The 144,179-nt window shown below is 38.5% G+C and overlaps 1 protein-coding gene and 1 pseudogene across 6 annotated transcripts; one reads left to right on the top strand and one right to left on the bottom strand.

Annotated features, from left to right (window-relative positions):
• Nucleotides 1–6,028: 6,028 nt before the first annotated feature.
• FAR1 (fatty acyl-CoA reductase 1) lies at nt 6,029–71,612 on the bottom strand. Of its 6 annotated transcripts, none has more exons than XM_020286558.2 (13): nt 71,190–71,291; nt 69,339–69,427; nt 46,388–46,583; nt 41,050–41,225; nt 32,984–33,163; nt 29,620–29,797; nt 28,644–28,688; nt 28,392–28,519; nt 26,575–26,642; nt 24,930–25,101; nt 17,649–17,778; nt 11,208–11,335; nt 6,029–9,756 (listed from the first exon to the last, which is right to left on the bottom strand). In XM_020286558.2, the coding sequence occupies exons 3-13, from the start codon at nt 46,574–46,576 to the stop codon at nt 9,594–9,596; spliced, it is 1,557 nt and encodes a 518-aa protein (XP_020142147.1). In that variant the 5' UTR covers nt 46,577–46,583; nt 69,339–69,427; nt 71,190–71,291; the 3' UTR covers nt 6,029–9,593. The 6 variants fall into 6 exon arrangements, with proteins under 6 accessions (XP_020142147.1, XP_020142149.1, XP_012636180.1 ...); XM_020286560.2 differs by lacking the exon at nt 71,190–71,291 and adding an exon at nt 70,849–70,922; XM_012780726.2 differs by lacking the exons at nt 24,930–25,101; nt 69,339–69,427 and adding an exon at nt 24,453–24,624 and having other exon boundaries at nt 71,190–71,612.
• An 11,549-nt stretch (nt 71,613–83,161) lies between these two features.
• Nucleotides 83,162–83,714, top strand: LOC105880005 (peptidyl-prolyl cis-trans isomerase NIMA-interacting 4 pseudogene; annotated as a pseudogene).
• Nucleotides 83,715–144,179: the final 60,465 nt, after the last annotated feature.

Here is a 144,179-nt window from a genome sequence, read left to right on the forward strand (position 1 = left end):
ATTAGCACTACAAGAACAAAACAGAACTAATTTTTTATACTTTCACTCAACATATTGGTAATTTGCATTTCTTAAAGAAAATGTGATAGAAATTAAGTATCAGGGCTGGGCGCAGTGGCTCACGCCTGTAATCCTAGCACTCTCGGAGGCCGAGACGGGTGGATCGCTTGAGGTCAGGAGCTCAAAACCAGCCTGAGCAAGAGCAAAACCCCGTCTCTACTATAAATAGAAAGAAATTAATTGGCCAACTAATATATAGAGAAAAAATTAGCCGGGCATGGTGGCACATGCCTGTAGTCCCAGCTACTTGGGAGGCTGAGGCAGCAGGATTGCTTGAGCCCAGGAGTTTGAGGTTGCTGTGAGCTAGGCTGATGCCACGGCACTCACTCTAGCCTGGGCAACAAAGTGAGACCCTGTCTCAAAAAAAAAAAAAAAGAAATTAAATATCAGAAATGAGAAAATCAAAGTGTAAAAGCACAGAATATAAATTAGGCTGTATTAATATAATTCTAATTCCTTTCATAGTTTGGGATTTTTGGTGATTCCACAAGAGTAGTACTGAACACTTCTACGTACCATCCATTTATATCCATTGTACCATATAATCCTTACAACCACCCTCCCAGCGAGTATTTTACAGATGTGGAAACTGAGGCTGAGAGGTTAATGACATGCTCATGACCACACAGCTGGTAAATGGCAGTGAATTCACACCTAGTCTGAGAAAACTAATGCTCTATTATACAATTCTGCATCTCTGTCCTTAGGGAGAGTTTTATTGTTACATTATTTTTTTAAACTTTAGAAGTGACTAGTACTTGTGCTCTGCAGTTACCATGGAATAATATGTTAGAGATGCACATATGGTGTATGCATTTACAAAAACAGAATGTTTGTACTGAAATGGCAGTGCAATTTGCTGAAAAATGCTAGAACTGCAATTTTGCTGCACACTGCTGTCTTCTGCTTTTGTCTTATTTGGAAAAAATGCTGGAATTTTCCCAAGAGTTGCAAGATACTTCTTCAAAAGGTTTGGGTGGTTCTTGAATGCTCTGAGTACATCAGATCACCCACAAGGATTGTTATAAATTCCTGGTCCCTGTCCCAGTTTTCTGGGATAAAAGGCCCAGACACCTCTATGTCTATGGAGCTGCTCAGACAATCTTCTGTTGCATAACACTGGCTCAGGGCATGGAAAATCAAATCAAACCGGGATCATCATCATCAGAATCACTGAGAGAGAATTTTAAAAATTCAGATCTTGGGCTTCTCTCTAAAACTAATCAGAAACTCTAAGGATCGGTTCAGGGAACGAACCTCTATATTTGAAAAGTTAGCATGGTAATTTTGATCACTGGCCAGGTAGGGGATCCTAGTTTGGGGGTTAGCTGGAATTAACTCCAAGCTTGCGGTGGTTTGTAGGTTGCAAAGTGATCTGCATCATCCAGGAAGAGACAGCATTTGCAGATGGGGCTTCATGAACTTATGACATGATTCTTCAAGAACCCTAGCAATAATGTGGGAAATCCAACTCAAGAATTAAGTAAGCATGATGTTTGACAAATCTTTTCTATTTTTTCAACTGTTATTTACTTGTATTTCAGGATCCCCTGCCCCTAATATTCTGTCTCTGTTAGCAACTTTTATTTGTTGAGTTACTAGGTTAAGAAAAGAACAGGATTATGCACATACAAGGGTCAGTGATAAAACTGGAGAAAGGTTAGTAAGTTAGCAATGGATATTCAATGCTCTTTAAGAATCCCTTTCAACACTAATCTTTAACTGCTTGGTTATTTCCCAAAGCAGCAAATCCTTCTTGTGTGTGGATCTTATAGGATTAGTCTCCTAGGAGAATCAGCCCAATCCCCTGGAAGGCCAGATGATCCTGGAAGGCTCATTGCAGCTGGAAAGGGAGGTTTCAAATGGGAGATAGAGAAGGCAACAGGAGACAGAGGATTAATCAAGAAAACTATGTGACAAAAAGCAGAGTAGCAATGGGACCATGGCAGGCAAAGAAGCAACAAGTGGTGCTCAAAGAGATGAGGCTACGCTTATACAATATACTGAGCTTTGTGAAAAAGTCCCAGAACTGGAGTTTTAGAATACCTCAAAGTCAACATTTTCTCCTTGTATTCATTTTTGTCCACTAAGAGAAAAGATTTCTTCCTTTCTGCTATAAGGGGCTCCTCCATTTTCCTAAGAGATTGTTTTGTGTTTGAGATTATGCTAATGTCTACCTAGTGTCAAGGAAGATCTCTGGATATTCTAGGACCCAAGTACTGGCATTTCTTCAGGAACTGTCCATTGCTTCAGGAACTGTCCATTGTGATGACCTAGAATCTAGTGGCATGTTAAACTAACACAGTATGCATATATACAATGTGCTTGTAGGTAAAGCGTATGACATCATAAGAGAGATAGAGAGTGCTCATAACATGGTATGAGCTAGAACAATACTGTATTATACAATGAAGAAACTGAAGTTTGGTGAATGTCAGAGCAGGGTGGCCAGTTCTTACAGTACACTAAATAAATACTATCTCTTATACCAAAGGAGGAAAAAGATAAATAAATTGGCCCAGGCCTATGAGATGCATTCTGGCACATTGGGAGAGAAGGAAGATGATGTAGGCAGGTCAGTGTTCCATTGCACCATTCTACTGTACTTGGTCAGCTGTCACATGCACAGCCCACCTTCCTGACCACTTTAGCACTACTGAGCTAAGTAGATTCATAAAACTTACCCATACACCAGGAATAAAGTTGCCTTTCAAGCTAAACAACTAGATTGCTTTGGCTTAAAGTCTTCATAAAGAAAAACTGTGGAGGTTTACAGGTATTAGTTAGTACTTTGATTAGGATCTGTTAAGAATTCAGAAAGTAGGATTTAGTATAATTTTACATTAACAGGTAACAAACAGCTAATCAATCCTTACTGCATAAAAAACTTAGTAAAGTTTGTCAATTGTGGAGTTTCTAACTTAGACCATTTGCATATGTGTTTTGTTAACATCTCTACATGAGCAATAACAAAAGGAGGTTAATAGTGTTAACTTTTACACCCCCCTTGGCAAAGTCTTCCTGATTATAAAATCTTATATACAAGCAGGAAGCTTAACAATTCTGTGACTGATAGAAGGAAGGACAAACTTCCTGCTACTAGGTGAAATGTTCATTGAGTAACTGCTATATGCCAGGTACCTTAAAAAAATAGGCCCTGACCTCTAGGAGAGCTCACAAATCAAGAGGAAACAATGAAAATAAGTACTTTCAATCTAATGGGGTAGGTCCTGTTTTCATAGAGGTTAAGACAGAAAAATCCTGATTATTTCAGATTTCCTCCAATAAGACATTTGAAAATCAGCAATACTTTCAACTGCCTGTGCCATGCTCTGGTAGTTAGAGGCTCTCATGCCACGGACTCTAGATCTCAACTTTAAGAACCAGAAATACCTTCTCAGTCTACCATGAGTAGAGCAGTCTCCGTGGGGAGCTGATTTTCTACAAATTCACAATTGAGCTACAAACCAGAATGCCAAGAGCATTATAATGGGAATTACAAAAAAAAACCCACAAAAAACTCACAAAACTATGCTTGCTGAGAGTGATAACTTGGCCACACAGATAGGACATATACTCAAGATTGACAAAGTCATCAGAGAGAAAGATCAGAAACTGGTAAGCAAAGAAATATTTACCAGGTACAACAAAAACTTAATAAAAAAGACCTAGACAATTGCAAGGGCTATGGGCAGCCTAGTAAGTTGTTCCTTACTCACAAGATAAAAATTCTGTCTCAAGCTAAAACTCCAGAATAGATGGACCCTGACATTTTATTGGAGAAAAGACACATTTTTGCACTTCCATTGTTTTTCTAGATTCCAGAACCCTCAACCTTAAGTTACTTTAAAATAAAAACTTAGCTTTAGTTAAAAAAAACTCAGGCTCATTGCAGAAAATGAGAAAATATAAAAGAATATGGGGCATAAAGCTAGATTATCCATTGCTATCTCACAACAACCACCTATACAGACCAATGGTTCTCTAACTTTAGTGTGTATCAGACTCACCTGAAGGACTTGTTAGACTAGATTGCTGAGCCCCACCCCAGAGTTTCTTATTCTGCACATCTGGGTTGGGGTTCAAAATCTGCGTTTCTAATGAGTTCCCATGTGATGCCCATGCTGACGCTGCTGGTCTGGGGACTGCACTTTGAGAATCATAGAAAACTGAAAAACAAAGAGACTGGTTGTTTAAACATTGGTGCAGTTTATATTCTCAAAAAATTCAGTGACATTATACCAGTATTCTTTTCTCTTAAAATTGTCTTCATTTAGAAAAGATAATAGGTCAGTTCATTTAAAGTACAAAATCTATTGATATTTAAGAGGAACTAGATGTGCTTTCGCTAGGGAAACCTTAGTGTGAGTTTCTTTTGAAGCCATTCCACAGCCTACAGCGAATTCTGAGCATACAAAGGCCCTCAGTTGGCCCAACTACCTCCCCAGCTTCATCTTTCCTAGCCATCTTATCCTTTAGCACCAAAATATTTCCTGCTTCCCACGTGTCTCAGCCTTTGTACATGCTCTTCCCAATGCCTGGATGCTCCTCCATACCAGCAATCCGAAAATCAGACTTAAAATCACAACTCCAAAGTCCCATGTTTTGTATGAGTTCTTCCTTGAAACAATAAGCAAATCACTCTTCTGTGCTTTTAGTATTTTGTTCTTATCTGTCATTGTATATTAAAATTATCTGTTTACTTATCTGTATCAAATTATAAAATCCTTAAGGGAAAGCAGTATGTCACATTCAGGTCTGGGTCACTGAGCTTAGTCTGGTGTGTGACACAGATAACTGCAATATAAAACACAGTAATACCTAAACCATATGGGCACTCAAAATTTGTTGCATGGATGAATGCTGGGTTTTTCAAATGAAGAAATCAATGAAGACATTTCAAACATGTCAGAGAACCTCTTTGAATAGTTCAGAAATATTTGTATTCCTATAGTGTGAGACAGTATAGTGTAGTGGACTGAGTGTAGGCTTTGGAGCTAGGCCAAGTTCAAGTGTCAGTTCTGCCACTAGCAGTGTAATGAGGGTAAGTTATTAACATAATATGCCCTAGTTATTACACTTGTACAACATGGGTAATAGAGGTGCCCTCCTCAACAGAGGGCATAAATGGGTTATAACATGTAAAATGCTTACAGTAGTGCCCAGCACCTAGTAAGTACTCAACAAATGTTAGTGTAATTTTTACAATGTAAAAGGTGCAAAGTTGGTTTTGCTATCAAGAAACCAATGACCAACCTAGAAGAAATAACAGGAACCTATGAAAGATGTAACATAAAGGAAAAAATTTAGATATTAAATGTCAAAATATTAAGTACTAATTAAATAAACAATTTCCCTGGATGACTATTTTAATAAAACTATACTCATCTGTATGTTAAGGTTCAGGTGTATTTATTAAAATCCAAACCAAAAAAAAAAAAAAAAGACAGCTAGAATGCTATTAATAGATTGAGTCATATGAAACTATCTTTATATGTCAAAGATGTATTAGCATTTTTATAGGGTTCAACTTAACATTTTCCAGTTCATCTTGCTCAAGACAAGACTCTCCTTATGAGAGAGAGAAAGAGAGTTAGATTTCATGTGCAACAGCAGAAAATAAAGGAATTCTCCAAAGCATCTTTGGAAGACACCTAATTCAACTTCATGGAACTATAAAATAAAATGAAATGTCTAGATAAGAATCTTAAATATCCGAAGAAATAACTAGGAATGTTCATGTATTTTAACAAATTCAGAAAAACCTTGATTGCCTTTCTTCTCCTTGTATAAAATTATAGGTATTATAGGTATTGTCCGTAGCCAAAAAAAAAATCCCAAAAGCCAATGATAGCCTTATTCCTGAGTTTAGGTCAACAGTAAAAGTATTAAACTCTTACTTACCAGATCGTGTTTTTCTAAATAAATGTATTTTAGAGACATCAACTTGCAAAGGAGCACATCAAACTTAATGTTACTCAAATTTTTCTTTAATAAAGAAAAAATCAAAGGAATTATTTAACAATTGTGCACAACTACACTTAACTGACAAAGATGATCTGTTTAGGAATCTTAAGGGTAGCAAAGATGTATGCTAGGAGGGTACCACCATGAGAAAAGACAAACACATTCTGTCACTAGAAAATGCTTCAAGACAAAAATATTAATTCAATAAGAAAATATTTCATATATCTTTTATCACAGCGACTGTTAATTTAATTAACTCATTTCTGTATTAAGTTACGTGGCATACATTCCTTTTTCTGGTTACTCATGCAAAAAGTTAGAAAGTTTTCTCAAAACAGAGCAAATCAGTGCTAACAATTTCAAGTCAGTGCTTGGAGCCAGCCTAGAAGAGCATGCTTAGAAGCCATTTACACTTACCGGCACCCCAGCCTGACGCTCTTCCCCTCCTCCCCAAAAAGATTCAATTAATTTCTTTATTAGCGAATGATCCCTTATACTTATTCAATAGACATATAAATGACTACAAATGTACCTATAAATTAACAATATATCATTCAATGCGGAGGAGAGCAGCTGTAGCCTAATGACACCCTGGTGGTCTCAAACACACCTCATTGCAACTAACACATAAAAATAATACTTTAACAAAAAATGTTCCTCCTCCTGTATGCTTCCTCTAAAATGTTGTGTGAGTGACTCGGAATTAAATAAAATTAAGATAGAAGAATTAATGAGTACATCTTTAAAAAGACAAGAAGTATAAGGGCTGTCTCCTGTAATCCTGACCACATTATCTCATGAATCATTTCCAGAACATAAAAATACAATAAATACTATAATGGAAATATAGGGATTCCTTTATTACTTTTTGGTTTACAAACAAAGGCACCCAATAATGCTTCTATTTACTTTATAAAATATTATCAATTTACATTTAAAAAAAAAAACCTACAAAACAAAAAATCCCAAATCAGCTCCTATAGACAAACATAAAAAAGGGAAAAATGAGATTTTCTTCCTCCCTGCTTTCAAGCTTCACTACACAGATTCAAAGAACATTTAATTTATGCCATCCTGAAGTTAAAGAATGTATTGCCATGTTTCTCTGCATTGAGTTTTAGGACATTAATGTTGCCAAGTCAAATTTAAATATGGTCACAATGATATCACAATTTAAAAATGCATATGCCAGTGAATGGGGGAAAAACTCAAACGTTTTAGAAAACAGCTTTATCAAATAAGTTAAATGAAATATGAAACTTACTTAATTTAGAAGGCTATCCTGTTAAATGAGTTTATGTAGAAAATATAATCAAACAGAACTAAAAATCATGTCTAGTAAGTGACACAAATGATTTCCAAAATCTTTAAATTTCACTTAAGTTCAAAGTCTAGTTGGTGGGGATTAATAATCATATACTCTTTATACTAATTTTAGAACTTTAAATTCCAAAGTAACATACTTGGTTAATTTATACATTGCTTTCTTTTTATAACAGCAGAATTCTAAACAAGCACACAAAATCAACGCAGTGGCCTCAGCACCCTCCCAATTAGCATTTAAGTTAGATTACAGGACAATGAAGCTGTTCAGAAGACAAACACTCCCTATGCACTTCACAAGCCTGCCCAAGTTGTACCCAACTCTTTTGCAAGAAACAAAGACAGTTCATATACGTACATTTGGCAGAAGTATAAAAATCATACAAATGTTAACATGTTTTCAACACATTATGGAAATATATTTGGAGAGATAGAGTACTCAATGTTTATTACGTGGGCCACTTTAAATCAAAGGCATCATTTATTCCATTTTCACACACTGTCATGGTCTCTCACACCTTATATAAGGTATGGTCCTAGACCAGAGACTTTAGTATCATTCTAAAGAATATATAGATATTTATATACATATTTCTTTTAAAATAATGTTTAAAAGTTTTACTAAAGAAAATTTGGCTTCAAAATGGAAGCAATTTTCTTTTTCAAGATTATATACCTGCATGGAAGAAGATGATTTCATTTACATTTACTTTTTTCACAATAGCAAAATAAACTTCTTGTACATTGTATTTAAATTGACAAGAAAATTAAGATGTAAAATTCCATGTAACTTTTTGTATTGTGAACTGTCCTCTTTAAACATATTCCAGATACATTACTGATGATTTAAATATAGTACAACTTGATCAGCTTAATTATAAGTGTTATGCTGAACAATCTGTTAAACCAAATGTATGTTAAAACAGTAAGTAGAGTTAACTACTATTAAGATTTAAAGGGAATTATAATGTATCATTAAAGTATACATCAATTTTCTTGCTATTACTTGTTTCTATAATGAATTTCTTTCTAAAGCTAAAACCACATGCAGAAAAAAATAAATGATATCTTCAAACTCATTCAACAGTTTGCTACTTTATGTGGTATGTAAATAAAGTCCTGTATTTAATTTTATATATATTATCTTATGCATTATTTTATTTTTCTTAAAGGAATTCAGCTTTCAAGGTCAAAATTAGCATGTGTTTACACAGGAGGACATTTTCTTAATGTTACTACTACCTGCAAATACATTCTTCCACAATAATGCACTTTCAGTTTTCAGGAAAGATAGTCCAAACCTTTTAAAAAGTCCTATGAGTAAAATTTATAAAGGGAGGATAACACAAGTAAGGTGAATCACTCCCCACTCCCACTTCCAACAAAGTCTCAAGAGATCCTCCTGATTCAAAACATGAACACAATCTCCCAGGATTGATTTTTATTTGATCATACTGCAGACAAGAAAGATGTATTCCTATTCTTGTTGATACTAACAGTTTTATTAAATTTATTTTCACTTTCCTTCAAAAAGCACACAGCATATGTTGATATGGATTCTCAAACCTATTTAGATCCAGCAGGGTCTTTAGAATAATATATAGCCTTCTGATAATAAAAGCAACTGGTTGCTTATAGAAAAATGATATGCATCAGACATTTAATCAGAAAAAGAAAAATAAGAACATGTCTTTCATGTTTGATACCACTCAATAACTTACAGGATGATGTGAAAATAGTTTGGTTATAATTCTAACAAGATTAAAACCCACTTCAACTAATGAAAAAAAAAATCAAACACTGAAGAATCAAATATTTACCAACTTAGCTAGCATTTCCATCCAAATAAATGCTTTCCATTGCACTGAATATTAGAATTAGAAATTCACTATATGTTAAGGCATATTTTAATTAATATGTTCCAGAATTGCACAGTTATACTGGTCAGTGTTCCTATTTACCCACTCCTGCCCTCACCCCACCCTTTTTGTCCAGGGATCAAAACGTTAAGTCATGGTTTTGGTGGCTATTGTAGATTTGAGCTGGCATACCACAGTGTATTCACTAGGTTTTATGAGCATAAACATTAAAATGTTACACAAAATGTACCATAATTTACTCCACACTCCAATCTAAGATGGTTTAATGTCTTGACAAAAAGGTGAGATGACTTAAGTACATTTTACATTTTGTGCATTTAGACCACCATATGCATAGATGTTCTAATGCTAAATTCTTGGTCTTCAGTATCTCATAGTGCTGGATGCTCGGAAGTATGACAGAAACTTGTAACACAGACTAACCACAAAGTACCAGATGTTTCTTGCCATTTGCGATCTCGCAATAAAAATGCGCCAGATGAGGATCACAAGGATAGTATTAAAACCATAACGTATGTTCCGCAACCTGGAAAGCAAATCAAGAGATGTGTCAGACAGTATTTTCTAGAATAAATTCTTGTTGGATGGCAGCTAATTAATACTTAGCTTTTAATCTAATAAAAGCTTAAATTCATATTAATTTGAAACTTGTTTAAAAACTAAGCCAGAAGTCCTTAAATTAGAAAGTTAGCAAAATCCAAACAAACCTGACTATATATTCTGGGCAGTAGTACATCAAACAATATAGTACCTCTATTAACAATGAATACAGTAATGTCTTTCCTAACAGTATATTTGCTATACAAACTTCCATGAATACTGCTGAGCATCCTCTGTGAGCCCACTACTATGTTAGGCATCAAGTATACTATAGATAAAACAGATATGTCCCTTGAACTTTTGGAGCTTCCTATCCAATCTAAAAAGGGTTATTCATTATATACATCACAGTATAGACAAAATACAATAAACATTTTTTGACATCCTGAGTTGCTTACAAGTTGTCAGACAAGTGAACTTACTCTTCCTTACTCCTGACAGACACATGATCAAAGACCAACTGGACAAGTCCTCATCCAAGAATAAAAACATGGCATTAGCCCTATAGAGGAAGACCTTCTCATTCTCAAAGAGTGACACTCGCATGTTACCCAGCTCATGTTTCAAACATTTTAATGGCTTTTGATAGTGTTTGAAAGGAATACAAACCTTTAAACATATGTCACATAAATTCCATTAAATTCAGATAGGAACGATGATGTAAAGAAAAGAACTTTGAATAGAAGTCAAAAGATCATTATTCCCGTTTGCTTTTCCACTTAATACAATATGGCTTAGGCAAATACAATTTCCCTAAGCCTCAACTTCCTCATCTATAAATCTGCCTGCCCTGCAAAGTCTTATAAAGTTGAGGCATGAGAGGGAAATAATGTGAAAGCCTTAAAAACTGATATATTACGAAACAATACAAATAAAAGAGATCATCATTAAAATTATCTGTATCTCTGAATGATGGATTAAAAAAAATCCAGCATGTATTACTTTTATAAAGAGACTAAGGAAATTATAACACTATTTTACAAAGAAAAACTATGCTGAATGATGTATTGTTGTATTGCTTCTTTCAAAGATTGAGCAGGATAAAAAAGCTTTAAATAAATTACCTACAGCTTAAAATACATATTTATTTTCTCCCAAGACCTTTGCTTTTTTAGTATCAATATAAGAAAAGGTAATAGTAATTTTTAAAACTCAATTCCACTTGAACTTTATACTAAGGAATAGATGAAGACATTAAGTTTCAACAATCTTGTGCTAAATCAATACTACCATAGTTCCAGTCCAAACGTAAGTACTTTTCCCAAATATAAAGATCATTAGCAATATCTTTTATTCAATATACCAGTTTAACCCTCCAAATTACATAATACTTTATACAGAAGATAAGACACAATCAAACCTATGCATCAAACTCACTTGTTCAGATGTTTTCTAGCTGCTGGGAGGCCAGACATTTCTTCATTCAATACATATTTCTTAGTTCCCATACAGTAGTTCTCTATATATTCTGCCCAATGTAACTGTCGAACATCAATATTGAAGGTCTACATTAACAAAAAAATTGCTGGTTACTTTCCTAAGTAGTTTTTTTCACACCCAATAAGAATTCATACTTTTTCTAAAGGCCAATTCCAAATGACATGATTATAAAATATTAAATATAGAATCAACTTTTAAAATCTTACTGCTACTCATAAAAAAGTTCTTATTTCTATTTCATACCTTCCATTAAACACAAAAACATTTGAGAAGATAATCTGGAAACTCATGTCAGCATTTAAAGAGAATTAGGTTGGCCGGGCACTGTGGCTCACACCTGTAATCCTAGCACTCTGGGAGGCTAAGGCAGGTGGATTGCTCAAGGAGTTTGAGACCAGCCTGAGCAAGAGTCAGACCTCATCTCTACTAAAAATAGAAACAAATTAATTGGCCAACTAAAAATATATAGAAAAAATTAGCTGGGCATGGTGGTGCATGCCTGTAGTCCCAGCTACTTGGGAGGCAGAGGCAGGAGGATCGCTTGAGCCCAGAAGTTTGAGGCTGCTGTGAGCTAGGCTGATGCCATGGCACTCTGGCCTGGGCAACAGAGTGAGACTCTATCTCAAAATAAATAAATAAAAATAAAGAGAATTAGGTTAAATGTAATGAGAAAGAAGCCTTTACCATTTAATAAAAAAAGGACAAAATTCTACTGTCCAAATAGATCTACACACTCCTCTCTATACACATATTGATGTTTACTTCCACTTCCCATTTATCTGCAGTCTCTCCTCTCCTCCTATATAACCTGCATACCACACAGAACAAGGGAACGCTTTTGACATCAAGAGAAAATATGTTAATGAAAGCTGGCTTAGGGGTTTAGATAACAGTTACTAGACCATTTGATGAAAAAGGTAGATGAATCCAGTAGACAAAGGCTTCAGAAATGCTACTTTATGGAAAAATAAGAGGACTATGCTCTGTTCAGTGCTACTTAGCACACAGATACTTTTATTTGGAGTAACAAAGAGATTATTCACTATATACTATCACTTACCTAAAAATAGTAAATCCTAGGGTGAAAAAAAGCTATTACAAATAAATCATTAAAATATGAAAATATAATAACCCTGCATTAAAATGGAAATTTGACTGGAGTTAACAAAGGAGATATTATGAGAAGGTATATATGCATATAATTGGGAGTCCCACAGCAAGAGTGAACAAAAAGGGGACAAAAGCAGCATCTGAGAAGACAATGCCTGGAAATTTTTCAAAACTATTGAGACATCAAGCCACAAATTCAAAGCACACAAATATCACACACAAACACATATCTAGGCATATGAGAATAAGTCAGAAAAAGGTCATATGGATTGTCTCCAAAAGAACAACTATTAGACTGTCGGCTTCTCAAAAAAAAAACAAATGGTAGCAAGATAGCAAAAGACTATGAGGTGTTTTACAAGTACTCAATGAAAATAACTGCTAACATAAAATTCTATACCAGTATAAATATCCTTGAAAAATAAAGATGTTTCCAGAAGAATAAAAACTGAGAATATATGACATTAGCAAAAAATCTACTCTAGAGGAAGCAGAAGGAGATTGATACCAGGCTGAAGTCAGGATATAGAGGAAGAAATGACAAGTAATAAAAGGACCATTATGCTGGTAAATCTGTAAAAATTTATTGCAAAAACTGCAATAAAAATAACGGCATGTAAGGTTTAACATATATATAGAATTAAAATGTAACAACAATGATAGGTGTTGGTCCTTCATTATCTGAGAAAAGATGGAAGTATCAATTTATATATTAAACCTTGCTAAATTAAAGAAGGATACTATAATCCCTAGGGTAACCTACTGAAACAATTGAAAAATAATATTTTTCTAGGCACTTAATATAGATGGTAAAACATGACATTATAAAAAAAACAAACTAAAAGAAAGCCAAGCAGAAAGAAAAAGAACTTAAAACAAGTGTGACTAAGAGATTTTAATTAAAAATTATCAGGAATTACATTATGGATTAATTCCATAATTAAGGGTAAAAACTGTCAGACTGGGGGAAAAACTATATGCGACTTATATATCTTATCTCAAGATAAGATACAGAATGGTTGAAAATAAAACGGACAGAGAAACACACCATATCTATCTATCTTTCTTTCTTTCTTTCTTTCTTTCTTTCTTTCTTTCTTTCTTTCTTTCTTTCTTTCTTTCTTTCTTTCTTTCTTTCTTTCTTTCTTTCTTTCTTTCTTTCTTTCTTTCTTTCTTTTTGAGACAAACAGTCTTGCTCTGTTGCTATTGCTAGAGTACAGTGGTGTCGTCATAGCTCACTGCAACCTCAAACTCCTGGGCTCAAGTGATCCTCCTGCCTCAGCCTCCCAAGTAGCTGGGACTATAGACATGTGCCACCACGCCTAGCTAAGCTTTTCAATTTTCTTGTAGAGAAAAGGTCTCACTTGTACTCAGGCTGGTCTCAAACTCCTGACCTCAAGCAATCCTCCTGTCTTGGCCTCCCAAAGTGCTAGGATTATAGGCATTAGCCACCACGCCTGGCACACACCATACATTTCTACCAGCAATGTATGAAGATGCCCATTGCCCAGGGACTCAGCAGAGTATGTTGTCAAAGTTAGCATTTTTGAAATCTGGTACACTGTTAATAAATCTCAGTCTAATTTTATTTTGCATTTCCATCACTATGGGAAAGGCTGAATATCTTTTTGAATTGTTAAGAATCCTTTTCTGTAAACTGTTTATCTCTCTAGTCCATTTTTCAATAGGTTTATTGACTTTTCCCACTATTTTTACATAAGCATTTTATACAGTAGGGAATGCATACTAAAATCATATTGAGATACCATTATATACTACCAAAGTGGCAAATATTAAAAATTAAAATTAAAATGCCAAATGCTATGGAGGATATAGATTAACAGGAACTCTCATACACTTATACTTGGAATATATAAACTGATATAACCACTTTGGAAAACTGTTTGGCATTTTCTACTAAATTGAACATATGAATATCCTATGTTATCCTATTTCTAGGTATATACCCTGCACAAATGTGTGCATATGGGCACAAAAAATATTCAGAGGAGAATTATCTCTAATAGCCAAAAACTGGAAATAACTCAAATATCTATCAACAGAAGAATGAAAAACTACTGTATGATACCATTTGTGTAAAGTTAAGAATGAATAGAACCAATATTTAGTGTCAGAATTCAAGATAGTTACTACCTTTGGGAAGACAGAGGAGGTGGGATTGAGAAAAGCCATAAGGACTTCTGAAGGTAATAATATTCTACTTTTTCACTTTCTATTAATAATAATCCATTTAGCTGTATGTGTTATGTATTGGGGGAAATGGGGAAGGAGAAAATAAGGAATCAGCAGAAGCCACAAATCTTTCACTTGAGAGTATCTGCATGACCTTGGTGGCTTAGTCCTGCTTTGAAGGCTGCAGGCAGAGAGGAAGACTGACTATAAAGCTTGTGGCCCATAAGTTAAGCACTCTTATGGAATACCTCTGCAAAAAGATAAGAACCTAAAAAGCTATTAATACACACTCAGAGTAAGGGTGAAAAAAAGTAAACTCACCACACACAGAAGTGGGCAGAGAAACAGCTCACTTGAGGACTTTTGCCATACAGAATCAGTAGAACAGACTAGATCTACACTGTCCAATATGGTGGCCACAAGTTAAATGTGCCTCTCTGGCACTTAAGATGTGGCTAGTCCAAACTGAGATATGCTGTGGAATGTAAAATGCACGCTGGGTTTTGAAGGCTCAGTATGAAAAACAGAAAGTTAAATATCCTTTAAATAATTTTAGATTTTTGATATGCTCAAATGATATATTTGATATATGGGATTAAAAAACATATTATCAAAATAAAGAGATTAAGTTGGAAGAGAAAGGAATATGGGCATTGAGAGGATAAAAAAAAACTCCTTTGAGAAACTGTAATCATGAACCAGATCTACAGTCTATTTAAGGCATATATTCACCTGAGTTATGCTAAAAACCAAATCAGATATTTTAAATGGGTCCTGGCTTGTTAATGCCACCTGGCTGGTTAACTAGACTACGGGTAGAAAAGAAGGCAAATCTTTATTGAAAAACTACAATTTCAACCTAGTCCTTAAAAAACTTCCCAAAGAAATCCTCAAGGAATATGAATTTACAGTCAAACAAGTAATAATAAAAAACAAAGAAATAAGGTACCATGAGTGAGACCCAGCTCAAACAACAGACAGCAGAAACAGATGCTGCAAATCCTTTAGAAGTTTCAATTATTGGAAACAGAATTTAAGAAAAAAAATTCTAGAGACTACTTAAGAAATATCTATAAGATCTGAAGAATAAACTTTCTAAAAATGAAAATATAATAACTGAAACTCTAAATTCAATTGGATGCTTTAGATACAGCTGATAGATTGTTATAGAATCATAACTCATCTAGATTTTAGCCCAGAAACAGAGAGATACAAAATATGAAATTAAGGTTAAAAATCTGGAGGATATGGCCGGGCGTAGTGGCTCACGCCTGTAATCCTAGCACTTTGGGAGGCCGAGGTGGGCGGATTGCTCAAGGTCAGGAGTTCGAAACCAGCCTGAGCGAGACCCCGTCTCTACCAAAAATAGAAATAAATTAATTGACCAACTAAAAATATATATATACAAAAAAATTAGCCGGGCATGGTGGCGCATGCCTGTAGTCCCAGCTACTCGGGAGGCTGAGGCAGTAGGATCGCTGAGCCCCGGAGATTGAGGTTGCTGTGAGCCAGGCTGACGCCACGGCACTCACTCTAGCCTGGGCAACAAAGTGAGACTCTGTATCAAAAAAAAAAAAAAAAATCTGGAGGATAGAATAATCTAACATCCGCTAGGAATTTGGAAGTAGGTAAGAGAATGACGAAGAGGCAATATTTGAATAAACAATGAGTATTTCTCCTAAATTGCTAAAAGACACCAAACTTCAGATTCAGAAAGCCAAACCCAAACAAGGTAAATTTTTAAAAAATTACACCCAGACACTTACTTTCATGGTAAAACTGCAGAACACTAAACATAAAGAGAAAATTGAAAAGGAGCCAGGAATAACATATCATCTAGACAAGAAGGGCAAATTATTGACTTTTCAACAGCAACAACATAAGACAGAATATATAAAAAGAACACTATTTTTGTTGTTGTTGTTGAGACAGGGTCTCACTCTCTCACCCAGGCTGGAGTACAGTGGCATGACCAGAGCACACGGCAGCCTCAACTCCTGGGTTCAAATGATCCTCCTGCCTCAGCCTCCCAAGTAGCTGGGACTACAGGCACGTACCATTACTCTTGGCTAATTTTTCTTTTTTTGTACAGACAGGGTTTCCCTATGTTGCTCAGACTGGCCTCTAACTCCTGGCTTTAAGCAATCCTTCCACCTCAGCCTCCCAAAGTACTCACAGGTGTGAACCACTGCACCCAGCCTAAAAAGAACACTATTTTTAATGTGCTAAAATCATGTTCCAAAACCAAAGGTGAAATAAAGACATGTCAGACCATTAAAAGCTGAACACTATGAACAGACACCCTGCTAAACCATATTCTGGATATATTTCAGGCAGAAAGAAAATGATCATAAGGAGAAAATATGACAGCAAAGACAATGATACATATATAGTTAAATCTAAATAAAAACGTAGTAAAAAAATAATAATCTCTAATGATAGGGTTTAAATAGAGAACTAAAGTAATGTACAACCAAATAAGTTACTGAGAGTGGTAATCATAGCTAAAATATTTAAAGCTTCTAAATATTACATCACTAAGAAGGAGGCTATAGACATTGTTTAACTTTGTCTGTGTTACGCATACATGTTAAAATATCTAGGTAACTTCAAAAAGAACACTCACAAAGAGTTTAAGTTTCAAACTAGCAAAGGGTGAAACATGAATGACAAAAAAGAATTTATGAAAAACAATTTCTTAGAGGTTTTTCTCAAAACTCAAAGAAAACAAAATGAAGGAAAAACACCTAAACTTAAAGTTTTCTTTGGACCCTACATTGAGGAAAAAAGGAATCAACATTTCGATCACACTTTGAAAATACCTTTGCTACTCTGAAATTTTAAAGTATAGATTGTAAGATAATTTTATATCACCAATTATAATTGAAGCTTTAATGAGAGATTATAAATAGATCATATATATTAATATATAATATAACATAATAAATAATATATAAATAGATCAATGACTTTCTTACTACATAATGGTTGTAGAAAATATCTATTTCTTAGGTTGCTAATGGTTCTCTAATTAGTATGCTACTTATTTCCTAATATAAAACAGAAAATGCTTGCCTTTTTATCTTCAGGGTTTAACTGATTCATTAACATATTGACATTGTCAGTATTCCAAACCCAAGAATTACTTGTGAAATATTCAAGAAACACCATAGCTTTGTGAAGACGAGTTATTGTTTTCATCATCCTGTATTATAAGAAAAATTGACAGATTCATATTTTATATAGATTAGAAAAAATCCCATTACCACCCAGGGTGCCAGTTTCTCCCAATATAGACATCAACATTAAAATTATAATACATAATTCAATAAGTATAACACATCAGCAGGGAATAAGAATATTTCTGCATCTTGGAAGAATGTTTTATAAATCCAAAATTAAAAGCAAATTTTTTGGAAGCAGCAGCAAATGAACTTAATTCTGCCTAAACAGAGTTCCACTGATACATGGAATTAATTCTCAAAGGATATGCAATACTCTCAAAGTCATTTCTATATAAAATACTAAATAATAAATGGATTCAACTAATATTCCCTTGCTGTTTGTTCCTTAAAGTACATTGTAGTTCATAGCTGCATTTACTAAGATTTCCTGAGAATTCATAACATGCTATGTTATAATCCCAACTCTTCAGCATCACTGAAGCAAAGTGCATACAGAAATATTCGTTTGCCATTTAGTCAACTCTAACTTAAAAAACAAAAACTTTCTCTAACGCTGATTGAAACTATACTTGATCATCTGAATGTGCTGTGAAATCAATGACTCATGATGAAAACTTTCCAAAACAGATACTCATATTCCCATACCCCACCAATATCCATCCTTATAGAAATAAGGAAGTGTAGTACATTTTGTTTCTTTTTAAAAGAGTAAAGAGCTTAAATCTTTAAATTTGCCATTTTATATATCATGGCTTGCTGTAAGTCATTGATATCATAACACTAACCCAAGCAGTAACGTCTATAAAATAATAACTACCTAGGATAAGTAGGGAAAGGGAAGAAAGAACTTTTTGAAACAAAACACACACCCCAAACTCTCAACTTCTGAAAACAGAAATTCGTGGAGAAATACTTTAAAGAATTTCATTTATATTCCCACAATAAGGATTAGTATTATATGTAGTTTAGAAGCCCCCAAATTAGGGGCTTTAGAAATGGGGTACATAGAAGAAAATTAGAACATTAGAAATGGGGGAAAAATCAAAACCCTATTATTAGCTAAGCAATTCTGATAAACACATTCAATACATTTAGAAAGAAATTCTGAATCCAGAATATTGGAGAAAATGAAGCAGTACAGACTATGTAAAGAAAAACTATAGTTCATCCAATAAAGTAATTTCAAAATAAAACCTCCATTAAACACAAAAAGAATTATCAAGCATCAAAGGCTATTTCTAGACAGGAATAGTTCATACAGATAAAAAGCACTAGGGGGAAAAAAACATGCTGATTTTAGAAGAGACTAGGCAATTTTCCCCCTAAAAAACAAAAAACAATTTATAACAAAATCAATACACACTATTACAGCCAGTATAGTATACTTGAATCTCTCTAACACAAACACTTAACAAGGTTTTCAAACATATTTCTTATTAAAAAGCTTTTCTTCTTAACTCCTTTTTCACTGACAATTCTCACCTAATCTTATTTTCAGATTCATTCAAATAAGAAAATTATCCTAGAAAAATCCATCACTTGTTCAATCATTCAAAAAATAATTGGGGGGAGGCAGAAATTTGAAAGGCCATATATTTGTATGAAATTTATAGAATATTTAAAAAGCAACAAAAGTATTGGATTGAATACTATGCACGAATAAAAAGAAACACAAAACTTTACACCATTATTCCTTGGACAAACATGCCATAGAGCAGATGCTTGTGCCTACATTGCCACCCATGTTCTGAGTATTTTATTTATTGTTTATTATGGCAACCTTCAAAAACTAATCACTCACAGTCTTTTAGGGTAGGGCAAGATCTTAATGATGATCTAGTCCAGGGTTTCTCAACCTTGGCACTACAGATATTTTGGGTCAGATAATTCTTTGTTGTGGAGGGCTGTCTTGTGCACTCTAAGTTTTTGACAGCATGCTTGGTCTCTACCCACCAGATTCCAGTAGCACCTCCCCACCCAGTGTGGTAACTAAAAATACCTCCAAACATTGTCAGATGCCTCCAGTTGAAAATCACACAGATGAAAAATATCAGGTTCAGAAAAGGTAAGTTAGAGAGAATGCTTTTTTTTTTTTTCTTTTTTTTTAAGTCAACAGAATGTCATAGCATTTTAGATGCTTTTAACAGGGATAAAACGTCTAATATATATTAAGAGCTACAGTGAATAATTCATACTGCTTCTGCATGCAATTACATCATGCATCCTAGATCCCAATAACTATTAATCAACAATCTATATGATGTATATCTATCTGTGTTGTACTTTTTATAATTATGTCAAGATACACAGCAAGTCAGATTTTTATCTGACACTCAGAATAATGTAAATAAGTAAAATGAACACCATAAATGACATTACTGACATCAGTTTAATGTAGAATTAGGGATTGTATTGAGGCCAATATAAAGTGTAAAGCCCAGAACCTTGCTCAGTAAATACTGGAACTAAATAATATAAATTTTAAGACTCTGTAGATAACTTTTATAAAACTGTCTAAATAAAAACCCCTTATGTCCCTTGTTACTTTTAGATTATAAGCTCCTAGATGTCAAGGATTAGTCCTGCTTTGATATTTAGAAAGCCTTACACAGGAAAATCTCAGGTAATGTGCCCTATTTGAAATGGGGAAGATTTTAATTTCCACAGGTGCCTATGATATTATCTCCCATCCTACATACTCACCTATGTTACCCTATCTTCCCAACAATAGATGAAGGTGACTTATAGCCAACAGAATGGGGTGAAAGTGACACAGTGTGACTTCCAAGGCTAGGTCAGAAAAGGTGACAGAGGTTTCTGCCTTGCTCCTGTGCTACTCACACTTGGAGACTCAAGTCACCTTGTACGCTGTTCTGAGGCTGCCAGGAAACTCAAACTAGTCCATGTGGAGAGAACACATGGAGAGACTCTGAGACTATGTGAAGAGAAAAAGATGCCCAGCCACCTCTGCTGCTCTGTCCCCTTCCTCCCCTTGACACTCCCCTCCACAGTGTACCTGCTCTAGTCCCTGTCTGACTGCAGCTACTTGAAAGACCCTGAGCCAGAACCACCCAGCCAAGTCTTTTGAGAATTTCTAACGTACAAAAATAGTGACACACAAATAAAATGACTATTGTTTGAAGACACTAAATTTGAGGTGATCTGTTATGAAGCACAGATAACAGTAACAGATCTCAATAATGGGAGTGAGAAGCTACTGTAATAAAAACCTAAAACATGTGGTGTTGGCTCTAGGATCAGGTAGTAGACAAAATCTGTAAGGCCCTTGAGAGCATCATTAGTGAAACCTGAAAGGACCAGGAAAATAATATTACTGAAAGCCTTAAAATGGCTTTGAGGAAGCTGTTGGTGAGGGCTTGAAGGAAGGAAAATATTTTTGGAAGTGGTAACATGGAAGCTAGAAAGTGTACCTAATAAACTCAATGATCTAGCCACAATTTCCTGAAAGAGGACAAAGATGATCTTATGAAATGAACTATTTGTTTGAGTGGCATTTGGAAGAAATGTAAAATGACAGCCAGAAATTCCTTAAGAAATGGCTTCTGAGCTTAGATCAGATTCAGGTGGGGATGTTGTTAAGACCTTAGAAAGACCTAAAGCAGTGCCTCATAGAATCTTTCAGACAAAAGGCTCTCTCTCTGCAGATCTTAATGACATGTGACACAGAAACTCTTGTTTAAAAGGCAGAATCTAAGAGTTTAAGGATCTAAGACCTAAGGGTGTTGTCCCATAGAAACTTCACAGGGGACCCAAGATAGAGAAGGGCCTGTTTCAAAGATATATATGCATATAGCTTTGGTCTAATGGAGTAAATTCTTTTAAAACAGATACACTAGAAACAATTTCTAAAGAGACCGTGTCAGTTTACATGTAAAGGGACAAAGAGAATACAAAATAAAGAGAGGCTTCTGTATCAAGGGTCAGCAAACCAGGGCCTACACATCAAATCCAGCCCGCCACCTGTTTCTGTAAATAAAATTTCACTGGAACATAGTCATGTTCATTCATTTGCATATTATCTATGTCTGCTTTCATTCTTTTTTTTTTTTTTTTTTTTTTTTTTTTTTTTTGAGACAGAGTCTCGCTTTGTTGCCCAGGCTAGAGTGAGTGCCGTGGCGTCAGCCTAGCTCACAGCAACCTCACACTCCTGGGCTCAAGTGATCCTTCTGCCTCAGCCTCCCGGGTAGCTGGGACTACAGGCATGCACCACCATGCCCGGCCAATTTTTTTTTTTTTTATATATATATCAGTTGGCCAATTAATTTCTTTCTATTTATAGTAGAGACGGGGTCTCGCTCTTGCTCAGGCTGGTTTTGAACTCCTGACCTTGAGCAATCCGCCCGCCTCAGCCTCCCAAGAGCTAGGATTACAGGCGTGAGCCACCGCGCCCGGCTGCTTTCATTCTTTAACAGCAGAGTTGAGTAGCTGCACAAGAAATCATATGGCCTGCAAAGCCTAAAATGTTTACTACATGGCCCTAATTTACAAGATAAGTTTGCCAATCCCTGCCCTGGGCTCCTAACCTTTCATGGGTAGGACAGGATAAGAAGGCTACACAGCTGCACATAGAGTCCACTTTTTATGGAAAAAGCAGGATGACTCAGAGGGCAGAGCCAAGAGCCTCAGGGAACTTCTGGAGCGTAAGACTGAGCCCTAATCAGGAAATTATCAAGGCATACCTGACTGGAATTCAGAAGCAGGTTGGACCAGTGTTTGCTATATATGCCTCCCACTTTCTCTCTTTTTGAACAACATTGTCTAAAGCCATTATTTTATGCTTGTCGCACCATCTTATGATGGGAGTATGGGCAGCCAGTAACTTGTTCCTTTAGTTCACAGGTTTCCAAATTAATACTTGAGAAACTATACTTGAAGACCTATGCCTGCAAAACCATTCCTAAAGAGCCTCATCTACAACAGGACCAGAAATTTACATGACAAAACTCTGGCTTAGAACTGATGCCACAGTGACCTTGGGGGAAAGAAGCAACTGTATTTTCCATGTGAGAGGAATAGGAATTATTTTGGCCAGAAGGTTGACTGTAACAGATTGCACTTTTCAAAAATGGCTACAACAATACCTTTCATCTCACTTGTTCATTTATAACATGATATTGACCATTCTCTAAATCCCCTTTCCTTAAATCTGGGAGGATCTGTGACTCACTTATGACTAGAAAGAGGCGGCAAAAGTGATGCTGCATGACTTTCATATAGATGAACAAAAGGCAATGTAGCTTCCATCTCACTTGGTGATATACTTTTCCCTTGAAGCCTTCAGCTGCTATGTACTAAGCCTAATTCCTCTAAGACTACCAGTAGTCCTAGCAAAGAACCTATATGGAGAGATCTTGACATGATATGAAGAGACAGTGACGCCTGGCCCCTCTCTGCTCCACTGCCCCCCCACCTGTCTCTTTCTGTTCCGTTTGACCACAATCACATGAAAAACCACAAGCCAAAAATCTCCCAGCTGACTCCTTCCCAAATTCCTGATCCAGAGAGAAATAATAAACTGAAATAAGTACCAAAATGACTGTTGCTGTTTTAAGCCACTAAGTTTAAGATGGTTTGTTTTGCAGCAACATCTACTCTGTACCATTTAGTAAACTTGGCTATTTTTTTAAGTTTACTAAGCCCCCTTTCTCTGTATAAAACATTGCGATATATTTAAGCTGTTTTCCTTTTTTGACCCAGTTTTGACTCTTCTACCCTAAATTGTGACAAGTAGTGCATTTTGCAGATCTTGAAAAACCTGAAAATATTTCTTCTCCTGTTCTAGAGTTGTTCAATTCAACACCTCTCACATATTTCAGTCAATTGACTTATAGGGTTAGGAACATCATGGACAAGTGAATCCACAGAAAATCCCTGCAAGTAACTCAGATCCTGATACACTGTAACTGGCAGATACCTCACTTTTATTTTTGAGCAGTTGATGGAAGTTCTGGAATCAGCATCTTCTTTATACATTAATACTCAAATCCTGAACTCTCCAAAGACTCCACTGTAATGCCAATGTAGTTAAAAAGTAAATAAATATTTGTATAGTACATTTTGCTGTAACTGTGTGGTAAAGATAGAAGAACTTTAAGTTTTAGGGGTTTCAATGAAAAAAAAAGAAAGAGGAAAGGCTATGACAACTATAAGAAAATAGAAAGTTTTCCATTTGTTATTAATTTTTCTTAACTATGCCATTCCCAACCTGGAAAATTAGTCAAAAACCATAATAACCATATTATAAGCTGAATGGGCAGCTGAGATATTTCAAGTAGTTTTCTAGAAGCATCCTATATTTTTCATAAAAAAATATAAACTGCACCATCCATTGAAAGTAAAATATTTTACCCTTAATCCCCTATAAAAACTCATCCCTAGGTTTTTAAGAAGAGGAGAAGGGCTCAATTTCAGCTTATAATAACAATGACAACCTTGATGTAGGACATTTCCTATATTATGGGATTTTGGAGGCACAATGACCCAATAAAATGAGATCCAGTTAGTCTCCCCAAATATCTCCAATTACTAAGAAATGCCCTGGCATCCTGATTGTGATTGTGACTAATTAGGTTAGTAATTCTAAAGGTAAAGCTCATGCTAGAGACTTCTCGTCTCTCCAGCAAGCTTCCACCACCTTACCAATACATAGTGTATTTACTGCTATTCTTCTTACCACGGTTTCTGACCTGTCAACCTGAGTGCAAGATCGAGCAATAATGCAGGTACTGTATGTCTGACACCCTTCCAATAATGAAGCAATAGGTTGTTGGAATAAAACTTAATATTGGGGCGCCTGAATACTTGGTTTAAAGGATTCATCTTGAAGGAATGAGTTAGATAATATCCTGTAGGAAAAATAAGCGTCAAAGCATTTTGAATATTATTTGTTATTCAGAAAAATACCTAAAGTTAGACCTAGAATTCAATACATAACAGTAACTTATCATCCAAACGTCAGAACAAATTAGAATGACTTACAACACTACCTTTGCTTTTCTGACAAAGTCTTAAATTCAAGTCTTCTCATTCACAAAAGGCCATTAAGCCTTATCATAAGCATAAACAAATACAGAGTTAATATGCATTTTAGTGTAAGCATGGGTTGTTTAACAGTCAGAGGAACAGATAAGACAGAGCTAGTCACCATTACCTTGGGCTTCTTCCAGTCATCCTGAGGTAGATATCATACAGGAATGCTGGGGCCTTATGGCTTACAGCAATCCAGTAATGATATAAAAGGTGATTGGAGGTTAGATTTACATTGGGCCGTCTGAAGGCCTGTTCGAGAGGATTCCTCTTGAAAGTGGAAATTACATGGTATTCTGAGGAAGAAAAGTTGTGTAACAGCTTTGATAATAACCATGTAATGAAGTTTTGAAAAAAAATCATGTTTTTACAAAGCAAATATTTCACCAAAGATGTCAGAGTTCGTTCATTTAAAAAACAAACTTTTCTACTTTCTATAGTAGCTAAGAGAATATGGGTATTAGACTGCTGAACTCAAGTGGTTTTAAAACTGCCAGTATTTATGAATTTTAATTAGATGAATGAATTTTTGCTAAAATTCACTCTTGAAATCCTTTTAATGTTTTACCTATGTCAGTTTACAATGTCACTTTCTATATTTCACCTCTCACGATAGCTTCTTTCTTTCTGTTCCTCTTTCCAGATTCTTATTACTATACTTATTTTAAAAAGAAAAGGAAAATCATCATCCTTTGCTTAAGCTGCTCAAAGTAATACACATCAACAAGCTTAAAAGAACCCCAAATTAACTTCTGCTGTAATTTCTTTTGGTTATGCATTGTCAACACAATCAAAGCTAATATCATCTCTGTTAATACTTTAATGGAAAAATATATTGAGATATTCACTAAAAATAATGTCCAACCTGAGCTTTCAATAAACTTTACAAAATAATAAAAAGATTACAAAAAAGCTAACTCATTTAAAGTGTTTAAATATCCTTTAAAAATATTACTTAAAATAATTATCATAAAATTAAAATCACCCTAGATTTTATTTTTTTCTTATATATTCTAACGGTCAATCTTTAAATTGATATAAAAATGCCACAGAAAAACTGTAGGACAAATGTCATTAAAAAATACTTTAAAATCAAAATTGTTTTGTGAAAGTAACAAAAATTATTCAATTAGAGGTAAAATAAAGATCTATCACACTAAATCAATACCATAAATATATTTTCTTTAAATTTGAAATCATCAACAATTTAAAAATTATTCAGTTTCAATGGGTTTTAAATTTTATTTCTATTTTAGAACCAAGAACATATACACACTATCTGCTGTGAGTCTGTGAATTTAAATAGATTTATAAAGGTTAACAGAAAATATTCTGGCAAACTGTATTCTATTTCCTAATTCCTTAATTTCTTACTCTGGGGACCACACAGTATACCAACTCTTGTAGCCAGAAACGATATTGCCTATGGACAGGCAACATCAGGGCTGAGGTGCTCTTCAGGGAGGAAAAAAGCACTATTCCTATGTTGCAGGCATCTGAGGGCTGCTGCAGATGGCAGCAGAAAAGTGCAAGGGTCAGAGAAGAATAGGGTGAGTGGGAATATACAGCATATTTTTAAATTTGTGAAACATCACAAAGGACCACAAGGCAGTATTGGTAGATATTACTTCTAAGATGCCAATTAAAATAAGAACAAATTGGTAATTCAGTGATCTTAATGTCTCATGGGTAGTCTAACATTAAAACCTCAGTGAACGTAGGTTCTTTAAGATTTATTCAAACATTCAAAAACACAGGTAAAATCGTACCAACTTCACCCCAGTGGAAAGGATTAGTGCTGCCTGTTGTACAATTATACACCATGATGTTTCTTGGTCTGTAAAGACAAAGATGAAAACAATGAAACATAAAAAGAGACCAAACTTAACCAATCTAAATCTTACATAATATACAAGTAGGAAGACATGAGGATGATGGATATATTTCCTATACTGATTATTTTTTTTAATTATCCTTAAAGGACTACTTTTTATATTAATGACTATTTACAACTACCCTTTCTCCCCCCATACCAAAAAAACATTATTTATAAAAAAATACAGGCTGGGCGTGGTGGCTCACGCCCGTAATCCTAGCACTCTGGGAGGCCGAGGCAGGCGGATAACTCGAGGTCCGGAGTTCGAAACCAGCCTGAGCAAAAGCGAGACTCTGTCTCTACTATAAATAGAAAGAAATTAGCCAACTAATATATAGAGAAAAAATTAGACGGGCATGGTGGCACGTGCCTGTAGTCCCAGCTACTCAGGAGGCTGAGGCAGAAGGATCGCTTGAGCCCAGGAATCTGAGGTTGCTATGAGCTAGGCTGACACCACGGCATTCACTCCAGCCTGGGCAACAAAGCGAGACTATGTCTCAAAAAAAAAAAAAAAAACAACCAGATTTGTTTTTCTATCTTTTTTTTTTTTTTGAGACAGAGTCTCACTCTGTTGCCCAGCCTAGAGTGCCATGGTGTCAGCCTAGCTCATAGCAACCTCAGACTCCTGGGCTCAAGCGATCCTCCTGCCTCAGCCTCCCCAGTACCTGGGACTATAGGCACATGCACCATGTCTGGCTAATTTTTTCTATATATATTTTTAGTTGGCCAATTAATTTCTTTCTATTTTTAGTAGAGACGGGGTCTCGCTCTTGCTCAGGCTGGTTTTGAACTCCTGACCTCGAGCAATCCTCCCGCCTCGGCCTCCCAGAGTACTAGGATTACAGGCGTGAGCCACCGCACCTGGCCGGGGGTATTTTACTAGTTAGAAAAAAAAGTTATTGGGAAGCTTAAAGTTTAAGTGTTAGCTATAAATGCTACTATTACCTTTTAAAATAAGGATGCTTGTGGGTTGATTAAAGCTGCTCTAGTGTGCCACGTTTAATATATGTAAACCATGCTCTGAATTTCAGCTCTTTATATATGCTGAGTTTATACCAAGTTTTACTTTGAATTAAAAATCATCCTTGCGGCCGGGCGCTGTGGCTCACGCCTGTAATCCTAGCTCTTGGGAGGCCGAGGCGGGCGGATTGCTCAAGGTCAGGAGTTCAAAACCAGCCTGAGCAAGAGCGAGACCCCGTCTCTACTATAAATAGAAAGAAATTAATTGGCCAACTGATATATATATAAAAAATTAGCCGGGCATGGTGGCGCATGCCTGTAGTCCCAGCTACCCGGGAGGCTGAGGCAGAAGGATCACTCGAGCCCAGGAGTTTGAGGTTGCTGTGAGCTAGGCTGACGCCATGGCACTCACTCTAGCCTGGACAACAAAGCGAGACTCTGTCTCAAAAAAAAAAAAAAAAAAAAAAAAAATCATCCTTGGAGAGGGCTCCTTAAAAATTTTTTTTCATTTTTAATCCCTACTGAATTTGTCTATCTGTAGGTAGTACATGAGATTTAACATTAATTCTTCCTTACTACTGATGGGACTGCTTGCTATTTATCTATGACATAATAACTCTTGCAGTTCGCAGGGATACTGCCTATGTATTGGTATAGCAATATCAGGACTGAGGGAGTAATTAACAACATTAGTCAGTAGCTCTGTTTTCCCTTCTCAGTTACTATATATTTAACAAGCGACATCGTCACCTCATATACCTATTAACTCCGGAATACCAGGCTGCCGCAAGACTCGTGTTGACAACTACATCTACAGGAACAAGATCTGCAAGGGCATTGTTGGAGGCACGCATTGTTCGAAGAATTCCTTTCCCTGCCTTTGTTGAAATTAAAAACAACACCTTAAGATATATAAGCCATAGTGTATATTTATTTATATATAAAGATATACAGAAAACAGAAAAATGTATATAGATTAAAGAAATCAAAAGGTTTACTTACCGCAATAAAGAGACCACTTGGTCCATTAAAGTTATCAATCCATCCCTAATACAAAAAATTAAAAGGGGGGGAAGCTTAGAAAGATTATGAAACTAGAGATTTATGATTTGAAATCTACAACCCCAAATATATACTTGGTAGCTTTCTCCTAAAAGCTAAAACATAAACTAGATTCAGGCCCGAATATTTCTACCAGTACCAAATAGAAGCAGTCTTCCTCTGGGATCATAAATGATTGAACAAAAACATTTTCAAGGGGTTACCTACTCTTCTATTAATTATCTGCAAAAAAGAGTATTATAAAAAGGAATTTATACTGGCAAATATTTTTGTTAAATTAAGCCCATGTTTAATTTTATGCTATTTACCAATGCAGCACTCGTTATTGGGAAAAACAGTAAATCCTCTTCAAAATTACTGAATAGAGGAAAATAGAATAATTGTCAATGCAATAAAAAAGACACTATCATTTACTAGGTTTTTCCTAAATCATTTTACCCATTGGTTTATATTTCTGCTTTTCTCTCATTCCAGGGAATTCATAAACACCATATAACCCTATTTGTTTGCCTTTTTTTTTTTTTAACAGCAAGTTATTACAGAAATCTCTTATACCTTTCCTAGCTTTGTGATATGTACAGGGAGGGGTCTACCTCTTGGAAGGCCTGCCTCTTTTTGGTACTAAAAAGCACATAAAATCATGGTCTCTTGTGACTCAAGACAATGCCATAGCTTTTGATTTAATTTTCAGTTAGAATTTTTAAAATGCTAACCTGCATTTCTATACACCCAGCATCACATTAGAAATAAAAGTACCAATAAAACTATTTCTTCCTATGAACGGAGAACAGCTATGCCATGGTTAAGCCATGTTCAGCAAATAATACCTGCTATTAAATAACTGCCAACTGTTTTTATACAGTTATGATTTAAGATTCTCAATTTCAACTATTTATAAAGATTTCTAGTAACTTACTGGAAAAGGTTCTTTCCAACTGGCACCAACAATTGATGGCCTTACAATTGCCACATTTAGCTTTGCTCCTTCTTGTTGTACAACGTATTCTGCCAATGCTTTTGTGTATATGTATGTATTAGGTCTGTCTCCTATCAATTTTGGCGTGATATCATTTACTAAGCCATCATCCATCCACCTGATAAATAGAAAAATTGCATATAAAATTATTTCCACTCTGACTCTGGGGGGGAGGGGGGTGGGAGGGGAAGAGGCAATACACGTAACCTAAACATTTATACCCCCATAATATGCTGAAATGAAAAAAAAAAATTCCAAGATTTTTTTTTTTTGAGACAGAGTCTCACTTTGTTGCCTAGGCTAAAGTGAGTGCCATGACATCAGCCTGGCTCACAGCAACCTCAAACTCCTGGCCTCAAACGATCCTTCTGCCTCAGCCTCCTGAGTAGCTAGGACTACAGGCATGCGCCACCATGCCCGGCTAATTTTTTCTACATATATTAGTTGGCCAATTAATTTCTTTCTATTTATAGTAGAGACAGGGTCTCACTCTTGCTCAGGCTGGCTTCGAACTCCTGAGCTCAAATGATCCGCCCACCTCGGCCTCCTAGAAAGCTAGGATTACAGGCGTGAGCCACTGCGCCCAGCCAAAATTCCAGAGTTTTAACGTAAAATGAAAACCACTTAACTTTGCATATTCAAATATATCTGTTGCTCTCAAATGATTTAACAGTTTTTACTAAAATGCAAGTTAGTCTTGTTTTCATTAAACATCAACTATGGGCCACAATCCCTTATCTGCAATTTCTATACCCAAAAAGGTCAGAAAACCGAGAGTTCTTTCATAAATCATCTGGCACATAACAAAACCTAATTTGAAGTAATTTATGGTCTTTTTTTTTAAATACCACTGAAGTTTACATATTCATATACTTCATGTGTTTGTTCAGAGATGCTTACCCCACAATAAGTTGGAGTTTTTTCACACTGCACAGTACATAAATTATTTTTCCATTCTAAAGTCCAAATAAATTTCAAAACATATCTGGCCCCAAAAGTTTCAGATTAGAAACTGTAGATCTGTATATAACCACCTTACATGTTAATTATATACATTTGCAATTGATATAAAAGGTCTAATAACCTAAATATTTAAAGCGAAGCACTGCAAATTGTATGCTCTACTAATGATTAACAAATACTAAGATAAACAATAAAAATAAATTGAGCCATGTTATAAAAATTCAATTAGCAACCTACTATAAAGTTACAAAATTCCTCCAAAACTCTGTTTCTCTAAAGAAATGGTTTAATCTTATCATCTGTAAAAGCAGGATCATATACTAGGTGTTGTCTATGGTCTTTCCTCATCTAAATTTCAGATTCTGATGTTACATACTTGTTTTCAGATACTTTTTCCTTCTTGTCTATAATGCTAGGCATACAAGCAGACTCAGATTCAGTATATTGCCACACTCTAATGATATCCATACTAACTCATACAGAAACATAAAATGGAGATTATCAAGATAAATTTCCATCTGTGTATAGGGAAGTTCTTTTTGTACATGGAAGGACAAGAACATTAATTAAATTGAAGGGAGACTGCTACCAAACTTAGGAAAAATTCCACAGTGCAAATGAGTTTTGAAAGATGGAAGGGATAGCTGATACATGAGGGGCAAAAAACTTGCCTAAACTGAAGACAGACTTTAGCCAATAAGCCTTATCAGTAGAGTGAGTTTACAGAGCAAATCCATGAGTTACCCTAAAGCTATCTACTTGCTAGATTACTCTGTAAGCAAGAAAAGGAGATACAGCAATAGGTTACAAGCTCTTTCTCAGTTCCCTAGATGTTTGTATATACCAATGTTAATGAGAAAAAAAGTACACTACTTCATTAACTTCCACACTCAACTTTTCCCAGAAATACTAAACACTTCTACTGACCTGCAAGAAAATGAAGTAGATTTGTGGATCATACAAGAAACTGAGTCATAACACTGAAATCAGGGAATTACCATCAGGGAATTTCCTGATTAGCAGGAAAGCCTTAAAGAGAGGACTGCAGGCCGGGCACGGTGGCTCACATCTGTAATCCTAGCACTCTGGAAGGCCTAGGCAGGCGATTGCTCGAGGTCAGGAGTTTGAAACCAGCCCGAGCAAGAGCGAGACCCCGTCTCTACTATAAATACAAAGAAATGAATAGGCCAACTAATATATATATAGAAAAAATTAGCCGGGCATGGTGGCACATGCCTGTAGTTCCAGCTGCTCGGGAGGTTGAGGCAGCAGGATTGCTTGAGCCCAGGAGTTTGAGGTTGCTGTGAGCTAGGCTGACGCCAAGGTACTCACTCTAGCGTGGGCAACAAAGCGAGACTGTCTCAAAAAAAAAAAAAAAAAAAAAAAAAAAGAAAGGACTGCATACTCATTTTAAGAGAAACTAAGTAGATGATAACTAAAGAGTCAAAAGTAGACAGAATCTCTGGTAAGAAAGGAGACTTAAGGGAGACAGAGAAGAATAAAGGATAAAGGAGGAAATGGCCCAAAGATATTACATGAGGATTAACAAATATATGAAGATATGGTAGATACTGGAATGTTTCTATAATTATAGTCTATGAAAGAAAAAAGACCCCTCTTTTTCTTTTCTTTTTTCTTTTTGCTATGATTCTTATTTCTTGGATGAGAAAGTAGAGGCTAAAGCAAATGAGAACTGGGCCATGGTATACATACACTTCACTCAATCCCCATCCAATAATACCCATAAATATTTATCATGTAATTATTGCCGACAGGATCCCAGGCCTCAGAAAGATTACAAACAATAACACTGAGAGTATGAATAATACTCTAATGACTACTCTGATTCCCTAATAAGTAAAGGCCCCTATATAGATATACTCTATTGAGCAAGGGGGGAGAGTAATTCTGTAATAAATTAGAACCTTGCTGTTAAACAAGCAGTCATTGTCTCCACAGGTACTGGCTATTAGCATTGATTCTCTGAAAAACAGAGCTCCTAATATGATGGGTAAGTTGTTCTGAGGCCTTCCTCCAACCATCACCATTACACTTGGTCAAAAGTGAAAACCTCCCACTGACTTCACTAATTAGGTAAAAATCAATACAATATAAAAAGAATACAGCAGATATGCAATAATTTGTTAAAGAAAGGAAGAGATAAAGGTATGCATTTGTGGATATATGTGGAGAGAAGAAGACAGGAGAGGGCTGAAGTGAGGAGAGTAGGAGGAGGAGAGAGGAAGAGGGGAGAAAGGGAGGGAGAGAAAGATAAATAGTTAAACTTGGATCCAAAGTTTAGGGATCAAAGCAAATATACATAAATTTCAAACAAACATACTCTAAAGAATCAATCAGCTTCTTGGGATCCACAGGTGGTGGATAGACTACTTCATCAATATGCTTTCGATTGCAGTAGGCATATGCTGTTGATACATGCATGAACACTTCCAGATTCTTCATTTGCTGTGCAAGGAGAATAAGCTGTCGTGTAGCAATCACATTTAACTGAACAGCATCTCTATTAAAAAAGAAAAGTGACAATAAAAAATTTAGAAGCTGTTATTTATTTGACCTGTTTAAAAAAAAATCTTATTTTCATTAGAGAGGTATAGACAGAGACAGAAATTTTTTGTTTCTTTATAACTTATCCTTTAGCTCTAATTTTGTATATTTTATATATCAGCATGAAGTATCTCTATCAGCCATGTTTAAAAAGAAATTTTCTGTTTATAAAATATACTTCATAGCATCTATAAATAAAAGTACAAATTAAAAAATTATAATTACCCAGAAATAAACAGATAACTTCAGTCTTTAGCTTTTATGCAAACATTGTGAACTCATGCTAGATTGCCTTTGCATCTTGGTTTTTCTTTCTTTCTTTCTTCTTTTTATTTTTTTAGAAACAGAGTCTCACTCTATTGCTTAGGCTGGAGTGCATTTGTGGGATCATAGCCCACTGTAGCCTCAAACTCCTGGGCTCAAGAGACCCTCCCACCTCAGCCTCCCTAGTGCCTGGAACTAAAGGCATATGCCACCATACCCAGCTTGCATCTTGAGTTTTATAAATATAATCTTTCATGATATAGAGAGCCCACAAGAAGAAAAAAACAGAATGGTTAAGTAATTTTAAAATGCTATGGTAGAGTCACCAATAAAGGTGATACAGCCAAAGAAACCTCATTGACATTAAACTATATCAACATATAATCAAGTAAGAATATGTTTCCTTCTTTGTAGCAATTAATCCAAACATCCTTTTAAGACTTCCTCACAAAATTCAAAGGGATATTATAATAAAATTTGTACATTTGTTATAAGAGGCACAGGCAAGACCCCAAAATGATCTATATATTCCCTTCTTGGAATTTATTTGAAGAAATTCTACAAAAACAAAACTACATATGCAGAAAAGTATCACTGAAGCATCATCTAATAATATTAATAACAAAGGCCAAGAAAGTTCAAATATTCACTATAGTGGAATAGTTTAATAAAGCAGGTATTTTATCACAATGAAAGAATATGGCCAATAAAATAATCATATGAAAACTATAAAACATGAAAAACTCTGTATGAATACAAAAAAAATGCATACATTATATGATGTGAAGCAAGATTAAAAACAAGGCTCTAGATTCAGACCTAATTCTGGCTTGGCCTATCAGCTAGAATATAAAGTTATTGAAGCACTCAGGCCTGTTTCCTTACCCATAAATGAGAGCAACAAAGGAATCTACTTACTAAAACTTGTATAAAATTAAATGAAATAAATAGCTTGCAAGTATTTAGCATAATTCCTAACACAGTCCCGAAACAGGTCAATAAATATTACTTAAAGTAATGAGATGTGAGTAGTTTTTACTTTCTATTAAACTCGTGTTTATAGCTTGTTTGTTACTTTTTATTTATTTTTCTTGAGACAGAGTCTCACTTTGTTGCCCAGGCTAAAGTGAGTGCCATGATGTCAGCCTAGTTCACAGCAACCTCAAACTCCTGGGCTCAAGCAATCCTACTGCCTCAGCCTCCTGAGTAGCTGGGACTACAGGCATGTGCCACCATGCCCAGCTAATTTTTTTCTATATATATTTTAGTTGGCCACCTTTTTATTTATAGTAGAGACGGGGTCTTGCTCTTGCTCAGGCTGGTCTCGACCTCCTGACTTTGAGCAATCCGCCCGCCTTGGCCTCCCAGAGTGCTAGGATTACAGGTGTGAGCCACTGTGCCTGGCCAGCTTGTTACTTTTTAAAAAAACAGTTGACCAAGAGATCTACTGTACAACACAGCAACTACAATTAATAACAATGTATTACATAGTCGAAAATTGCTAAGAGAGTTCAGGTGTTCTCACTACAAAACATGATATGTATGTGTGGTAATACATATACATATGTTAATTTGCTCAATTTAGCAATTTCATAATGTATACATATTTCAAAACATGTTGTACATGATAAATATAAACAATTATTTGTCAATTAAAAAATAAAAAAGGGAAAAAGGTTGAAATATTCAATACCAGTGACAAAAATAGCAAAGAAATATACTGTTGGTGACACCATAAATTGATACAACTGATCTGAAAGAAACTAGAACAAAGTATCAGAAATTATAGAAATGATACAATTATTAATCTAGTTTACTGAAATTAACTCGGAGGAAAAACTTGTTCTAATCCTAATTTTTCAAACAAAAAGAATTTAAAGTTCCCTAAAGTTTGTTATTCTAAGTTTACATAAATTGTAGCTTATCAATGATGGAATGATGGCATATCATGATGAAATATCATCAAATCCCTAAAATCATAACTGAAAAAAATCTGAAATGTGGAAATTGTTTCTATATTAAATTTTAAACATAAAATTAGAAAGTCTATGTTCACGATTATGTAAAGCAACGCAGACAAAGAAATTTTTTTAAGAAATGAAAGCAGTTTTGAGCACTTTCCAAAATTCTTGTATTTTCAATATTTAAGATAAAAAAAAATCCAACTACTGTTTTAAAAGGTCAGGATGTGTCAAAGATAGAATCCAGTCCACTTGATGGTGAAACAGTGCTTTGATGTCTATCACATTTGCAAAACAATGGGGATATGGAGGGTACTATTTAGACAAGGTATACAAAGAATATTCTGTTACAGGTTCCCGAGGACAGGACAACAAGTTCTGGGTCACCAGAAACAAGGTATAATTCCATGAGAGAAAAAAACTGTGCCTCATTTTTTCTTTTAATTTAATAGTATCTGAAACTATGAAAACATACTAGGGGGAAACTTTTTTTAATGACATAATTGGGTTGGTCTTGGTCTTATAAAAATATAGGTACAATCTTTTTTTTCTTCCTTATCTCAATTGAGGGAGAAAATCTGTTGAAGTGGAAATCCAGCAAGAAAGACATCTCACAGAGAGGACACTGTCCACTAGACTATAAGGGAATGTGCTATTTTCTTTTTCATTTGCAAAACAATAGCGGTAGGGAGAGTAATGTTTTGGGAAAAGTACACAAAGGATATTCTGTTACACATTACTCAGGATGGTGACAGAGTTTCTGGGTCACTGAAAATAGGGAATTACTTGAGAAAAACACTTTTGTGCCCTGCCTCCCCACTCCCCACCCCATCTGTATCTAACAGCCCAAACCTGAAGCCATTTTGTACCCACATAAGTGACTCTTAGTGTCTCTGTCAGGTTTTACTACAATCCAATTTCTATTTGGATTAAACTTTTAGGCTGAGACCCTGACTTGTTAGATCACAAAAGCATTTAGTGCTAAACAAAAATAATGGTCTAATTATGTTTTGGTTAAATGGAGTCATAAATGCATCTTAAATAAGATAGGCTTTTGGGAGAGGAGTGCAAATGAGCAAATCTTTGTAATTGTGGCCCTTCACTAATGTAAACATAGAAACCACTTCCACAGAAGGGAAGGAAGGAAGGGAGAAAGGGAAAGAGGGAGGGAAGGGAAGAAGGAAAGAAGGCAAGCAAGCAACCTCGCTCAACTACTTAAAATGCCAATAAATATTTTGTTCATCTGTCTTCTTACAAACACCTGGGTTCTTCAAAATCTACGTTGATAATACTTCTAAAGATTTTAAATCAGAGCTCTCATACTTGGCATAACATACACCTTGGAGTTTATTAAAAATGTAGGCTCCTGGACCTAATCCTCAGACACTCTTAATGTCTGAATGAGGCCTCGGAAACTACATTTTAAATAAGTTCCACAAGCCATTTTGACACAAGTCTCTTATACACTCTCCTCACCCCTGAGAAAATACTACCTAGATAAGATCTCATCACTATTATGGCCACATTTTTCAACCTCAATGAAAATATAGACAGATATTTGGGAACAAATGAATCAATCTTAGGGTAGGGGACTCAGGCACCTGTAATTTCAAAAATGTCTCCAAAGCTGATTCTGAGCGCACTGGTTCTCAAAGTGCACTACAAGGTTCAACAGTGACTAAATCACACCCAAGGCTCTTGCTAAACAAGAATTCTGGGGTATTATTCCAAAACTAGAGGGTCAGAATTTGGCAAGTATAGTCCAGGAATCTGCATTTTTAACACATATTCCAGTAATTCTTAAGATTCATGATACATTCTTAATGTTTGAGAATCAGTGCCCAAGAAACTCAATAGTGTCTTAATCTTTTCTAATCATTAATCTTTATTTCCATTCCTTTCTTGAAAGACTTTCATTTTCATACCTTATCACCCAGAATTGCCCCACTTCTACATTCTTATACTATGAGTTTTCCCCAAGCTGTATCATCTGTCCATCCATTCTCCCCTTAAGCCTGCTTTCTGTCCTCACTTGGTCTTTAGTTTCTTGGTGGTTCTTTACTCTCAACTCCATTGGCCCTATCCTACATTCATGCCCCTGGCTGACACCTTCCCTTAACACCAAATCCCATGATCAACCATTTGAGTAACTCGCTTCATTACCCTCATTTCTCCCCTCACCTTTTGTCAGTATTTATTTAAAATTCCTAAATTTGATATCCTTTCTTTCCCATCTTGAGATTTAGGAACTACTGTATCTGAAAATAAATGAGATCTACTCCTTCTAAACTCTCAGAACACTTAATGTATGCTTCTTAATAACTCCTTATTTTCTGTCCTACATTATGGTTCTTTACGCATATCCTATCTACTCTATTAGACTATGTGGATTTCGTAAATAGGAGCATCCATTAAAATTGCTTCACAGAAATAATAATTTCAATGCAATGACTAGGGCTAGGTCAGTAAACATACATGGCCTTGACAAAGACAGAGAAGAATATAGTATGTACCCCTTCTGCTATGCTATTGCTAGTACAATAAAGGATAATAAAAAAAAGATGTCCTTTTCATTAATGGTAGACTTGCTTTTCCTAAGGAGAAACAAAGAGAGATACAGTTACTGAAAATAATGTACTTTCATCTTCCTTGTAAAGCTTACTTTGATGAGTTTCACCTTAATTAACATTGCCTGTTCACAAATCAATTTCCCCTTTAAAATTATCTAATTTCCTCCTTTAAGGCAATAAGGATGATAGATACCACAATTAGCCAGTATCTATATCCATTTTCTTCTTGAAAGCACGCTATGCTTCATAAGGCTGTGTGAACCCTATGTTTGGTTATGAGGAAAATAATAAAAGCCAGAACTACAAGGAAAAAATATCTGTTAGACTGACCATTTCATACTAATGAATTTCAGGGAAAATAAAGCCTTAACTAAAAATTGGAGACCACATTCACAATCTTGGAAATATTAGTTAAAAATGAATAGTTAAACCTATATGCAAAAATATATACATGCAAGGAAAATTTTAAATGTAAAAAAAAAAAGAAATTTTGTTAGTTGATGAGGGTTACCAGTTCCTTAGGGATTCATGTGTTGGCTGAGCATGGTGGCTCATGCTTGTAAATCCTAGCACTTTGGGAAACCGAGGCTAGAGGATTGCTTGAGCTCAGGAGTTTGAGACCAGCCTAAACAAGAGTAAGACCCCGTCTCTACTAAAAATATAAAGAAATTAATTGGCCAACTAAAAATATATAGAAAAAATTAGCCAGGCATGGTGGTGTGGTGGTGCACGCCTGTAGTCCCAGCTACTCAGGAGGCTGAGGCAGCAGGATTGCTTGAGCCCAGGAGTCTGAGGTTGCTGTGAGCTAGGCTGACACCACAGCACTCTAGCCCAGGCAACAGAGTGAGACTCTATCTCAAAAAAAAAAAAAAAAGAGAGATTCATGTGTTGCTTTTAAAAATAATTGTTAAGAGTTATTTGTGTACATCTTTATTTGAAGATTAATTTATGTTCATGGTAGAAAAATAATACACAGATAACATTAAAAACCTACCTGTAATTGCACCATCCAAAGATAATTATTGGGAAATATAGAAAGATATACATAAATACACATATATATGTATGCAGGTATTTTATGAAAATAAGATTATATTATAGTTCTAATAACTTTTCCGTCACTCTTGAATCATGAACACATAATAACTGCACAGTATTTCACTTGGCTGCATAGAAAGAACTAAAAGGTAAATAAACAAAGCAATTGCTACAGATTCAGATTTTCTGTGGAGAACAAGTAAACTAAGATATCATTTAAATTTCTTGAAGGAAAAAAATCTTTTGAGAAATGTTATTTCAATTTTATAGATAAGGAAACTGAAGCTCAAATTCACCAGTTAATAAATGATAAACATCAAGATCAGAACTAAGGTATGTAATTCCAAAACTCATGCCCTTTCCATTACAATGTTGCCTCAACTTACTCAAGAATGGATGTGCCTGTAATATCACAGTGGGTAAGGCCAGCATGGAATAAAATAATGAGAAATACCTTGAAAACTATAAAGCAGAAATATAATAGACCACTACAGTGCCCTCACATGGAATACAGACAAAACTACTGTAATACTTTGGCATTGAGCTGTCACATTATATAATGTTGATTAAGATTTATACTTCTATTTATATTATTAAAGACAGTATGAGAGATACTATACCAAAACCTTTTGCAATCAATTTTAAAACATTTATTTTAATTGACATAATAATTGTACATATTTACAATGTACATAGTGATATTTCAATAGGGCACTTAGCATGTCCATCATTCTCAAACTTATCATTCTCAAACATTTACCATTTCTTTGTATTGGGAACATTCAATATTCTCCTTGTAGCTATTTAATTTTAAAACATTTTAAAGAGAAGGCCTTCAGGCAGTTTTGAAACCTAAAAAAGTCTATACCAATTTAACTAGCATATGACCATACAATTAGATTAACATTATAAAAACTATTTTTGGACATACCATCAAAAAGAATACTCTAAATTAAGAATCAACTATTTTAAATGAATATTTATTAGTTCAACAGTGAACATTTTGGATGTTAACTTTTTATTTAAACAAGAATCTTGGCCGGGCGCTGTGGCTCACGCCTGTAATCCTAGCTCTTGGGAGGCCGAGGCGGGCGGATTGCTCAAGGTCAGGAGTTCAAAACCAGCCTGAGCAAGAGCGAGACCCCGTCTCTACTATAATAGAAAGAAATTAATTGGCCAATTGATATATATATAAAAAATTAGCCGGGCATGGTGGCGCATGCCTGTAGTCCCAGCTACCCGGGAGGCTGAGGCAGGAGGATCACTCGAGCCCAGGAGTTTGAGGTTGCTGTGAGCTAGGCTGACGCCATGGCACTCACTCTAGCCTGGACAACAAAGGGAGACTCTGTCTCAAAAAAAAAAAAAAAAAAAAAGAATCTTGAAGGAAGGAGGTTCAAATTATTTTCTAAATTAAACTTATGTCCAATGTACCTTGCCCCAACACTGCCTCAAGTTTTAAGATAAAAAAAAAGTGTATTCAGTCCAATTAGCTGTGTCAAAAAAAAATAAAAAAATAAAAAAAATAAAAAAAAAAGTGTGATTTAAATTTATAAGCAATTTTACCTTATTCTGTAAAACTTGAACCTAATTTTGTTTAATTTTCAAATGGATATAATAGGGAGTAGAAGAATAAAGCTCCTGGGGTAGAGGTTTCTGAAAGAATTATAGGAAGAGAAGATATAATAAACACTATTTATTAGTTGTTAAGACTAATACTCCTAACCCAAGGTAAACTTCTCTTTATTCTACTCCATTTCTTGCCTCTTCTGTGTCACATGTTTAAACACATGGCAACTTCTTCTAATAAACATATACTAGTTATCCAATGTTTTTGAACTGATAATAAGAGGAAGGAAATTCTTTTAACACCCCAGAACACTGAAAGCCACAGTTAACATATGGCAAACAGTTTTGAATCACTTTCAAAACAACTTGACTAAAAAGCAGAATTAAAACAAGATCTTTTAACTAGGCTGAAGTTAAAATATTATATATTACCCTATACTTACCTTAAATTTTCATTAAACCTTACTGTGGCTGCACAGTGGAATATAATATTGGTAGAATCTATGATAACCTCTTTATCTTCTTCACTGAGAGCCAGTTTAGGTTGGGTGAGTTCGCTGTTGATTGCTATAATTTTCTCTCTAAAATCTGGATTTTCATCTCTCAATCTGTCAAAGAGCTATCAAAGGGGAAAAAATATTTATTTTAGAGCAGTATTTTTCCACTTTCTAAAATCCATTATCACCATTTTTCCCCACCAAGGATGATTATTTTAAAAACTTAAAAGATTGCTATTCTTTTTTTTAATTCTAATTCTCATGAGACATTACTAAAATTACTATTCTTAATTGCTATTATTTATATAGAAAACACCCTATGAGGCCCACACTATTATCCTCATTTTATAGATAAGGAATCTGAGACTCAGCTTAAGTAGATTGCCAAGGACACAGAGCTGGCAGTTAACAGAGATGAATTTGAGATGTCCATGTCTTAGCTGATTAGGTTATGTTAGCCCTCACAATAGGCTTAAGCAATACAGACAATGTCTAAAATGATCATTCAGATTTCTAAAATCCAGACAATTTATCACTTCATTTCACTTTTATTTTATTTCTTTTCAGTAGATTTGAGTAAAACACTATGATTCATATTTTATAAAGGGGGGACAAAAAAGGTGGCAACAAATAAGCAGACCAGAAACTAGACAAACTTGGGAAGTATCATAATGGAAACACTCAAATGGAAAACTCAATATTCTTTAAGTAAAACCAAAGAAATAAATTTTGCTAGATAATCAGATCATAAGATGATTATAGTTTAAAGGAAATTCAGTTGTAAGTCAAGTTTAATTTTTTTATACCAGATTATATAAAGGAACACCCCAGGTCACTGCTCTATCACACTTTGACTATTCACTTGATTTAAAGTCCATACTTGCAGTTTGAGCAGGATTCTTAACCTGGGAACAAAGTCTAGGTAGTATATATGATGCTCACTTTTACCTTCCTACATGACTTTAGTATATAACAATCTTCCCCTCTACCACTGCTAGCCTGTGACTTCAATATTAATGTGTCTTATATTAATTTAAAAAAATATTTACTAAGCAACATTTCATATGAGGTACCTTCTAGATACTGAGAAAACAAGGAAATGTCCTTTGCCCTCAAGTATAACAGTAAAAGCTGCACAAGAGACAATTAAAATAGTATTGTAAGTAATAAAATAGGAGTAAAAGTACAGTGTTACAGGACCGCACAGGAGAAACAACGAGCCCAGCTCTGGAAGACCACAGATGGCTTCTCAGAAAAAATGACTTTTAAGCTGAGACCTGACAGATAAACAGAACACGTGTGTGTATGTGTGTGTGTGTGTATGTATGTGTGTGTGTGTTGGAGACAGAAGTGAGGGGGGAAGGTCCTGAGATTACAAAGTAGAAGAATAGTGCACCAGGCAGGGGAAGTTGCATGTATAACCCTCAAGAAGTGAGAGTGAATGAGAAATTAAAAGTAATTCATTAGGAATGTAACATAGAGTATGAAGGAAAAAGTGGTTAGAGCTGTGTGGAGATAAGAAGGGCCAGATACTTGTGTCTTGTAAGCCACATTAAATAGATGGATTTTACTGAGAGCAATGGTGAGCTACTGATAGATATTAAGCAGGAAAGTGATACAAGCATGTTCATAATTATAAAGAACTCTTTGGCTATAATGAGTTTTAGAACCCTCTTGCAGTTTACCCATATCAAGAAATTTCTTAGTCTAAACCAATATAAGGACAATAAGGAAGAAAAAATAAATACATTTTAGATGTAACGTCCAAAGGACATGGCCAGTGACTGAATTTGAGGGATAAGGAATGCAAACTCCATGAGGTCAGGGGCCACATCTATTTTGCTCAACATACAGGCCCTAGATAAGCAGATCCTGCCTATCAAGAAAGATCTCATAAATGTTTATTAAGAATAAATTCACTAGACTGAGAATAATAGAAGAGAAAGAAGTACAATTTTGGAAATACAAGTTCAGTTTTGTGAATGCTGAGTGTAAAGTACCTACATGACACCCCAAAAGAAAAGTCTAGTAGAGGTGATTGGCTTAGTGGGTCTGGAGTTTAGGGGAGAGGGAACATGATTACTGATACAGATTTTATTAACCGCAGACAGGTAGTAACCAAAGCCCTGGGAGTAGAAGAGACTATCCAGGTAGCAGCAATGATGAGCACCTGAGATCCAAACTATTAATATATGAAGCTCATTCCAAATCTAATTTAAAGTACAACCATTCATCTCACATAAAACAAAGGGTAACCACTTCACTGGACCTACTAAGAAGAGATAAGGCAGGCGTCCTCAAACTACAGCCCACAGGCCACATGCGGGTGTTTTTGCCCGTTTGTTTGTTTACTTCAAAATAAGATATGTGCAATGTGCATAGGAATTTGTTCATAGTTTTTTTAAAACTATAGTCCGGCCCTCCAAAGGCCTGAGGGACAGGGAACTGGCCCCCTGTTTAAAAAGTTTGAAGACCCCTGAGATAAGGCCTTTCTAAGACAGAAACTTGAAGCATACCAATATTTAAGGGAAAAACCTAAGCAATAACCAGAAAAGTACTTTTTAACACCCTGAATTCATACTTTTTCATTCTCCTCATTGCTAATGACCTTTAATTCCCCTTAATACTAGCTGTCTACACCACTACCACCAGGACATCATGCTGCTTAGCAAGCTAGCTCTCAAATTTGATACTTTTCTCTAGCCATCATCTGTTTATTCAATATTATCTTTTCCAGTGCTTTCAACCCACCAATACCCAATTAGTTCCTATTTTACTAAGTTTACTAATACCTTTTTAATATTCTTTATTCCCTTTCCAGAATTTACTTCACGTTAAACTATTTTAATTCAATCCTCACCATCCATTAGAGTCTTTTCCCTGAGATATTCCCATAATCAGTGGTGATTGAGGGGTGATTTAGGTCCCCGGAGGGCATTTGGTGACATCTGGAAACATTTTTAGTTGTCACAACAGGGAGAAGAGGGAAGAGTGCTACTAGCACCTAGTGAGTAGAAGCCAGGAAGGCTGCTGATGACCCTAAAATGCACAGGACAGGCACCCACAACAAAGAATTATCCAGCCAAAAATGTCAATAGTGCTAAAGCTGAGAAACCCTACTATAAGTCAATGTCCCGTTATGGTATATGCTTTTTGCCTATGCTCTTTATTCCTGTTTCAAAATTATGGTAGACTTCACCTAAAGTTTCTTATTAACTTCAAGTGTATACTCACTGCTACTTCGCATAAAAAGGACTCATTTTTATTGATTCACCAGCAGTACTACACATAATTGGGAATGAGTGGCCCAGGATTAAGCAGTGGGGTGTGCCACGAGGAAATTGATGGCACAAGATAAAATGACATAATCTCATGGAGTATAATTTTAGTCAAATATTTGGAGAAAAAACACTTAGTTGTAATGAAAATAATGGTCATATATTTAGGTTAAACCATGTTCAATGAAATTTCAGGCTCTATGTAGAAAATATTCCTTTTCTTTACAAATTAGACTTACTGTGGAGGAAATTTTAGAAGCACTGCTCTCAAGACCCCAGAGGAGAAACCCAAGCCTTTTACATTTTGCTCAGACCCTCAATTCCAACCAAAGACATCAACTTCAATAATTGTTCCTATCTAGTCTCCTCTTAACACCTCTAAACTTACTCTCCCTTCCCTCTTCCTGCTTAAAAACTCTCTAGAAGGCAGGAACTCTATATTATTTATCCCTGAATTCAACACTCTATGTTAAGTCAAATGCCTAGGACTAAGTAGGCATACAAAATATTTTCTGAACTAAAAAAATGAATAAGAATAAATAATCCCTCACTGGAGGAAGGGTGATATTGGAAGGGAAATTTAAAATATATAAATTATAAGTGCTCATACTAAAATGCCAATTTGAGTAAACAAATGGCAGAGATGGCAACAAAACATACATGTAGGCATTCTATTTAGAACAAGCCTTGTGGTCTTACAGCCCCATCAATGACTCCTTTCTCAAAGGTTTTAAGGGAAGCAGAGGATTCCAAAAGAGTTTAGCAAAGAATCAAAAAGAGAAAAAATGGTTAAGGGAGACTAATGTATGCTAATTTGAATAATTAAAAAGTATAAGCATGATTTCTAAATTTCTAAGAAAAAATCGTACATCCCAGAGTTAAAAAAAATAAAAGTAACATTAAGGAGGAATATCTGCTGCATGGTGTCAAAGAAAAGCTAATGTGATAGGACAATTTGTTTCAAACCAAAGAATTATCATAAAGGTCTATGAAGTTCATTCAAATTCAAAAGTCTGGATGGCTGCTGTGGAGGGGTTTGCTACAGTTTTGGGTGTTTTAACAGGCCTATAAGAATTTAGATACTCATAAATGAGTGTCGTTCTCATTATAAAATAGACACTATAATTGAAATTCCTTTTTGAGATATGGCTGCAGAGTCAGATTCCTGATGTGTACCAAAGTTGAGCTTATCGCTTTCCAACTCATACTATCAACGGATAGCAGATAAATTCATTCACTTTTTTTCTATATGTTTTTAGATGGGCAATTAATTTCTTTCTATTTTTAGTAGAGACGGGGTCTGGCTCTTGCTCAGGCTGTTTCAAACTCCTGACCTTCAGCGATCCACCCGCCTCAGCCTCCCAAAGTGCCAGGATTACAAGCGTGAGCCACCACACCTGGCCAAATTCATTCATTTTGAGAAAATTCACAAGCTTATGATTATGAAATAATTTTACTTCAGCTCATTTCCATTTTTCTTAGAAGTATTTTTCTAAAGGTTCAAAATTTATGACCTATTCTTATATTCTATATGACCCTTATGTCATCTGTCAAATGGGAATATGTGACTTTTCTATCTCCTAAAACTGCTGTGGGGAGCAATTGGTGCTTATAAATTTTACACTGTTACCAAAGCATAGTGTCTCACAGCATAACAGGTAGTTCAAATATACCTACTAATTATTATTATCTGAAGGCTATTTAAAATATCTAGTAGTTACAAATAACCTACCTCAAATATCTTAAAATCATACTTTAAAAATCTACCATAAAGGTAATTTAAAACTTGTTATACAATTTTGCCCATCAAGGAGGAAAGCTTTGTTGTTCTTCTGATTCACGGATCATATCTAGTTTATTGCCATCCTATAGAAGCGTATTAAATTTATTTTAACAATTTTTTTCAGAATACTAAAGAAATATACTAAGTTACTGATGATTACAATAATTATACACAGAACCACATACCTTTTTTGCCCCTCCAAATGACCATTTTCCACACTTACCTTGCCACTAAGGACTTCTTCCACTCGCTCTTGTGGTGTCTGCCCAGCTTTCTGCCTCACCAAAACATACACTGAATTCACCTTAGGACAAGACCTCAGCAATTTTTCCAAAAGCACTTTCCCTAGGAAACCAGTAGCTCCTGTGAGGAGGACATTCTTGCCTTCATAGTATTCTGGGATTGAAACCATTTTGACCCTAAAAAAAAAAAACATGACAAATAAGCATTAGCTCAAGGATTTATATTCATTTTTACATACTAAAAATTTCTTTATATTCAAATAGGTATTTTAAAAGTCAAGCAAAAGTAAAAATTGAACTAACAAGAGAGGACTCTAACCTCTGGCTCATTGTAGTAAAATGGAAAGAACAACAAACTACAGCTTATTTTAACCCTGTGTTTTCCCCTGGATCACCTTAGATAAGTCACTTACCTCCTGTGGGCCTTAGTTTCTCTAGTACAGTTTCTACTAAACTATCTCTAAAAATTCCTTCCAATAACAAGAACCCAAATCTTCATTCAACCTCAGTTAAACCCTAAATACAAGTGAATGGTGTTTCTGTCTCCAAAGGGATTTATAACACCAAATAGAGGTCAGCAGCAAGACTCAATTACCTAGCTTGTATAACATGGCCAGGTGTCATATTCACCTATCATCACCAGTTGAAACAAGAAGAGGTAACACCAAGTCCTTTCTACTACATGTCTCTTAGTGATAATATATCCAAAAGGTGTTTACATCTCCCTTTTTAAAAAGTCATAGTAAGAAATACATGGGCTGACTTACCTACCCTCCCTACCAGAATTCCACTGAAACAACAGAGAAGATATACTAAGAAAGTGAACAAACAAAAGAACCATAATGAATGAAAAATAAAAACAAGGTGCTTATTCCAGTAATTTAGACCAAGAAAAAAAAAAGATAAAAAAAACACAAGGTGCAGAAGAATTTATGCATTATATCAGTACATAAAGATCAATCACATTCAAAACAATGCTTGTATTGTTTATAAATGCACACACACAGGATAAAATATTAACAGATGTATGAGAAAGAGGGCAATGTAGTCAGAGAAGAAAATAAGGAGCTTCAATTCTGGATTAAAACAGAAGGAAATCAAGGTAATTAAAAGATTGCTCACAGAATATCAGAGCCACTCATGACAGTCTTCCTCCCTATATAGACTTTGGCTTCCAGGCTTATTATCTAGATCTGCTTAAGAAGAGCACCCAGCACAGGTGCTAGGGACAAAAGAGAAGCAAGGCTGACACTGAGGTTGCTCCAAACATCCACAAATGGAGGTGGGGGAGGCAGGGAAATCAAGAGCGAGGAAACAAAAACAACCAAAAGGAAGTCTTTACATCATTCAATCCCTAGAATAAATTTTAGGTCCTCACCCTCTGCTGCTGGCCCTTAAACTCATGCAGAGCTCTCCAATCAGTAATCCCATATGGGGAAAAGCTCTTTTGGGAAAACAGACCTCAACAAACTTAGAGTAAGTCAGTATCAGCTACCAAAACCAACCAACTTCTCAGCCTCCAGGACAGTGAGCAATAAATTTCTGTTCTTTATACATTATCCAGTCTAAGGTATTTTATCACGGCAGCACGACACAGACTAAAACAAATGTTTATTTTATATTATACAAATTTTACCTCAATAAATTATTTTTTTCAATGCCAACAATTAAGAAATTAATATAAAAGATACATAAGACCTGTATTCTTAAAACTATAAAACATTTAGAGAAATTAAACAATATCTAAATAAATGGAGACATATATACTATATTCCTAGATTGGAAGACTCCATATTACAAAGATGACAATTATCATCCTTAGAGTCAATATAATCCCAATCAAAACTAAGCTAGGCCGGGCGCAGTGGCTCACGCCTGTAATCCTAGCACTCTGGGAGGCCCAGGCGGGTGTATTGCTCAAGGTCAGGAGTTCCCCATCTCTATTATAAATAGAGACCCCGTCTCTATTATAAATAGAAAGAAATTAATTGGCCAACTAATATTTATAGAAAAAATGAGCTGGGCATGGTGGCACATGCCTGTAGTCCCAGCTACTCAGGAGGCTGAGGCAGAAGGATCGCTTGAGCCCAGGAGTTTGAGGTTGCTGTGAGCTAGGCTGATGCCACAGCACTCACTCTACCCTGGCCAACAAAGTGAGACTCTGTCTCAAAAAAAAAAAAAAAAAATCTAAGCTGTTTTTGTTTTTGTATACAGAACTGAGATTCTAAAATGTTTATGAAAGTGCAAAGGGCCAAGAATAGCGAAGACAAATACGAAGAATAAAACGCTAGAGAACTTACATTACCATATGCCAAGATGTATTACAAAGCTACAGGAATGTGCCATTGGGACAATGAGAGAATAGTGCAGTCAATTAACTATATAGAAAAAGTTAATTTTGACCTTTACCTCCCACTGTAAACAGAAATGCATTCCAGATAAACTGGAGATCTTAATGTGAAAAATAAAACAATTATGTTTCTGGTAGGCAAACATTTCCTAAATAACAAATTGCTAAACAAAAAGGAAAACATTGGCTGGGCATGGTGGCTCATACCTGTGATCCCAGCACCTTGGGAGATAGAGGTGGGAGGATCCCTTGAGGCCAGGAGTTCAAGACCAGCCTGGGTAACATAGCGAGACCTTGTCTCTACAAAAAATTAAAAAATTAGCCAGGTGTGGTGATGCACACCTGTAGTCCTAGCTACCTGGGAGACTCAGCCAGAAGGAGTTCTTGAGCCCAGGAGTTGGAAGCTACAATGAGCTGTAATCATGCCACTGCACTCTACCCTGCCCTTGGCAACAAAGCAAGACCCTATCTCAAAAAAAATAAAAAAAAAAAAAAAAAGGAGAAAGAAAGGAAAATATTGATAAATTGATACTAAAATTAAGTTCATCCTAATACATTATTAATAAAAAGAAAAGATAAACCAGAGTAAAAAAATTTGTAAAATATATATATAAAATGAAAACATATTAATATACAGAATATGTAAAAAACACCAAATCAATAGAAGAGATAAACCAAAAGAAAAATGGGCAAGGTTTATATATGCTATCCCAGCTTAATTTTGAACAGAGGCCCCTTTCTCAAAAGTATCCCAGTTTACACAATAAACTATATGGTTACCCTAGTATAACCTCATTCAGGTCTGAGACTATTTCAAGACTTCAATGACGAAAAATCTAACTAAATACTATAGAGCACAGCAGTTCAAATGTTAAGCCAGGTACTGTGGTATGTGCCTGCAGTCCCAGAGACTTGTGAGGCTGAGGTAGGAGCACTACTTTAGCCCAGGAATTTGAGACCAGCCTAGACAACACTGTGAGACCCTACCCTGTCTCTTGTAAAAAAAAAAAAAAAGTCCAAATGTTAACTTCATATGGGAGATATGAAGAATAATTCTGCATCAATATACCTAACAAATCCGCTACATGTTAAATAGTGTACTGAGAACATAACCTAGAACCAATTATCTAACTATCTGAGCTTCATCTTCCTCTTATATAAAACTTTATTCAACAAATATTTATTAAGCTACTTACTAGATACAGTACCAGAAAGTTTTCCAGAGGTATACATATACACTTAAGACAGAAGATGTTAAGCAATTTTCCCTCTAATAATTGAAGACTTATAGCCTGAATATGTGATGGTTCAACCCTTAAAAAAAAAAAAAAAAAAAAAATCACAACTCTGTACTTACCTTCCTTCATTTATCAGGACATCTGCCCTACCAAAACTTAACCAGCAAGTCTGTTAATACCAAACAGAAAATTTTTACCAAACTTAATTCTCTCTCCTCAAATATAACAGTATAAAGTTTGCTAGCTAATCTTTATGCTGTTAAATATAACAGTACACACCACAGTGCCTGGCTTAATATCTGAACTTCTATGCTCTATAATTTTAGCTAGACTTTCAGTCCTTGAAATCTTGAAATAGTCTCAGACCTGAATCAGGTTATACTAGTATGGATAACTCATTGTACTGAGACTTGTAGAATAAAACTGCCTCTTACCAGTCTCAGGCAACTAGTTCAAAGCAATTTACATGTGATTTTATACTACTGTAATGACTTACCATAGTTTTCTTCATGGAGGAAAGAACAGAATTCACACAACTTAGCATAATACCACCAAAAATCTTATTGCAATGCCACCAAAAACTTTACAAGCACTAAAGTATTTTTAAACGCTGTCTAGGTACTCATGGCTTCCCCATCCAACCAATGCACTTCACCCTACTAACTTATTGGTAAAGAGTAAAAATGAGAATGCTTTTAAAGGAAGTCCAGACTTGTGCCATCTTCCACATAGTTCTGGCCAGGGTGGCCAGAAACAACTAGAAAAGCAATAGGTAAGAAAGGAATGATGCCAATCCTTCTAGAGTATGCTGTTTTTAAATTCCTACTACACAGCAAGATATCTAAAAGCTCCTATCATCTGTTGAAAAGTAACTGTAGCACTGCACAATATTATTCTGAGAAAAGCAGCAGCATTATCCTTTCTGTGCACTTGGGGAGGGGACAGACAGGACTGTGAAACGTGATTCATATTTCTTTTCACTGTTCTTGAGCTGCCTTAGGAAACATCACCTAGCAGTGGTAGTAGGTATTTTCTTTCAAAAACACCTTACTTTTGATTCAAAAGTTAAAGAGGCAGAAATCTTTCTGAAGATCAGTAAAATGCTGAGTACGAAATAGAACCATTACTTTCAATGTATTCACTTAGGTTTACTTGGCAAAGTCAGTTTTCCGAATAGCTGTAAAGACAATGTTTTCATATATTTGCATTTATAATTACATTAAAATAAATAGCTGCATAAAATATATTTACTTGCTAGGAGTTCAAGCTCAAACTCTGCCACTTAGAAGCCATAAAATCCTAAGACAAAACTACTACTCTGAACCTGTTTGTAAAAGAACATGCAGGTGTCATGGGCAAAAAGAGCTAGAAATGGCCACAAATGGAGACCCACATAGAACTTTTCAGGTAGTACCCCACCCAATATAAACCAGTACTTTTGTAACATAATTGTAGTCTCTTAAATAAATGTCCTAATATTAATGGAAGGCTAATCGTGTCTCATTAGTTTTAGAAATTTAAGTAAGTGATTAAAGACAAGATTCTCTCTCTCATTTTCAACTTTTAAAAGAGTTCTTTAAATAGATAAAGCAATTAAAGTGAGAGATCAGGGTATCCCAATAATCAGAAAAGTACATAGCTGATCCAAAGGTAGTAAGTTCTCTCAATTAATTGTTCACAGTCAGTCAGTTACAGATCAAACTCCTTGTTCTACTCCCCCTTCTCACTACTGCACTCGACTAGTCTTTAAAAGAAAAAACAAAAAAAAGTATAAAAATCAACCTTTTTTTTTAAAAGGCAGCTTTTCAGTGCCCAAAAATGAGAATTCCCTGCCTGTATTAGATCTAAAAACAACCCAAATCAATTATTAATATAACTTCTAATATAATGTCAGCTGGTTGTATCAGATACTTGCTTAGTAAGACAAATGTGAACAAGTATATGGGGAGTAGGATAGGAGGAAAGGAATGAGAGGCAATTTTATGAGCCAGCCAGGTAGAATAAGAACAGTTTTAAAGACTCACTAGTGATGAGAAAAATATATAGTAGAGGGAAGAAAAAAAAATTTATTAAGCATAAACTCTTATCTTTCATGCCTTCAGATACTACTTTCAACAAGTCTCCTTAATATCTTTTCTTGCCTAAGGTCACTTTAGCACACATATATAGAAAGAGCCAAATTTGAACCAGTATCTGTTAAGCAAATCCCATGTTTACAGAAGGCATAAAAAGTTTCTACTTGCTCTTTAGTGAGGGAAAGGCATCAACTCACATGGACTGAGTACACAACACTAGAAGACAAGTTCAGAGAAGGTGAACAGGTTAGAATAAATGATCTCAAAGGTCCTATCCAGTTCTAAGGGTTTATGATTCACTACCAGAGGACAGAACAGCAGTTTTCATTACAAAGCCTTCTCAGCTTTTACTAATTGCATATAATGAACAACAATCTGCTCCACACAAAATTTTAACGTATGAAATAAGGGAATTTCTAGCTGAAGAATCCTTAAAAATTACACATTAAAAGTTCATGGACCGGTCGGGTACGGTGTCTCACGCCTGTAATCCCACCACTCTGGGAGGCGGAGGCAGGAGGATTGCTCAAGGTCAGGAGTTTGAAACCAGCCTGAGCAAGAGCGAGACCCGTCTCTACTATAAATAGAAAGAAATTAATTGGCCAACTAATATATATAGAAAACATTAGCCGGGCATGGTGGCGCATGCCTGTAGTCCCAGCTACTTGGGAGGCTGAGGCAGAAGGATTGCTTGAGCCCAGGAGTTTGAGGTTGCTGTGAGCTAGGCTGACGCCACAGCACTCACTCTAGCCTGGGCAACAAAGTGAAACTCTTGTCTCAAAAAAAAAAAAAAAAAAAAAAGTTCATGGACCAAACTGGTAGGTAACACAATATAGATGTTTAACTGTTAACTAGTTCAGGCAGATGCTTAAACAGATAAAATTCAAAGGCAATTAAACTTTCCCATGATTTCCCTGAGGGCTATTTCCAGAGGCAGACAACAAGAAACAGAAAATACAAGAGGTCTATTGTCAAACTTAGGACAGGACTCAGAAGACCATGAAGGGGCACTTAATTACTGCTGCTATCAATTTGAATAAAAAGGTATCCTCAGGTTAAGAAATAAGTACATATCAAAGATCAGTGGATTTATTTCCAACCCCACCCTACCTGACCCACTGAAAGAGCTTACCTAGACAGAATCACTTATTGGAATATTAGAAACAAAAACTCCAGGGCAGTGGAGGTAATAAGGTAAGGTAGAGAAGATAAGCTCTGGGGGCTTACATGAGACTAGTAACAAATTCAAACATGTTTCTACAAATATCTATATCATGGTAACACTATGGATCACAGAATTTTGAAAATACATATTAGAGTTAACTGCCTTGGAAAAACACAATGAGCTATTAGGAAACGAAATCTTTAATGAAGTCATTTTCAGTACCGAATGAAATCAGGCCCTGCTTATAAATTGCTTCTTGCTAAATTAGGTAGGCCCTTTGTGCAAATAAACCTTTCAGATAACCCAGTGCCAAGATGCAGTGGGAAGCCTGGGGCTCTGAGACTAGCAGGCCTGGAAAGGAATCCAAGCTCACCCATTTACCTTGGGGGTGATGTAACAGGGAATGGCCTGAAAAAAAAAATGGCAAAACATTTTCTGTCTCTCTAACACATCCTGTACTCCTTTTTGATAATTAAAGCCTGCATCCCTGCATCAGTCCAGTGGTTGGGAAGGGCAGAGTCTTTAGTTATTTGTGCAACAGGATACGGCCCAGCTCTGACCTGGTAAAGGGAGGTCCTGGGTGGAGGTCATGAGATTGTCTGCAGTGGAGACAAGGCAATCAGAATCATCAACAACTGTGTTTGAACAGTAATTGCCTGAAGCTGAGAACCCATCCTTTAAAAGCTCTGTATTTCTGTTTATTAGGAGGACCATGGCATTTCAGACAGAAGTCTCCATCCTCCTCCTTTGCTGGCAAAGTATTAAAATGTCTCTTTCCTTCCTCCTCAAAACACTTGTTCTCATTCTTCTGATGCAGCTTTGAGAACAAGTGCAGAGCTTTTGGTAACAGATTTGGCGTCCCTGGGTGGGCTATTGGATTTCCAGTAGAATGGCATCCTGGGACTGCTGAAAGCAGCAGGGAGCAGCTCCGGGACAAGCCTTGGGTAGCAGCATCACCTCTTTGAGTATGAAAGAATAGGATTCCTAAACACATGCCGGAGTGCGATTAGCTCCGAGGAGCCCCATGTCTTTCTGCCCAAATGGACTCATTTCCAACCAACATGAACTGATCTGAGAGGAAGAAAATGGATTTGGTCATGACAGCCACAGTCATTTTTAAGTAAAGCCCCCCCAGAATGCCAAGACCCTGTTCCCACCCATTTGTGGGGGTTTTCACACCTCCCTGTTGGTTTAGAGGCACTATTTGTTGGTAGAAACTTAGTGGTTTATTGGGGCTTTGGGGACCTAGTTTGGATTGAGTTCATTTGCAGTTCCCAGGACAGGTGGTGGGGAGTGTTGGAGATGTTGGTTCTCTTGTTTGAGAGAATTTAGTTCTCATTTATCCCCTCTGGATTAGAAGATGCTGATTCTCAGTTGAGAATTTGGTTCTCATTTGTTGTTCCCATTTGTTCAGCAGTGGCATTTTGTGTTGGGGATTTCCTGTATTGTCTGTTTGTTTGTAAAGTTTTATTGCAACACAGGAAAAGTTCCATCTAAAAGTCCCTTAGGAAAACAATGGTTGGCTGGATGGTTAACTTATAGCTGTGAATCTACATGTAAGGAAAACGGTTTTATCATAATCCAATGTACCCACTGGAGTGTAAGGAAAAGTGGCTATTAAAATGCAACCTTAAATTGTACTGTCTTATAACCAAAATTATTTTGTCAAAAGTCAGGTAAATGGGACAAGGTCCCATATGTGTTGGGTTATTGGGTAGAAAATGTTCGATTCCTTTGATTCAAGGTTGGACATTTCATACTTAATGACCTAGTACAAGGTTAAAGGTCTGGGATAAAGTTAAAGGTTTAAACAGTTGAATTTCCCCTGCAAAAGGAGGAATCAGTGGGCATAGCCCACTGCCATGTGGTGATGGGGCTTGGAGGAGAGAGCCTGTTGCCCCCAACCCCATGTGCAGTACAGACTACATCATACATAGTACTATACCAGATACAGTACTGTAATCAAGTCTATACCGGCTCTATGTGTATGCATCTTTCTGCACCACTATTACATACACCCAATAACTGACAAACGGTATTTGTAAGGACTCTTAGTTCCATGTTTTAGCTGCTATAAATTTATTTAGGGAAACTTAGCAATGAATCTGAAAGTGTCAAAATGAGTCTCTAACCAGTCAATCCAGCTGCTTTTAAATATCCAACACCTACAGCTATTCCTGAAAGTCTGGTCCATTTGGTTTCTATTAAAACTGGCTTCTCTGTGCCTTAGGCAAGTACACAAATTCAAAGTGAAACAAATCTAACAATAGAGGCACTGGTGGAGGAGTGAACGGACAAAGAATAAAATATTTCATCTATCTTTTCATTTTTTATTCCCAATCAGATGCAATCACTGTGTTTACCACAGGCATATCCAATGCTGCTTTGTCATTAATTCTTTAATTCTGCTTATCTCATTCTCCTACACCTCTCAACTGGAGGACCACTTGGCAGGAGTACTGAAAAAAATTAAAGCAGCAGATAGAAAGTTAAATGATCTTTTAATATTCCTTTGATCGTATAGTTTAAACAGCAAAAGAAAAACTAACTTCAAATATACTTTAAAAGGGTAAATTAATTACAAGATATTCTAAACCAGAAGTTGGTAAAGGTTTCTGTAAAGGACCAAGTAGTAAACATTTTCTATTTTGTTGGGCCACACAATCTCAGTAGCAACTTTTCAACTCTGCCATTGTACCACAAAAGCAGTCATGGAAAATAAATAAATGAAAGGGTGTGGCTGTCTTCCAATAAAACTTTAAAAAACAGGAAGCCAGTTTGCAGGCCATAGTTTGCCAACTTCTGTTCTAAACAATTATTCCCAATATTCCACAAACACTCAGAAAAATGAAGCATAAATGAGAAAAGCATCAATGGGAAAGCACTATGGTCTAAAAATTCATGTCTATGATTTCACCACTACTAGATTTACTGTACATAGCACTGTAAAATGGGCAGGAAATGCTTGTTTGATATAACGACATCTTCATAAAGCAACAAAATAATGCCAGTCATCAGAAACAGATATGCCAGAGGCTAAAGGCAAAAAGAAGACATGACCTATATCCTTTTTGAGTCAGATGAGTCGATGCCCCTACCCAATGATTTGGGCCTCGAGAACAGAAAGTGGGGAAATGTCAGGTACATAGTGAGAATTCCCAGTCTCCTGGGAAAGAAAGTGGGTGCTCTGCCTTGGTGCTACCTAGAGCAATTGCCCCACCTGGGAAGAAGGACAAGGGCGGGGCACTAGGCCCCAGACTTGATGCTGCCCCACCTTAATCCTGTCCCAAGCTACTGCTGTAACCTGGGAAAGGAGGGAACACCCTACCAATCTATCAATCAGAACTCAGCATGCCAACTGAAAAAGAATGCAGAGGACTCTAGCCCACAGGCCAAGTGGCATAGGTACAACCAGTCTGGAAGATGACTTAGGACAACCTAAGGCTAATCATTAGCTTAAATATATGTTGTGGTTCACCCCACCAAATGGGCTTTCAGAAAGACTCATGGGAGATACGCATATGCAGTAAGACTCAGGTCATATAATTTAATTCCCAGCTGTCCATCCGATTCCATGATGATGTCTGAACCACAGGGAGGTCCTTATCTGGACACTATAGAAGAAAACCCAGACCATAACCAAGGTCTCTTTTGCTACAAGGGTCTGGCCATCACCTATGATGTATATCTTGCTCTGTAAACCTATATCTTGCTTGTGCTCTATAATCCTGTCTTGCTCCCCCTTAATAAATTTCACCTGGTGCTTGCCTTACTTTGGTGTATCTGGTCATTCTTCAGCCAAGGGGCACACGAAGAACTGAGAACACAGAACAAGACTGCCAAACACGACACTCCCACTTCAGTCTCCCCAATAGCTGGGATTACAGGTACAAGCCACCCCCAGCTCAAAAATCTATATTTCTAAAAGGAAATCTCATTAAGATGTTCAGAGATGAGGCTTGGGCAGAATTATTTTAAAGAAAAGGTTACAAGTGAAGAAAAGCACAGAATACAATCATGTCACAGAAACTTTTGCCCACTACTTTGCTGAAAAACGCCTTGATACAATAATCAAAAAACAACATAGAATTTAAAAGTATAGATGGAAAAGTAGTATTGAATGGGAAAGTAGTACTCTGGTTATCACAATTAACATGAGTTAAGAATTTCAAAAGGGCTCAGCTAAGCAATTCTGGCTGAACAGTTCTAGCTCCTGGACTTAGAGCCTCTTCAATTCTCCCAGTGAGGAAGTCTGGGCTTCCTTATATAGCATGGGAACCTCAGGCTAGTCAAATGCTTATAAAGATGCTAATTAGTTAAGATCCACACAAGCTCACATACATGAGATGGGAAATACTGCTGCAGTCACGTTTAGAAAATACAACCTATCACAAAGAGCATCAAGTGAAGTAACTGCTTGTTACTCTAGTCAACCATTAACCCATGTTGGACCTATTTCATGGGACTGGGGTACAACTAAGAGTTGTTCCTTACTACATACTTTTTTAGCCACCCAAAAGTTTTAAAAATATGGCCCCATGGACCTCATACTTTGAAATATTTTGTCTAACCAACAACCTCATTTACTGAATAATAATTTCATGTTTCCATGTTCAATTAACTGTGAACCAATAGATTACCACTTGGAGTTGACACACTCATAGTCAAAAGCAAGACAACTCATTTCATAGTAATTAGACTAAGAGGAAGCCTTTAGGTAAGTACATCCTTTAAGATTTTTCTGATAGACCCCTTCAGGAGGCATATTGGAAATCTAATGGGTAACTCTGAAATCTTTATTTAGTGTTTTGATTAAGACTCAACATAAAACCTCCCCTGAAAGTAAGCTATAAGCAACAAATAAAGAACCAAAATGCAAACTGAGCACACAAGCTATTTACTGTAGTCAAGCTGGTAAGAATAGTGGGCTCTTTTTTCAAAAATTAAGGCTTACCAAGCATTTTTCCACAAACAAAAGAACAGCTCTAGCATCTTGGTTAACATTTCTTTTTTCAATAAAAGATGCTAGTGTCCAACCCTGTTGTAAGTACCCATTGAAAGCAGATATAATGGCCACTCTGTTTGCCTACACAAGCACTGATTTACCAATATTTAACTCTCTGTATTCTATTTTCCTCAAACTTCCCTGAAGTACTTCTTGGCAGTATGGAATCTCAATAGGTTCATTAGTTCTTAGTTCATGACACAACTGTTTTGTACTGATGTTGCTCCATAAGCAAGGCACTTTGACAATTAAAATGCTTCTAGGATCTTATTATCCTGGAAAATTTTAGATACTGAGAAAAACCACTAAGAATTCCTTTGAGTGATATAAAAATCACACACAAAGAAAGACACCTTTAAAAAGCCAAGTTCTACTCCATCAGAGAGGAAATGTCAATTTTTACAGCACTAAAATCTGCTGACCAGAAAACTTAAATTTTTCAATAATATTCATTTTCCCTTGTTTCTATTTCTGTCCTCAAGGCCTATGCCAGTAGGGTAGCTTCTCTACTGTAAAGCCTACAGAAGGGCTGTGTTCTTGTTACATAGCTTGGTAATACTGAATAAATAGGAAGAGGCATCCAAAATAAGAAAAAAGTAAACAGTTCTAACAATTAGTTAAGTTACTGACATGGGGGGGAGAGGGATTAATCCTCTGCTTGCAAAAATACATGTTTAATTCCACTGTAGGGGAAAATAATTTTTTTAAAAATAGTAATTCCCATAAGGAAAACAGGATTCTTTTCCAGATAAACTATTGTGCTATGATCACCCCTTACCTTAAAAAGTTTTCACATTAAAACATAAAATTTTCATCCTAATATATTCAGACTCACAGAGTGAAATGTGTTCCAATACACAAAGTTACACTATTTTAAATGGACTACCAAAGACAGGGCTTTTCAAACTTTTCTAGCACAACACAGGAAATTGAAATATCCTGTTTCGCTTAAAAATTCATGAAAGTTGTACATTTAACTCCATAATCTACCTAAGAATTTATCCCAAAATATTTCACGTTACAGGTAAATGTACCATGTTTACTGAACATTACATGTAAGCTACATAAGTTTACCCAAAAGTTAACTCAGACAAATTATGTATGCTTTATATGTATGCTGTATTTTCTCTCTTCTTCTCTTGTGTCACTTTCTTTCACTGCCTTCTGCCTATATTCTCAAAGATGGACCTAAAAACAGGCTCCTATCTGCCAAGGCAGCATTTGTGGTAAATGGGGCTAGGAAACCTTACACTTTATCCCCAACCAGATTAAAGAAGTAATTAGCATATCAAAGACTACAAAATGTCCTGAGGTAAAGAAACCCATTGAACTGTTTTCAGCCCAGCCCTTCACAAATTTCCCAAAACAACCAGGAAAACAATGCCCCTGAGGAGCTCATGATTACCATATCAACCTTCCAAGGTAATGATTTTCCAAAAATGGGCCAAACCTCCCAATAGACTACAAATGATTTATAAAGCATGACCTTCCTCTGATTCATAGAGCTACTTATGAATAAACTATTAAGCTACTTATCAAAAACTGCAAAAACACACTTTATTAGTATGTACCACAGACTTCAATTTGTATTCAAATAGTAAGTCTGGAGGCTGCAACTGGCAGTATTGCAAGCTCCTACCCCATATGCATATTGAAAACCTGGAATTCTTTAATTTTCAGGAGGGACACTTACCATCAGTAAAGCTGTGCTGTCTTTTGTTGGACATCAGTGTCTATTGTCATTATTCTTGCTTTTTAATTAAAAATTACTGTAGTTTGGCTTCACCATTATCAATTTAGTTTTTAGTTGTTTTATTAAACTGTAGGGAATGCATTGTGCCATTGCATCACTAGGACTTGAGGCCTATGTAACAAAGGGAATGGCCTGAAAAAGAAAAAAAAAAAAAAAAAACACCCTCCACTACTTTTCAAGAACTAAAACCAGCTTCCCTGCCTTAAGCCAGTGGTTGGGACAGGCAAGGTGAGTCTTTGTTATTTGTGCAACAGGAGATGGCGCAGCTCTAACCTGGTAAAGGAAGTCCATGGGTGGAAGTTACTCGATGGGATTGTCTTTAGCATAGGATGAGAATCATCTACTGTGGAACTCATCCTTTAAAAGCTCTGTATTTTTGTTAGGAGGACCATGGCATTTCAGACAGGAGTTTCCATCCTCCTCCTTTGCTGGCAAAATAATAAAATGTCTCTTTCCTTCCTCCTCAAAACACTTGTTCTCTTTCTTATCATTTGGCCTCGTGGACAATGCTGAGCTTTTGCTAACAGTTGTGCGTATTATTTTGGCTGTCTTTTCATTCTGGATCTCAGTATCTGGAGCTAGAAGTCTCTTAACACTACGTTTTTTTAGCATTGTGACTTTTGATAAATTAATTCAGAATTCCCTGAATTTTTATACTGTAATATTTTTACTCTGCCATACCTACACTCCCCGCATCTTTAGCATATAACCCACGAAACAAGGCTTATTGAAGTAGACTTTTTAGGAGCTTAATTCAATTCCACAGTTGGAAACAGATATTGTGAATCCAGAAATTCATGAAACATTTCCCTCATGTTTTTTTTTACACATTTCTGGGTTTGATTCTTGCCTGACAACATTTAGTTGCAAGCTATGTCTATGAACCTGGCAAAGTTTTAATGATAAACTAAGAAAAGATTTTTGAGAAGAGAATTTTTATGGGATTTAGTCCTTTCAGTACATTCCTGTAAGCTATTGCTTCCCACTCAAACAAGACACTGGGGGGATCACTGTATTCAACTTTCAAGAAGTTATTACTGCTGAAATGACTGATCCTGATTCTGAGTTCTTTTACCACACATGGTTAGTGTGGACACAGTGGCTGGGGAGAATACTTCCTCCCACATTAGTGACCCCATGGCTGGGGTGAGGACTCTTAGAATAGTAACTGTGTCAAGCTTTTTAAATCCTGGCCCTTTACCTGGGTTATCCTGTGGCTCAGTAATTTCTACTTTCTAGTAGAATAATAATAATTAATTGTCAAGTTACAAGCATTGGCCTGGCCTGGTGGCTCACGCCTGTAATCCTAGCTCTCTGGGAGGCCGAGGAGGGTGGATTGCTCAAGGTTAGGAGTTCGAAACCAGCCTGAGCAAGAGCGAGACCCTGTCTCTACTATAAATAGAAAGAAATTAATTGGCCAACTAATATATATATAGAAAATATTAGCCGGGCATGGTGGCACATGCCTGTAATCCCAGCTACTAAGGAGGCTGACGCAGTAGGATTGCTCGAGCCCAGGAGTTTGAGGTTGCTGTGAGCTAGGCTGACACCACAGCACTCACTCTAGCCTGGGCAACAAAGTGAGACTCTATCTCAAAAAAAAAAAAAAAAAGTTACAAGCATTTTGGGGGGAAAAGGGACATGGATGGTTCCTAACTGAATTACAAACATTGTACTTGTCTTAAAGTCTACACTAGTTGGAAAACTGTAAGTGTCACCGAAAACTCGGCACCTGTCCTTGAGGCCACATCAGAAGAATGAGAACAAGTATTTTGGGGGACCACAGAATTTTTATTACTTTGCTGGCAAAGGAGGAGGATGAAGACTCCTGTCTGTAATGCCATCATCCTCCTAATAAGCAGAAATTTAGAGCTTTTTAAAGGATGGGGTCTCAGCTTTAGGCAATTGCTATTTAACTACAGGTGTTGATGATTCTGATCCCCCATCTCTGCTGAAGACAACTGCATGACCTCCACCCAGGACCTACCTTTACCCAGTCAGAGCTGGGCCATCTCTTGTTGCACAAATAACAAAAGACTTACCCTCTTCCTCCCAAACACTGACCTGAGGCAGGGATGCAGGTTTTAGTTCTAAAAGCAGTGGAGGATGTTTTAAAGAGACAGAAAATATGTTTACCATTTTTCCAGGTCATTCCTTCTGTTACATATTCCCCACTTTCAATTTTATGCTTCCGTATCTATGAGAGGAGGGGTTACTACTCTGTTACACAACAGACCTAACAAAAATCAGGTAATGAATAACTACACCATTGGGACTGCCATAACCAACTAACCTTGGGCAAGTCAATTAACCTCCCTGGTACCTCTTTAAATTCATGGAAGGAGAGGACATATCACTGTTTAAATCTCTTTTGGCTCTCAGAGTCTATATTTCTATTCCTACATATTAGAATAAGTTGTTTCCCAATAGTACATTAGATACTTGGAAAATTATTAACTCCAACAGGTCACAAGGGTTATCACTTTGAAGTAATTCACTTCATATTCACAGGTCTTAGATTGTCTATACACTGCTCTGCAGGGTCAGATGTCCCATTACCAGCTAAATCACCTGTTCCTATCTCCTGAGGATTCTGCTTACGCTAATAACCATTATTATGATTACATTTAAGTGCAATCCACAAGTTTCTAAAAGCATATATTTCTTCTTTTTTTTTTTTTTTTTGAGTAAAACCATATATTTCTAAGAAACTTACTTAGGGCCATCCCTCAAACGAAGTGGATGATGAATACTTACAATCTTAGGGTTCCACTGAGAATTAATTCTCTGTCAGCTCAAAACACATTCCTAAGCTCCTGCATTACTTCTAGGAGTCGTTTCAACACAGATGTGAACCTCAGAACACTTTAACAGATCCTTTTCCTCCACAGATCTTAACTGCTTGAGGGTAAGCTAAGTCAAAGATGGTTCTTCTTTTACCTCTAAAAAGAGGTATTTATGATTTATTCATTCTGTCATATATTCTAGCTCCTGTTTTTTGTTTTATTTTGTTTTTCGTTTTTTTTAAATATATTTTTAGTTGGCCAATTAATTTGTTTCTATATTTAGTAGAGACGGGGGTCTCACTCTTGCTCAGGCTGGTCTCGAACTGCTGACCTTGAGCGATCCTCCTGGCTCGGCCTCCCAGAGTGCTAGGATTACAGGCGTGAGCCACTGTACCTGGCCCCTGATTTTCTTCTGAAGCATCACAGTAACCCCAACATGTGCAGTAGCTTAGTGGAAGGGGAAGGTAGACACGTATAGATGGAGACTCTTACTGAGACATGTGACCAAACAGGAAGCGACGTAGTAAAGAACTAAACCAAGGCCACTGTAGCTAGAATCATCTCCCTCCTAGGGATCGATCTCATGCCTCCTGCCCCACGAAAGGTCACTCCCCTAACTACCTACCCAACCACACGTGGCCCTGAGGGACCGGTCACACTACTCATGCTCTCTGCCCAAAGCAAGTGGGTGGAATTGCGTCGCATCAAAAGATACATCTAAGTCCTAACCCCTATGACTGTGGTGACCTTGTTTGAAAATAAAGTCTTTCCAGTCAAGGTAAAACAAGGTCTAGTCTACCATAACGGTGTCCCTAGAAAAAGAGGAACATGCCAGGAAAATGCCAGAGGCACAAAGGGTATGACAATGAAGGCAAAGATCGAAATGCTGCACCTGCAAACCAAGGATACCCAGAGCTTCCAGAAGCTGGGAGAGGCAAGGAGGCATCCTCCCTTAGAAGACTCAGAGGGAGCATGGCCTTGCTATCACCTTGATCTTAAGACTTCCAGCCTCTCTAGTTCCTGTTAATTCAGGAGACAGCACCTATTATATAAAGTACTATACACCTATTCCAAAATCTTCAGTGAAGTCACTCCTACATATTTATTAAACTAGCTACTGTTTGTTTTTCCCCAAGAATCCAATTAAGAATTAGTCTAATTTTTGAATTAGGTATTAGGATAATAAGCTTTATAATTTTATCACTCCAAATACTTAAAAAACACTTGTTTGAAAAAGTGAGCAGAACACATAAAAATATAACTGAGTTGAATTTTAGAATTTGCTTTCTGTCTACACATTAAAGAATGAATTATTAAACCAGAACCCACAGACCCCTCAAAGATTTGACTGAGCCAGGAGTCTTAACACTCGGAAATTATATGAAAAATCAAGTGTATACGTATATTTTTCTAAGGAGCTAGCACAATGCTTTGAGGAGATGCTCAGCAAGGTCCATGACCTTATGCAAGAAATTTCTGCATTAAGGAATATACTGTAAGATTTCATTCTCAGTCACAATACTTCAAAAGAATAAAATAAAATAGTATGAATTCCCTAAATCCAAGGATTTCTCATGAATTGTCATGCCAACATTTCTGGCAAGAATTTTATGAAAGAATAATCTAAACTAGATATTTCAAAATAATCTTAAAATTGTCAAATGATTAACACTTATACACAAGGCGTGAGCGCACACACACACAAAGCCATTTAAAATCTCAAAGTGAAAAAAATAAAAAATAAAATAAAATCTCAAAGTGGCTTATACCTGAAAGCTGATGGCACACATTCACAAACATTCTAGCAAGAATGGATCCATTAACACGTGTGGTATTAAGGTATTTAGAAGGCTTTTTAACAAAGTGTGCCATGACAGTGATACATTCACAAAGTACTATGTCCTAATTTGTATTATAGCAATTGGCTTTGTTCAAGTTATGATGTAAGATCTATACTCTGCCAATAACATCTTATAGGGGTCTAAAAGATAGATATAGACTTAGATAAAACTTACTCTACAAAGCCAAAGTTAGATTTTCTAACTACATGCTTTATCCTTGTGATCACCTTCACCTCACGCCCTAAATGTTTTTCTCCCTATCTCCACCTAACTAAATCCTGCTTTCATTCCAAAATAATGTCAGTTCCTACTTAAAAAGAGTTTCTACCACCAATTTCAGCACATCATCCAGTCTTAGGACATTCTGTTTCATGTACATATATACAGTCTCCCCAATTACATTATCCGTACCCGATAGTAGCTTATTAGATCTAATTTATCTTGCCCAGAATAGTACAATGTACAAGTCACCAAATATATTTATATAAACAAATTTTCACCTTACCCAGATTTACCTATCGATTGTGATACTTATGCTATACAGTAATAACTGGTAAAAATGTCTAGGGATTTGCTTCAAAATAAAGACGGAAGTGAGTGGAGGTATAGATGAAGCAAGATTGACCACAAGTTGATAAATGTTAAAGTTGGTGATGTGTATATTATTATTGGCAATTTTCCATAATACCAAGCTTATAGAAGTTTGCCTCTCCTACTTGTAACAGAGAGCTTCTTAAAGACCAGTCCAAGAGTTTTCTTCTTTCACCAGTACGAAGCAGGTGAATTTAACTTTACTAAACACATTTCATTTAGGTAGAACTATCTTTCAATGAAACTTCAACAGTTTTTTTCGTATTTTTAGAGATAGGCTCTCACTCTGTCACCCAAGCTGAAGTAGAGTGGCACCACCATAACTTACTGTAACCTTGAACTCCTGGATTCAAGAGATCTTCCTGCTCAGCCTCCCACGCAACCACCACACCCAGCTAATTTTTTTTTTTCATTTTTTGTAGAGATGGGGTCTTGCTGTGTTGCCCAGACTGGTCTCAAACTCTTGGCCTCAAGCAAACCTCCCTCAGTCTCCCCAAGTGCTGGCCTTCAATACATTTTTGATGGTACTTTATTTAAATGATTTTTTTAAACTCAGATAAAACATTCATTTATTCATTAACTATTTTCTGGGTACCTACTTTCTAAGATATATTGTCTTGATAAATGTAGGATATTAAAAATAATTCATCCTCTCTAATAAAATTAAGAATCTCACCATACCCTCAAGGAACCATGACAAAAAAGGCAGGGAGGAGCCGGGCATGGTGGCTCACACCTGTAATCCTAGCACTCTGGGAGGCTGAGGCGGGCGGATTGCTCAAGGTCAGGAGTTCGAAACCAGCCTGAGCAAGAGCAAGACCCCGTCTCTACTATAAAAATAGAAAGAAATTAATTGGCCAACTAATATATATATATAAAATTAGCTGGGCATAGTGGCGCATGCCTGTAGTCCCAGCTACTTGGGAGACTGAGGCAGAAGGATTGCTTGAGCCCAGGAGTTTGAGGTTGCTGTGAGCTAGGCTGACACCACGGCACTCACTCTAGCCTGGGCAACAAGTGAGACTCTGTCTCCAAAAAAAAAAAAAAAAAAAGGCAGGGAGGGAAGACAGGAAGATGAAGAAAAAAGAAGAGTTAAAAGCAATAATACAATTTTTAAGAAAGGTATCTAAAGCATCCATGTTTTTAATTAGCTTGCTCAAGGCAGACAGACTTAAAAGTTCTCCTCACTCCATTTTACCAATGAGGAGAAGGGAACTAAAGCCCAGAGAAGGGAAGTGACTTGCCTAAAGTTATACATCAAGTTGCTAACAAAACCAAAATTAAAACTAAAATCTGCTTGTTCACAGTTCAACATGAATTTTCTACATCGTAACACTTTTTTCTACAATGTATTGTTAACTAAAGAAAATGAGCTATTATTACTATATCCTTCAATTCTTTATTATATATTTTAAAAGAAAGTAATGAGTAAAAGGGGTGGGCTTTTGAAGCCTATATGCCTAGACCACACCTCACTACCTCAATTCTGAGACATTTAACTTTAAAATATAGTGTCCATTTCACAAACATTTTGAAGTAAATACAGACCCTGCAAAACACATCATTTTAAAAAATACTAAAATATGAAAACATACATCTCTAAAGTAAGAAAAGGTAATATAATTTACCCTGTAAGACACACAATAATCACTATCCTTTATGTAGAGGCAGTGTCACAAAGCACAAACACTGGGAACAATAGTCCCACCTTTTAAGGTAACAAAGTTATTAAATACCTAAGGTTATATGGAATTTTGTAAGTTATTAATATAAGCCAGTCCTTCTTGCTATTTGTCTCATATGTATGAGTTCTGGAGTTAGACAAAACAAGGTTTGAATCTGCCACTTAGCTCTCCAACCTTTAGAGAGTTACTAACTTCTCAGCCTCATTCTTATCTATAAAATAGGATACATACACTAGAGGATTATATGAGAATTACATGTGATAATTTATTTAAGGAATATGGTACAGTACCTAGATGAAATAAGAATCACATTAATGTTGTTTCCTCCCACAATCCCTATGGGCCAAATGAAAGTACACTAAATACTAAATTAATTTACCAGACTCCTCCCTCTCCATTTAGGAGATTGGAGGAAATCTGTACTGATGCTATGGCACATACTACTAGTTTGCTTGGGAATAATTACTTGATAAGAAAAGTTTATTGCCTTGAAACAACAAAGTAAGGGTATAAGGCCAAAAGAAACAGCTAAAAATGACTCAATTCTATGAATGGTTTGCTGTGGGTTTGTTTTTTTTTTTTAACCCTTAAATTCAATTATTAAACCCTAAGAAAACAAATATTCAGGAGAGCTAAGACTGTAGCTCCATGATTCATACATAGTATGTTAGTAACCTGATCTCTCAAATTAAGCAAATGCCATCTTTCAGTATGTGCAGTTTCAGTTTCTATCAGTGACAACCCAATCTTTTCCAAGATAGGATCATGCCTATCAAGGTAGCTCTTATGGAGCAGGTACTGAAATAAGACCACCTTTTCTCATATCTCAAGTTCAGACTAGCCTACTCACATACTCCCTCAACTCATTTCAGTTGAATGGTTATCCTCTCAATTATAAAAATAATACCTGTTTTTTAAAATTTGGAAAAATACAAGAAAGTACAAGCATTTTAAACTACCCATGATCTTTCCAGTCAAAGACTAAAACATAACAAGGGGCCATACCATCACCTTTCCTATGAATTTCTTCTTTTCTTTTTTTTTTGAGACAGTCTTACTTTGTTGCCTGGGCTAAAGTGCCGTGGCATCATCCTAGCTCATAGCAACCTCGAGCTCCTGGGCTCAGGGATTCTCCTGCCTCAGCCTCCCGAGTAGCTGGAACTACAGCATGTGCCACCATGCCCAGCTAATTTTTTCTATATATATTTTTTCAGTTGGCCAATTAATTTCTTTCTATTTTTAGTAGAGATGGGGTCTCGCTCTTGCTCAGGCTGGTTTCAAACTCCTGACCTTGAGCAATCCACCCCCCTCGGCTACCCAGAGTGCTAGGATTACAGGCAGGCATAAGCCACCATGCCTGGCCACTATGAATTTGATCTTAACAGTGATCATACCAAATTTTTAAATTTGTATGGAGTACTTGCCACTAAATACAATTAACTACCAGTCCATATATTAATTCTTTCATTCTAGCTTTCTTGAGGCTAAATTTACATTACTTTTTTCCTTAACTCAATGGTTTTTCAGTAATTGTTGTTCTGAGTCTCTCAGCTACATCTTGTGTTGCTGACCACTTCCTCTTTCTTAAAACTCTATTCATCTCAAGTTTCTCTAAATAGTGTATTCCTCAATATGTACAAAAATCTCTTGAACTAATCCTTTTCTTTCTACACTGGCTTTTTCTATAAACTCCCGACAACCTCTAAATATAGATAAGGCCTGACTTTTTGAGTTTTCTTGTCAATTTTGAATCCCCAGCACTCAGTATAGTGCCTGGTATCAAGCAGATTTTCAATTAACATTTACTGATTTTGGCCATCCTGATCTACCCCTTGCTGGCTTTGTGACCTTGAGCAAATTAAATCTCTCTGAATCTTATCACCCTCATCTATAAAATAAATATAATCAAAAGAATGAAATCAAGGTATCAGCTACAAGAAATTTTTTTAAAAAAAGAAGATGATACTTGGAAAGCCCAAAACAGTATCTGGTACAAAGCACACTCAATAAATTTTGCTATTATTATCAATACAATCTAGTATAGGACTCAAAAATGTTTCTGATTACTATATATGGTTGAGCATCAAATCTACCTCTCAATAACCCAACTTACTTTGACTATATTCTCTTACCATAATTATCAAAAAATGTTTTTGTGCTCTTTCCTTTATTACCTATCTCCAACACATGATCTACTGTTTTAATTCTTCCCCTCTAGCCACCATACAGAATCATCATTTATCAGCTAAGCTGCAACAGGCTTAGTTGATTTCCACACCCCTAAATCCTCATTCAAATCCTCAATTCTCCTTAAAAACCATTTTTAATTTGTCACTCTTGTCCATAATTGCTTATACCATGTCCAAACTACTGGGATGTCATCCTCATGTCTTCTAATAACCCATATCCCAACTCCTAGTTCAGACGATGGCTCAAAACTCACCTCTTCCAGGAAACCTTCCCTGATTAACTCCACACCACTCAGATTACTTCTCTCTCCAAGTCGCCTCAGCACTTAGGTATTCTGTTATACTAAAGGTAAAATGTGATCACAGTGAATAGCATTACCAAGAAATAACTTCCACAAAATTGTTTCTACATCCTAAAGAATGGTCTATTAGTTACAATGCTTTGCTGATCCGGTTAACAAGGAAACATCCTACACAACAAATGCTCCCTTTGGCTTCTGTCCTTGACACTATAACTCTTCCCAATCCTTTTGTCCTGTCCTGAAACAGAAATTATATCTCCCATTTAAATCCACTGGAAATGTAGTAGTGGGCCGCCTTCTTTCCTATTACCTCTTCTCTGCCCCGAAACTCTGCCCACACCTCACAAATAGAAATTCCAAAAGCTTCAAACAGAAAGACAGTGGCAGTGCTACACATGTGTTTCTTTCCTCTGAGTGAAAAGAACTTTGAATCTATTTAGCTACAAAACTCATCCCAAGGCTGAAAAATTTCCCAACAAACATAATACATAATCAAACTCCACTACATCAAAATAGTTGATCCTAAGAATAACAGGATCATACTTACACATGAATTCTCACTTGTGTTACTGTAAAAGATCTTGCATCATTTTTATGCTATATCACACATGCTCAACAAGATAACTGAGAAACTTCCCTGCAGGGCAGATTTTCTGACAGTATCTTCTGATGTTGCTTAAACCAAAACATTCTACTTTTGTTTTTTAATGTAAAGAATTCAGCGATGTCTCACTGCCCTCCTATCAAAAGCAATACTTATACCATTACTTCTGAGAGGGTGAGTTTGTGTGCTGCTGAGGCAAAACAATGAGATGAACTGTCACGGAGGTGGGAGGAGAGATAGGGAATGAAAAGGATGGTCAGCCTCAGAAGTGAGAATTAACAAGTCCAAATGTTTGGCCCTCAATGAGTAGTGAATGAAGCTAGGAATCTGGCTGACTAACCCCTACCTCAGACTTTAGACTCTCCCAGCACTGCCGAAAAGGACAGTTGTTCTTGCTCAACTACTCGTAAGAGTCATAGCCTTTGGCTACCATACATAAATCTACCTCGTTTGTTCCTTGTGTACTTTTCTCTTAACAGGCCACATAACTCCTTCAAACGGTCTCCATTCACACCTCACCTAAAACCACCTCTCAGTCACCTTCCGGTTTCAGTAGGTGCCTCTTACTCCAGATCCACATGTCCCCGTTTGTCCACAGACCTTAACCTTCAGAAATCAAGCTGGTCCTCCCTTCTCTCCCAGGTGATTTCACCCCGACCCCCATCAATGCCTACTTCCAGAAGCCAACCACACTCCCCGGCGCCGCGCCTTCTCCCTTAGCACCCTTTTCTGAGCATCACCCATTTCCCATCACTTTCTTCCTCCCCAGACACGGAATCCTTCAATCACAGGCCTCCTTTTGCTACCACCCTCCATCGAGCACGCGAACCTGCTCCTCCGTTAACCACCCCGCCCCACCTTCGCCACCTCTACGCGGCCTCCCACCCCTGGCTGCGCCCCCGGGCTCCGCGGCTACCAACCAGGCCCCTCCCTCCGTCCCCCTCGCGGTCCCGAGCCCCCAGAGGGCAGCGGCCCGGCCAAGCCGCGCACAGACCACCAGGGCTGTAGCGGGCGCCCCCAGCTCTGGGCAGAACACCGCAAGGGCGGGGGCGGGGGCGGGGGCGAGGGCGGGGGCGGGGCGGCGGGTCGTCGCCCCCGCCTCGGCCCGGCCTGCGGCCCCGGCTCCCGCAGCCGCTGACTCGGCCAGGCGGGGAAGAGCCTGCAGCCTGGCCTCTATCGCCGGCGCCCCCGCCACTCACCTCGATGCAGAGGCTCGGGCCTCGCTCTCCCCCTGGCCGTCCAGCGATGGCTGCGCCGCCGCCGCCGCTGCCGCCGCCGTCGCGCTCTCCTCACTAGCTTTTCCACCGCCCCCGCCGGCTGCTGAAGAGCGGACGAGCAAGGGCACGCCCATTGGCTGAGGCCTGCACTCGCGTCAGCGGCCCCGACCGCACCTCGGGATGTGACTGGCTGGCTTGGCGCCTCTTTTCCACGTCTGCTTCTGATTGGCTCTCTCTTGCACCCTTACCAGGAGGATCGCTCAGCCTCCTCCCCGCTCCACCTTCCCACCCCTCAACCGGGTTTCCATCTAGGCGGGAGGAGGGCGGGAGCGGACGCCAGCGGGACGCGAACGGCCAATGGGGGCGCGGAGAGAGGGCCGGGAGGTGGGCGCTGAGGCCGCCCGCTGGCGGGGGAAAGCTCAGCCAATGGGCGCGCGCCCCACATCCCGGGCCCAGGAGCGCCCCCGCTGGCCGCTCGCGTCCCGCCGGGTCTCGCTGAGGGCCACGCCCGGCTGCGGGTAGCGCGGGAGGGGCGCCGGCTCCAAAGGTGGGGGGCGTGAGGCGAGGCCCGCGCGGGAGCCCGCGAGGCAGCCATTGTGGCGTGCTAGGGCATCTGCCTAGGTGGGGCCCGGGCCCCTCCGGCCATTGCTGGATGTGCCGGATCCGCTTGGAGAACTACCAGCTTGACGGGTCTGATTCGGGTGGGCGAGAGCGGAGCCATGGCTCTATGGGAGCGCCGCGGGGTGCCCAGTAGGCAGGGAACCGAGCCTGGGTCTCCTCCAGCCCTGCGGGACTGTGGGCCAAGTCATTCCATCTTCTGCTTCCTCCAGAATAATTCTGTACAAAAGTTATCGACGGTGAGAGAAGTTAGCATGATGTTTATCTCTGGGGGGTGACGGGGAATGTTGGGTGGGAAGGGGCACGAGGGGACCTAATGGGAGCTGGAAGCGGTCTGTGTCTTGATCTGGGTGGTAGTTACGGGATATATACATTTGTAAAGCTAACATATGTAAAAATTCATCAAGCCAGACACAAGATTAGTGCAGTCTACACACTCTATGTCATAATATAACTCATATAATAAAAGGATCGTGAGATTTATTCTGTAATAACATTACCATAACCTTTTAGGACTCCATGATATAAACAGTCCCCACTGGGATTTGGCTATCATTCAAAAACTGCAAATCATAGGAAGAAAAAAAAGGGTGCGTGAGAAGTTAAAATGAGTGAAAGCTCCTGGCACGATGAATAGCACAAACGGTTGGTTCTTTAAGGATGGGCCATGATAGCTCAGGGTAATTTTTCTTTGTGGATTTAGAGCTTGTTTCAGTGGCTGGGTCTGTTAGTAACTAAAAGCAGTCATAGCCACTGCATCTAATTACAAACTAGAAAAGCTTACTGAGCTGCCTACTTTGTGTCAGATGTAAGTTCTGAGCCCAGGAAACTTTAATTCGCATGGTTTCTGCCTGTGGCTTCTGCTTGTAAGGAACTCACAGTACTGTCATTTCTGGAGAAGGGCACCGAACACAAAGCTAGCACTCTTGCTTACCAGAGATGATGCATTCCACTACTTTAGGCAAGACAAGTGTGCCTTAGAACCTACCCAATCCGGTAGCAGAATTCTGAAACAGCCAAGGGTCAGGGGAAACACTTATATTCTCCCAAAACAAACAAAAACTTTGGGCCAAATTCTAGCCTGTAAAAGGGCACCACTAACAAAAAACAGTTGAAGGTTACAGTATTCATATTTATTAATTTAGTCATTAAGTTGTTTAATTCAGATAAATGACTTTATGCTGAACTACGCTCATAAAGTTAGATATGACAGTATTTTTCCACAGAGCTAGGGTGTAATGGAGAGACAGAAATAAACAATTCAATAAAATACAGGATGCAGAAATACATAGAAAGAGAATCTAACCCAGCATGGGGGATTTGGGAGCCTCTTCCTACATGGAGCTAAGTTAACCAGTGCTAAGATTTATCAGCATTCTATCTACAGTTAGGCACTATTTCTAGAAAATACTTTCTTCAAAAATTTTTTATTATTTGTGCAAATATCTTAATTTCTTTTTCAAAAATACCTATAGAAGTACAAAAACATAAATTAATACTTAATTCTGAGGAAAACACATGATGTAATTATTTAATACCTTAATGAGTACCTTATGATTTTCCAAAATAGCTGTAGAGGCCATAAAGGGATCTCAACATGTGTATGAAACGTGCCTCCAGCAGAGACCCCCACAGATGGACAGAGTGCTCTTTGGAGGAAGACTTAAAAATAAAACAATGGCTTACTCTCCAAGATAGTACAAGTTCATGGGTAGGGCATGTTGTATGGCCAGAATCCTCCATAATGCACCATCATTCTTAAACAAATGCAGAGAATTAATATATATCTACAAAAAGTGACACTTAACAAAGGGTGATGAAGGATTTTGCCCAAGAGTTTAACTTAGAAAATGTAATGATATCAAAAAATATAATCATTCATTCAACTGCGTTTCCTGTCTGTCATGAGCCTTGAAAATTGGGCTGCCATATATTGGTATCAACTGTATTGTTAACTTTATTCAAATATGAAACACCTGTATATGCTTTTGATCTATGCCATAGAAACAATGTTTGGTAAATGAAAGTAAATTACACCAAGCCAAAAAATGTGCTATTATAGTTTATAGCCTAAAGAGAGATACCATATGTTACTGAGAAAATACATAGAAATAAACACCAAAACCAGTATGCTACACAGAATATAGTTATAGTTACTTATGAATCTCTCTGAATTTTATAACTTCCTTAAAAACAGAAAACAAGTAAGGTCAAGCACTATATTTTTAATGCAAATACTGCTCTGAGGAAACACATTTCTTATTGCATGTATCATTTTCTAACACAATATATTCTTCTGTCAGCCTTATTCAAAATATTTAATAGTTCTGATGAGGTCTTCTCTCTATTCTCACAGCAACCCTCTACAAACATTCATCTGTTTATCTGAATTTTGGTTTTTTGTTTTTGGGGGTTTTTTTGAGACAGTCTCGCTTTGTTGCCCAGGCTAGAGTGAGTGCCATGGCGTCAGCCTAGCTCACAGCAACCTCACACTCCTGGGCTCAAGCAATCCTGGTGCCTCAGCCTCCTGAGTAGCTGGGACTACAGGCATGTGCCACCGTGCCCAGCTGATTTTTTCTATATATATATTAGTTGGCCAATTAGTTTCTTTCTGTTTTTAGTAGAGACAGGGTCTTGCTGTTGCTCAGGCTGGTTTCGAACTCCAGACCTCAAGCAATCTGCCCGCCTCGGCTTCCCAGAGTGCTAGGATTACAGGCGTGAGCCACCGGGCCGGCCCTGAATTTTGTAGAAGAGGAAATTGAGGCTCAAAGAGACAACTAACTTGTGCAAAGTCACACAACTGTTAGGTGGCAGAAGAAGGATTGAAATCTGGGTCTCTATTATGGGAAGCCCCATTATCTTTCTACTATGCTACATTTGCCTTTTCCAAAACAAGATCAAGTTGTTCTGTCTTGTCCTTAGACACGTTTGTATTCCTCACAATGAGTAGCACAGAATCTTATGTCCCTCATGGAATTCGTGAAATTAATAATTATATTCACCACGGCTTTATCATTACAGATTACTTGACAGTTGTAAATGTGAAATATTTAAAAGTAACTATTGCACGTTAAACATGTTTGTTTTGATAAAACTAGAAGGAATATAACTTTCTTTGTAGTTACAGTAGAGAACCCATCACAGTTGTCTAAAATGCATCAGAGATGTTCACTCTCATAGCATAGAAAGAGTTACAGGCAACTTTTCTCAAATGAGCCAAATTCTAGTGATAGCAGTTATTCTCTGTTGTTAATTTGGTGATCTCTATCTTGATCTGCACCCAATTATGACATCCAGAATTGATCCGCTTTAGTAATATTTTTAATGGTTCTTAGAAAAAAAAAATGTCCAGTAGTATATTGATTGGCAGTCTGGGCAAATATACACAGGTTCCTGTGGCTTCATTTCCTCATCTCCAAAAAGTAGGTGAAACTCAGTATATGTTTTGGGTGTTTCAGATCTATGAAATTAGTTTGGTTTTCATCTGGAGGTGAATGATCTGACCCTCAGATATTCTACAGTTTTAATCTAAGTGGAACAAAAATAGAGCTGCTATGTTCCTGGCTCTTCTAAAGCACTCTTTGTTCCCTGATCATTGACGTTTGGGTTCTCAACTGTCTCCTGTAGATCTTGTTCATTGATAAAGGTGTCCTAGTGTTACCTAGCTCCCAGGTATTGGTAAGAGAGGCACAGTATTTGTAACATTTGTTTAGATGCCATCTATCGTCAATTTCCCAAGCATAGTTGTGAAAAGAAGAAACCATCTTGCTGGCCAATTTCTTTCCAGCTGGTCATCATTTTGTTCTTCTTTTGTGGGTGGCATTGTCATGGTTTGGATCTCATTTCGGGGCAGCAGTAACTGAATAGAACCCTGAGAATAATTCTTTTTCTTGTCTCCTTTTTTTCTTTTTATTTCTTCCTTAGGGATTTACTCCCTTTGCACATGAGTCAGAACAGCTGCTACAGATGCCCAGAAATGAGAATCACTATTTTGTCATCTTTATTCTAACCTCATAGCATGTCCAAGGTGCAAGCCACAGATTCTAACTTGCCTATTTCCTGCTCTTTGGGTGGTGCTTTCTGAGAGTAGTACCTGAAGTCTCTAAGGTCATTCCAGTACACCCTTGAGCTTGTAGGATATGGCCTCCTCCCAGATATATTTGCAAGCAAAGGCCACAAGCTGGGAGAACTTCAGGCAGCCAACCACACCTATGTGTAAAACAATTGCCAGTGTATACAAAGGTATGACTCTCTGAGGAAATAAAACATATTTGACTCATTTGCTAATCTCCTTAATCCAGAATAGAGAATGATGTACAGATTACAGTTTTCCCATAAGCAAAGCCATTGAATCACCCTGTCCTGGTATTTTTTAGAGCCAATTGTAGATTTTTTTTTCTAATGAAATCAGCAGTGGATGACTTGAGAATAGAGCATAGTGTTTAAGAATTCTGACTCTAGGCACAGGTGCAGTGGCTCACATCTGTAGTCCTAGCACTCTGGGAGGCCGATGGGGGAGGATGGCTTGAGCTCAGGAGTTCGAGATCACCCTGAGCAAGAGCGAGACCTCAGTCTCTACTAAAAATAGAAAAAAATAGCCTGGCATGGTGGCATGCACCTGTAGTCCCAGCTACTGGGGAGGCTGAGGCAGGAGGATCACTTGAGCCCAGGAGTTTGAGGTTGCTGTGAACTAGGCTGATGCCACAGCACTCTAGCCTTGTCAATAGACTCTGTCTCAAAAGAAAAAAAAAGAATTCTGACTCTAGAACTGAACTTCTGGGTGTAGCATCCCAGCACCACCACTTACTACTTATGTGACCTTGGTTGGGCAAGTTATTTAACCACTGTGCCTCAGATCCCCTGGATCTGAAATGGAAATGACAGTAATAGTACCTATATCAGAGAGGTACTATAGAGTTGAATAATTTAAAGCACTTATAATAGTTTTTGGCATATGGTAAGCCCTATCTTAAAGTATATGTATTCCTTAATGATGGGGATACATACTAAGAAATGTTTCCGTAAGTGATTTGGTCGATGTTGAACCATCATAGAGTATATTTACACAATCCTCAATGGTATAGATTACTGAACACTTAGACCTAGATTTCAATAGGTACATCCTATTGCTCCTAGGTTATAAACCTGCACAGCATGTTCCTGCACTGAATATTGTAGGTAATTGTAACATAAATTACTAGTGGATAGAAATTTTTCAGCTCCATTATAATCTTATGGAACCACCATTATATCATGGTCTATTGTTGACTAAAACATTGTTATGCAGTGCATGACTGCATTTGTTAAATCTTAAGAAAATAAAATATAAGATTTTCTAGAACCTATAATATAATGTCTATGTTCTATTTTTGAAGATAAATGAATATGCCAGACACTTTATAGACATTATTTTCAAGCTCACAACAAGGTGGGTATACTATCTCCTTTTTACTGATGAAGAAATGGAAGATAGGAGAATTTACTAAAGTTGCTTAAGATCACACAACTGAGTTGGGAATTCTAGCCCAGTTGTGCTTAATTCCAGAGTATTTGTCCTTCCACTGCACAACATTGTCTCCATTGTCTCCTTATCCATTCATCGTTTTCATGATCCTACTCCAAATGTTCTATGTTTATTTATAGCCACATTATTTTAGAACTAATCTTTTATTTTATTTTACTTTGTTTTATTTTATTTTTAAGGCAGGGTCTTACTCTGTTGCCCAGGCTAGAGTGCAATGGCATCATCATGGCTCACAGCAACCTCAAACTCCTGGGCTCAAGTGATGTTACTTCCTCAGCTTCCCAAGTAACTGGGACTACAGGCACACACCACCATGCCCAGCTAATTTTTCTAGTTTTTATAGTAACAGGGTCTCACTTTTGCTCAGGCTGTTCTCAAACTCCTGACCTCAAGCAGTCCTCCTGCCTTGGCCTCCCAAAGTGCTAGGATTACAGGTGTGAGCCACTTGTCCCCAGTCAATTTTAAAACTAATCTTAACAGTCATTTTGCCCATCACCTCTCTCCTTTCACAAATAAGTAAATTGACATCATAAGAAACTCATGTCTGCGCATGGTGGCTCATGCCTATAATCCTAGCTCTTTGGGAAGCCAAGTTTGGAGGATTCCTTGAGGCCAGGACTTTGAGACCAGCCTGGGCAACATAGCAAGACCTCATCTGTACAAAAAATAAAAAAATTAGCCGGACATGGTGGCATGCATGTGTAGTCCCAGCTACTCAAGAGGCTGAGGCAGGAGGATAGCTTGAGCCCAGGAGTTTGAGGCTGCATTGAGCTATGAGGGTACCACTGCACTATATCCTGAGCAACAGAGTGAGATTTTGTCTCAAAAAAAAAAAGTTAAATGGCTTTCCCAAGGATGATGCCTCATTATTTAATGACTATTAAGTAGCCATTGAATGCTAACCAACTATTTGCTGGTAAGGGAAGAATACACATTTATATTATTTATCACAGTGCCTTTCACATGATAAACAATACTACTAGCTCGTTTTATCATTGTACATGTATTCATTCATTCATTTAACAAGTGTTAAGCATTTCTTACAAGTCAGGAACCTGAGAATAAAAAAGTGAACAAGATATGATTCCTTTCTTTTTTTTATTTTATTTTATTTTTTAGAGACAGAGTCTCACTTTGTTGCCCAGGCTAGAGTGAGTGCCATGGCATCAGCCTAGCTCACAGCAACCTCAAACTCCTGGGCTCAAGCGATCCTACTGCCTCAGCCTCCCAAGTAGCTGGGACTACAGGCATGCGCCACCATGCCCGGCTAATTTTTTGTATGTATATTTTTAGTTGGTCAATTAATTTCTTTCTATTTTTAGTAGAGATGGGGTCTTGCTCAGGCTGATTTTGAACTCCTGACCTTGAGCAATCCGCCCACCTTGGCCTCCCAGAGTGCTAGGAGTACAGGCATGAGCTACCACGCCCAGCCAAGATATGATTCCTTTTAAAGCTCACATTAGTTGTCTAATACAGAAGCCACTAGCCATGTGTGGCTACTGAGTACTTGAAATGTGGCCAGTCCAGATTGGGATGTGCTATAAGTATAAAAAATGCTGGATTTTTAAGACTTAATAAAATCATAATAGTAAGGTAAAATGCCTCATTAATAAATTTTATATTAGTTTCATGTTGAAATGATAATATTGGGGATATATTGGGTTAAATAAAATTTATTAAAATTATTTTCATGTGTTTTCTTTTTTACTTTTTTAATGTGGCTACTGGAAAAGTTAAAATTATATGTGGCTTGTAGTGTATTTCTATTGAACAGCATTGCTTGAGATGGCAAGAAAGGTAAACATAATCAAATATAACTGCTATAAGAGGAGTCAGTAGAAAGTTCTGTGGGCACACAGAAGAACAGCTCTCTGGGAATTCAAGGAAGGCTTCCTAGAGGAATATTTGACTTGAATCCCAAAATATGAGTAAGGATATTGTTAGATGAGTATTTCCCAGACAGAAAATAAGCAGGTAGAATGTCACATAAACATAAAAGAGTTACCAGCAAGTTGAAATGTGATAATTCGCTTGGGTTTTTCTCAAGTTTGAGATAGAGGGCATGGTGCTTGATGAGAAATAGTAAGAGATGAAGTTGTAAAAATATATAGATTGAAACAAGATATGAAAAGCCATGCAAGCCATGTACTATTAATGTTTTTTTTTTATAAAGAGGACTAATATTTATTTGAACTTTAGAAAGATAACTCTAGTGGCTACATGGAGATTAGATTGAAGAGGGAAAAAGACTTGGAGTGGGAGAATGAGAAACAAAAGATAGGAGGTTTAGTTGACTATAATTTTGGACAATGGTAATGGGATTGCAGAGAAGGACAGAGCCACACAAGGTATCCCAGAAGTAGAATTGACAAGAATTGGTAACTCTTGGCCGGGCATGGTGGCTCACACCTGAATCCTAGCGCTCTGGGAAGCCAAGGTGGGTGGATTGCTCAAGGTCAGGAGTTCGAAACCAACCTGAGCAAGAGCGAGACTCCATCTCTACCATAAATAGAAATAAATTAATTGGCCAACTAATATATATAGAAAAAATTAGCCAGGCATGGTGGCACATGCCTGTAGTCCCAGCTACTTGGGAGGCTGAGGCAGCAGGATTGCTTGAGCCAGGGAGTTTGAGGTTGCTGTGAGCTAGGCTGATGCCATGGCACTCACTCTAGCCTGGGCAACAAAGTGAGACTCTGTCTCAAAAAAAAAAAAAAAAAATCTCTCAGCCTAGCTCACAGCAACCTCAAACTCCCTGGCTCAAGCAATCCTGCTGCCTCAGCCTCTCAAGTAGCTGGGACTACAGGCATGTGCCACCATGCCCGGCTAATTTTTTCTATATATAATAGTTGGCCAATTAATTTATTTCTATTTATGGTAGAGATGGGGGGGGGTGTCTCACTCTTGCTCAGGCTGGTTTCGAACTCCTGACCTCGAGCAATCCGCCCGCCTCGGCCTCCCAGAGAACTAGGATTACAGGCGTGAGCCACCTTGCCCGGCCAAGAATTGGTAGCTCTTGTAGGAGAAGCAAAGACAAGAGAGGATTAAGAGAGACATCCATTGTATTTTCACTAGGTCATAGACTATAGAGTGAAAATTTTCTTCTGTTCATTCAACAAATATTTACTGAAGGACAGGGAGTAAGGTATTAGTGCTTACTGGGCTCCCAGTGACAGTGTCTTAACATTATATGATTTAGTTTAAAACATTTACTGAGGATCAGAAAAGAATAAACAAATCCATACTTAATTCTTGGTTTATTAACAAAACCTTTCTTAACAAAACCCTAAAAGTTAGCCTTGTGTGATGATGAGTGGGGTTTCTTGTCTAATAGTCAGTTAAAGCAGAAATCTGGTTCCTGAGGGGACAGATGAACCCACAGACCAATAGATATAGAAACTGTTTAAAATAAAGTTTAGGGAAGGATGTGAAGAAACAGGGACTCCTTCATAAACTGCTTGTAAATTAGTACACTGCAGTTTGGAGAGCAATTTGCCAGGTTATAGTAAAATTGAAAACATGCATTCCATAGAACTCAGCTGTTGGATTCCTGTATCTCTGAACAGTGCTCTGCAAAGTGAGGGGCCAGCACCCCAGGGCATGAGAAATATGAGTATTTCTAATCACATGGTGATTTTTTGGGGGGGTTGTTTTATTTTTAGATATTGTCTCTGTTGCCAGGCTGGACTCAAACTCCTGGGCTAAAGCGATCCTCCTGCCTCAGCCTCTTGAGTAGCTAGGACTACTGGAGTGTACCAGCGTACCAACATCGTATTTTTAAAAAATGTATTTGTCCAGAAATGAAAAAGAAATTGAGCTTTACTAACATTTTGCATAAGGATCGAGGCTGGTGCTTTCATTCAATCTGTATATTAGATATCATATGAATGCTGACAACTCCCAAATTGAAACAGCCAGACTTACCCTCTTCCCTGAACTTTGCCTACTGAGTATCTTGTCTTGGAAATATATAATTACATTGAAAAGATAGAAAGAATAGGAAGTAATATGTAATTATTTAAGGAATAATGATGAATAAAGAGATAGCAATATATGCATGTTATTTACACTTATCAAGGTAAATGACAGAAATACATCTTGAGGTGCCATGAATACATCTTCCCTCACTGCCATTCCCTTTAGGTGCCATTCTGCTTCCTCCCTGACAATGAAAGTGGGCTTCACCAGAGCCAAGTCACTGTCATTGGTGCAAGAGAAAACAGCATGGGAGTGGAGTCAGATGTGGAATGGTTGAGGAGTGGGGCAGGCAGGAGCTTTAGTAGCTAAGGAATTGGCCAGAGGCTGAACCCTGAGGCTTGAAATTAGTGAAACAAAGAACCGAAAAAAAAGTTTTATGGCAAAAGGAGATGCAGTATGACAGGGAGTGGGAGAATTAGAGTCAGAAGCTATATTGGGATGGAGTTTTCCCTTTCTCACTCTTCTTTTCTTCAAAATCTCACCTTTGAAGTTGCCAGTCAAGTCACTCTTTCTTGACCATAGGGGGAGTGGTGAAGGAGGTGACGAAGGAGGACCTGGTGTGGAATAATACCATGGCAACAGCAGGATGGGCTTTTCCTTCCCTTGCTTGCTCTCGCTCACCTCTCCTATCATTGGCACAGAACCAAAGTGGAGACCAGAATGAAAGGGGAAACTGAGTTGAGGTCCCGGCTCCCTGGCAGGGATAGCAGCTCCCAGAAAGGATAACAAGGAGGAGTAAACTGCTCATCTACAGTGTAACTGGTAGGAAATTTCTCATTCTGTACCCAAGTTGGGAGAGGAATACACAGAGGTCAGGCATTTCTAAGTCCAGGTTTGTCAGTAGTAAAAAGACAAAAATTCTGTTAGCCAATAATTACCCTTTCCATTTCTTTAAAGTAAAAAGTGTTTATTTACTGTAGTAATCACCAAAATAAGTTATGTGTAATAAATTTTGAACAACAGAAAGGAAACAAACATATTCAGCACCCTTGATTTTCATTCCAGCTTTCCTAAGAAGCTGCCCTGCATGCCTTAGGCTTGACTCAAGAACACAATGTAGTTGTTAACACAGAACAGATCTTGCAGAACTTTGGTAAAGAAAAGCTCTCATTTACAGTGGGTACTAAAAATCATTGACAACCAGGACAGTATTATATTGGCCAGAAGAACTTGAAGTTCAGGGCAAAGTCTTAGAAACCATAAAACTAAAGTGAGAAAGGGAAAGGGTCTAATACTTGAAACACAAATGAAATGCATATTTCTGTCTGTCTCCGAAAGGAAAGTGGCAATTCAGGTTACACAGGCCTTCAAACACAGAATGATAAGGAAAAACACGAGGAAAGTACACAGAGATTAAACAAAAATTAGTTATACAAGAGGGAGAGAATCAAGTTCTTTTAACCTGGTTGAGACTAGATTCTAGGGTCGTTGATTCTATATTTTCTAGAATATAGCCACAACTCGTATGTAATAAAAACATCAAGCGGGCCGGGCGCGGTGGCTCACGCCTGTAATCCTAGCACTCTGGGAGGCCAAGGCGGGTGGATTGCTCGAGGTCAGGAGTTCAAAACCAGCCTGAGCAAGAGTAAGACCCCGTCTCTACTATAAATAGAAATAAATTAATTGGCCAACTAATATATATAGAAAAATAAGCTGGACATGGTGGCGCATGCCTGTAGTCCCAGCTACTTGGGAGGCTGAAGCAGCAGGATTGCTTGAAGCCCAGGAGTTTGAGGTTGCTGTGAGCTAGGCTGACGCCACTGCACTCACTCTAGCCTGGGCAACAAAGCGAGACTCTGTCTCAAAAAAAAAAAAAAAAAAAATCAAAGGGGAAGAGAATGTCATTTTTGAAAATGCGAGAAACTGGTTTCATATTGTTCAAGAAAGTAAAAGGAATGTGGAAGTATCAGAAATAGACTTCATTATAAAAAGCCAGCGTGGAAGTTTAGAAGATGCCGCCCAAAGGAAAAGTGATTCTGGAAGGGGGAGCAGCCTCTGGGAGCGACAGTTCTGACAAGAAGGCTCAGGGTCCCAAAGGTGATGGCAATGCAGTAAAAGTCAGACACATTCTTTGGGGAAAACACGGCAAAATCATAGAAGCCATGGAAAAGTTAAAGTCTGGAATGAGATTCAGTGAAGTGGCTGCACAATATAGTGAAGATAAAGCCAGGCAAGGGGGCGACTTGGGTTGGATGACCAGAGGGTCCATGGTCGGACCTTTTCAAGAAGCAGCATTTGCCTTGCCTGTAAGTGGGATGGATAAACCTGTGTTTACAGATCCACCGGTGAAGACAAAGTTTGGATATCATATTATTATGGTTGAAGGGATAAAATAAATCATATGAAAGACTGAAAAAAAAAAACAAAAAAACCAACCAGTGTGGTGTTGCTGAGAGATTCCTGAGAGAGCTGGCTACCAGGGGGACTACTGGGCTAGAATAACAAGGATAAAAGGGACAGGGGGTAAGGAAGTAGGGAGGTGGGTAGGAGTTGGGGGGTAAACCAACAGATTGTAGGGTCTCATTTTGAGCCTTGGTGCTCTGGAAAGTAGACTTTGGACCCTGGGATAAGAGATACTCCTCTCAATAACTAACTTGTCTGAGGTTGGTACAATTAGCCTGAGAGTTCGTTGATCTACTTACAATTGGGGGATATAGCTTTCTAGTGGCAGGATGCTCATGTGCCCTTGTCAATGCATTTGTTTTCCCAAGACTATGGCCCCTTGTGTGCTGAATTCCAAAAGTTGCTTCGATAAGCAGGGACTTCTAGCAGAAGGAGAGGCATTTTTCAACCAGCTCGTGGTGAGGCCTGGGGAAATATTCCTGACCCACAGAAGAACATTTTTCTTGTACTAGATACTTGCCAGAATTTGCTTTTCTGAAACTGCTTAAAAATGTTTAGGTTATTTTTGAAATAATTTTAGATTTACTAAAAAAGTTACAAAGATAGGCCAGAGAGTTACCATATACCCTTTACCCAGCTTCCCCTAATGTTTATATCTTAACACGATCATGGTGCAGTTGTCAAAACTAAGAAATTACCATTGGTGTAATACAATTAACTATGGCCTTTATTCAGGTTTCATCAGTGTTCTTCATTAATGTCCCTCTTCTGTTCAAGAATCCAATCCACGATTCCATATTGTATTTAGTTATCATGTTTCCTTAATCCCTTCCAATCTTTGACAGTTTCTCAGTCTCTCCTTTTTTTCAGGACTTTGACATTTTTGAGGAGTGGTCAGATATTTTATAGAATGTCCTTCAGTTTGGGTTTTTCTGATGTTTTTCTCATGATTATACTAGAGTTATAAGTTTTGGGAAAAATTGCCACAAAGGTGAATTACTTCAGTAAAGCGACTTTTTCATCACATCATATCAGGGGGATGTGCTATCGACATTATTTATCACTATGATGTTTACCTTGCCCACTTGATTAAAGTGGTACCTACCAGTTTTCTTCACTGTGAAGTTACTATTTTTTTTTCCCATACCTCTGTTCTTTGGAAGCAAGTCACTAAATCCAGCACACACTCAAGGGGAAAGAAATTAATTACCTCCCTGAGGCTTATCTACAAATACTCTTTTAAATTCTTCTGTAAAGGTAATTTGCTCCTTTTCCTGAACTTACCTATTTATTTATTTATTCAATCATTTATTTATATCAGTATGGGCTCATATATATACTTTTTATTCTTTGGTTTACAATAGAATACTATCACTTTTTATTTTGTTGTTCCAATTGTTTCAGCCTTAGCCACTGAGAGCTCTTTCAGGTTGTCCCCATGTGTTTTTGTTGGAGAATTGTATTTAGAAATGAATATTTGGGGGCTGGATGGGCTCTTTGCTACTAATGTGTCACTGCTTCTTGTCCTGCTCAGTGAACAGAGCTAGCAAATGTGAGTGTGTGTGTGTCTACACACACATATATACCGACCCCTGTGTGCACATATATCTATATTTATTTCTATATCTGCATAATAAACATAAGTTCATACAGACATCTCCAACTCTAATACCGCACCACAGGACTCATCCCAGCCCTCTCCCATTGATGAATTTGTATAACTTCTTCCTCGGACAGAAACCTGACTTCCCTTATCTACAATTTATTTACTTATTGGTTCTACCCTAGTATACCTGTAAAGTCGTTTCAGAATCACTACCCCAAACCAGCAGAGTATAGTGTTTATGTTTAGTTCTTTTTCTTTAGCTCTAAAGCATTCACTTAAAACATGGTTTTCTGAAGTGACTTAGATCAGCCCCTTACTTCTTCAGTGAGGTTATATCACACATTTGTGATATAATCAGATTCATTTGTCACTGTCTGCACTTCACCCTGAGATCCTCCGACCTCGTGGTAGTGTTCTTAAAAATTTGCATGCAGAAAAGTTCACCATTTATGATGAGTATTCTATTAGTTTTGGCAAGTGCATAAATCCTATGTCCACAGCGACAGTATTACGCAGAATAGTTCCATCGTCCCAGAACTTCCCCTGTGCAGCCCCTTTGTAGTCTGAACATGCTTTTAAAAACTAGTTTCCCCTACTAATTGATTCAGTCACTTGAATTACACAGCTGTGCTCAGAGCCTAGGAGACATTTTGCTGGTTTCTCATATGTACTGAGTAGATAAGCATGGGGTTCAGAGGGCAGCATTCTTTCTTATTTCTGAGATTTTGGAAGGCTCCTCTCTGCTGGTTACTGCCACTTCCATGTTGCATTAACTAAATAGTTCAGCCATAAAACTATAATGACCAAAAACTGGCTTCTGAAAGACTCATTTTGGACTGAACTATGGGACTATTCTATCCCTATTGTTGATAGCATCAGAGTAAGATATGAAAAACCACATTGGAAAACAAATATACTTAATCTATTATTTACAGTTGGTGAGGACCTTATGTTCATGTAATGACTAATTCCCAGAACAGTCTGTAAGGGTGTTATTTGTTCAAGACATCAGACTCTGGCCTTCAAATGTCAAAAATGGTTCACTCAGTTCAGATATCTGTCTATAGTGGCTCCTTGACCTGTCTCAAATCCTTCTACACTCTTTTAAGTATGTGGTGAAAGCTATAGACCTTTCCCCAGAAAAATACATAAACACACATTCACCCAAAATGTTGTAAAAAATTGGAAAAGTCTTATGAACCCTCTCCCCCCACCTGAAAATGAGGGGCAACGCTGTACCCTCTAGGAGTCCATAGACTCCAAGTTAAGGACCTTGATCTAAACACTAATATGGCAAGTTGATAAACACAATAAAATATATGTTGATAATTAATGTGCATATTCAATTTAATGTAATGAATTAAATGTATAGAAGTACATTGTGATGGTTAATTTTATGTGTCTATTTGATTAGGTTATGGTACCCAGTTGTTTGGTCAAAACACCAATCTAGATGTTCTGTAAAGGTATTTTTAAGACGTGATTGACATTTAAATCAGTAAAGCAGATTAGCCTTCATAATGTGGATGGGCCTCATCCAATCACCTGAAGGTCTTAAGAGCAAAAGCTAGGTTTCCTGAAAAAGAAGTGTAGGGCAGAGGAATTTGTAGGACAGAGGAAGGGCAGAGGAATTCTTCCAATTGTCGGGAATTTACTTGGGTGGGGCAATGAGCTAACCGCAAACCTTTGCTTCTGGTCATTGCTTGCTTTCTACACCGCTGTATGGGGAATTATGGGATGAGGTCATTGAAGCACAGGCAACTGGCCCATCAGGCAATAGAGGGCAACCAACCCGCCAATTATTTCAAAAGGCAATAGTGGGCAACCAATCATTTTAAAGGTCAACGCATGATCCATGCGTAGTCGGCTTGTGCGCAGCTTGTGCACCATGGGGATAAAAGGCATGCCGTTGTTCCGGTCGGGGTCCTTGCCTGCGAGAGTGGCCACTGCGTTGGTGCTCTGGGGCTTGGACCCTGGCTAGCCAGAAAATAAACCTCCTCTTGTGTGATTGCATCCTCGATGTCTCTGCTTTTCTGTCCGGTGGGGCTGTGGAAGGTCGGTCCCTAACAGAAGGACTTCTCAAAACTGCAACATAGAAACCCTGCCTGAGTTTTCAACCTGTTATACTGCAGAATTCAGATTCAAGACTGAAACACCAACTCTTACCTGACTTTGTAGGCTGCCAAGCTGCCCTACAGATTTTAGATTTGCCAGCTCCCACAATTGCATGAGACAATTCCTTAAAATAAATAAGGCCAGGCATGATGCCTCACACCTGGATTCCTAGCATTCTGGGAGGCCGAGGCGGGAGGATTGCTCAAGGTCAGGAGTTTGCGACCAGCCTGAGCAAGAGCGAGACCCTGTCTCTACTAAAAATTGAAAGAAATTAGCCGGACAACTAAAAATATATAGAAAAAATTAGCCGGGCATGGTGGTGCATGCCTGTAGTCCCAGCTACTCAGAAGGCTGAGGCAGAAGGATTGCTTAAGCCCAGGAGTTTGAGGTTGCTGTGAGCTAGGCTGAAGCCACGGCACTCTAGCCCGAGCAACAGTGCGAGACTCTGTCTCAATAAATAAACAAACAAACAATCAAACAAACAAACAAACACAGTTGATCCTTACACAAAATGGTTTTGAACTGTGTGGGACCATTTATATGTGGATTTTTTTTAACCAAACATGGATTGAAAATACAGTATTCTTGGGATGTGACACCTGCATATAAGAAAGGCCAACTTTTCATATATATGTGAGTTCCTCAGGGCTGACTGTGGGACTTGAATATGCAAAGATTTTGGTTTATATCAAGGACGATTAGTCCTGGAACCAATTCCCTGAATATACCGAGTGGCAACTCTGCGTGTGTGTGTTTGCACACATTGTATATATACATACACACACATATATACACATACACACACACACACACTATCTCCTATTGGTTCTGTTTCTCTAGAGAACCCTGACTAATGCATACAACAAATTATACCAAGTAAACAGTGGAGTCCCATAGAAATGTCTAGTTTCCATCTCACTATTAAAAATGGAAGAGAAAAAAAAAAAACCTCTTACTTAGTGTTTATCTTAATTTGCTTGTGCTGCTATAGCAAAATATCTAGGATCTGATAATTTATAAATAATGTAAATTTATTTCTCACAGTTTTGGAGGCTGGGAAGTCCAAGATCAAAATTTGGCAGATTTTGTATCTAGTGAGGGCTGCTTTCTGCTTCCAAGATGGTGCCTTGTTGCTGTGTCCTCCCACTGAAGAAGGCAGAAGGGCAAAACAACAGGTTCTAACTGGTTCCTGCCAGCCCGTTTGTAAGGCATTTGATCCAGTTCTGGCAAGATAAAACAGGAAGTCTGTTTGGGGGTTGGGGGTGGAAGGAGAAGAGTATTCTGAGGAAGATTTTCCTTTCTGAAAAAAAAAAAAAAGAGAGAGAGAGCTAAAAAAAGATAAAGTCCTTTTAGTCTTTTCCTCTGTCTTGCTGCCTGGGATGCTGGTGTGTGTGGACTTGATTGTTGGAGTCTGAGGTATGGCAGAGCAGAGAGGTGGGAGGAGCCCAGGTTCTTGGTCATGTGGTTAAATTGCTGGACCCATCTTGAAAATGACTACCTCTAGATATGTGATATTTGAGGCTGTCTTTATTGTTTAAAACAGGGATTCTGTTGTTTATAGCCCAAAACATCCTAACAGATAGGATTAAAACATGATAGGAAGGGGGATCCATATTAAACATTCTGCCCCTCCCTGAAACATACCAAATGGTGCAAGTTTAGAGAGGTGTGGGGTATTTAAAAAGAAACATAAATTACTGTTTAAAATACTATTCATATTCAATAATAAGGAACAGAAGAAAAATGTTCATGAGTGCTTTACACCTGTGGTCCCCGATCCCTGGGCCACTGCCCAGTACCAGTCCTTGGCCTGTTAGGAAGCGGGCTGCATGTCACCACCTGGGCTCCACACCACCCTCCCCCTTCCCATGACACCCCACCCCAAACCCCATCCATGGAAGAATCATCTTCCATGAAACCAGTCCCTGGTGCCAGAAAGGTTAGGGGCCACTGCTTTATCCTAAGGAAAATTTAACAAGGCTAGTAATTCAATAAAGCAAAAGCTAAAATATCAGATAAAACTACAACAGGAGATGGAAAGGAAGATTGCAGAGTTAAGATTCAAGGACTATGGACATCCAATAGGGCATCCCTGCACAGGTTGGGATGGGGAATGTTCAAGGACTGGGCTGGGCATGGTGGTTCACACCTATAATCCTAGCACTCTGGGAGGCCGAGTCAGGAGGATCACTCGGGGTCTGGAGCTTGAGATTCAAGGACTAAAATAACATTAACTGTCAGACAATAAATTAATATGAAATAGCAAGAAGCAGAATGGACACAATTGAAATGAGATTTCCAACACAAAAGAAAGCCTGGCTAATGACTGTAATGGCAGAGGAAAAAAAGACCAAGATGAAATCAATTAGAAGTTAGTCATTGTAGAGGACAAATATTATACAACATAGACTAATTACTGTTTCTGAAAGAGCAAGCCTAAAAAAAATGCAGCAGGAAAAAAAAAGGCATTAAAGAGAATTGAATCTGAAAACTAAAGGAGCCATCTTGTTCCAGAAAAAATGTGATTGAGCTAAGATGAGACATGTCAAATTAAGCTGAATTCTGAGGATTAAAGAATGTTCTTCAGGCATCCACACAGGAAAAAAAGGTCATCTATAAAGAGAGTAAATTGGATGATCCTCTGACTCCTCTTCAGCAATATTCAATGTCAGAAGATAACAGCAATAATCAAGAAAGTTAAAATGTGATACAAAAATACTTCAAGTTGTTTCCATATAAAGAAAGCAAATTTACATTCCTAAGCATTTAAGAACTCAGGAACAAGATCACTCAGAAGTCCTAGAACAAAATTGCTCTCAATAAAATCCATATATTCACGAGATTTAAGTATAGAGAAAGTAAGGGAAAAGATTGGTGGTAGATAATGAATATATTTAAACACAGAATTAAACAACTGTGATGTAGAGCATGGTCTGTAATGGTGTTCCCCAAATATTTTTGATGGTTGCTCCTGGATGGTAGGATTTTGATTACATTTTTACTTTTTCATTAACATGCTGCTCTGTTGCTTGAATGCTTATCTAAGAATATACTATATTTCCATCTTCACAAATACAATAGTCATTATAAAAATAAATCTAGTATAGCTTAAATGAATTATTTCTAGGGCAGGGTGCAGTGGCTCACACCTGTAATCCCAGCATTCTGGGAGGCTGAGGTAGGAGGATTACTTGAGGTCAGGAGTTTGAGACCACCCTGAGCAAAAGCAAAACCTCATCTCTACTAAAAATAGAAAAAATTAGTCAGGTGTGGCGGCACATACCTGTAGTCCCAGCTACTTGGGAAGCTGAGGCAGGGGGATCACTAGAGCTCAGGAGTTTGAGGTTACAGTGAGCTATGATAACACCACTGCACTCTATCCCGGGCAACAGAGCAAGACTCTGTCTCTAAATAAATAAATAAATTCTAGAAATTTTAGGAGAAGGTAAACTTTCTCTTTGCTTAATTTTTGTCTTTTAAATACTTAGTACCTTATTTACAAGAGTTTGTTTTTGTATGTAATACTTTTGTATTCTTATAACCCAGAAAGGTAGAATTCCTCAAACACAAAGAAGAGTCTATCATTTTCTTGGCCTTAAGTTGCATAAATAAAGGTCTTCTCAAACTCTTTGAAGAAATAAAAGAGGAGTGAATACTTTTCAACTTATTCTATGAGGCCAGTATTACTCTGATACCCAAACCAGACAAAAACATGAGAAGGAAAAAAAAAAAACTACAGACCAATATTCCTTATGAATATAGTCACAAAAATTTTCAACAAAATACTAGAGCATATTTTTGCATATGCAAACCAAATCCAGCATCATATATAAAGGAATGCACCATGACCAAGTGGGATTTATCCCAAGAATGCAAAGTTGGTTTAATATACAAAATCAACTAATGTAATAAGCTATATTGACAAAATAAAATTTTTTAAAAAACTGTATGACCATCTCAATATTTCTGTTAAAACCATTCCACAAACTAGGAATTGAAAGAAACTTCCTTAATTTGATAAAAGGCGTCTATGAAAAACCACAGCTAACATCATACTTAATGATGAAAGACTTAAAAGATTTCCCCATAAGATCAGGAACAAGATAAAGATGTTTGTTTCTGCTACTTGTATTCAACATTGTACTAGAGAATTACAGTCAGGGCAATTAGGCAAGAAACAGAGATCCGGATTGAAAAAGAAGAAGTAAAACTACCTCTACTTGCAATGACATAATCTTACATAATGAATATCCTAAGGAATCCATTAAAAACCATTAAAACTAACAAATGATTTAGTTTGTCAAGGTTGTAGGATACTGGATCAATATACAAATATCAATTGTATTGCTATCCACCAGCAATAAACAGTCAGAAAATAAAATAAATTTCATTTATAATAACATCAAAAATTTAATATTTAGAAATAAATTTGGCCAGGCATGGTGGCTCACGCCTGTAATCCTAGCACTGTGGGAGGACAAGATGAGAGGATCCTTTGAGCTCAGGAGTTCAAGACCAGCCTGAGCAAGAGCGAGACCCTGTCTCTACTAAAAATAGAAAGAAATTAATTGGCCAACTAAAAATATATACAAAAAATTAGCCAGGCATGGTGTCAAAGCCTGTGGTCCCAGCTACTCAGGGGGCTGAGGCAGAAGGATTGCTTGAGCCCAGGAGTTTGAGGTTGCTGTGAGCTAGGCTGATGCCACAGCACTCTAGCCTGGGCAAGAGAGTGAGACTCTGTCTCAAAAATAATAATAATAATAATAAAAAGAAATAAATTTAACAAAATTTATTTAAAGTATTGATGGAAGTTAAAGAAAATTTAAATAAATATAGACATCTTATGTTCATAATATCGTCTTTTTTTTGTAAATTTTTTAAAAATTCAAAAAATTATTTTTGGAAACAAGGTTTGCTATGTTTCCCAGGCTGGCCTTGAATTCCTGGGCTCAAGAGATCTTTACACCTCAGCTTCCCAAGTACCTGGGAAGTATGTGTCTCCATGCCCAATAGGAAGACATAATATTGTTAAGATGGCAATAGTCTCCAAATTAATCTACGGATTCAGTGCAATGCCTATCAAAATCCCAGCTGCTTTTCTTTTGCAGAAATTGACAAGCTGATCTTACAATTTACATGGAATAGCAAGAGACCCAGAATAGCAAAAGCAATCTTGAGAAAGATCAAAGGTGACAGACACTCCCCTATTTTTTTCAGAGACAGAATCTCATTCTGTCACCCAGGGTGGAGTTCAGTGGTGCAATCAGAGCTCACTGCCACCTCAAATTCCTGGGCTTAAGAGATCATCCTACCTCAGCCTTCCAAGTAGCTAGGACTACAGACATGCACCACCACACCCAGCTAATTTTTTTTTTTTTCATTTTTTGTAGAGATAGGGGTCTCACCATGGTGCTCAAGTTGGTCTCAAACTCCTGGCCTCAAGCAATGCCTCAGTCTCCCAAAGTGCTGGGATTACAGGTATACCCACTGCACTTGGCCATACTTTTTGATTTTAAAATGTACTGTAAAGCCTGGTAATCAAGACAGTATGATACTAGCATAAGGATAGAAATACTGATATTTCATAAGGATAGAAATATCCAGTTGAGAGTCCAGAAATAAAACCATACATTTACAGTCATTTGATTTTTGACAAGGGTGCCAAAACAATTCAATGGGAAAAAGAATAATGTTTTCAACAAATGATGCTGAGACAACTGAATATCTACATCCAAAAGAGTAAATTTGGACCCCCTACCTCACACCACACACAAAAATAAACTCAAAATGGATCGAAGACATAAATATAAGAGCAAAAACTATAAAACTCTTAGAAGAAAACATAGTTGTGAGTTTTTGTTACCTTGGAATTAGACAATGCTTTCTTAGATGTGCCACCAAAATCACAGTAACCAAAGAAAAAGTAGATCGAACTTCATTAAAATTAAAAATGTTTGTGCTTAACATCAAGAAAGTGAAACAACAAACCACAGAATGGGAGAAAATATTTGCAAATCATATATCAGATAAGAGACTAATATTCGGAATACATAAAGGACACTTTCAATTAAACAATAAAAAATAATTCAATTAAAATATGAGCAAAGAATTTGAATAGATATTTCTCCAGAGAAGTTACACAAATGACCAATAAACACATGAAAACATGTTCAGCATCAATAACCATTAGGGAAAAGCAAATCAAAGCACATTGACACACAACTCCACTTCCACTAGAATGGTTAAAATTCAGACAAGTGTCTATAAAATTCAGAAAGACAAAATGTTGATGATGTGGAGTGGAACCTTCACGCATTACTGTTGAGGATATAAAATGGCGCAGCTACTCTGGAAAACAGTGTGGTAGTTCCTCAAAATGCTAAACATAGAATTACCATAATTCCACTCTGGGAATATACCCCAAAGAATTGAAAATACAGCTCTCTATATAAACTTGTACATGATATTCATAGCAGCACTGTTCATAATAGCCCAAAAGTGAAAACAACCTCAATATTGATGAATGGATAGCTACATTATGGTATATTTATACAACAGAATATTATTTAGCCATAAAAAGAAATAAGGTAATGACACATGACTACAACATAAATTATCCTCAAAAACATTATGCTTACAGAAAAAAAAAAAAAAACCATTATGCTAAGTGGAAGAAACCAGACACATAAAGCTGTATATTATTCCATTTATATGAAATGTTAAGAATAGGCAAATTCATAAACACAGAAAGTAGATTAGTAGTTTCCAGGAGTTGGGATGAGGAGAATAGAGAGTAACTGATGAAAACATTCTAGAATTATATAGTGGTGATGTTTGCACAAGTTTATGAATATACTAACAATCACTGGCTGAATTCTATTCCTGAAAAGTATGAATTAGGGCATGTAAATTGTATCTCAACAAAAAGAAAAAAGTGACAGGGCACTGTGGCTCACACCTATAATCCTAGCACTCTGGGAGGCCAAGGCAGGTGGATCGCTCAAGGTCAGGAGTTCAAAACCAGGCTGAGCAAGAGCGTGACCCCATCTCTACTAAAAATAGAAATAAATTAATTGGCCAACTAAAAAATATATACAAAAAATTATCCAGGCATGGTGGCACATGCCTGTAGTCCCAGCTACTCGGGAGGCTGAGGCAGAAGGATTGCTTGAGTCCAGGAGTTTGAGGTTGCTTTGAGCTAGGCTGACGCCACGGCACTCTAGCCGGGGCAACAGAGTGAAACTGTGTCAAAAAAAAAAAAAAAAAAAGAAAAGAAAGAAAGAAAGAAAGAAAGAAAGAAAGAAAGAAAGAAAGAAAGAAAGAAAGAAAGAAAGAAAGAAAGAAAGAAAGAAAGAAAAAAGAATGAAGAAGTGGTAGGGCCTTTCTATTACCCAGTTTGGGCTGCTCTTCTGAGACATCCTAGAATTAACGGAGAAAGAAAATAGCTATGATAGATATTATGGTCCCTTTCCTTACCAAATAGAAAATGCCCTAAGAGAAAGCTGACAGAAAGGACAAGAGAATCCAGCAGAAGTAAACACCCTCTGAAGAAGAAAGTTGGAGTCTTATCTTCAGAGGTTTTATTTTATTTATTTATTTTTTTGGGGGGGGGCAAACCACATGGCTTTATTATACACTCGTGGACGAGGTTCTGGGGCCCCAAGAGCGGGGCCCCGAAGTCGCCCTCTTCAGAGGTTTTAATCATTCCTGTAGGAGATACACAAAGAAAAACAGAACAGCACCCTTTTCCTCAGCAATCTGCCTCAACTCTCTTGGTTGCAAGATACTAACAATTATGGGACAGCTGGAGTAAGGACACCTGTAAGAACAAAAATGTCAATCATGTGGAAAGACCTATAGGAGCTCAGGAAAAGAAAAGAGCCATGTTAGTTGGCAGTGGACAGTTCTAGCTTTTAGCTTCCCAAATTCATTTTTTTCCTTTTCAGCACCCCAATTTCCTTTTCTTTCCCCCATCACCTCTTCCACTTTAATTTAGTAGAGCCATTATTTGGGACTTGGCTTGTTAGAGTTTGGGGGCAGACTTGTGAGCCCGAGTAAGGCATTGTATACCTCCTCCCTAGAATTTCAACCTCTAGCACAAAGACAATCTATTGTCAAGTTTCTCTTCTTCCTGCATAGCTGCATTTTGACCAGACCATTCCATTTAACAGAAACCAACTCTATTTGGGTATTGTCATTGCCTTCCCCAAGAAAAGTTGATGGACACTTGACTTGTATTCATGTAACTTAAAAGTCATCCTAAAATGATACCTCCAGAATACAAGGAGGGTTCTTCCCTACCCAAAGCAAGCTCTTTCTCTGTCCTAGATAACAGAAAGTGCTTACAACATATAAAAAAATTTTCCTATATTTACATGGTTTGTTAGATTTAGTCTTTAGCGAGCAAACCCCTACCTCAGTTAATGCAAAGCGTTTCATGCCATCCCTCGGAACAGGATGTGGGCCAGGCTATGTATTAGTTGTTCTTCAGTCAGAGCCTGGCTCCAATTAAATGTGGCTGTGGGGTACGGGGTAAGGTGATCACATGATACAAAACAAAGTTGCTTGTTCAACATGGGCCATAGATAGGGCTGAGAAAACAGGTCAAATATTTTGACGGCTCTCTCTGATATCCAATATCAAGTCACAACCTCAACATGAAGCTTGGAATAGTAGACACACAAAAAAAAACAGTAGTCTAAAGAGTTAGCATAGGGCTCCTAACCTTCAATAAACAGTGGTGCAAGAAGCAACCCAAGTTCCTCCTTGGGATTGCTGCTTCTACTGAGTAATGCTGTATTATGTGCCACAGGCCACAGAAAGAGCCAGAGTCCAGAGATGAAAGCAGAGCAGGGGAAAGCAAGCAAATAGTGATGGGGCTTTAGAGGTATTTGCTTGTTAAATAGGACTGGGGTGGCTGGTTTTCTAGCACTAGGAATGTAGCCTTCACTTGGTCCTTTGAGATTCCTTTGCGCAGGCAAGAATTAAAAAGTAAGTGAGAGGAATTCTTAAGTGGACAACTCTGATTTAGAACCACTTTCGACAGGGCATTATTTGACATTATTTTGCATTTTATTTTGTTTTGTTTTGTTTTTAAATTTGAACAAAAATGACAAGTTAGCAGACAAGAGCCAAAGGGTGGAAAAGTTTTTGCAATTTCTTTCCTCTTACTTCCACTTTCAGCAAGACTTTTGGTTTTATTGGTTTTTTACTTATTTGTTTTGTTTTGTTTTTAATCTCTGCCTCATTACTATTATATACCTGCAGTGCCTTTCTCTGTGACCTGAAATGATACCTTCCTTAGTCAACTCCAACTCTGCTTTTGAGAAAAAATTTTCATTATTTAAAATATTTGTGTCTTTCTTCCTTAAGAAATGACTCCTAATAACGCCACTATGCAATTATTTTTTATGTATTAGAAGTTTAAGTGGCAGATTTAACTCACTTTCTACTACACTACCATGCCTTTGGTTGAGCATCTAAACACAAGCTTTCTGTCTGGCTATCTTCCAAGGTAACTCATACAAGTTTAGGGTGTTATCTGAGTTCCTTAATCTGGAGGCTGTGAGGCAAGAAATGGAGGATCTCGAGTGCTGTCAAAGGTCCTAGGGCCAAATGGTGAATATTAAAGTGGTATCTAGACCGGGCACAGTGGCTCATGCCTGTAACCCTAGCACTCTGGGAGGCCGAGGCAGGTAGATCGCTTGAGGTCAGGAATTTGAAACCAGACTGAGCAAGATAAGACCCTGTCTCTATTAAAAATAGAAATAAATTAATTGGCCAACTAAAAATGTACAGAAAAAATTAGCCGGGCATGGTGGCTCATGCCTGTAGTCCCAGCTACTTGGGAGGCTTAGGCAGGAGGATCACTTGAGCCCAGGAGTTTGAGGTTGCTGTGGGCTAGGCTGATGCCATGGCACTTCTAGCCTGGGCAACAGAGCGAGACTCTGTCTCAAAAAAAAAAAAAAAAAGAAAGAAAAGAAAAAATAATAATTAAAGTGGTATCTAAAGTTGACCTAGTGTCTTCCACAGTCAGAAATGCCAGAAGCAGGTATTAGGAACCCAGATGCAGAGCAAGAGAAGTGAGAAGAACTAGCAAAGGGGACAGTAAGAAGTAGTAATAGTTTCCAATTTTGTGTATGCCTACAGAGATTCTAATCCATAGGTCCAGGCTGAGGCAAGACATCTGCATCATTAAGGCACGAATTGACTCTAATTTGAGAATCCCCGGGAAGGATGTCAGTGAAACCAGAAGGTATTGAGTGATGAATTCGGTGTAAAGAAGAAGGATGAAGGGCTATCTGTGGTTGGGATTTGGCCTGCTCTACCGCCAGCCCAACTTGGTATACCTAGGTTTGATCCATATAAATGGGCAAAAGTTCAGAGAACAGGTTGATGGTGTAGAACATCTTGCTTATGACTGAGTCTTCCGAAGGGCAGAGTGTATGAGGGAGGTTGCAGAGGGGTATGATACTGGGTCAAATGATACTAGTATCATACTGGTATATGATATGATATACCAGTATCCTACTGGTATATGATATGATACCTAGTATGATACCCAGTATCACACTGGGTATGATACTAGAAGATGATCAGAGCCATATCAGTTAGTATGTCCCATCTTAACAACAACAACAACAAAAATTCTCTTGACCACACTTCTCCCTGCAAATGCTGCTTTATTTTTCAGTTCCACTTTATTGCGGTTTCTCAGAAGAATTGTCTATTCTATTTTATTTCCAATCCTCCAATTCTCTCTTAAATGCACCCTAATCAGGCTTTTGTCTCAACAACTTTGTCGAAGTCATCAACCTTAGTGTTTCCAAATCCAATGGTTATTTCTCAGTTTCATCTTATTAATCTCTCAGCTGTGTTGGACACAGTTGACCACTTCCTCTTTCTTGAAATAGTTCTTCTCTTGGCTTCTAGGACATCACATCCTTTTGACTTTTCTTTCAGCTCATAGACCACTCCCTCAGAGGCACCATGGTTGATTCTTCCTCCACGTTTGTGAGAGTCCACCAGGGCTCGATGCCCAGCCCTCTTCTCTATCAACCTTCCCTCCCCAGATTATTTTTCCAGTCACATCACTTTAAATGGAATCTTTATGCTCTTGACTTGTGAAATTCCTATCTCTACCCTGACTTCTACTCCTACACCCAAGCCTAGGACTTTCCAACGCCTCCTTGATAACTCTATTTGGAGAGCATAAAGCATTTCAATTTCATGTTACAATACTGTTTTTCTTCTCCCAAACCTACTCCTATAGTTTTTCTTATTTTAATAAATGGCAACTCCATTCTATCAGTTGCCCAGGCCAAAAAAATTATACTGGATTCCTTTTTTTATTCCCTTCATACCTCACATCCAATTTCCTTGGAAATTCTATTGAACCTACCTTTAAAATATTAATTGAGTTTGACCACTACTCATCACCACCACCTCTGCTGCCCTGGTCCAAGCCACCGTAGCTCTCACCTAGATTTATTAATAGCTTCTTCACTTCCTGCTTTGACATCCCTGCCCTCCTGCATAGTCTATTGTTAAGACTGAAGCCAAAATGATCTTCTTAAAACATAATTCAGATCATGTTACCCTTACAGACACCCCCACCACTATCCACATTTCTAATCAGTGAGAAAAGGATACATTTTCAATCCTTAGCTTTGGATAAAATTGGGGATTTCTTCAGCAACAATTGAAATTAAGAAATCTGGAATAAAATAAAATTCTAAACTTAACAAAAATCTGTATTCATTTCCAATTGCTGCTGTAACAAATTACCACAAACTTAATGGCTTAAAATAACACAAATTTATTCTCTTACAGTTTTGGATGTCAGAAGTCTAAAATCAAGATGTCAGCAGGGCTCTGTTTCTTCTGGAGGTTTCAAGGAAGAATGCATCCCGGCCCTTTTTAGCCTCTAGAGGCTGCTGCATTCCTTGACTCAAGGCCCATTCCTTGCATAACTCCAACCTCTTGTTTCCACTCTAACATCTCCCACTACCATTCACTCTGACTAGTTTCTGATTAGTTCAGAAAATCCAGCATAATGATCCTTCAGAATGAAGGATATGTGTTCACTGCAGCATTATTCACAATAGCCAAGATGCAGAAGCAATCTAAATGTCCATCAAAGGAAGAATGAAAAAAATGTGGTAAATACATACAATGAAATACTATTCAGTCTTAAAAAAAAAAAAAGAAAAAATCCTGTCACATTCTACAACATGAATGAACCTTGAGAACATTATGCTAAGTGAAATAAACCAATCACAAAAAGACAAATACTGCATGATTCCACTTGTATGAGGTATTTAAAGTAATAAAACTTCTAGAGACAGAAAGTAGAATAGAGGTTGCTAGAGGCTAGGGGGAGGGGAAAATGGAGAGTTTTTGCTCAATGGGTATAGAATTTCAGTCACGGAAGATGAAAAAGTCTAGGAATCTGTTGTATAACAACATACATATAATTAACAATATTGTAATGTACACTAAAAAATTGTTATCAGGGCAAATTTATTTATGTGATGTGTTTTTTATCACACACGCACGCAAAATAATCTACCAAAAACCAATGAAGAAAAATTAAGATTTTTCCCAGATTAAAAAAACTGAGGGGGGGCGGAGCAAGGTGGCCGACGAATAACACCACCAGACAGAGTGTCTCTGCAGAAAAGACAGATTCTAGCAGAAATTAGAGGAAAGAAGCAAGAAGGCGAGCATACAGCGGACAAGGGCCGGAAGGAGGGGTACCTGAGACACCGGGAGACTCCACGGGAGGAGGCTGCGGAGGAGAACTGGAGGCTGAGACCACCGGAGCAGCCCGGAGACCAGCGGCAAGGGTAGGTGGATTTGCTGTTTCCCCTCCCCTGCATTTGGGACTGCTGGTGAGCTCCCCAGCGGGTGGAGTACCTGCGGACACCAGCCCAGAGACCGCCGCCGTCAGCCAGCGGTGAGCATGTAGCAGACGTGGCACCAGGTTCCCAACTTCCTCCGGGCATCTCCGCGTGCACAGACCCGAGCTGCACGGCAGGCGCCATATTGCCTCCTCCTCCCCTCCGCCGACCCTACCCGCGACTGCCCAGAGAGACAATATAGCCACCAGCCGGAGGCACCTCCAGGGAACGGGACCTTCACGTTTGGGACCCTACACCTGACTCAGGGGAACTCAGACTGTGAGCTCCCTACCCGCCCACCCTCCCAGGTGCTGCTGGCACGGTGTTCGCAAGAGAACGGTGCCGACTCAGAGGCTGAGAGACATAGACCCAGCTTGGGCTCCCTGTGGGTGAATTGGGACCGGAAATCCTCTCCCTGGTGGGGATACAGTTTGAACTCTGGGACCCAGAGGTAGGACCTACAGAGCAGATCCCCTGCACGGAGGGCTAGCATTGCCTGGGGCACAGAAGGATTATACGTGAACAGCCTACTGAGGTGTGTGTGCCTCCAGGGGCGGATCGGCGTCCTAGAGGGCAACCCTCCTCCCAGGAGGAGGCCGTTCGCCCAACCCAGGTGGTGTTCCTGTGCAGGGAACCTCCCCGCCAGCATCACAGTCCGGGGAGGCCTGGTGGCTTGTGGTCTGGCCTGCTGGCAGAGGCCCAGGAGTAGTTGCGGAGTTGGGGAAGGTGCAAAGAAGCGAGGCCCACTCCAGACTGCGGGTCTCAGACAGACTCACCCCCACACGCAGACTTTCTCGCTGAGTGGGACCATTCCAGCCCCGCCCTGACAGCTTTCCCTGGAAGCAGAGAACAGAACTTTGACCCCTGCTAACGGCCTGAGGGCAGGCTTACCCAACCCAGCTCCGCCCAGAACAAGAGCTGTTAACAGGACACAAAATCAACAGTATAGCCTGTTCCTCCAAGCAAACGCCACCTACTGACAGGGACGGCATCTTGCACAGCCTTTCCACGGCACCCACTGACTCAATATACAGGGAGTGGTCCAATTTCACCCACAGACACCACCTAACGCCTCAGAAACTAAACAAGGTGTGTGAATACCCAAACAATAACTTAAGGAAAGAAACAACAACTGATCGACATGGGAAGAAATCAGCGAAAGAACTCAGGAAATATGAAGAACCAAACGGAAAACACACCCCCAAAGAGGAGCACCAGCCCCCTAGAAACGGACACCGACCAAAATCAGGCAACCAATATGACAGAAGAGGAATTTCGTATGTGGATCATAAGAACACTCACCCAGCTGCAACAACAACTCAATAAGCAACACAAAGAAACCACAAAAAGCCTCCAGGATATGGAAAAAGAAATAGACACAATGAAGAAAAGTGTAACCGAACTCCTGGAAATGAAGAATCAATTCAAGGAACTACAAAATACAGTGGAAAGTCTCAAGAACAGGGTAGATCAAACAGAAGAAAGAATCTCAGAGCTTGAAGATAACACCTTCCAATTAAATAAATCAGTCACAGAAATAGAGCAGAGAAACAAGAGAAAAGAGCAAAGCCTACAAGAGCTGTGGGATTATGTGAAGAAACCTAATGTGAGGGTCATAGGGTTACCAGAAGGGGAAGAAGACAACACTCAAGGGTTGGACAAGCTGTTTGAAGATATAATAGAGGAAAATTTCCCAGGCCTTGCTCAAAATCTTGATATACAAGTTCAAGAAGCTCAGAGGACCCCTGGGAGATTCAACGCAAACAGGAAGACGTCACGACATGCAGTCATCAGACTGACCAAAGTATCAACTAAAGAGGCCCTTCTAAGAGCTGTAAGACAAAAGAAGCAAGTAACATACAAGGGAAAGCCAATTCGAATAACATCAGACTTCTCTAATGAGACTTTACAAGCAAGGAGAGACTGGAGCCCCATTCTCACTCTTTTGAAACAAAACAATGCCCAGCCTAGAATATTATTCCCTGCAAAACTAAGCTTCGTATATGAAGGAGAAATAAAAATATTCTCAGACAAGCAAAGGCTCAGAGAATTCACCAAGACAAGACCAGCCCTACAAGAAGTACTTAAAACAACGTTATGCACGGAACATCATAATAATAACCCATGAATATAAAAACAACCAAAACCCAAAGATATTAAAGGCCAGATATTACAATGGCTCAAGACAGAAATCATAGCAACAACATCCAACCCAACAGAATGATCAGTAATCTACCTGACCTATCAGTTCTCTCAATAAATGTGAATGGCTTAAACTCTCCACTCAAGAGACATAGGCTGGCTGAATGGATAAGAAAATACAGGCCAAGTATATGCTGTCTTCAGGAAACACATCTAACCTGCAAGGATGCATATAGACTAAAAATAAAAGGGTGGAGATCAATATTCCAAGCAAATAGAAGCCAAAAGAAGGCTGGTGTGGCAGTTCTAATTTCAGACGATTTAGTTTTTAAACCAACAAAAGTAGTGAAAGACAAAGAGGGTCATTATATAATGGTGAAGGGCACAGTTCAACAAGAAGAGATAACAATTTTAAATACATATGCACCCAACTTAGGTGCACCCAGATTCATAAAGCAAACCTTACTGGAGCTAAGCACATGGATTAATAGCAACTCCATAATCGCTGGAGATTTCAACACCCCACTGACGGCACGAGACAGATCCTCCAAACAGAAAATTAATATAGAAATAATGGACTTAAACAAAACTCTAGAACAATTGGGTCTGACAGACATCTACAGAACATTCTACCCAAAATCCACTGAATATACGTTCTTTTCATCAGCTCACGGGACATTCTCTAAGATTGACCATATCCTAGGACACAAAGAAAATCTCAAGAAATTTAAAAAAATAGAAATCATACCATGTACCTTCTCAGATCACAGTGGAATAAAACTAGAAATCAACCCTAACAGAAACTCACATCTCTGCACAAAAACGTGGAAATTAAACAACCTCCTACTAAATGATTACTTCGTAAATGAAGAAATCAAGATGGAAATAAAAAAGTTCTATGAAGAAAACGACAATGGAGAGACAAGTTATCAACTCCTCTGGGACACAGCTAAAGCAGTTCTGAGAGGAAAGTTTATCTCCATAAATGCCTATAACCAAAAGACAAAAAGATCACAAATAGACAATCTAATGAAACGACTCAAAGAGCTGGAAAAAGAAGAACAGACCAACCCCAAACCCAGCAGAAGAAGTGAAATCAACAAGATCAAATCAGAACTAAACGAAATTGAAAACAGGGAAGCTATTCAGGAGATTAATAAAACAAAAAGTTGGTTCTTTGAAAAAATAAACTAAATTGACACACCATTGGCTAAGCTAACGAAAAGCAGAATAGAGAAATCTCTAATAAGCTCCATCAGGAATAAAAAAGGAGATATCACAACTGATCCCAAAGAGATACAAGATACAATTTATCAATACTACAAAAATCTTTATGCACACAAACTAGAAAATGTGGAGGAAATGGACAAGTTTCTGGAAACACACAGCCTCCCTAGGCTCAACCAGGAAGAAATAGATTCCCTGAACAGACCAATCTCAACAGCTGAAATAGAAACAGCAATTAAAAATCTCCCTAAAAAGAAAAGTCCCGGTCCAGATGGCTTCACACCTGAATTTTACCACACTTACAAAGAAGAACTAGTACCTATCTTGCAGAAAATATTCCACAACATCGAGAAGAACAGAAACCTCCCCGACACCTTTTATGAAGTGACTATTACTCTGATACCAAAACCAGGAAAGGATGCAACAAAAAAAGAAAACTACAGACCAATATCCCTAATGAATATAGATGCAAAAATTTTCAACAAAATCTTAGCTAACCGAATCCAGACACTTATCAAAAAAATAATCCACCACGACCAAGGGGGCTTCATCCCAGGGATGCAGGGATGGTCCAACATACGTAAATCTATAAATGCAATTCACCACATAAACAGAAGCAAAAACAAAGACCACATGATTCTTTCAATAGATGCAGAAAAAGCTTTTGACAAAATTCAACACCCTTTCATGATACGAACACTTAAGAAAATAGGCATAGAAGGGACATACCTAAAAATATATGACAGACCCATAGCCAACATCATACTGAATGGGGAAAAATTGAAATCATTCCCACTTAGAACTGGAACCAGACAAGGCTGCCCACTATCTCCACTTCTGTTCAACACAGTGCTGGAAGTCTTGGCTACAGCAATCAGACAGGAAAATGGAATCAAAGATATCCAAATAGGGACAGAAGAGATCAAACTTTCACTGTTTGCTGATGATATGATATTGTATCTAGAAAACCCCAAGGTTTCAACCAAGAAACTCCTGGAACTGATCAATGAATTTAGTAAAGTCTCAGGATACAAAATCAATACACAGAAATCAGAGGCATTCATATACGCCAACAACAATCTAATTGAGAACCAAATCAAAGACTCAATTCCCTTCACAATAGCAACAAAGAAATTAAAGTACCTAGGAATATACTTAACCAAGGACATAAAAGACCTCTACAGGGAGAACTATGAAACACTGAGGAAGGAAATAGCAGAGGATGTAAACAGATGGAAATCCATACCATGCTCGTGGATCAGCAGACTCAATATCATCAAAATGTCTATACTACCCAAACTGATCTACAGATTCAATGCAATACCTATTAAAATCCCATCAGCATTCTTCACAGATATAGAAAAAATAATTTTACGCTTCGTATGGAACCAAAGAAGACCCCGAATATCAAGAGCAATTCTAGGTAACAAAAACAAAATGGGAGGCATTCATATGCCAGATATCAAACTATACTACAAAGCTGTAGTAATTAAAACAATATGGTATTAGCACAAAAATAGGAATATTGACCAGTGGAACAGATGTGAGAATCCTGATATAAAACCATCCTCATATAGCCATCTAATCTTTGACAAAGCAGACAAAAACATACGCTGGGGAAAAGAATCCCTCTTCAATAAATGGTGCTGGGAAAACTGGATAGCCACCTGTAGAAGGCTAAAACAGGACCCACACCTTTTACCTCTCACAAAAACCAACTCACACCGGATAACAGACTTAAACCTAAGGTATGAAACTATTAGAACTCTAGAGGAAAAAGTTGGAAACACTCTCCTAGACATTGGCCTGGGCAAAGAGTTTATGAAGAAGTCCCCAAAGGCAATCACAGCAGCAACAAAAATAAATAAATGGGACATGATCAAACTACAAAGCTTCTGCACAGCCAAAGAAATAGTCATGAAAATAAACAGACAAGCTACAGAATGGGAGAAAATTTTTGCATCCTATGCATCTGATAAGGGACTGATAACTAGAATATACTTAGAACTCATGAAAATCAGGAAGAAAAAATCAAATAACCCCATTAAAAAGTGGGCAAAGGACTTGAACAGAAACTTTTCTAAAGAAGACAGAAGAATGGCCAACAAACATATGAAAAAATGCTCAACATCTCTAATCATCAGGGAAATGCAAATCAAAACCACAATGAGATATCACTTAACCCCAGTGAGAATGGCCTTTATCAAAAAATCTCCAAACAATAAATGCTGGCGTGGTTGCGGAGAGAGAGGAACACTCCTACACTGCTGGTGGGACTGCAAACTAGTTCAACCTCTGTGGAAAGCAATATGGAGATACCTTAAAGCGATACAAGTGAATCTACCATTTGATCCAGCAATCCCATTGCTGGGCATCTACCCAAATGATCCAATGACACTCTACAAAAAAGACACCTGCACTCGAATGTTTATAGCAGCACAATTCATAATCACAAGGCTGTGGAAACAGCCCAAGTGCCCATCAATCCAAGAATGGATTAATAAAATGTGGTATATGTATACCATGGAGTACTATTCAGCTCTAAGAAACAATGGTGATATAGCACATCTTATATTTTCCTGGTTAGAGCTGGAACCCATACTACTAAGTGAAGTATCCCAAGAATGGAAAAACAAGCACCAGATATATTCTCCAGCAAACTGGTATTAACTGAGTAGCACCTAAGTGGACACATAGGTACTACAGTAATAGGGTATTGGGCAGGTGGGAGGGGGGCAGGTATATACATACATAATGAGTGAGATGTGCACCATCTGAGGGATGGTCATGATGGAGACTCAGACTTTTGGGGGGAGGGGGGGAAATGGGCATTTATTGAAACCTTAAAATCTGTACCCCCATAATATGCCGAAATAAAAAAAAAAAAAAAACAACTGAGGTTTGTTTCTAGTATAACTTCCCTATAAAAAAAAGCTAAAAGGATTCCTTCAGGCTGACATGAAAGGATGTGAGACAGTAACTGAAATCCACACAAAGAAAGATGCTGGTAAAGGTAACTACATAGCTAAATATAAAAGTCAGCCGTAATGTATTTTTTGGTTTGTAACTTAACTTTTCTTCCTATTTGATTTAAAAGACAACGACATAAAACAATGTAAAAATAAATAAATAAATAACCTTATGCTGGTAGGTACACAATGTGTAAAAATGTAATTTGAGACAAAAACAACTTATGGGAAAAGGAGCTATACAGGAACAGTATTTTGTGTACTATTGAGATTAAGTTGGTATGAATTTGGACTGTCTTGTTATAATTAAGATGTTAATTGTAATCCCCAGGGCAACCACTAAGAAACTTAAAAATATATAGCAAAAGAAACAAGAAAGGAACAAAAATGGTATGTTAGAAAATATCTGGCCGGGCGCGGTGGCTCACACCTGTAATCCCAGCTCTCTGGGAGGCTGAGGTGGGCGGATGGCTCAAGGTCAGGAGTTCAAAACCAGCCTGAGCGAGAGCGAGACCCCGTCTTTACTATAAATAGAAAGAAATTAATTTGCCAACTATATATATAGAAAAAATTAGCTGGGCATGGTGGCGCATGCCTGTAGTCCCAGCTACTCGGGAGGCTGAGGCAGGGGATTGCTTGAGCCCAGGAGTTTGAGGTTGCTGTGAGCTAGGCTGACCCCACGGCACTCACTCTAGCCTGGGCAGCAAAGTGAGACTCTGTCTCAAAAAAATATATATATCTATTTAACAAAAAAGAAAGCAGTAATGAAGTTACTGATGAACAAAATACATATAGAAAACAGTCACCAACCTGAGCATGAGTGAGACTCCATCTCTACTAAAAATATAAAGAAATTAATTGGCTAACTAAAAATATATACAAAAATTAGCTGAGCATGCCGAAATAAAAACAAACAAACAAACAAAAAAAAACACCTGAGGTTTGTTTCTAGTATAACTTCCCTATAAAAAAAAGCTAAAAGGATTCCTTCAGGCTGTCATGAAAGGATGTGAGACAGTAACTGAAATCCACATGCCTGTAGTCCCACCTACTTGGGAGGCTGAAGCAGGGGATCCCTTGAGCCCAGGAGTTTGAGGTTGCTGTGAGCTAGGCAGACACCATGGCACTCTAGCCTGGGCAACAGAGTGAGACTGTCTCAAAAAAAGAGAAAACCAATAGGCAAATTTCAAAAGTAAATATAGCACTATATATAATAGAAGTCTTATATCAAGAATATATAAAGAATGCCTATATATCAATAAAAAAAATAGGAAACCTGATATAAAAAATGGACAAGAGACTTGACCAGGCACTTCACAAAGAGGATACCCAAACAGCAAATAAACATTTGAAAAAGTACACAGTTATCAGAGAAGTACAAAACAAAATCACACTACGATACTACTCTACACCTATAAGAATGACTAAAATTAAAAAATAGTGTCAATGCAATTGGATCACTCAAAACACTCTGGTGGAAATATATATTGGTGCAACCAATTTTAGTCCTTGATATAGGAAATGAAGGCATGTGCATATCAGAAGACATGTAACAAAATGTGCACAGAGGCATTATTCATTATAGCCCAAACTGGCCATTACCCAAAGCTATCAATAGTAGAATGAATAAATAAATTGTAAAAGCCAAAGATATTTACTATTTCACAGAAAAAGTTTGCTGAACTTGCTGCAGAATAAAGAAAGGATATTGAGGGTGTGAACAAAAGTTCTTTGAAAAGGACCATGGAGACTATTCCAGAGACCAATTTACAAACTGGGGAGATGCCGCCTTCAGTTTAAAACGAAGTATATTCTAGAGAACAAAGGGAGGGTTCAGATTTTATAGCAAAATTTCCCACCGAGGTTCCCAAAAAGGTCTGTTTATGCAAATGAGGGATGCAAACTTGCTTAGTTGTGGTTGCTTACCACAGCTGAGTTCTGATTGGTCAATACAGTTGAACCCTGTTGGTTCAGGTGAACTCTGATTGGTTGGTTCAGGTGAGCCCTGTAACTCCCAAAGTTACAACAGAGGTGTGGGTTTTCAGAGAACACAGAGTAGTGTGTGACTTCTAGTCAGCAGATGGCTGCTTGGCTCTATTAAAAATTTAGGCCCAGTTAGCCACTTTGGATCCGTCTTGCAAGACTGGCTCCTTCAGGTTCATGTTGTTCACAAGAGACAATCTCTTTTTTTTTTTTTGAGACAGAGTCTCACTCTGTTGCTCAGGCTAGAGGGCCATGGCATCAGCCTAGCTCACAGCAACCTCAATCTCCTGAGCTCAAGCAATCCTTCTGCCTCAGCCTCCCAACTAGCGGGGACTACGGGCAAGTGCCACCATGCCCAGCTAATTTTTTATATTTTTGGTAGAGACAGACTCGCTCTTGCTCAGGCTGGTCTTGAACTCCTGAGCTCAAACAATCCTCCCACCTTGGCCTCCCAAAGTGCTAGGATTATAGGTGTGAGCCACTGCGGCTGGCCAGAGGAGACAATCTCTGCCACGAGGTCCCACAACATTTCTTGAGCGGTATGGCTCTTTCAATTTACACATAAAAAACCAATTTTCATCTAACATCCCACAGAGCCAGGGCCAGAGGTAGAAATGGTTTCTCTAAGGAGTGCTCCCACCTGGCCTCCAGCCTCAGTCCTCAATGTGCAAGCTGACCTGCTCACTGATGCGTACAACTTAGATTCTCCTGGGGAGTGTAATTTTAGGGTATCAGACATCTTTCAATATATTTGGGTCTCTATTAAATTATGGATGCAATTAGATACATGTGGGAAGACCACCATCCTGACTCATCAGGCCATGCCCCTGCAAATGGGTGTGAAGATGATGCTACTCACTAAAAGAATATGAACCCCAAAGACTCCATTTCCATCAATATGTTCTGTTACACTTCTTAAAAATTCAGACAACCTTCTTTATTGCTTTTATTAAATTATTTACCCATTAATTTAACAAATATGTTCCTGGTACTGGATATAGAAGTGAGCAAACTAAATCCCTATTCTCATTGCACTCATCGTGTGTTGTCAGGTAGGTAAGGGGGAAGGAGGAAGAAAATAAATGAGTAAGCAAAAATACAAAGATAATTGAGGGTTAGAGAGTGAAATGAATGAGAAGTTATTTAGATAAGGTGTCTTCCCAAAGGAAAAAAAAAAAAAGATAAGGTGAACAGCGAAGGCCATTCTGAGGAGATGATAAATAAAGACTGGGCTGAAGGGAGACAGCAACTCATGTGATTCCTGGAAGTATGGCTGGCAGAGGGAACAGGAAACATGAATGCCCTGAGGTGGAAACTAGCTTAGCGTATTGAAGACCAGCGAGACCAGTGTGTCTGGAGTGGGGTGAGCAGGGAAAGAACAGGAGGGGACAAAGCAAGAGAGGCAATCAGAGGCCAGATAACGATGACAAGTCATTTGAGGTTTGAGATAAAGGCAGTGAAATGGTCTGCTGTGTTGTGAAATACTTGGACCACTATGTAGGAGGTAAGTGCAAGCAGAAAGACCAGGTAAGAGGCAGTTAGAACAGTCAGATGTGAAATGAGGGTGGCTAGGGCTCACATGGCAGTGGGAGAAGAGATGAGAAATACCTGGATTTAGGATATATTTTGATGTTAGAGACAGTGGAACTTGCTGATAGATTGGATGTAGGATATGAAAAAGAGAGAAGAAGCAAGGATGACTCCTAGTCTTGGGTCTGAACCACTGAGTGAATGATTGCGCCATTATCTGAGACGGGGAAGACTGGAGGAGAAGCAGATTTAGGGGATGGAGGAAACCAAGGGTCCCGTTCTGGATTTGAAATGCTTGTTAGACATTCAAGTGGAGAAAATAAGAAATAAATTGGATATACAAAGACAAACCTAAAGCTCAGGGGAGAGCCACCAATGCTACTAAAGTCATGGGGCATCTAGAAGAGAGAGGGAAGCAGAATACTGAGTAGAGGGAGGGAAATCACTGCACAGTGAGTGTTTGTCCTTAGATAGGGAAATGATGATTCCATTCATTGCAATCCAAGGTACATCAGAGTAAACGGTTAACAGATGCTGGAAGATTGATAGATTTGTGGTGGGCAGGTATAAGATCAGTTGAGGGTAATAAAAAGGAAGAGGGTGTTGGAGATTTGAAGAGGGAGGAGGGTGAAAATGATTTTCAGAGTATGTAGGATGACAGCATAAATATACATGCTATAACAATGCCAGCAGCCTGTGCATAACACATACAATGCTGGAGTTGGTGAAAGCAATCCAGAGGTTAAAAGATTAAAAGCATGATAATAATAATAATTTTCTGTGACTCAATCTTATTACTGGGAATTGGCCCATGGCAATATTGAAAAGAAGATAGTAATATTTGTCAAATGTTGAATTTCAGTGTTATTAGTGTCACTGAAAAAATGTTGCTTTACATGTTGCATAAGCTAAATGGCCACTTATGTAGTAGCCACTGGGCAATCAGTCAGAGGGTCCGATGCCTCAAGCATGAGGGAGAAAGGCAAATTGGCTCCATCTCACCTACATGCTTCTTGGCAGGTCATATGACCCAAACCTGGCCTGGCTCCTGTGGATCTCTCTGACCCCGCCTACCACTAGTGCCATCTTGCACTTTATGCCCTAGATACCACTGGGTGGCTTACAGTGCCTGTACACAAGGCATTTGGCTCATTTCTAGGACAACTCAAAGGACTGTGCTCTTATGTCTTTAGTACTGGTGCTACATTCTTATCAAAAGACAAATCGAAGACACAAAGATGATTATTATTATTTTTGAGACAGTGTCTCACTCTGTTGTCCAGGCTATAGTGCCATGGCATCAGCCTAGCTCACAGCAACCTCAAACTCCTGGGCTCAAGCAATCCTGCTGCCTCAGCCTCCTGAGTAGCTGGGACTACAAGCATGCACCACCATGCCTGGCTAGTTTTTTCTATATATTTTTTTAGTTGGCCAATTAATTTCTTTCTATTCATAGTAGCTACGGGGTCTCGCTCTTGCTCAGGCTGGTTTCGAACTCCTGACCTTGAGCGATCCACCTGCCTTGGCCTCCCAGAGTGGTAGGATTACAGGCGTGAGCCACTGCGCCCGGCCAACACAAAGATTATTGATTGTCATTCTTACAGTGTCTGAGTTCTAGGCAATTTTATCTCGATGTTCTTTTCTCTATTCATCTCAAACCAACCAACTGGGATCAGACAGTGATGCTTTTTAGGGCCAGATATACCCGTTCCCCATTCTAATAACTAAGATAAGGCAGGATTTCACATAGGAAGGACAATCTTTGCAGAATGCCTGTGGTGGTGAGGAGATTGCTAGGGTTCGCATCTTGAGCACATAACATAGTCCAGCTTCCTCAAAGGTGATATAGTCAGTCCTGAAATCACAGACTGGCTGACGCTAGGATTTGCATCCAGCTCTGCCACTCTCTCATGGAGCCTTGAGCAACTTACCGTCTCTGTACCTTCATGTCCTCTTGTTAGGTGGGGATAATAGTAGTATATACCTCACAGAGGTGATGGAAAATTAAATGAGTTGATCTACACAAAGTGTTTAGAATGGTTCTGAATATCTCGGTTGTACTCATAGGATTTTAACGTATGGGAATGACTGAGTGACCCAAACAGAGAATAATGGTACTGAAGGAAGATTTCATTTTATTTAATCACTTACATTTTCCTGGAGCAGGGGCATGCCACACCATGCAGTGACACATGGGGAAGCCTCGGTGTCAGCCAGCTGACAGAAAGGAGCAAGGGGAAAGCCTGGACCCGAGCCTTTTTTGGGTCTTCCATGGGAAAGGCAAGGCAGGGCAGGGGAAACAGTTTGGGAGTGAACAGTTTGATAGTGTTGGTGGGCTCTGGACTATCCAGGTGGTCTCTAGTTGTCTTGTATCTGACGCTGGGTGACTTGGGACAGGGAAAATATTGGCTTGCTGTATGAATGAGATAAAGGAAGTGGTTGGGAAGTAGGGACTTGGGGTGGATGGGTGTGCATATGAAAGGCACGTTTGCAAGCCAGTTGTTGTTATCTCTAGGAAGCAGCTAAATCTGGAAAGGGCAGTCTTTCCCTGGCAAACTAGGCCCCCAAGATGGCAAAACATCATAAAATATAAAAATCATGATTAATACACTAGTCCAGGAAAGTGCTGTGTAAGGGTTATGTGCTCATAGGCTGGAGATACTGAGCCCTGTGAGAAGACAAAGACAAGGAAGGTTCAGATGGGCTCAGTGTAAAGGATTGAGTTGTTCTTGCTATTATGGATTGCAGAAGACTTCACGAAGCTTAGGAAAGTGACTAGTCTTGGTAAAGCAACTCTGGTACACTTTTTGGTATACTTTTTGGTACTTTGTGGTATAAATATTCATATTGTCTGATTCCCTCTGCTTTCAGAAATAGCCTTTTGTTGTCATGGTTGTTGTTAATTTCTTTTGCAGTTGTCTTTCTGTGTCATTTTTGTCATAAAGAGGATTACCATAGGGTAGAACACGGCCCTAGTACCCTATAAGCCTCCTGTTCCAGCCAACCCTACAGGGTAGCCAGTTACACCATTTGACTAGACTGGCATCTATTAAGACAGTCGTTGCTGCAGGTCTTTTAAGACAAACTTTGCTGCTGGTTTTTCTCCATTCCTCTCCAATGCTTGCAAAAATATCTTCTCTTGCACAGTTCATGACATTTGGCCATAATACCGCCTGTCCTTCCTTGTGTCTGTCATCTGTTGACCTGCACGCTGACTCTCAGTCAGTGAATGCTTAGGCACTCAGATGGTAAATCTTTATCTCTGCTCTTAATCTGGCCATCAGAATTGACAACTATAATATTTAGAGAATGCTAATAATCCAACTTCCTGGCTTTAGTTTCTTGATCTCCTTATTTGCAGTGGCCCTCTCCACCCTTCTGGTTTTAGCCTCACACTGTCAAGTAACACCCTGGACCTTGACTTCATTTCACATGATTCTGCCTGTAAAATCACTAAAGCAGACAACCCATTCTCTACCACCATTGCCTGTCATTGCTGCCTATTTTCTTTTCTATCCCTATATTCCTGTTTTTTAGACTACCTATTGATCTTTTGACACATATACATTTTTAGCACCCTCTTACCTTCTCTTGACCTCATTTACTTTCTTTTTTCTTTTTTTTTTTTTTTTTTTGAGACACAGTCTCACTATGTCACCCAGGCTAGTGTACAGTGGCATCATCGTAGCTCACTGCAGCCTCAAACTCTTGGACTCAAGCAGTCCTCCTGCCCCAGCCTCCTGAGTAGCTGGGGCTATAGGCATACACCACCAAAGCCAGCTAATTTTTTATGTTTTTTGGTAAAGACAGGGTTTTACTGTTGCTCAGGCTGGTCTCATACTCCTGAGCTCAAATGATCCTCCTGTCTTGGCCTCCAAGAGTGCTAGGATTACAGGTGTGAGCTGCTGTGTCCAGCCTTGACTTCACTTACTTTCAATTCAACTTGGAACCAGTCATGTCTGTCCTTCTCTCGGCATTGACGTATATTTCCATTCCCCTTTGTCCTCTTGGCTCAGTTTTGGGAAATACCTGAGTCCTGGACACATGAGTTCCTGGATGAAAAGTTGAGCCTCTCTGCCTTTGTCATGCCTGCCCATGGGCTTCTGAGCATAGCTAGAGAAAAATCACATAACCAGACCTACTGCTGCTCTTATAAATTTAGGATCAGCAAGCTCAACTGACCCTCCAGCACTTTCCAAGACTCTTACTGAGTCTCCCAAGTTGTAGGGTTCTTCTGCTTTTTCTAGTGACTGCATCAAGCTTCCCTCTCCACCTCCAACTTCCCTTCTTCCCACTCCTGCTCACTCATCAAGTCTCAGCAGATGAAACTGAATCTTGCCTCCTGGTGAAAGCAGAAGATAATGAAGTGGTCTTCTGCAGCTCTCTGCCAAAACCCCTTTATATGCACCTGCATGTGGACGGAACCCTTCCCTCCATTCTTCTTGTAATTATAGCAGGTATCTTCCTTTTACTTAAGGCTAATACCTGCATTTTTCTCTTGACCTCATTCCTCATCTCTCTCCCTAAAGGAGAGTAAGAAGTAAGACTGCTCTGTTGTCCCTCTTTCATTTGTGTGATCAACAGCTCCATCTCCCCAAGGGCATTTCCACCAGCCTGTATATATTTTCATGTCCCTCGACTTTAAAAGATCCCTTCTTCCTTCATGTCAAGTCAATGTGGTAAAAGCATACTTTTTTTTTTTTGAAACAGAGTCTCACTCTGTTGCCCCTGGCATCAGCCTAGCTCACAGCAACCTCAAACTCCTGGGCTCAAGCAATCCTTCTGCCTCAGCCTCCTGAGTAACTGGGACTACAGGCACGTGCCACCATGCCCGGCTAATTTTTTCTATATATTTTTAGTTGTACAGCTAATTTATTTCTATTTTTAGTAGAGACAAGGTCTCACTCTTGCTCAGACTGGTTTCGAATGATCCTCCCGCCTCAGCCTCCCCCAAAGCATACTTTTTTACCGATGAAATTGAGACATTTAGTAGGTACTGAGAAAATTGTAAATATGTATCCATTCTTCACCCATTAAACACCCCAAAATACTCCAAGTAAATTAAATATTTAAATTTTAAAAATCAAATAGAAACATGGTGAAGAAAATATGGAAAATTCCTTTATAAATTTAAAGTACAGACCAGGTGCAGTGGCTCACACCTATAATCCCAGCACTTTGGGAAGGTGAGACAAGAGAATCACTGAGGCTAGGAATTTGAGATCAGCCTTGGCAACATAGTGAGACCCAGTCTCTACAAAAAGTAGACAAAAATTAGCTGGGAATCATGGTCCCTGCCCATAGTCCCAGCCACTTGGGAGACGGAGGTGGGAGGATTGCTTGAGCCCACAAGTTCAAGGCTGCAGTGGGATATGATGGCATCACTGCACTCCAAAAGTGGTGACAGAGAAATCCCCTGTCTCTAAAAAAATAAAATAAATAAATACAACATTAGAATAGTAAAGGTCTTTCCAACCATAATTCAACACACAGAAGCCATATGAGAAAAGATTGATACAGTCAATTAAAATAAAATAAAATAATATGGCAAAAACAAAACTAAACTAAATGAGAAAAACAGCATTAGCAAAGTTAAGGGAAAAAAAGAAGAAAAATCTGCAACTTACATCATCAGCAAGGAGCAAATATTCCTAATAAAATGGTTCCTACAAATTTGGGGGAAAGGGACAACTCAAAGGAAAAATGGGCAAAGGCAGTAAAACTCCATGAAACAAGGTTCACCACAAAAGAAATACAAATTGCCTTTATACAGATGAAAACTTGTCAACCCTTGTCATGATAATATAAATGCAAAATAAATGTATGCATAATAAATACCAGTGTCACTCATGAGATGACAAAATATTCAAAGATGCAATAGCGTTCTCTGCTCCTATGGCTAAGGAAAACTAGCACTGCCACACATTGTTCTGGAGAACAGAACAGTATAACCACTGTGGGAGACAATTTGTCAATGTCCACCAACGTCTAAAATGCATTACCTTTTGATCTAGAAATCTCATGTTTGGAATTGTAGCCTAAAAATATACCTAGAAATGTGTGAATTTTCATCTGTAGAAGATCATCGTATGCAATATTCTTTATAGCAGCAAAGGTTGGAAACAGCTAAGTGTTCCTCTATTGGGACCACTCTGCAAAGATGTATAAGATTTATTGCTGGACGGGTGTGGTGGGTCAAGCCTGTAATCCTAGCTCTCTGGGAGGCCGAGGCAGGAGGATCGCTCAAGGTCAGGAGTTGGAAATCAGCCTGAGCAACAGCCAGACCCTGTCTCTACTAAAAAAAAAAAATAGAAATTAATTGGCCAACTAAAAATATATACAAAAAAATTAGCTGGGCATGGTGGCACATGCCTGTAGTCTCAGCTACTCAGGAGGCTGAGGCAGAAGGATTGCTTGAGCCCAGGAGTTTGAGGTTTCTGTGAGCTAGGCTGACGCCACGGTACTCTAGCCAGGCAACAGAGTGAGACTCTGTCTCAAAAGAAAAAAAAAAAAAAAGATTTATTGCTAAGGGCAAAAGGAAAAGATAGTCTGATATTCTGCTGCTATGTAAGAAAGAGGGGAGGAAAATGCATTTATATTAGTATTTGCTGATATCTGCCTAAAGAAGTAGCAGGAGGATTCCAAAAACTAATAAATAGTGGTTACTACACGTAAGGGGTGGGGGAAGGATGAGGCATGTGGGGAGCTGGATGGACATCATGAGTGTAGGATTTCTCCATGTATCTTTTAATTAGAACTTTGGAACCAAATGTATGTATTACTTATTAAAAAATAATTTGATTAATATTTCAAGCATTTTCTTATCCAGCCCAGGTAGCTGTTCCAGATACTCATGTAGCTCTCTCTGCCCCTTCACTTCCAATGTTTTTCAGAGTTGTCTCACTAATTCCTTACCTCCTCACTAACATATCAGTCACAGTGTGGCTTTTGCCCCCAGGATGTAACCACATTGTTCTCACCTCCTGTCCCCAGTGGCCTCCATATTGCTAAATATGATGAATCTCATCTAGTTTTTCTTATACACAATATCTCTGCAACATTTGACAAGCTGTCTCATTTCTGATGCATCCTCTTCCTTTGACTTTCATGTTTCCACACGATCCTGGTTTCCCTCCCATCTCTCTAGATTCCCTTATCTTTTTATTTTATTTTTTTATTAACAGACATCAGGCAAGAATGGATTCTCGTATCTTACTTCTCCCCTTCCCCCTTACCTTCTCATCTCCTCCCTCCTCTATCTACCCAAACATTAAATACTGGATTTCCCCAAAACTCTGTTGCAAACCTATCCTTTCTCAACAATCTGCTCCTAACATTGCACACAGAACTACAGATTCGGTTGATAACAGTGATCTCCACATTTATATTTCCAAACCCTCTCAGGAGTGAGGCATTCATTTCCTGGCATGCATCTCTGGCCAAGTGCGATGTCCGGAGGCAGACAACTCAGCTCTTGGGCTCCAGCAGCCAAAACTCCTGGCAGTTGTGGACGGAAAATCTGGAGAGAATCCCACAGCCTCTAGTGCAGATATGTTTGTTTTTGCTTTCCTGATAGTAGCCATTCTAATGGATATGAGGTTGTTTAGTACTTTTTATGTCCGCTATAATAAATATTTACTTATCCCAAGGTTGTATGTATATTCTCCCACATTTATAGCTTTGGATTTTATGTTTGTATCTATAACAGATCTCAAATTAATTTTTATGTGTATATGACAATAGAGGTCATAGTTTATCCTTTTCTGTTGGATATCAAGTTGTTCTGGCACTATTTGTGGTAATGTAACTTTTCATTTTACATTGAATTTTCTCAGCATCTTGGCATCTTTCTTTTGACATTGGTTTTAAGAAGCATCCCCACTTCAGATGTGAAGCTATGGGGAAAAAACATGCACCTCAGAATTGAGAAAATAGTCACCTGTTTCAGATTCCTGTAGCACCTAGCACACCCTGTGTGGGTCACACACAAAGTGGCAAATGGAGCCTTGGACAATAATATCTTTTTGCCTCAGTTTCCTTATATGTACAGTGAACATCCAACGTTGCAATGAGAAATTAAACTATGTAAAATACCTTACTGTAGCTACTCAATAAATATTTTTCCTCATATATTCATTTTTCCAATAACTATTTATATTCTTTTGACTCAGTGGTCTGGGGTACAGAGGCAGTTTCTCTGACCAAATTCTTTGTTTTTAAAAAGGCTTTCAAAGGCCGGGCACGGTGGCTCACGCCTGTAATCCTAGCATTCTGGGAAGCCGAGGTGGGAGGATCACTCAAGGTCGGGAGTTCAAGACCAGACTGAGTAAGAGTGAGACCCCGTCTCTACTAAAAAATAGAAAGAAATTAGCTGTACAACTAAAAATATATAGAAAAAATAGCTGGGCATGGTGGCACATGCCTGTAGTCCCAGCTACTCGGGAGGCTGAAGCAGAAGGATTGCTTGAGCCCAGGAGTTTGAGGTTGCTGTGAGCTATGCTGATGCCACGGCAGTCTACTCAGGGCAACAAAAGTGAGACTCTGTCTCAAAAGAAATAAAAATAAATAAAAAGGCTTTCAAGTTGGTTTCAAGTCTCCTCATCTGTAGCAACATATACTGTCTAGTATTACTTTATTTATTTATTTATTTTTTGAGACAGAGTCTCACTTTCTTGCCTGGGCTAGAGTGCCATGGCGTCAGCCTAGCTCACAGCAACCTCAGACTCCTGGGCTCAAGCGATTCTTCTGCCTCAGCCTCCCAAGTAGCTGGGACTACAGGCATGCGCCACCATGCCTGGCTAATTTTTTCTATTTTTAGGTGTTTGGGTAATTTATTTCTATTTACAGTAGAGACGGGGGTCTTGCTCTTGCTCAGGCTGGTCTCGAACTCCTGAGCTCAGGCAATCCTCCCGCTTCGGCCTCCCAGAGTGCTAAGATTACAGGCGTGAGCCACTGCGCCCGGACGATCTAGGATTACTTTTATGACTCTGAAAAATTCATCTCCTGCAACTTCTTAAGAGGGCGGTTTGAGCATAATTATTTGCAAAGTTCATCATGTTATGAAGAAATTCCGTAACGAGAATATGTGATCAGCAGAAGTCAGGGTCCCTGAGCTTCATTTATACTAGATAAGTTCTTCTCAACTTTAATCACCTGAGGATCTTGTTAAATGGCAGATTGTGTTTTTGGAGGTCTGGGGTGGAGTCTAATATTCTGTATTTCTAACAGGCTCCAAGAAGATTGCAGTGCTTCCTGTGTGAGGACCACACTTTCAGTAGCCAAGGACTAGGGGCTGCAGGTTCCTAGCAGGGAAAAAATAATCCCTGACATTTATGAATACATAATGTTTCCCTTGGCTGAATGTGTTTTGGTTGAAGAGAGAGGAAACTGTCTCAGGCATATGCCTGAGTTGAGGCAGAGGTAGAGTGAGCTTTTGTTAAGTGAGTCAAGCTAGTCACAAAAATATAAATAAGATATAATTCTACTCATGTGAGGTGTCTAGATTACTCAATTTCATAGAGACAGAAAGTACAATGGTGGTTACCAGGGGGTAGAGAAAGAGGGGAGAAGGAGGTTGTTTTTTTAATGGGTACAGAGTTTGGGGTTTGCAGGATGAAAACAATCTGGAGATCCAATTCACAGCAATGTGTATATATGTGACATTACTGAACTTTACACTTAAAAACACTTAAATGTTATGTTTTTTACCACACTAAAATTTTTACAAAATCTTCACAGAAAAAAAACCCACTAATCATAAAAGAAAAAAATGGCTTATTAATAATAAGACTTTGTAAAATTAGAAATATCCATTCATCAGGATGCTAAAAACAAAATGAAAAGGTAAATCACATACTGGAAGAAAGAATTCACAGTACATATATCTGCACTAGAGGCTGTGGGATTCTCTCCAGATTTCCCATCCACAACTGCCAGGAGTTTTGGCTGCTGGAGCCCAAGAGCTGAGTTGTCTGCCTCCGGACATCGCACTTGGCCAGAGACACATGCCAGGAAATGAATGCCTCAGTCCTAAGGGGGTTTGGAAATATAAATGTGGAGGTCACTGTTATCAACTGAATCTGTAGTTCTGTGTGCAATGACTTAGGGGTAGATCGTTGAGAAAGGACAGGTTTGCAACAGAGCTTTGGGGAAATCCAGTATTTAATGTTTGAGTAGATAGAGGAGGGAGAAGATGAGGAACTCATTCACAAATGACTATGAATGGGACTCAGTTGCATTAGAATGGTACTCAGGCCTCTCATATGCTGGACTATGGCCTCATGGGTTTCAAAGGGCTCTCCCGCCCTGTTAGACAGGAACTTAGAGGGAGACCTGTGGAACCTGCAGCTGGACAGATTTGCAAAACAACAGATTACTTATCTGGGATTCACAGCTAAATGGGGACAGAATTCTTATGGTCTCATTCTCCTGTCCAAGGCATTGGTTTGGCCTTTTGTGGGGCACCTGTGAATGAATGCACACATTGGGATTGTGATGCCTTGGTGGATTTGGTGGGACTTGATTTGAGATGATCCTGTTTGCAGCAAACCATTTATGTGCTCAGGGCAGTCAAAAGACAGAAAAGTGACCTGCTGCACAGGGAGCCCAACATGTGGGGGCCCGCCCTTTCGATGATTGGTGATTTTACTCAGATGCCTAAACTTGTTTTAGTAGATGCCTTTTCAGGCAGGGTAGAGGCTTATCCTACCTGAACAGAAAGAGTGTCTGAAGCTACCAGAATCCTTCTGAAGGAACTCACTCTGAGATGGTCTCCTACTAGGAGCTAGCTGCTGACCTGGGACAGGGCCTTCACCAAGTTCCTATGCACATATATCAGTGCAGCGCAAGGACAGACCTCAGAGGATGATGAAATGACAGGTGTCAGCAGTCCATAAAAAGAGGCCAACCAGGCATCACAGCACCATGGACAAGCTGCAGAAAGCCAGGGCCAAGAAGGAAGAGACCTGGAAGCTTCCATGGAGCCCTGGGCATTTTGTGTGATAATGGATCCCCCCATGTAGCAGAAATAACCCGGCCAATAAGCAAAGTCCGACATCTAGAATGGAAATTGCATGCATCTTGAAATTGATGCAGGAAACCTGTCTAAAGTGGGATAGGGGCTGGGCGAGGTGGCTCATGCCTGTAATCCTAGCACTCTGGGAGGCCAAGGCGGGTGGATTGCTCGAGGTCAGGAGTTCAAAACCAGCCTGAGCAAGAGCGAGACCCCGTCTCTACTATAAATAGAAAGAAATTAATTGGCCAACTAATATATATAGAAAAATTAGCCGGGCATGGTGGCGCATGCCTGTAGTTCCAGCTACTCGGGAGGCTGAGGCAGAAGGATTGCTTAAGCCCAGGAGTTTGAGGCTGCTGTGAGCTAGGCTGACGCCACGGCACTCACTGTAGTCTGGGCAACAAAGTGAGACTTTGTCTCAAAAAAAGAAAAATTAGACAAAAATAAATAAATAAATAAATAAAGTGGGATAGGGTATTAACACTTGCTCTCCTCTAGTTAAGAGTAGCCCCTAGAAGCAGGCTTAAGTTAAGCCTCTAAGAAATACTTTATGAGAGACCCTTCCTAGTACCCCAATGTAAATATGTTGTCATAACCATGGGTAAAGCAATATGTCAAATGAGTAGGTCAGATACAAACCATTCTACATGAGTTTGTCTTTTTCAGGTCCCCTTCCTGGTTGGAAGCAGAGAAGTGGAAGGGACCCTATGAAGTACCTCTAACAACTCACACTTTGTTGAAATTGTCAGAAGTAAAACCTTGGGCCCATCATACCAAAGTAAAGAAATGTCCCATGGAAGAAGAGAACCCAAGCCCCCAGTGGAGAGGCCATCCTTTAGACAATCTAAGGTATCTGTTTAAGAAGAAGGAAAAATGAAAATGCTCATATTTTTGCTAATCTTTCTTTGGTTATTCATTCTGTCTATAGGACGAAGAGAAAACTTCTTAGTAAGAATTTCCTGGCCAGGCGCGGTGGCTCACGCCTGTAATCCTAGCACTCTGGGAGGCTGAGGCAGGCGGATTGCTAGAGGTCAGGAGTTCAAAACCAGCCTGAGGAAGAGCCAGACCCCGTCTCTACTATAAATAGAGAGAAATTAATTGGCCAACTAATATATATAGAAAAAATTAGCCAGGCATGGTGGCGCATGCCTGTAGTCCCAGCTACTCGGGAGGCTGAGGCAGAAGGATCGCTTGAGCCCAGAAGTTTGAGGTTGCTGTGAGCTAGGCTGACACCATGCCACTCACTCTAGCCTGGACAACAGAACGAGACTCTGTCTCAAAAAAACAAAAAAAGAATTTCCTGGGCTATAGCTTCTTCTGCCAATCTGTCTCACTGCTGGATTTGCTATCCTCAACCATGTTCAACCCTGTTCTGTGCAAGTATTTATATGATTGCTGAATTTACAGAAGCAGGATCCTCAGATCACCTGCAGGACATGACTAATAGCTCTATACTCAGAGATCCCATGTTTCTTTTCTAATCCAGCTCTGTATCAGACATTGTGTGCAAGGCAACTGTTCATTGTGCCTCGACAGTCCTCACTGTTGTAGTTGTTGCTTATGACCTTTTTTTCCCACCTGGTAATCTGTTTAAATCTACTGCCAAAGCTTTTTAATGACATAAATAAGTATAAACCCTTCCCCTAAAACATCACCCTAATTCAGCAGGAAGTAGCTCGATGACTACGTTCCCCCTCCTCCCATAGATACAGAAGGGTAAAATTGACAGTGGGGAATCCGAAACAGAGGGAACAGCCTGAAAAAGGGGGCAAAAATGTTTTATGAGCTGTCTCTTTAAAACTTTCCCCACTCTTTTTGGGAGTTAAAACCTGTATCTCTGCCTGAGGACAGTGGTCATCAGGAGAGGCAGGGGAATGTCCTTTGTCCTTTATGCCACAGGAGATGGCTCAGCAGAACTGTCTGGGCAGAGGTCTGGAGGTTGAGGGCAGAGGTCACAAGATCGTCTTTGCTGGAGATGAGATGGATGAGAACCATCAACTATAGTTAAACAACAATACCCTGAAGCTGAAAACCCTCCCAAAATAAAAGTTTTGTATTTCAGCTTATGATTAGGATAATGGCATTTTAAGACAGAAGTCTCCATCCTCTTCATTTGCCAGCAAATTAATAAACTCCTCTTTTCTTCTCCTCATTCAACCACTTGTCCTCAATCTTCCTATGTGATCTCAGGGACAACTGCCAAGATTTCAGTAAGAAGGACATAAAATATCTCAGGGCACTCGCAAGTTCACCCCAAAATTCCCTAGGCCAATTTTGTCATAGCCATCACAAGAGCTTGCATATTGGCAAAAGCAAAGCTGACACTATTTACACAGACTCCAAATATGCCTTTGGAGTCTGCTATGCAATTGACCCAATTCAAAACTCCTGTTTCTTAATTTCTGTTGACACTCCTATTGCCAACGGACCTATATTATCTGTAGATTGTATACTAGGCCAAACAGACTCCTTGTGACCCTTTTCTTTTTAACTCTTTGGCTTGCACTTATCTCCCATCAGATATGTGCAAACAGTGAATATTAAGAAATATATATACATATTTTTTCTTTCATATATATATATAAACTATATGTATAGTTGGTACTGCCCTGGGGTCTACAATATCTCCAATCAAATTATTTCTCAGTGCACTATTTGTAAATCTCACCAAGTCTCTGGAGAAAATAAACGCTCTCCAGGAAGCTCCCAAAGGCCCAGACTGTCTGTCCCTTATGACACTCCAAATTGATTTTATAGATTTACCTCCAGCTTTAGGCTTTTCTCACTTCTTATTTGTTCACATTCTTAGTGGATAGACTAAATGCTACCCGACCAGATGTGCTGATGCTACAGCAGTGGTAAAGAAATTAGTAACTAATATTATTCCTCATTCTGGTATTCCTTTATGGATTGAGTCAGATCAAGGGACTCATTTTAAACCACTTGCTTGGGGTACTTATTTAAATTTCATACCCTGTGTCATCCCCAATCTTCAGGGCAAATGGAATGTAAAAATCTAGAAATAAAAAAGGCTTTGAGAAAAGTCTGTCAAGACACTGGACTTCAGTGGCCAGAAGCATTACCGTTGGCCTTTATAAAAATCTGATTGCTCCAATTGAGAGACATGGATTAATCCCTTTTGAATAATCCCCATGCCTATTGACACCTCTAAACCTTCTATTTCTGGGCTGACTGAATACAATACTGTGGGAATTTGAGTGAACAATTTGATACCATGACTAGCTACATACAGACACTAACTCATATGCTTGGAGAACATCATCGACTGGTGAAAGGAGCATGGCCTCTGCCAATTGACAAGCCTTGCCACCCTGTTTGACCAAGAGATTGTGTGTACATCAAAGTTCTTGAAAGAAGACACATGCTGTCACCTTGCTGGAAGGCCCTTATGAAGTATTGTTAACTACCAACACCGCCATCAAAATGAAAGAACAATCCTCCTGGATTCACTGAGCCACGCCAAACTACACTGAGACAATTGGAGGACGACCCCTACAGGTGACCTGTGAGTAAGGATTTCCAGAGCCAATTCCCAGGCCCCTGATGTGGACATCTTCACACAGTAGATGGATTTTTCCCAAGATTGTGGATCAAGAAACCCTATTTTTATCTAAAAACGTTTTTTTCTTTTAACTCCCACCCCCCCAAAAATGGTCCTATAAAACACTTCTTCTTTTAAACCTCCCCCTTTGAGGACTGCACTTTGGAAACTGAGTGGAGATGGCCTCATTCTATCCCATTCTCCCTTTTATCTTCAACCATGACTCTTCTCTCAGACTATGCCTTGCTCTTACTAATGCTTACTGTTTCTCCAGCAGGTCCAGCACAGACTTGGAATTCCTTTATGTCATTCTTTCGAGTCCTGGCCACAGTAACATAACACAATCCATCTAATAGATGGTTATGCCAACACCTAGATCATGCAAAGGAACCTGAACTCATTTTGTTTCTGCCAACATGAGTACCTGGTGGGACCAGTCCAGAAGAGAGATACATGACAAGATGTGACATCCACAACCAGAGAAAAAACATCATGCTATAGGACAAACTAGGATGGAAAGAAAAAAAAAAAAAACACATCATACTGTTTCCCCTGTTGGTGAGTTAGCCAGGCACAGAAAAACCTCTGTAGAAGCTCAAGAACTATCTTTGGCTCAGATAAAGCCACTGGGAAGAATTTTTATCTTTTCTGGGTGACATACTAGGCAATATTGTGATGAAACCCTACAGATTGATTCCACAAATGGCATTCTTGCACTGTTAGATGGTGCTGACACTAATCCTCATGATGTCAACAATTGTCAAATCACCAGATGTTATGGATGTCTCTCAAGCCAGGCTTGTGCAACTTGGGGTAGTTCACTTGCTCCTCCTTGAAAAGTCTGGAAGGACTTGGTTAGGTGGCAAAACCAAGCCCTGTAACTGCTAGAACTGGACCAAAGGCCTTTATTATCAAATATTTCACAACCTGTTCTGTTCCCAGAGACTGACGAAGACATGTGGACACTGGAGATGTGGAAGTGCCAGTGAGGAAGATGAGACACAGCAAAATACAGACTAGGACATCATAAGTTCCAACCTGGCCTTATTGGTAAATTACACTGGTCTTTTTTATTGTGTGTGGCAATAAAGTATACAAGTGGTTTCCACCTAGATGGTCAGGACGGATGCTATGGACTTGATTATCTGATACCCTCTGGCACCAGGTACTCCACAATAAATGCCAGCTGAACTACAAACTTGGACTCATTCACGAAATGGTATCACATAAACATATTATAATATTAAAAACCCACTTGTATATCACAATTCTAAGTCCCTTTCAGTGCTGTTTACCCAACACTTAGAACTCATGAGATTGAAAAGACAGTTTTGAATTTCTATGGTAATGGAACAAGAGTTCAATATTACTATGCAAGCATTGGGAGCACTTCAGTTAGAAGTCAACAGCCTAGCCTCTGTCGTATTTGAAAACCACTGGGTCCTGGATGCCCTGACAGCCCCACAGGGAGGAGTTAGCATAATTATTGGTGAAAAATGCTGTTTCTACATAAACTGCTGAGGACAAGTAGAGACTGTTAATTTATACTTCTTAAAAGGCAAGATAAATATTCTCCATCAGATTAATGAAGACTGATTCACAAGAAGGGGAGACTGGTTTAATGAGGTGTGTGGAAATGTGCTTAGATCTGTTCTTCTGTACTTATTTATTCTCATTCTAATCATTGTTCCTGTCTCCCTTTTCAGATCTCCTGTTACTTAACTACTAACCAGATCTCTCTCCACAGCTATCAACTCAGCTTTTAATGTTTGAAACTTCTAGGGACTTTCCAGATGGGGGAGCTCAGGAAATTTCACCCCAAAATACAACTCCTTCATATTTTGAATTAAAGTCTCTTAGAGATTAATAGGCCCTTCAAGGTCAAAAAGCATTGGAAGGGGCTTTCCTTCTATCTGCATAAACCAGACTGACTTTTTTATTTTTCTTTTTACCTTATGATATACTAAGTGGTAAAACCAGACTGACTTATCAAAAGAATAACTGACTTCTCTTCCCCTCCCTGTTATCTCAGTATATTGCAGGAAAAACTAGCAAGAATGCAACCAGACCTGGCCCAAATCATTTTAAATATAATACCTGTCTCCCAGGTTAATTTAATTTGCTAAGTGAATCATTTCCAAGTCAATCCAGTTCCCCTATCCATTCATCCTCCCTAGCAACCATTTATTGCCCCTAAACAGAATTTCCTATACTCCTCATCTCTCTCCCTTCCAAAACGACAGGTATAAAATTATCTGGATCACATATGGTCACTAAGTAATCACTCTGTGATTCTCCCCATGTGTATGGAAAATAAACCTTTCTCTTATTAACCTGCCTTAATTGTCAGTTGATCTTACAGAGAAATTTCTAGGGAAAGCAGAAGTTTTCTCTCACCCCCACAAAAGTTATATCAGCAAATTCTAACTTTGTGAAAGTCCACATTTTTTATATCATCCTTATGAGGCATTATAAAATACACAGAAGAGTAACACAAGATTCTTTGTTATCCTTTTCGGATATATCATTTAATATTTTTGTTGTAGGCCAGGCACGGTGGCTCACGCCTGTAACCTTAGCACTCTGGGAGGCCCAGGTGGGAGGATGGCTCAAGGTCAGGAGTTTGAAACCAGCCTGATCGAGACCCAGTCTCTACCAAAAATAGAAAGAAATTAATTGACCAACTAAAAATGTATATACAAAAAATTAGCCGGGCATGATGGCACATGCCTATAGTCCCAGCTACTCGGGAGGCTGAGGCAACAGGATTGCCTGAGCCCAGGAGTTTGAGGTTGCTGTGATCTAGGCTGATGCCACCACACTCACTCTAGCCTGGGCAACAAAATGAGACTCTGTCTCAAAAAAATTTTTTTGTTGTTGTAAAGGATAGATGTTAGACATATGGTCAGATTCTTCTTTTTTAGCTTAATCAGAATACTGAATGATAACAGGATTGTTCAATAGAAATATTCTCTAAAATAACTTAATGATCCTTCTCAACTACTTTGGCATAAATCTTAAAGTTCAAGTGCAGAACTCTCCCATCAGCACAGAATTTTTTTCCAAAAAGAAAAAGAGTATCTGTGAGTCCACCAGAAATAACACTTTCAAAGTGTAAAGGATATATTGAGCACCTCTGTGTATGTTTCCCCATCTCTTCATTGTGGAACTCCTTTTTTTGTTACTTCCCCTCCCTTTTCCACTGTGGAACTTCTTAAGTGATCTATACCGGCTGATTCTACATGGCCCACAAAAAGTGTCTCTTTAACTGTTAAAAGGTGGCGTCCTTACCGCATTGCTCAATGTGTTCTTGCCAAGGACTCCCCTGTCGCCATGATCAGTTTTCCCTTGACTCATGTAACCTCCACGCTTCATTAGACACAATTGCCCGTGCCCTACTTTGTGAGCCTGTCTCTCACAGCTCCTCTGGGATTATACCACCTGGATCTTCTACTTCTGACCACCTGGTCTCTGTGTTCTTTAGTACTCTCTTCTCTCCTTCCACCACACCCCAGCCACATGCCCTAGTCCTTGCTCACAGGGTTCACAACCATTCCTATCCTGATCTCATCTTCCCAGCCAGGCTCACACCTCTTCCTGCGTATGGGGCAAATCCATTACACTTGGATACACATCACCTCAAATGCAGGATGTGCAGGCATGGACTCTCTTTACTCTCCAAATCCTCCTTTCAACTTCTTTTCTTGGTGGTAACAACCATTTCCCAAGGTCATTACCTCTCAGTGTCCATCCCTGCTTTATTCCTTATATTCAATCAATTGCCATGAATTCCTGCAGATTTTTTTTTTGACAGAATTCTCAAACCAATCTATTCATTTCCATTTCCCTTCTAACACCTGTTCACTTCCTTATGAAGCCTCTTGAGGTCAAGAGCAACCTTGTAAGAGCTCTCATCTGACAGGCATGCAGCAACCTAGAAGGCAGGTTGGCCCTTAAAAGCTGGGTCAGATAAAATGAGATGTTGGCCAAGGTTAAGTGCAGTTTCCAGATGGTATCAGGAAAAACTGATAGAACCATCGCCTCACGATTGTGTTTCTACAACTCCCCTCCATGTCTCCCCACTTTCCTATGCTACTAGCATGTTTGTCTCACACCCACCTCTGTATGTTTATTTATTAGGCTAGTATGGGTTGGTGGTACTAGTTTAGGATTATCTCATTTAAAGCCTGTGGATTTATGTCTAAAGCCTTTAGTACCATGGTCAATGAGAGAATGTGGTCAAGCACATCTGTTGGTTGGTTTCCGTGAAAACCAGCAGGTAGGGAGGCACAGCAAGGTGTAATTCCTAACTCAAGATCATGTTCACTTAGTCAACAGTACAGTTTTAGGAACTTGAGTTGAAGTAGAGATTTCCAGAAGCAGGGGGAACAAAAACCACCAGTAAATTTCGGGCAGGAGATTTCCTAAGCTTCGTGAAGTCTTCTGCAATCCATAATAGCAAGAACAACTCAGTCCTTTACACTGAGCCCATCTGAACTCTCCCTGTCTTTGTCTTCTCACAGGGCTCAGTATCTCCAGCCTATGAGCACATAACCCTTACACAGCACTTTCCTGGACTGGTGTATTAATCATGATTTTTATATTTTATGATGTTTTGCCATCTTGGGGGCCTAGTTTGCCAGGGAAAGACTGCCCTTCCCAGATTTAGCTGCTTCCTAGAGATAACAACAACTGGCTTGCAAACGTGCCTTTCACATGCACACCCATCCACCCCAAGTCCCTACTTCCCAACCACTTCCTTTATCTCATTCATACAGCAAGCCAATATTTTCCCTGTCCCAAGTCACCCAGCGTCAGATACAAGACAACTAGAGACCACCTGGATAGTCCAGAGCCCACCAACACTATCAAACTGTTCACTCCCAAACTGCTTCCCTTGCCCTGCCTTGCCTTTCCCATGGAAGACCCAAGAAAGGCTCTGGTCCAGGCTTTCCCCTTGCTCCTGTCTGCCTGCTGGCTGACACCGACGCTCCCCCATGTGGCCCTGCCTGGCTGGCACGCCCCTGCTCAGGAAAATGTAAGTGATTAAATAAAATGAAATCTTCCTTCAAGGGCAATTTTCTCTTTTTGTGGTCAATCACTCCCATAAATTAAAATCCTATGAGTACAAGCCGGGTGTAGCGGCTCACGCTTGTAATCCAAGCACTCTGGGAGGCTGAGACGGCAGGATCACTTGAGCTCAGGAGTTTGAGACCAGCCTGAGCAGGAGGGAGAAATAAGATTGAGTCCAGGAAAATTATTATTGTTCTTATTACTTTATTATCTTTTGAACCTCCAGATTATTTTCACCAACTTGTTGTCTTCTTAAATGATACTCTGCTTATTTTCTATGCACTGGAAATACATAGTGATTTTTAAAATCCAGACTCTTTAGTGTGGCATAGAAGCCCTTTCCAGTTTGGTGAAACTCTGTTTTCCAGGCTCAGCCCCCATGACTCCCCATTATATACCTGATGCCCCATCATTAGAATGTTCTCTGCCTGGATCTTCTGTATTCCCATAGCTTTGCATATGACGTTTTCTCTGCCTGGTAATTTCTTCCACATCTACTCTGGCAAAATTATTAACAGTCTTTGAGATCCAATTCACTGTTCTTGGGAAATATTTCCCAACTGTCCCTATCGAGTTTGGCCTGTGGTATTCCTCCCCCGTGTTCCCTTTGTGTTATAATTATTTTACACATTTACACGGAATGGTGAGATTCTAAAACTTATTTCCCCTTGTCTCCCTGGAACCTGGCCAAGGGTGTGGTATGCAATAGAAGGTATTCAATTTTAATATGCTTTCTAAAAAAATTATTTTGGGAAAATCTATGCATGTCTGAGCCTCAGTTTCCTCATCTATAAAATTTGAACAATAATACCTATCTCTTAAAGCTATTAGTAAGTCATATACCCAATGATTTGCATAAATGCATTTTGTTAGCCAGACATTTCTGTAACATTTAACTTTTGATTCTAAAGTGACATGTTCCCAACTATTCCCTTTTTTTTTTTTTTTTTTTTGAGATGGAATCTCACTCTGTTGCCCAGGCTAGAGTGCCATGGCATCAGCCTAGCTCACAGCAACCTCAAACTCCTGGGTTCAAGCAATCCTACTGCCTCAGCCTCCTGAGTAGCTGGGACTACAGGCATGCACCACCATGCCTGGCTAATTTTTTCTCTATATATATTAGTTGGCCAATTAATTTATTTCTATTTATAGTAGAGACAGGGTCTCACTCTTGCTCAGGCTGGTTTTGAACTCCTGACATCGAGCAATCCGCCCGCCTTGGCCTCCCAGAGTGCTAGGATTACAGGCATGTAATCCACGCCCGGCCCCAGCTAGTCATTCTTTATGCATCAGTCTAACACCTGGAAAAAAATAGACTCTTAACAATGCTTGTTGAATTATATACAATCAGAACATATTCAGCATTAGCCAGGCTGGTTACTGTGATGAATACAAAGTTTCAAGAGCATTTGAAAGATGTCACAATAGCCCTTTTATTCGTTCCTCCACCCCAAACCCCAGATTCTCTTTTCTCCACTTGATGGCAGCATGACTCAAGTCGGTAACAAGAAGTTCCAGCAGGGAACTCCCTTGTATTTTCTAAATGAAGTGTGCATACTGTCCTTCACCAATCTAAATTCTGCCCAGTTCCCAAGCATTTGCTTTCTTTTGCAAGAAGGAAATGGAGACAACACAAAACAAATCACAAGCCTGGAAACAATTTTTTCCATTTCTATCAAACCACTGTCTGAGACTTTCTTAGTTTTTCTTAGTCTGTTAAACTAACAGGGGGAATTATTAATCCTCTTTTACTAAAGAGATTCAGATCTAAAAGACAAATTGTATTTCATCTGAGGACTTCAGTATGTTATTTATACAGGTTTGATCCAAAGTTGTGCTGAATAGAATACCCCATGAAGATCCTAAATAAATGAAAGTATATTCTATGCTTTTCTTTCCAAGATAATCAGCTGCCAATTATAATGCCAAGGACACTATGTATCAGTGACCCTATGTATCAGTGTATCAGTTCTATGTATCAGTGCTTTATTTTTTATTACTGAATAGTATGCCATTGTATGAGTATATCAGAATCTATTTACCAGTTGAACATTTGGGTTGTTTCCAGGTTGAAGAGCCAAGGACTGGTTCTAACGCTGGATGAATTTCTAACTTTTGCTGCTTGTGTGCTTACTCATCTTCACACTTCAAGTTTTTCACTTTAAATGAGGCTTTTGGGCGATGCTCTTCTGAAAGATCGGCTTTAATGAGATATTATTTACATATAACTGTATATGTAAATAATTTGTAAGTATAATTTGATGAGTTCTGAAAATGTATGTGGTCCTGTAACCACTACCATCATTGTGATACAGAACATTTCATTGCCATAAATACAAAAGTTCCCTCCCGCTCCTTTGTAAACAATCTCCTTCCCCTCTCCCTGGCTCCTGGAAAATACAGATATGATTTTTATCACTGCAGTTTTGCCTTTTCAACAATTTCGTGCCTGGCTTCTTTCATTTAGCATCATGTTTTTGAGATTCATCAATGTTCTATGTATCAGTGATTTATTTTTTATTACTGAATAGTATGCCATTGTATGAGTATATCAAAATCTATTTACCAGTTGAACATTTGAGTTCTTTCCAGAGTTTTTTGCTTATTATTAATAAATCCACTATGAAGACTCATATGCAGGCTGGGTGCAGTGGCTCACGCCTGTAATCCTAGCACTGGGAGGCTGATGCGGGCAAATTGCTCGAGGCCAGGAATTCGAAACCAGCCTGAGCAAGAGCGAGACCCTGTCTCTACTATAAATTGAAAAAAATTAATTGGCCAACTAATATATATATATATATATATATATATATATATATATATATATATTTAAAATTAGCCGGGCATGGTGGCACATGCCTGTAGTCCCAGCCACTCAGGAGTCTGAGGCAGTAGGATTGCTTGAGCCTAGAAGTTTGAGGTTGCTGTGAGCTAGGCTGATGCCTTGGCACTCACTCTAGTGTGGGCAACAGAGTGAGACTCTGTCTCAAAAAAAAAAAAAAAAAAGACTCATATGCAAACCTTTAAGTGAACATATGTTTTCATCTCTTTTGAGTAAATACCTAGAAGTGGAATTTTTGGGTTAGATAGTGAGTGCATGTTCCATTTTATAAGAAACTCTAAACTGTTTTCTAAAGTGGCTATACCATTATGCATTACCACTGGCAATGTATGAGAGTTTCAGTTATTCCATATTCTTGTCAACATTTGGTATTGTCAATCTTTTTTAATTCTACCCATTCTAATGGGTATGTAGAGGTATTTAATAGTGGTTTTATTTTGCATTTCTTTAATCACTAATGATGTTGAACATCTTGTATTTATTTTCCTACTATATATCTTTTTTGGTCAAAGAAGATATCTTCAAATCTCTTACCCTTTCTTTAAAGATTGGGTTGTTTGTCTTCTTATTATTGAGTATTTTGTGTATTCTAGATAAATGTCCTTTAATTATTAGACTTGTTGTTTCAAATATTTCTCCCAGACTGTAGCTTGTCTTTTTCTGTTTGTTTGTTCAGTTTTGGTTTTGTTTTCTAGACTGGACCTCACTCTGTCACCCTGGCTAGAGTACTGTGGCATCATCATTGCTCACTGCAACCTTAAACTCCTGGACTCAAGCGATACTCCTGCCTCAGACTCCCAAGTTGCTGGGACTACAGGTATGTGCCACAATGTGCAGCTAATTTTTCCATTTTTTGTAGAAGACAAGGTCTCACTCTTGCTCAGGCTGGTCTTCAACTCCTGACCTCAAGTGATTCTCCCACCTTGGCCTCCCAGAGTGCTAGAATTTCAGGTGTGAGCCACCATGCCCAGCATATAGCTTGTCTTTTTAGTTTCTTAATAGTGTCATTTAAAGAGCAAAACCGCTGGTACATGTGTGAGTGCCCAAATTCTTCATATCCTAATCTCCCCATATTTCAAATGAAGTCTTTGGGGAAATGTTCTTTCTTTTCTTTAATAATGGCTTGGTTGAGCTGTATTTCACAAATTCATCCATTCATCCATTAAATTCATCCTTTTAAAGTCTACAACTCAGCGGCTTTTAGTATATTCACAGTGTTGTGCAGCCATCGGCTACTACGTAATTGCAGAATATTTTCATCATTCTACAAAGAAACCTTGAGCCCATTAGCAGTCATTCCCCATCCCTGCTTCTGCCAGCGCTGGACAAACATTTATCTACTCTCTGTCTCAATGGATTTACCTATGCTGGACATTTCATGTAGAAGGGATCATACATTATTTGGTATTTTGTGTCCAGTTTCTTTCACCCAGCATAATGTTTTCAAGGTCCATTCATGTTGCAGCGCAGCATGTATCACTACTTCCTTTTTATTGCTGAATAATAGGCTGAATGTAGTATGGGCATACTACATTTTATTTGCCTATCCATCATTTGCTAGACATTTGGATCATTTCCACTTTCTTGTTATTGTAAATAATGCTGCTGTGGACACATCTGTACAAGTTTTTGTGTGGACATGTATTTAATTCTTTTAGGTACATAACTAGGGACGGAATTGCTGAGTCATATGGTAACTCTATGTTTAACATTTTGAGGAAATACCAAATTGTTTTCCAAAATCAGCGTACCATTTTACCTTTCCATGAGCAAAGTATGAGAATCCAACCTTCACATCTTCACTAACCCTTGTTAATGTCCATATAATTTTTAAAATTATAGCTATCATAGTGGATATGAAGTGGTATCTTATGCTTTTGATTTGCATTTCTCTAATGATGATGCTGAGCATATTTTTCATGTGCTTATTGACCATTTGTATATCTTCTTTGCAGAAATACCTATTCAGATCCTTTGTCTATTTGTAAATTGTGTTGTTTGTCTTTTTGTTATTGAGTTGTAAGAGCTATTTTTATATTCTGGACATAACTCCTTTATCTATAATAACATATAATTTGCAAACATTTCTCCTGTGCATTGTCTTTTCATTTCCTTGATGATGTCCTTCAGCACAAAAATTTTTAATTTTTATGAAATCCAATTTATCCCTTTATTCTTTGGTTGTCTGTGCTTTTGGTGGCATAGTTAAGAAATCATTGCCTAACACAGGTTACAAGGATTTGTACTTAAGTTTTCTTCTAAGAGCTTTGTAGTTTTTAGCTGTTACATTTAGGTCTTTGATCCATTTTGAGTTAAATGTTGTATATGCTGTGAGATAGGAATCCAACTTTATTCTTTTGTATGCGGATATCCAGTTGTCCCAACATCATTTACCAAATATATCATTCATTCTCCATTAAATTGTCTTGGCACCCTTGTCAAAAATCAACTGATTGGCCGGGCGCGGTGGCTCACGCCTGTAATCCTAGCTCTCTGGGAGGCCGAGGCGGGCGGATTGCTCGAGGTCAGGAGTTCGAAACCAGCCTGAGCAAGAGCGAGACCCCGTCTCTACTATAAATAGAAAGAAATTAATTGGCCAACTAATATATATAGAAAAAATTAGCCGGGCATGGTGGCGAATGCCTGTAGTCCCAGCTACTTGGGAGGCTGAGGCAGGAGGATTGCTTGAGCCAGGAGTTTGAGGTTGCTGTGAGCTAGGCTGACTGCTATGGCACTCACTCTAGCCTGGGCAACAAAGTGAGACTCTGTCTCAAAAAAAAAAAAATCAACTGATCATAAATGTAATGGTGTATTTCTATATTCTCAATTCTATTCCATTGATCTATATGTATATTCTTATGACAGTACCACACTATCTTGATTATTATAGCTTTGCAGTAGTTTTGAAATCACAAAGTATAAGTCCTTCAACTTTGTGCTTCTTCAGAGTTGCTTTGAATGGGTAATGTTTTTTAAGGTTCTTTCAACTCCAAGTCCTATAAGGTAAGCATTTAAAAAGAATTTATCATGTGCCTAAAACGTACATAAATGTATCTCATTTAACCATCTCAAAACCCCTGTGAAATATATTATGATTTTATTAATTAAATAATCACATTTTTAGCATTAGTTATGTGCCAGCCATTGCACATACAGATGGGAATTCCAAGATGCAACATGATCCCTGTTCTCATACATGAGGAAATTGAGGTTCAGAAAGGTTACATAACTTTTCCAGATAGCAAAGGTGAATTAGAATGCAGTTCTCTTAACTCTAAGTTCTGCCATGTTTTTACTACAGCAAGACTAATACATTGATTCCTTTTGTATAGTTCTCCAACTTCTGCTACACTTTCTCCCTGACCTGGGCTGAATGAGTGGCTACCTGAGTGGCATGAGGGCAAGGATAAATGCTAGATCTTACACTGTTCTCAGTGAAAGGATAGATCATTCAATCATTTATTTAATGAATATTTATTAAAGATCTACTGTGTGCCGAGAATTAACGATATAACCAAGACTAGACAAAGTCACTGTCTTCATGAAGTTCCTTTTCTCTAATGAGGAACGTAAAATAATTTCCCAAATAATTACAGCAGATACTTTCAGAATGCTATAAAGAAAAGGAAAACATACCATAATGGAGAATATTGGAGACAACCACTTTGGACAGAGGTTTCACGGGAATCCTCTTTGAAGAGTTAAAATTTTGTCAAGTCATGAAGAATAAGGGAAAACTAGCCCTGTCAAGAGCATTCTAAGCAGAAAAAGTACAGCAGCAAAGTCCCTGAGGCAGAGAAGAGCTGAGTGTACCCTAGGAACTAAGAGAAAGCCAGCAGGACTAGAGTATACTAAGGACAGGTAAGCAGGCAGTATGTTGTGGGGCATGGTAGCTTACTCAAGAGAGCTGCTTTATCCAAAATCCAACAGGAAGCAATTGGAAGGATTTTAAACCAAAGAATGCTGTGATCTGATTTACATTTTTGAGAGCTCATTCTTGCTGATTCATGTAGGATGGATTTAGGGTATAGGGCAAACAAGAATAGAATCATAAAATCTAGTTAGGAAGCTGCTGTAGCTGTCAAAATGAGAGAAGACTGTGTTAGACTAGAATGGCACTGGTAGAGATAAATGGAGAGAAGTGAACAGATTCTATATTTTGGAAGTGAAATTAACAGGTTTACATTCAATTTTCTGACTTTAATAACTCACTGGATGGCAGCACCATTTGCTAAAATGAAGAAGAGTGGGAGAGGAGTAGAGAATATGTAGGTTAAAAAAAATCATCAAGAATTCTATTAAGACATGTTAGTTGAAATGCCTAAGAGATGTCCAGAGGGCAATATCAATTGGCGTCTAGGATAAAAGACACTTCCAGCCAGAGAAGCAGCTGGGGAAGAGGGCTGACTGTCAGAGGAAATCTGGGCCCCTGGGTGTGGGGCAGGTGTCAGACAAAAGGGGCCATTATCCTGAGGAGCACAGAGAGACAAGAACCAAGAATTAAAGGTGCTCTTTCAGCTTATGTTAGCAAATATTTCTTCAATAGCCATAGGGACGATCATGAGGCTACTCTCAGGTATTAGAAAGAGGCATGGAATTAAAGAGAGAAGTCTGGGACTTTGGCAAAGTTTATACAAAGTTTATACTTCTTTGATCTTTGTAACTAAATGGAATCTTTGGTAACTAAATGGAATCATTCATGTGAAAGCATCTGGCAATATAAATATTGGTTCATATTATGCATTGTGGGAGTAGGCATTATTACAAGAAATTAATACAAATAATACTGGATAATATTGCTTACTAAAAACAACCAATGACTTTGGTGATGAATGAACATAATCGGAATAAATTTAGTTTACCCTGCAGACGCCAGCTCTTGCATTGCCCAGGTGAAGCAGACTGGGACACAGTGATGCCAAGGAGACTGATGTGTGTACACTAAGCTCCCATGTGGGTGAAGCAACACCCCTCAAGATCAATGAGTCTCAGCAGATCTTTACCCTGATTGTATGTGACCATGGCCAACAGCCACAGCTTGATTACAGTGTCTCTGCCATTGCACCCCAAGCACATCAGCGTTGTCTGTACATCTCGTACCTTCTTTAAGAGCCCACCTGTCAGCATTAGTCCACAACTTTGGTAACACATGCCAGTCAAGGTTTGCCTTCCCTCCCGCCCCCGTACAATCACATAGACTTGCTGCTTCAACAAAAATAGCTTTTTTTTTTCACTCTTTCGCTCTACCCGTGTAGAACAACTCAATTTTTCTCAAACACCACGTACTTTAACATTGTCAAACCTTTGTTCTTACAAAGATTCCTTCGGCCTAGAATGTCAGTACTACTCACCTTCCTGCTGATCTACTATTCATACTTGTAAGTTCAGATAAATGTAAATTAAACTATCATTTCTCCTGAAAAGTCTAGATGGAATACATTACATTCTCATCTATATTTCCATTTCATTCTATTTATAGTTCAATATACTTACTCAACAAACCTTACTCAGAATGCCTGCTGAATGTCTTTAAGATGCAAATGACAGAAACCCAATCCAAGTAGTTTAAACAAACTAGCTCACCATGTTTTCATCCTCACCTATATTTCCATTTCACTCTATTTATAGTTCAATATACGTATTCAACAAACATTTATAGAATGCTGCTGAATGTCAGCACTCTTTAAAATGCAAATAACAGAAACTTAAACCCAAGTAGCTTAAACAAATTAACTCTCCTAACAAAAAGTGCAAGGAAAAACATAATGCAATCCTGGCACTCAAAAGATGTTGTTAGTATACATCACTCCGGTATGGGCTGATTAGGTTGCATTCCCTAGAAATACAGCTTGAGACAGGGATTCTTATGACAGTGATTTATTGAGGGAACACTTTCAGGCAAAGGTGCATGAGGGAAACAGGATAGAGCAGAGAAACAAAGCTAAGAAAGAATGTAGTCTAAGCTGGAGATTAGCTTCAGCCTTTTCCTATGGGGTGATCTGGAGCATAAATCACATCACAGACTCTACCCTACCTTGAAGCAATGGAGTCTGCCATTGGCAGCCCCTTGCCAGTCTGTCAAGAGCTGAGGGCTGGCCGGGTGCGGTGGCTCACGTCTGAAATCTTAACACTCTGGAAGGCCAAGGTGGGCAGATCGTTTGAACTCAAGAGTTCGAGACCAGCCTGAGCAAGAGTGAGACCCTGTCTCTACTAAAAAAATAGAAAGAAATTAGCAGGACAAGTAAAAAATATATCTAAAAAATTAGCCGGGCATGGTGGTGCATGCCTGTAATCTCAGCTACTCTGGAGGCTGAGGCAGCAGGATTGCTTGAGGCCATGAGTTTGAGGTTGCTGTGAGCTAGCCTGACGCCATGGCACTCTAGCCCGGGCAACAGAGTGAGACTCCGTCTCAAAAAAGAAAAAAAAAACAAAAACAGGGCTGTGAGATGAAGGACTGTGCTAATTTTTCTGGTGAAGGAGGTCTGGATGGGCCACCAATAGCATCTATGTGGCAGGCATGATGGCTGCCAGTAGCCCAAGATTCATATGCATCATGGGCAAGCCCAGAGGAAAGAGTCCTCCCCTTAAGGCTTTGGCTGAACTGTTCCAGGAAGATGTAAGCAACTGTTTCATAAGACATACGGGTTGCAGCCATGTAAACCACATGAAGTGTATGCTTCCATAGAAAGAGAATAGTTTTAGCAAAAAAAGGGGGAAGAAGGATGGATAGCCAAAGAGAAACATCTACTATATCTACCATATACCAGCCACTGCTAGGGGCAAAGGATACAACGGTGAACAAAAATTACATGTCTGGCTCTGCTTTCATGGATCAAGTCAGTTTTGTTTAATGCAAGACAGACCAACAAGAAACTGCAATAAAGTCAGATACCTGCTTTAATTGAGGAAGTATAGATTGCTATGGATGCATTACACAGGAGGGGCCACCTCACTCTTCTTGAGGGCCCATATTTTATCCAGCTTTTTATCTCCAATGCCCAGATAGTACTGTAAGCATGATAAGTGCTCAATAAATGAGCACATGTAGCTTGACGTGTGGATTCTGGGGTCTTCCTCCCTGGGAGTTGGCTTTTCAGTCAATTTATGTTCCGTGCATGAAAATCACTCCCCACTTTATGGCCACATCATGCCTTTAAGTAGAACTATATCTGGCTCCTAATGACTTTCTGGCTTTTCCCAAACCCTGAAACCATTTTCAGAGGATCTGCTATTTTGAGAATGTTTAATTTCTCCTAGTTTAATTCAACATATAACTCATGGATCATCAACTTTGTGGTCATAGAATGCCAAGTGTTGCAAAAGATAGAAATGAATAAACCTTAGTGCCAGCAGGCAAGAATTTAGGACTACTACCAACTAGGGATAAATGTAATGACCTATCATGGTAAGGAAAGCAAGTGCATTTTCTGGATAGCTTCTAAGGGAATTGCAGGTTTTATAATGTGCACTTGATCTTATTCGGTAAGTATCATTGAATCTAAGGCTAGGAGGACATAAACTTAAAGACAGAAGCCTTTGCATAAGTTCCCTGAAGACAGGAGCCCCTCGACTTTTGTCCTTGACTTTTATCTCTTTCTTACCCTCCACATCTAGTCTCACCTACAGATCAAATCTCCACGCCTCTATCTTAGTCCAAGTCACCTTCACCTCTCACCTGAAAGAACCTCCTACCTGGTCTCCTGGATTCTGACTGTTGTATCCTTCCTATTCATTCTCCACGCAGTAGGCAGAGTAATTTTTTGTAATTGTAAATTTAATCACATATGCCAATCCCCATCTCTGCCCTATTGAAAATCCTGCCCGGCTCCCCCATTTCACTCAGTATAAAATCCAGACCCTTGACAACATCCTACATGAGTTAACTCAACCTCCCCTCTCTCCTCCCTCATCATTAAACACCTTCCCTCAGTTCACACACACAGGTGGGAGAAGGCTCCACACACATGGCTCCCCTACTCAGCACATGTGACTCCATCTCCACTTTCAGCCTTGGTTGAAATGGCCTGGCCTTGGAGAGGCCCTCCCTGACACCTTATTTAAAGAGGATATCGGCTGGGTGCGGTGGCTCATGCCTGTAATCCTAGCTTTCTGAGAGGCAGAGATGGGAGGATCGCTGCAGCTCAGGGGTTCAACACCAGCCTGAGCACAGTGAGACCCCGTTTCAAAAGACAAGAAACAGCGACAACAAAAAAAGACAAAAAAACCAAAAAACAAAACCCACAAAACCCAGCCAGGCGCTGTGGCGTGTGCCTGTAGTCCCAGCTACCCAGGAGGCTGAGGCAGAAGGGTCACTCAGCCCAGGACCTGGAGCTGTAGGTAACCAACAATCACTGCATTCTATCCAGGACACTGAATGACACTCTGTCTCAACAACAACAACAACAAAAGAGGATATCATCCCTTCCCCATATATTTGTATTCTCTATCATAGCATCAAATCAAATCCAGTTCATTCATGTAGCTTATCACAATTTGCTTATCACAATTTGCTTATCACAATTTGCATTTAACTATTCGTTTGTTGTGTGTTTTCTCTATTCTTACCCTGCTCTTCCAGGAGGGCAAGGAGCATGACTGTTTCATTTTCCAGTACCGTACTCATTACCTAGTTCAGTGCCTTGCATATAATAGATATTCAATAAAGATTTTAGTACATTCAATTCATTCTTTTATTCATCTACTCAAGAATTTTTTAAGCCCTAAAATTTGTTTTAAAAACTCTGATGGTTTAGAAGTCAGATATGTGTAATTTTTAGTTTTAAGTGGTTACTTTCTTTTTTAAAAAATAAAATATGATGACTTCTTTTGCCTTGTTTTATTTTTGAGGAAGATTTTAATTGATTTTGAGAAAACCTCTTAAAGAGTTTAAAAGACAGAGTCTCACTGTGCTGCCCAGGCTGGACTTGAGCTCCTGGGCTCAAGTGATTCTCCTGCCTTGGCTTCCTGAGTAGCTGCAATTATTCCACTGTGCCTGGCCTTCAAGGGTTTTATTTAAAGGAAATATCTAGGCCGGGTGTGGTGGCTCACGCCTGTAATCCTAGCACTCTGGAAGGCTGAGGCGGGGCAGATTGTTCGAGGTCAGGAGTTTGAGACCAGCCTGAGCAAGAGCGAGACCCCGTCTCTACTATAAGTAGAAAGAAATTAATTGGCCAACTAATGTATATAGAAAAATTAGCCGGGCATGGTGGCTCATGCCTGTAGTCCCAGCTACTCGGGAGGCTGAGGCAGGAGGATTGCTTGAGCCCAGGAGTTTGAGGTTGCTGTGAGCTAGGCTGACGCCATGGCACTCACTCTAGCCTGGGCAACAAAGTAAGACTCTGTCTCAAAAATAAATAAATAAATAAAATGAAGGAAATATCTATATCTGTATCTGTATGTCTCAAATACCCCTCCATTGTTCTTAGAGAAGATTGAAACAACCTGAAAGCAGATGTTTCACATGAAGCAGCTCAGTTCTTTGTTTGATTATGTAAATTTGACGTGTGTTTTGGCAGTGCTTGTCTGCAGAATTTGTGCTTATTTGGGGAAAATTATTCTTTTCTTGGACTGAATTTAAACAGCTTTATTGTTTGTTCTTGTGGTAATGTGAGAGCATGTCTTTCCTCCAAGATATCTGGAAATCTAAAAAATTGTACCAATATATGAGGTCCTAAACTATCTGGAGCTGGAAGAGAGAATAGAAAAAAGGAATTAGACTGGGCTAGACTAAATTTTGACATTATAGAGAATTTGAATGAATAACCTTATTGTGCTGATGTTGAAATATTGATCCGATGAGATTGTATTTTTGTGGGTCATTCTTCACAATAACTCCTTTATGGATGTTAGAAGGGGTTTATCTCGAATGAAGTAGATGTTTCTACTCTCACTCCTCCTGTTAGCCTGAAAAGATGCTAATTTGAAACAGAAAATGAAGACTAGAGCAAAGGCCCTGCAACCTGCTTCCTGGAATGTGGGATTTCATGGCAGATGAGATGCCTACGGGGTTCTCTTTTGCAATCAGTGACCTGGCACTAGTCAGAAGGTGTCATCCTTCCAGGACCCTGAGGGTATGGGTCTGAGGCTGAGTTTGAAGACTCTGAGCAGCCACATTGATCAACAGGTGTATACTATTTTCTCTATTCTACTTTCTATCCATCATCATGCATTACAGAAAGGATCCGTCTCCTTCTCTCACCACCCATGACAGAGAAGCAATAGCAGCACGTGTTCAAGGGCAGATGATAATCCCTGTATTAGTCAGATTCTCCAGGCTAACAGAACCAATAGGATGTTTCGCATTCAGTTTGATATAGAGCTTGGGCTGCATGCAGGTAAAAATTGCCACAAGATTTGAAATTAAATTAGCTTTTCAGCATTTTAAAATCATCTCACAGATGATTTATTTTTAATAACAGATTTAAAAATTTCAACATATGTCAAAGAAGAGAGAGGAATTGAACCCAGTGGAAATATTCTCCAGATACAACAATTATCAATATTCTGCCACACCTGCATCAGTCTATCCTGCCAATCTCACCCCATCTCCTTATCTGGGGAAATATTTAAAAACAAGTCTATACTTCTTATCAGTTTACCCCTCTATACTTCATTATCCATCTCTAAAAAATATGGACATTTTCTAAATACATAACCATGATGCCATTATAACAAAGCATATTCAGAGAAGTTTAGCTTCCATCCCTATCCTTTATACCTCTTTGTTCTCTATCCTTAGTGAGCAACCTTATTTTTTTTTAAATGCCTGGCTTATCCTCATGTCTTTTAGAAATTATAAGCAAATACACACGTATATTCTGATTTCTTTTGCTTTCTCACACTGAGTTAGAATATATTGTTCTGCACCTTATTTTTTCACTTAACGATATATTCTTGATCACTCTTCATATCAGTATATAGGGAATCTTCCCTGCTCCTTTTTAAGTATGCATAGCATCTTGTGGTTTATTCAGACAATCTCATATTGGTGGACATTTTGTTTGTTTTCAGTCTTGTACTGCTACAAGTAATATTGCATAATAATACATACATACATAATAATAACATACATAAATTAGTTTGTGTTTTTGCCAGTGTATCTTTTGGACAGACTTTTAGAAGTGGGATGGATGGTCAAAAGGTAAATGCATGTGTAATTTTGCATTATTCCATTGCAATTGTGCCACCAATTCCCTCCCATGTATGAAAGATCCTGTCCTATGGTCTTACCAATAGACTATGTTGTTAGCCTCTTTAATTTTTGCCAATCCAGTAGGTGAGAAGTGGTATCTCAGTGTAAGTTTAGTTTGAGTTTATCTTACTGTAAGTGAGGTTGAGCATCTTATGTTTAACGGCCACTGAGATTTCTTCTGTGAACTGCAGGTTCATATACCTTGTTCCTTGCTATCTCTGTAACTGACATTGTACTAGGTGTTTCCATATATATTATCTTAATTTGATCATAACTACAGGCCTAAAAGACAGGCGTTATTATTCCCAACTTGACATTTCTTGAGTTAAAGTCAAATTGTGAGGGGAAAAGTC

The sequence above is a fragment of the Microcebus murinus genome, chromosome 4 (genome assembly GCF_040939455.1).
Source record: "Microcebus murinus isolate Inina chromosome 4, M.murinus_Inina_mat1.0, whole genome shotgun sequence".
Lineage (NCBI taxonomy): Eukaryota > Metazoa > Chordata > Mammalia > Primates > Cheirogaleidae > Microcebus > Microcebus murinus.

Excerpts from the sequence above, each read along its gene's own strand:
- FAR1 (XM_012780726.2), bottom strand. The coding sequence starts at position 71,341 with ATGGGCGTGCCCTTGCTCGTCCGCTCTTCAGCAGCCGGCGGGGGCGGT. Across the intron at positions 28,520-28,643 it reads CAAGTGGTCTCTTTATTGCG|GCAGGGAAAGGAATTCTTCG; the intron begins GTAAGTAAACCT and ends ATTTCAACAAAG. Across the intron at positions 9,757-11,207 it reads GCTAGAAAACATCTGAACAA|GTTGCGGAACATACGTTATG; the intron begins GTGAGTTTGATG and ends TTTGCTTTCCAG.